The following is a 136,528-nucleotide window of genomic DNA, read 5'->3' on the forward strand; positions in this document are numbered from 1 at the left end:
ACAAAATAAAACACCACACACAAAAACACACACAAAAAAACAAAAACAAAACAAAAAAACCCAAGTCTCCCTTTTTAAGAGTATTTTGTTAAAAACAGGGCCTCCTTTTTTCCCCTCTCTTTTCAAAATACTGGGTTTTGGAATGAAGTCATCGATCTAGGGAAGATAAATAGCCTTGGGAGAGGCAGGTCAGAGAAACAAACTAAAATACAGTAGCTTAAGTGTAAAAACTAAAAATCAAAATAGAGACCTGAAGTTTCAGAGCCAAATGGGAAGAAAAGATGTCTACTCGTGTCGATAGGTGACGTGTAAAGGGGAAGGCTTGGTTCAATGATCAGGACATCTATGGAGAAGGTCATGGTCATCTTGCTTCTCTGGAAACCAGAGAAAGAGACTGTAGAATGTGTCTTGACTAAGAGCCTCCTTGAATTTGTCTTAAATTCTCCAACAGGAAAACTCTGAAGATTAGAAAAACATGGATTTTGATGATTGGATGTAACTTTAAAGATGTAGTATTTCAGTACTTCATTCTAGACAGAACAGCAAAATGATTATGCAAAGCGTTCTCAAATCACATAAAGTTCAAGATTTGCAACCTTTGGCAATACATTTAGCTTTTGCATGCATAAGATACATACATAATGAGTGTATTTACCTCATAGGACTATTGAAAGGATTAAATATGCCATCCATAGGGCTTAGGACAAAGTACAGAACATATACTTAGTAATGTTAGCTAGTACTGTTTTGTTCTATTTTGCTTTTTTTAAAAAGAGAAGATATGTTTAGCACCTGAGCAAAATCTCTACCTGATGACTGAGATTCAGATCTGAGTTTCTACACCAGTTGACATTAGTATGTCGTAATGCTTTTGGTAGATCATATTGAATCTGAAGATGTTACTTGTTACTAATGATATTACAAAATGAGACTTCTTTCACAAACCTATCACTGTTAATAATATAGTGGGTCCAAGTTTAAGATCATAAACTCAAGTATGCAAGAAACGCCAACTTTTAGTTTCTATTGCAAACCCCCATTCCACTAGATGTTGGAGAATCAATCTCCATCAATGCGGTCTCCCCTCCCCTTATGCTGGGATTGTGTTTATGATCCAGGGGACCATCTCCTGTTGTTAGTTGTCATCCTCTCTGTGCTACTATCTGATGAGGCACACATCCTGGTCCTGATTGGCAGTCCACAAAGTTTACAGCTGTGTACTCCTTGTGTTGGACACTAGTTTCTGTGACTTCTGGGAGAGTGAGAAAAGGAATGTGGCACCAACAGGCCCTATCTCGTCCCTATAGTAGCCTTTGGCTCATGGGAAATGCTTCTGCTGCTCTACATGCCCACAGGGACTCTACAAGGCTACCTCAGTCTCCCCTTTTAACATTAACCTACCACACCACCATCTCTACCCTATTGCTCTGTGCCATCGGCCTGCGGGAGTGAGGGAAAACTCTGGGGTCTTGCCACCTTCTCAAAGTACACAGGAATAGTGACATTCCTTCTGCTCTTAAATTTCTAAGATTGAGCAGAGAGGAGTATTCTATTTTTCCCCCAATCTTACCACACGTGACTTTAGAATAAATCCAAGAGAAAGCTGAGCCCGGGTCTTCTTTCAGGTACCCAGCATTTGAGCTCTTTTCTTTTCCACTGACTTCTCTCCTTTTCTCCAAGTCTAGAGAATCTTCAGTCTTGGGGGCAGGAAAAATAGGTTTTGACCCATCAGGTATTTTTCAAACTATTTTATCTCAAGTCTGGATCTTAGATTTGAAATTTTAAAATTCAAGGATTTGATAACCCTTCCTTGAGGAACATCTAATTTATAGTTTAGCTGCCTCAATGAAGGAGACAACAGGAAAAACAAAACAAAACAAAATAACAACAACAACGTTGGTTAATATCTCAAAAATACATTAAAGTAGGGAAGGATATATGTTTTATCGTTCCCATCTAAAACTATTTTAAATTTTAAATACTTTAACTTCCCATAATGAATAAGTCTTCCAACTAAAATATTTTTCTTTCATTAGAAACATGGGTTACTTTATACACTGATAATAAGTTCTCGACTTCGTAATTTCCTTTCAGCCCAAATTGTACATTTTAATTACATACCATATATGCATGTAAATGATCCTGACTCCAATCTGTCAGATGCCCATGACTCGTTTCTTCAGTCCCTTTATTCCCTTCTTCTTCCAGAATCTGTCAATCTGTACTGTGATCTCTTGCTCCTTTCCAAAGTCACTCCATTCTCTAACTTTTTATAATCCACTATCTAAAAGAATGTGTAGCCTTCCTTTTCAAAGATTTGACTATGTCTGCATGTTACCTCCATAAGAAGTCCAGACACTATAAATCTTTTGTAGAGTCTAGAAAAAAACATGTCGGTAATGTAATTTGATGGTGATGATATTAATTTTTTAAAAACATTGATAACTTTAGCAGCACCTGGGTGGCTCACTTGGTTAAACGTCTTGACTTTTGATCTTAAGTCATGATCTCGCAGTTCATAGGATCGAGCCCCGTGTTGGGCGTCTGCAGTGACAGTGTGGAGCCTGCTTGGGATTCTCCCTCTCTATCACTGCTCCTCCCCTGCTCTTTTTCAAAATAAACAAACATTAAAAAAAAAACCAAAACACCTTGATAACTTTAAAAGGCCTATGTTTTTGTTGCATTTTGATCATTGTTACCTGGATCATCTATGGGTCCCTTGAAACATGACCTGCTCATATTCATCTTTCTAATATAGGTAGTATAAAACAGCTCTTCAATCACTATGTTCAATGAAAGAACCATAAGATATTTGGTCATTTTCAAACAGTGATGCATAGCAAGACCATTCTAATCTACAATACAATATACTAAAATTTATACGTGTGCAATATTCCAAAACTATAAGTATAGCAATAGCTGTACTTCTATGTAAATTGTATTTAGAATTTAACTATTTTGCCTCATAGCTAGAAAAGAATTCCTTAATACATTTAGGGAAGAAGAGAGTGAAGTACATTTTACATTTATGATAAAAGATAAAAAGTTTACAAAAGTAAGTATGAGGTATAACCTCATTGCTTAAGAATAGGAATTAAAGTAGGAAAAGTATAATGCCAACCTGGGTTCAATTCTGGTTCTGCCAAGGGCAAGTAATTCTACTGCGGGTAAGTAATTTAGTATTTTAGTGGGCTGTTTTCTAGTGCTGTAAGTTGAAATTCTGAATTAGAATCTAAGGTTTGTTTTATTGTACCATTCAATTATTTCCCTATTTAAAAATGTATAACAACGGAAAGAAAAAATTAATTTTAAAAGTAAAATAAAACTTTTGTAGTGAATTAATCAGTAAAGGTGATTGTAGTAGTGGACTTTAGTGCCTTTTCTGGGCAGTGTAGTTCTGAAGCACATTAAAGGACAGGATCCCAGGGAGAGGAGAGTGTTACCAGTACAGGAGCAAAAGGATTGGATCAGTTGTCCTTGATTGAATCAGTTTGTTCCTGATTTTTCTCTATTTAAAGATTCAAGTATTGGAGCCATTGGAACAATGATTCAGCATCCTCAATGTTTTATGAGGTTTTTTTTTTTTTTTTTGACATTGCCATTAATAATCAACCTGCTGGAAGAGTCGTCTTTGAATTTTTTTCTGATGTTCCCCCAAACATGGGATGAATTTCATTGTTTTTTTACAAGTGAAAAGGGGTCAGGGATATTCACTCAGGGCCATTATAAGAGTTTTCTTTTTCACAGCATTGTCAAAGATATTATGGTTCAGGTGGTGACTTCAGTGAAGAAAATGAAGGATATTTTGAAGATGAGGATTTCATTGTTAAACACAAGAATCTCTCTTATCAGTGAAAGAAGGAAGGATACAAACGGTTCATAGTTCTTCCTAACAAAAACAGCTCCTCATTTAGATGGGTATCATGTTGTTTTGGGGGCAAATGACTTCTCTGCAAGAAGTTGTGTAAGAGAGAAAACCAGAAAACAGATGCAGTGAGCAAACCATTTGCTGAGGTAGACACTCAGTTGTGGAGGGCTAATTCCCAAACTAAAGAAAGAAAAAAAACGCATAAATCCTCCTCCTCCTCCCTCCCCATCCGGTGACTCATATAGCTCAAGAGATTCTCAGTCCCATCCTGATTCTAAAAGTGCTTCTGAAAAGAAATTTTAAAATTTCTCTTAAATTTTCTTTAAAAAAAAAAGAAAAAAAGAAACATAGGAAAAATGCCCCCCCACACACACAACAGAAAGAAAAGAAAATCACATCTAGTGAAAGTGAGGCTGAAAATCTTAAAGCATAACACAAGTGTATTGTTTATCCAGAAAAGTTCCCTCCTATGCCTGAAAATCGATTCTTAATTAGAAAAAGTGCTCCCAGAGCTGATGGCAAAGAAAGAAGAGAGGAGAGAGAGAGAGAGAAAGAGAGAGAGAGAGAGAGATTGATCTACTTAACTTCCAGCCTACTTCACAGCAGAGGAGACTTTCAGTTACTAGGTCTGGCAATAAAATTAAAGGAATAGAACTACAACATTATCAAACTCCTTCCAGATCCAGTTCAAGGGATCGTTTCAGATGTAGTGAGACTACTTCACAGTGGAGGCACGAGATTCAGAAAGCTCAAAAAATGAGGGTATCCAATGGTGAAAGATGAATCAAAGGAGCTTAAGAATGAGTTAGCTAAAACTGAAACAAAAGAAAATCAAAAAAGCCCAGTTGGAGTAAAAGAGAAAAATATACCTGACCATAGGCATGTGTCCAAGAGTCCAAACAGAAAGTAAACAGGAAAAGAAAGTTTAAGACCATAAATCTAACAGCAAAGAGAGAGACATCAGAAGAAATTCAGAAAAAAAGATAATATAATAAAAACAAGGCGAAAAAGGGGCCAAATCTAAAAGAGGCAATAAGAGCAAACAGAAATCAGAGTTAAGAAAAGCGTAATACAAAAAAAGAAAAAAAAACCATAATACAAAGTATAATGGACATGAAGAAAAGAATATGGGGTCAAGGAGTAAAGGAAGGGATCATGAGAATGTTAAAGAAAAGTCAAAGTCTAAAGGAAAAGATCAGGAAAGGGGTAAAATTAAAGAGAAGTTTAAATAGAAATCAAAGAGCAAGTGAGCATGATCACAATAAAAGTGAGACAAATAACAGATGCACATAGTCTAGAAGGGAACGTGATACAACCAAAGGCGAACAGTTACATGGTCATCACTCATCAACAGTTACTCCTCTGTCCTCACTCGTCCTGGGGCCTCAGCCCTCCTCCTAGTACCTCACTCTCATCAGGAAGGAATTGGGCTCCAACAAACACATAGGAGACAGGGTGCCCAGCAGGATTCTAAAAAAGAAAAGAAAGAGCTTTTCTTCTTTTTCCATAGTTGAGGTGTGGCTGAAATACAATAAAATGGTCCCATTTTTTCAACAAAAATTAATTCTACCAGCTACAAAAAGACTGTAAACCAGATGCCGCTTCTTAATAGTTTAAGAAACATGTGACCTGGAGAATCAACTCAATTTTGTCACCCATAAAGTGAGGTTCTTTTATCTGACCCCAATATCAAAGGGATATTATGAGAAACATGTATACAGTATCTTTAAAGTGCTTGTGGTTGTCAGAGAAGAAAGTGGTGTACAGGGTAAAACTATAAAATAAAGCATCCCCAAAGGAAAACCAGTTACAATGGTAGAATGAAAGAAAGAAGCAGTAGGGCTGGAGTGGAAGGGTGCAATCTAGAAGCCCTGATAGAACTACAAGCAGAAGCAAGGAGTCCCACAGATACAGAGAACAGGGTACAAGAGGGGAAGGTCATAAAGCAGAGAAAAGTAACATCAAGAAAAAAAGATAGGAGAAGGAGGAGAGGTTTATGGAGCTCAGAGAGAGAAGAAAATCAAAGCAGAAACAACAAAAAATACAGAAACGAAGAAAGTTCACACTGGAAAGAAAATGCTGAAGGTCAGAAAAGAATGTAGCTTTTTTTTTAAAATATTTATTTATTTTTGAGAGAGAGGGAAAGTGAGAGAGCGAGAATCCGAAGCAAGCTTCAGGCTCCTAGCTGTCAGCACAAAGCCCAACACAGGGCTCAGACCCACGAACAGAACCGTGAGATCATGGCCTGAGCCGAAGTCTCACTCTTAACCTACTGAGCCACCCAGGTGCCCTGAAAAGAATCTACTCTTAAAAACATCCTAACAGCCCAAATAATAACAGGGGGGAAAGGCTGATAGAGATCAAAGTCATTCTTAAAATGAGAACAAAGTAGGACAAAGAATTAAAGTTCTTCACATTGAAAAATAAGGAGCATGCAAAGTCCATATCCTCAGTGGAAAAGGAAAACCAAAAATCAAAGGGTTAACAAAATGACCACGTACATGATAAAAATTAAAACTTTGACCATAAAGAAGTTGACTATGAGTCCAGCTCTAGAACACTTGAAGACAATAGTGGATGAGTGAGTTGTGGAAAGTTCATTTCCATTTTGTCTCAAATTTTAAGTTGTAGAGTCTTGCTGATAAATCTTTTTGTTGTCTTCCTCTTTTCATTGTTTTTGGTTTGTTTTATGTTTGTCCTTTTTTTTTTTTTAATGTGGACTTCATCTGAGCTGATCTTTTGATAAATTGCAACCTGAATAATTTTTACTGCTAATATTTTAATAAACTTGAAATGAGAAAAAAATATTGTAGTAAAATTCATTTAAATTTCAAAATTTTTAAAAATTTCTAAATGGTAAAAGGTTTATATTTCCAAACTGATCAATACAGAAACAAACCCCAGAATAATGACTTTATTGTGTGTGTACTTTCTAAAGGATTGAAGCCACCTACTGTCATAAGGATGTGCTTCAATGGGCAAAATGCTAATATCAGCTGAATTTTCATTCCTTTTTGATAAAAAAAATTATAGTTATAACATATATGAGTGCAGGTTTATGCACATTTTTCTAAATCTTTCAGAATAGTATGGGGTTTGGGTTTTTTTTTTTTGTTTGTTTCATTCTGTTTTGCTGAAATATGTAAGAAGTTTTAAGGCATATGTTAGTTTAGGGAAAGGTTTCTGAACTGAAATGTGAAAATAAGCAAGACAAAGATTGCTCTTTTGAATTATCGGCTTTTATTATGTTAATTAAAACAAAACTCTATAGAGCATCTAAGTGCCTCTCAAGCTACATAAAAAAAAAATACCCAGTTGATGCATGGGAATTATAAAGATAATTTACACAGTTGGTGAAGAAAACAACCTATACTGAAAGGCAATTAAACAAGAGTGATATCACCATATTACATTTAAAATAGGAAATATATGTGCAGAAAACCAACTAATCATCATTACTCTTCTACTTGTCTTCTGGAATGGATTCTCTTAAAATTCTGATATTGCCTCCTTTCCTTTCCTTTCCACCTTAAATAAGTGCTTCTCACAATGTAACGTGCATGTAACCAACCCAGGATCTTGTTAAAATGCAGATTCTGGTTCAGTAGTTCTGGAATGAGGCCCGAGAACTTCTAACTCCAGCTCCAAGGAGTTTCTCCTATTACTGGTCTTTGGATCAGACATCGAGTGGCAAGGCCTTTAACTACTGGCAGCCAGGAAGTGACAAGCTAAAGGATAAGAAGTGCCAGTATTTTCCTTTCTTTTTGTTTTGTTTGTTCCACTAACCAAAACCCACGTTGAAATTCTTAGATTATTTACATAATAAACTTAGTAAACTTAGTTTAGTTTACTTCTCTTTGCCCTAACTTTCTCCTCACTGGTATCTTCTCTAGTCCCACAAAAGTAGAAGTTCTTAAATTAAAAAAAAAATTTTTTAATGTTTATTTTTCAGAGAGAGAGAGAGAGAGAGAGAGAGAGAGAGAGAGAGAGAGAGAGAGGCAGAGTGTGAGCAGGGGAGATACAGACAGAGCCAGAGACACAGCATCTGAAGCAGGCTCCGGGCTCTGAGCTGTTAGCACAGAGCCCCACGCGGGGCTCGAACTCACTCTGAGCCGAAGTCAGACACTCAACCGACTGAGCCACCCAGGCACCCCAAGAGGTTCTTTATATCGACACCTGTTCTGATGTAAGATGCCACAGGTGTTATCCATATAACCCCTAGGCTACAGATCCTCAAGGAGTAGCTCCCTAACTATCCTTGATGAGGGTGTTTTCTAGAAATGGGGTCAAAGTAAAGAGACACTTTGTGTGACCCTACTAAGGAGTAAACTGTGAATAATTCAGCAATCATTTCTATCTGGTTTTGGAATGCATAATAATAGAATTTGAAGATTTATTTTTTAATGTGTATTTATTTAGAGATTGCATGTGTGCACATGATTTGGGGGGACCAGAGAGAGAGGAGAGCAAGAATTCCAAGCAGGTTCCATGCTGTCAGTATGGAACATGATGTGGGACTCAATCTCACAAATCATGAGATCATGACCTGAACCGAAATCAGATGCTTAACCAACTGAGTCACCCAGGTGCCCCAGAAGATTTATTTTCTAATTACATTGTACTTAAGGTAATACTAAAATAGATACATATGCTCTGACCATAAAACAACTAAGAATGCTGGTGAGGAGGGGACAGAGATAGAGCAATCTACCTCAAAGCATGAGGAAGTGTACATAGGAGGGAGGTCCAAGAGAAAATTTCTATGGATGATTCATCTATGGAAAGTCAAAGAGTTCATTTGTCAAGTCCTATGCAACTTACTGCAATTCAAATATGACAAATGAATGCAGATTTTCCTTGACTTACACTTACGATGAGGTTATATCCTGATGAACCCATTATAAGTAGAAAATACCATTAAGTCAAAAATGCATTTGGGGTGCCTGGGTGGCTCAGTCAGTTAAGTGTTGACTCTTTGATTTTGGCTCAGGTCATGATCTCACGGTTCATGGGTTCGAGCCCTGCACTGGAGCTCCACTGATAGTGTGGAGCCTGCTTGGGATTCTGTCTCTCCTTCTCTCTCTGTCCTTCCCCCGCTCGCGCTCTGTCTCTCTCTTTCTCTATCTCTCAAAAAAATAAATAAAACATTTTTATTTTATTTTTTTTTTTGAGAAAGAGAGAGAGAGAGAGAGAGAGAGAGCGAGCGAACATGAGTGGGGGAGGGGCAAAAGAGAGGGAGACATAGAATCTGAAGCAGGCTCCAGGCTCTGAGCTGTCAGTACAGCTGTCAGTGGGGCTCGAACTGACGAACCATGAAATCCTGACTTGAGCTGAAGTTGGATGCTTAACTGACTGAGGCACCCAGGCGCCCCAATAAAACATCTTTTAAAAAACATTTAATACACCAAACATACTGAGCATCATTGCTTAGCCTAGCCTGTCTTAAACATGCTCAGAACAATTATATTAGCCTACAGTTGCACAAAATCATCTCACACAAAGCCTATCTCATAATAGAGTGTTGAATATTTCACGTACTTTATTGAATACTGTACTGAAAGTAAAACAGTTTGGTTGCATGGGTACAAAATGGTTTGTCAGTGTATGGTTGTCTATCCTCATGGTCCTGTGGCTGACTGGGAGCTGCAGCTCCTTGCTCCTGCCCAACGTTGCCACAGAGTATCCTATGCATATCACCAGCCTGGGAAAAGATCAAAATTCACAGACCAAGTATGGTTTCTATTGAATGCATATCATTTTCACACCATCATAAAGTTAAAAAACTATGAGTCCAAACAGAAGGTGGGGACAGTCTGTTTGTATTATTTCACCCCTTCCCCATGGGCTATTTAAAGTACTGCTCGGTAGGGGCGCCTGGGTGGCTCAGTCAGTTAAGTGTCTGACTTTGGCTCAGGTCATGGTCTCACGACTTGTGGGCTGCTTCAGGCTCTGTGCTGACAGCTCAGAGCCTGGAGCCTGCTTTGGATTCTGTGTTTCCCTCTCTTTCTGCCCTTGGCCCACTTGCACTCTCTCTCCTTCAAAAATAAGTAAACTTTGAAAAATAATAATGATAAAATAAAGTACTGCTAAGGATATTTTTTAAGTATGAACAACTATCACTTACTAAGAACATATTATGCATCAGTCCCTAAACTAAGAGCATCCTACACAGTGGCTTATTAAATTCTTGTTTCATACCTATGAGGTAGGAGCCATTATGCCAACACTGTGAGAAAAATACAGCCTGTTAAGGACTTTTTTAACTGAAAAAAAAACAAAAGATGAAAAAATTGAATCCAACAAAGATTTTTGTGTAAAGCTCTGTTGTGTGGTTCATCGAAATATATTTAAACCTTACGTTACAAAATGGAAACCGTAGGGTTATTCACTCATGGAAAGAATACCCAGTGACTAGACTCCTTTAAGAGATCAGTCTACTTCTTAAGAACTACTACACTTAACTTTCCAGGTAAACACTTGCACAAAATAAGGCATGTCTATGATAAAGCTGTTAATTTGCCATTTGTTTTACTTATGAAGTGAACCTACCCATGTGTTTCCAAAATTGGCTTGATAATAAAGAACAACCTGAAGTCTTGTTAAAACTATAGAATTCCCAGTCCCTTTCACCTGGCGATTCTGAAACAGGTAAGGTCCAGGAATTTTTATATTTAATATATTATCCATATGTTTCTTATGATCAGGCAAGTTTGGGAAACATTTGTCTGCTGAATAAAGCTCAGGTTTCTTAGCATTTAAAGTCCTCCACAGTCTGGCCTTAAGATACATTTCAAACACCTCCTACAACACTAACCTATGTTTAATATTATCTATTCATTATTCCCCAAATAGATATTTTCCTCCCTAGGAGCTTTGCTCAAGCTGTTTCCTCTGCCAGAATGTTTTTCTCTCATGTGTTTGTTCATCAAGATCATTTTCATCTTTTAAAGCTCAGCTCAAATTTTAACTCCTGTATAGGGGCGCCTGAGTGGCTCAGTCGGTTGAGCGTCCGACTTCGGCTCAGGTTATGATCTCACGGTCTGTGAGTTCGAGCCCCATGTCAGGCTCTGTGCTGACAGCTCAGAGCCTGGAGCCTGCTTCAGATTCTGTGTCTCCCTCTCTCTCTGCCCCTCCCCTGCTCATGCTTTGTCTCTCTCTCTGTCAATAATAAATAAACATTAAAAAAATAAAAAAAAAATTTAACTCCTGTATAAAGGCTTCCCCGACTCTATGGTCAGGATTATGTTCTCTCTCCTAGAGAGAGCTCTTTAAATCTCTATTGCAGTGTTTCTCAAGGTGCAATCCTTGGACCAGCAACATCGGCATTTATTTGGGCATTTGTTAGAAATGCACATTCTCAGGTCCCAGCCCAGACTTACTGAGTCAGAAATTCTGCGTATGGTTCCCTGCATTCTGTTTCCAAACAAGCCCTCTAGATGACTGCAATGTACCCTGAAGCTTGAGAACCACTTCTCTAATGTATTCTGTATTTTATTATTGCATTACTATATGTCTTAGTTTCTCTCCCAGAATGTAAAGTAGGCTCCATGAGAGCAAAAACAGTATTTTCATCATTTGCTTCCTTTGCAGTATCAAGCAGAGTGCTTTTGCTTAGCAGATCATAATAAGTCTCGTTGAATTAAATTGCTATTTCTTTAGTGTCATAGTCTATGTATGCAAGATGAGCAGATTGCAGTGCACCAATTTTTCATTTTAATGGTGTTTAATAACCTTTAAAGGTTGTAGCATGATTGATTCAGATGAAGAAACATGCCAATTGTAAAGATGACTAAAATAAAGGAACTGGTTGCTCTTATTTTTCAACATGGTAATAAAGCTTCTTAGTTTTGTTTTAAGCTTTTTCTCTATGCTTAATATATGATGCCTCATAAATGTTTACCAATGATAATAACAACAATCTCATCTGGAAGTTTCTCTTCTCTACTTTTCTCATCTCTAAGGCTTTTATGCTTAAAGAAAAATTTCTAAAATTTCTTTTATTTATTTATTTATTTATTTATTTATTTATTTATTTATTTTGAGAGTGAGAGTGAGCGAGCTTGAGAGGGGGAGGGGCAGAGAGAGAGAGAGAGAGAGAGAGAGAGAGAGAGAGAGAATCCTAAGCAGGTTCTGCACTGTCAGTGCAGAGCACAATGTAGAGCTTGAACTCATTAACTGTGAGGTCATGATTTGAGCTGAAATCAAGAGTCGGACACTTAACCAACTAAACCACTCAGATGCCCCTAAATTCCTAAAATTTCTTAAGTGGGCTTCAACTTCACCTGTATCTATAAATAAATAGAACAATAAACACTTCTTAGACTGCCTATACACTACTTATCGATAAATATCAATAAATTTGAGAGAAAATTCATGGGAAAATTACATGAAATAGTGTTTGCTAAAGGTCAACGTAACAAAGTTTTAGGATTCACCATACTGGAAAACAAGCTAAAGGAAAACAATCTATGTTGATTAATGTTTCATTTATTATTATTTGAAATTATATAACAACAGGTTCAGACAGCCACAGATTCTTAAAAATCTTTAGTAAAACAAAACAGTATTGGTGAATAATCCATACAATAAACAGATTCAGTAACCTAGCATCATTTCTTTTCATAGAATACCTTTCTTCTTGTTGAGAAAATTAAGAATAATTTTTTTTTGTTTTTTGTTTTTGAAGAACAATTTTTTAATTAGTTCCTGTCAAAATCCAATCAAGATGTATTTAATAACCAAATAATTGCTAAGAGCAACTTAATTTTCAGCTTACTGAAACAAACCCACTGTGAGAGTGCTTTTCATGAAGTTACAACAGGAAAATGAATCTGTCCAAATATTTTGTTGCAAATCAGTCAACAGAACTGATCAAATCCAAGAGAAAAAAAAATTGAACAATTATGAACTACCTTTAAAAAATAAAATGCTTGCTTTATAACTGGATGTCTTTATACTTTGTCTTATTAATATAAGATAAAATTTTTTGGTTTTAGAAAATACCATCAAATATTCCCAGAAAAGACTTTATTTCCTCAGCTTCATCATCGGGATGATACCTACTGGGGGGAAAAGCAAATATAGAAATATATATAGATTGCTGAGAGGTAATATATCAAATGAACTTCAATATGCATAACTTTAAGAAGTCTGTTGGGGGTAAATCAGATTTCATAAACTGTGAGAAGTAGGGATCAAACATCTTAGGTATTTCTTTAAGCATTTAAAAAAGTAATATTTAATCAATATGTGAACAAGTCTGTAAACCTTGACTATTAAAGAGAGATAGAGAAATTGCTATAGTTAGCCATAGAAGTGACCAGTCATGGGGGCACTAATTTGACTTAATATGACTTTTCATCGAACCTGTACAATTGTGAAAAAGCTCCATGGCTAAAATACAACTTGAACTTTTGAAAAACTAGCAAATCTCATTTGGATTTTAGTAATTTTACACTTTATATTATCAAAATGTTGTGTTCAAATCCTTAAAAAAAAAGTTTAGCAACAAAATATATTTTAATTAAAAGTATCAAACATATATTCTCAAAAACTGACATACTTAAAATTATGAATTGTCTTAAGGGTTTAGGTCACCAGGGGTATAACTTTTCAATGTCTTTAAGTAAATAAAATGTTTAGGTTATTTTTAAAATAAATCAAGGAAAAAGGAATGCTGAATTTCTTCACAGAAAGTTTTTATTGGTATAGTCTTGAAAGACTTTAAAGAATTCTTACCTGAAATCAATTTCCTTTTTACATTCATTGTTGCTAATAAAGAAATCCACTTTCTCAATAAAATGTGAAGAATTTGGTATTTTTTTAGAGTGAGTAAAGCACAGCTTTTCAATCTCTGGTGACAGACTCTGCTGTTTTCTTTCTTGTAAACAGACCTATATTTTGAGGAAAACAGAAAAAAAAGGCAATCACTGAAAGTTTAACTCTTCAGGCAGAATTTAAAAGAAAAACAGTGAAGTGCTTCTTACAATATCTGCATTTCCAGCTTGTGGAGGCAATTTTGTCATGGAGGATGCATCAAACTTGAACACAGGAGAATCTGATAAATAAATATCTGGCTTCTCATGTGATGAAACAACACTAAAAATCAAAATTAATTATTTGTAAAATATGGGAATAAGAGAAACAAACCATCTTAATTAGATCAATAGTGATTCTCTGGGGAAGATGATTATAGTCTGTCAAATTTATTACAAAAAAAAAAGATGCTGTTTCTTAGACTCATGGAAAATCTGGTGTTATCTCCTTTCCTTTAGACAAAATACCACTTTATACATATTTTTTTAATTTTTTTTTGTTTTTTTTTGAGAAAGAGGAAGAGTGTGAGCACAAGCAGGGGAGGTGCAGAGGGAGAGGGAGAGAGAGAATCTTAAGCAGGTTCCATGCTCAGGGCAGGGCTGGATGGAAGGCTTGATCTCACGACTGTGAAATCATGACCTGAGCAGAAATCAAGAGTTGGACGCTTAACTGACTGAGCCATCTAGGTGTCCCCCAATCTATATATATTTCAAATTAGATAAAAATACTATTTTTAAAAGGCTACAGAAGTAATCATTCAGTAATTTTCCTTAAAATTGGGTCTCATGCTTAATTTTTTATTACCTAGCAGTCTGTAAATCTTTTCTAAATCTCACTTGGCTCAACTTTTTGTCTCCTTTCCCTGCTCTGGTCTCACTGTAGATAGACACCTTTATTTATCTTCCAATCTAAAACTACACTAGGATTCACCTTCAATCTTCTGTATTAAATTTATTCATTAAAAAACATTTATTATTCACTACCTTATGCTAGATATTGTACTAGGAGCTAGGTATGAAGAGGTAAACAAATCCTGAGGGAGTTATCATCTAGTAGAGGAGCAGACAATGAGTAAACAATAAATACACATAATTATAGATCCTGAAGTTATATGAAGGAAATTAATTAATATTACAAGAAAAAGTGTGAAGACATAAACCCACTTTAAAAAGGTAGTCATGAATGCATGTCTGAGGAGGTGACAATTTAAGATGACACTCAAAGGCTAAAATATGATAGTCATGTAAACAGTAATAAACACCAGTTTGCATTCCCACCAAAAAAGAGAGAGAGAGAGAGAGAGAGAGAGCGCCAAAACATAAGAGACTCTTAAAAACTGAGAACAAACTGAGGGTTGATGGGGGGTGGGAGGGAGGGGAGGGTGGGTAATGGGTATTGAGAAGGGCACCTGTTGGGATGAGCACCAGGTGTTGTATGGAAACCAATTTGACAATAAATTTCATATAAAGAAAAAAAAAAGAGTAATAAGCAGTAGATACAGGTAGTAGAGAAGTACATGTATTGATAGGATTGAATCTTTTTGTTTTTGATAAAAAGCAAGGAATTAAAATAGTCAAAAAGGGTACAAAAGGAAAAGCATGATTCCTTCCCACCCCAAATCTTCAGGTCCCACAGGCCTTCTTTCTAGTTCCAACTTATGGCACAATTTTTTCTTTAGAGGCTACTTGATAAGGATTCCCTTTTAAATCCACTTATTTTCTGTTCATCACTTTTAAACTCTCCCCAAATTATTTATAGCTTCTAAAAGTATGGCTCACCAAACTGTCTATGTGCTTTGTTATCTTCCTACTTTCTACCTATTTTTTGCTTCTCTACACCCACAGCTTTGTTCTACTTTGATGCTTCTAATCCATTTATTTTGTATGACTCAGAGTTACAACCAATGAATGGAAATAGTAAGAAGACAAATTTTAGACAAATATTCTTGAAAGCTATTGAATGGTCTGAGAGATCCAAACATGGATCAGGCATGTTGAAGTGAACGAGCTCCTGGTCACTAGAGCTGTTTTAGTAGAGATGTCATGAATACCTATGGCAATGACGTTGGATGGTGATTCAAGTATCTTGCAGTGGAGAAACTAAATGATGCTTAAATTAAGCACACTTCAGCTCTGGAATTCTCTGAAATCTATGATTCTATGATGTTGATAAGTAAAATGACTAAATAAGAGCAAAAATACCAAGAGACACCACAAATTTCATATTTTTTTAAACTAGGAGAAATAAATAATCCTTAAGTAAATTAGACCCTGAATAAAAAGTTGTCAGTATTTCTTTTGGAGAAAGTTTTGGCTGTGGCTATAATTACTCTCCATGACTTCTAGCCAAGTCCACTATCCAGATGCACTTCGCATTTCTGCAAAAATACTTCAAGTTGAAGTTTTTTTTTTTCTTTTTACAATTTTTTAAAGTAGGCTCCACACCCAATGTGGGACTTGAACTCACAACTCTAAGATCACAAGTCTCATGCTCTACTGACTGACTGAGTCAGCCAGGTTCCCCAAAATTGAACATTTTTAAAATTACTATTTACTTTTACAAATGTCTGTGTGTCTTATATTCTCAGATTAACATCTTTGTGTACTCACTTGCCATGTATTTTTTTCCCTCTTCCTCAACTACTGTAGTATGTGCTATCTATGAAATGTTTCAAAAATCTAACTACCTCTCAGTTCCCATCACCTCTGCTCTAGTTTAGGCCTTACCATAACCTGTCTTTTGTGCTGGCCACCATGCTTCTCATGGTCCCACCTTCTACAATTCAATCTCTCTCTATATATATATTATATCATATACCTATATCTCATCTGCAAATAATTTTGTCTCATCAAATTGTTTATCCTGTGCGTAAGTATCTTGGAAGGCTTCCTACTGCTTACTATGGAGACTAAAAACTAGACTATACCTGGAGTGGGGGTTGCTATAGATTATATCACATTTTTAAAAATTAGTTTTCAAAATTTAAGTCAGGAGATGTCACACCGAATTTTAGATACCTAGCTTTTTTTGAAAATCAGAATATTTGACAACACTAGATACTTACTTCTTGCACAGCAACAACTGGCTGGACCTGAGTAGTGGTTGCTCCTTTTATTTATTTATTTATCTTACTTTTTATTATTGAAATATAATTGACATACAATGTTATATTAAATTCAGGCATATAACTTACTGATTCATCAATTTTATACATTACTCAGTGCTCGCCACAGTAAGTGTATTACCATCTGTCACCATACAATGTCATTAGAATATTATTGACTATATTCCCTGTGCTGTACTTTTCATCTCTGTGACTTCTTTATTTTACCAGTGGAAATCTTGTACATCTTAATCCCCTTTATCTGTTTTGTCATCCACCACCACACAACCATCAGTTTGTTCTCTGTATTTAAGAGTCTTGTTTTTGTGTTTGTTTGTTCATTTGCTTTGTTTTTGTAGATTTCACATCTAAGTGAAATCACATGATCTGACTTATTTCATTTAGCATAACACCCTCTTGGTCCATCTATGTTGTTGGAAATGGAAAGATCTCATTCTTCTTTATGGACGAGTAATATTATAAATACAAATATATAAATATCTCCTATCTTCTTTAGCCATTCATCGATACCCACAACTTGGGCTGCTTCCATATGTTGGCTATTGTAAATGCTGCTGCAAAAACACAGGGGTGCATTTTCTTTTTGAATTAGTGTTTTTTTCTCTGGGTAAATACCCAGCAGTCGTATTACTATAGTTGTATTTCTAATTTTTGAGGAACCTCCATACTGTTTTCCACAGAAGTTGCACCAATTTATATTCCCACAACAGCGCACAAGTGTTCCCTTTTCTCTACCTCCTCACTTACTATTTCTTGTCTTTTTGATATCACCCATTCTAACTGGTGTGAAGTAATATCGCATGGTTTTGATTTGCATTTTCCTGATAATTAGTGATGTTGAGCATCTTTCCATGCGTCTGTCAGCCATCTGTATGTCTTCTTTGGAAAAATGTCTATTCAGGCCCTCTGCCCATTTTTTAAATCAAATTGGTTTTTTGGTGTGAGTTGTAAAAGTGTTTATATATTTTGGATATTAGCCCCTTATTGGATATATTATTTGCAAATAACTTCTCCCATTTAGTAGGTTGCCTTTTTGTTTTGCTCATGGTTTCCTTTGCTGTGCAAAAGCTTTTTATTTTGGCCTAGTCCCAATAGTTTATTTTTGTTTTTGTTTCCCTTGCCTGAGGAAATATATCCATAAATATATTGCTAAAATTGATGTCAAAGAGATTATCGCCTGTGTATTTTTTTTAGGAGTTTTATGGTTTCAAGTCTTATACTTAGGGCTTTAATCCATTTTGAGTTTATTTTGTATATGGTATAAAAAAGTGGTTGTGTCTATTTTTTTGCCAGTACCATACCATTTTGATTAATATTTTTTGTAGTGTATCTTTTTTTAAGATTTTATTATTTAAAAAAATTTTTTAATGTGTATTTATTTTTGAGAGACAGAGAGAGAGAGAGAGAGAGAGAGCGAGCATGAGTGGGGGAGGGGCAGAGAGAGAGAGAAACACAGAACATGAAGCAGGCTCCAGGCTCTGAGCTGTCAGCACAGAGCCCGACGCGGGGCTTGAACTCACAGAGTGTGAGATCATGACCCAGGCCAAAGTCGGACGCTTAACCAACTGAGCCACCCAGGTGCCCCATTTAAGATTTTAGTTTTAAGTAATCTCTACACCCAATGTGGGGCTCAAACTTACAAACCCAAGATCAAGAGTTGTATGCTCTACAGACTGAGCCAGCCAGGTGCCCCAGCTTTGTAGTATACCTTGAAATCTGTAATTGTGATATCTCTACAGCTGTGCCTTTTAGATGGGACACTCTGTGGTTGGCCTTGGCCCACTACATCTTGAAGGTGGTTTCAGTTTGTGAGCCCTGACCTACTGGATATGGTAAAGTTATCTAACTATGGCATTTGAGGCTCTTTACAATCAGACCTCAGCACTCTCAGCCTCAATGCTGTGACCATACAGACAACACTTTATTGACCCTTGAGCATGAGATGCTTTTTCAAGCCGTATCCCTTCACACATGCTTCTTCTATCTGGAATGCCTTATCTTCCTCTTTTCTACCTGTCAAATTCCTACTATTTAGTTTTCAAGTCTTTTGAGAAGTGAAAATTCCTGTGCACCAGCTCTAGAGATCATGATATAGTAAGTCTAGTGTGGGGCCCAGGAATGTGTTTTGTTTTATTTTTTGTTTTTTTTTTTTTAGGAATGTGCACTTTTAATATATTTCAATACTTTTGAAATAGTTGGTCTGTCAATAGATCTTTGAGAAACACAGCTCTAAGAGTAAGAAGGTTCAGGTTAGCTAATACCTTATAGCTTCTCTGACATCTAATGATTTGATCCCCATTCTCCAATTATATGTCAGGAGGATATACACTTGTAAAGTATTTCAAACCAAAATTCCAAAACTTGCCTTTTTGACATTTCTCCTTGGAATTTGCTCTTTGACTCTTGAAGGGATAGCTTACTTCCCTGGATACTTGAACTCAAAGTGTTTCTAAATCCTATGTAAAGAGATAACATTTTGAAGTAAAATGTCAGGAAACAGAAGAATGGATCTTTTCAGAAGTTCTACAAGGGCTGTCTCCAACAGATATGATCTGATTAAAGAAGGAATGAATACTTCTCACTAATCACATTTAATTTGCATAGAGAAATAAGGGAGCAAAGCTAAGGGAGTAAAACTATAAACACACGGGTTAGCTTATTAGTCACTATACTAAAAGGTCCCAAACCACTTTTACTTACTTACTTAACTCATGTAAATGATCAGTTTGAATTTCATTCAATATTTTCAATGGTCTGCATGTAGCTAAGTTCATTTAAAGTGCTATATACATGACATTTATTGAGACTGATTTTTCCAGTGTCAAAGCTATGCCCTCACAGGATTAAGCTACCTCAAAGAATCAGTACAAATTGCCTCTTAAATTGCAATACACATGACTATTAATTTTGAGGTAGGGACTAGTAGTTGTACAGCGATACAGGAAATTGTGCCTACTAACTCCACATCATATATTCTCCTGGCCTATTTTGTGAACGTGGTCAAATCCTATTCCTTCTGGAAGGAATAACAGCTCTTTAGGCAATTCTTAGAGCCCTAAAACAATAATATTTTGACTTCTAATTGCTTCCCTTAAGAAGATTTTTTTTTTAAAGAGCACTGGGGTGGGATACATTAAGAGGCAACTATAGTTCTGAAGGACTGATTTCCTTCTGTCAGCCATCAGTATCTCCATTTTGCTGTCTTCTCATATACTTACCAAGATTTTCATTTTCTGTTTTAGTGAGATAGAGTGAAACTGCCAGTAATTCAGAAAATTCAGTCCCATTATTTTGGGGTTGTAAACGATTTAAATACAATATCCAATACAGAAGAAATTAATTTTTTCCTAATTTTGTTTACTTATACCTGAAAAAAAATCAGTTATGTCTGCTAAAAATAAAAGGTGTCTTTCATTTTCCTGGCTAACAGATGAATACTTTTAAAAATGGAGTATTTTTTGTCCTTCACAAACATTAGCAGATTATGTGTGATCACAGAATTGAGAGCTGGATAGTGTGTTTTATAAGGGAAAATTCAATAAATAATCTGAATTTGAATAGCGTTTTTAACAATATAGGGGAGCAATAGAACAGAAAAAGCTCATGTGCTGCATCATTATCATGGAATAACCTTGACCTCTGTCCTTAGAGGAGGAAATGCAATTTATGGAAGGGTTACTTTTTCAGTTTCGCTAAATATCATAATCTTAACAAACCAAAGCTAGTTAAGCAAGCACATAAAAAAGACAAAGAAAATGAGTCCCAGAAACTGAACTGAAAAATATTCAAAGAATTTCTCACGAAATTATTTCATGCTAAGATACAATTTTACCTGATGTATTTGTCTTCTCAGTACCGGCTGAAAAATCAGTAACTTCTATTAAGTTCTCATCATCAAAATCATCCCAAACTTCATCTCCCAATTCAAAGTTCACATTCGGAACTTCTGAGAATGGAGAATTACTTTTATCCGCATCTGTCAAATTCTGGTTTCCAGATGCATTAAGATGTCTGTTGAACAGTACTGTTTGAGGGGCTTTCTCATTTGAAGTTGTAGAAGAGTTCCATCTAGAAAAATCTGTCATGTGCATGTATAAAAGAGTATAGGTACTTTTTAAACCATTAACATCAGTTTCTATTGATATATCAAACACATCTTTCAACTACTAAACTGAGGTTTGAACAGTAGTTTTCAAAAGTATTGGGTCAAGCAATATTGTTGAATATTGTTTTCAACCATTTCTATTTACTGTAGTACATATATTGATAGTTGCACTAAATTGAATTTTCAATAGATTCTTTCAGACAGAATTAATTTTCCCTATTAATTTCTAGATGAGAATAGCCATACTCTAAAAATGAATAATTTCTAAAATGGTATTCCTCCCCCCAGCTCTTTTCCCTACAGGTGAATTTTGAATATTGTTATGAAATATATTTATCCAAAATAGATCTTAATTTTCTCCTGCTAAAAAGTCCTCAGTGTTATCTATTATTTATAGCCTGGGCTTAGAACCAGACTACCTGGGTGAAAAATTCCACTTCTCTCATTGTATAATCTTAGACAAGTAATTTAAAGTCTCTGAGCCTAATTTCTCCTCTGCAAAATGGGAATTATAAAAGTACCTTTTTCATAAGATTGTTGTAGGGAATAAATGCCTTTACTCTTGCAGTTTTCCAAAGTAATTGTGCTAATAAATGTTTAATAAATTGCTTCTCAAAACATGTATGCATTTATATACACACATGTGTTTATTATATGTATTTATTATAGGTAAAAGATATGTAGCACATGATTTACAAATAATAATAAAATATATAACATGCATAATTATAAATTCCATATATCTGATTTTCACTGAATGTTTTCATTGAGTTTTGCCAAACTCTTACATCTATAGCCAACCTATCATTACAATTAACAAATGAATACAGTTCTCACATAAATGCTATTTAACATTCTTGTTGACTTTAGTAACTAAGATGAAAGTAAAATAACAAAGACAGAGGTTGGGACTTTACTCATTCATTCACTGACTTAGGCAACTTCTTCGCTAAATTAGACAATGGTTTTCAAATACTACAATATTCCTTCAATTTTTCATGGTATTCTCAATGTAATAGCTATGTACACAACATACTATTAAATTTAATCTGCATGATTTTTTTTAATGTTTATTTATTTTTGAGAGAGCATGAGTGGAAAAGGGGTGGGGGGGGGCGGGGGACAGAGGATCCAAAGCGGGCTCTGCGCTGACAGCAATGAGCCCAATGTGGAGCTCACACTCACGTACCATGAGATCAGGAGCTGAGCCAAAGGTAGACACTCAACCAACTGAGCCACCTAGGTGCCTCTAATCTGCGCTATTAACATTTTATCCATCACTTTCATAAATCTAAACAAAACAATAAATCAAGTCCTAATTTGTAGTGTTTGCTGATTTCTATGGTATAAATACTCCCATTATGATTAATTTCAAGCTTCCAATGTAATATCTCTAAAAGTAAAGTTGAGAAGAAATGCATAGTAGCACCCCATAATATAGTATTTCCACCATACAGATACAAATATAGAGGTAAATAATCTCAAGAACACAGAAAACAGTAATATATGGTAGACTATTAGTTCTGAATACAGTCTTTGTTTTTAGTATAACTTATTTAATTGAAATTTTATATAATTAAACTTTTAATAATGGCTAAACGATTCCCAAGAATAATCATCTCTCACAAGCCAGCACAAGTTTGCTCCAGTGCACTGAGTTTCCTTCACTTTTAAATATCCTCTACACTTTTCTTCACCTAGCCAAATCTTATATTATCTCTCAACTGTTCTATAACTCCAGTTCACATTTTTCTACTTCTATTCATTGATATACATACACAATATAATACATACTAAAAATAGAAGTAGGCACAAAGTGCAATGAGAATGCAAAGGAAACAGGACTTAAACCTATAACGAAGTCAGAGGGGACACCTCTAAGAGGGTAAAATGCTTAGAAGTTAATGTTGGAATTTGAGCTTGATAGAGTGGTGCCTGCAGAAATGGGCAAGAGGGGAAGGCAAGATACTCTGTGAGGGGAGAGCAACATGTGAAAGACACAGCAGTATGGGAGACCAAAGAATGTTTGGTAAACTATGTTTTCAGGATTTCTAGAGCACAAAGTAGAAGAAAAGGGCTCATTGAGACCGCACAAGCATTTAAGTGCCAAATTATGTTGATGCTTAACTTCAATGTTAAGGAATTCATTTTTTTTTTCCATATAGGCAATGGATAACTACTGAAGATATATTAGCAAGAGGTTTACGTGATGGGAGATGCCTGTTAGATCATTCAGAATAGTTACAGATGGAATGATAATGAGACTGAAAGCAAAGAGAAAAGTAAGACATATTACAATGGGAAAGACATTGAATGTCTAAGCTAGAGTATCAGCAGAAGGGAGAGAGAAGAAGAACAGTTATGAGAGATGTTTAGGAGACAAAATAGATAGGACATGGCGATTACTTGCATGTAAGGTAAGATACTTAGGATGACTCTTTTTCTGCCTTTAGCAGCTTAGGAAAGAAGAGAATTCATTCACCAACCTAAGGAGAAAAGAAAAGGAGCAGTGTGAGATACAGAGAAGACAGAAAGAGTTCAGAGGCTGATATGTTAACTTTTAGGTGGATATGTCCAGGAAGGTGATTGTATAGATGGGTCAGGGGCTAGACAGAAAGATACAGATGCAGATGTAGAAATCATCTAAATATAGTTAGTAATTGTAGACATGGACTTGAGTGGCAGTGAATAAGAAAAGTTTACAAAGCAAGAAGAATAAAGAAGCAAGAAAGAAACTTTTCTAATATCAAAAGGAAGAAAAGCCCAAGCAATTCAAGAAGTAGTAGGAGAAGCAGAATGGCTTAATTAAAACCAAAGGAGAGATTTCCAAAAGGAAGGAAAGACCAAATGTGTCAAATACAAAGGTCAAAGAAAATAAAAATTGAAAAGAGTTCACTGAATTCAGAACTTAGAAGATCACTAAATAGTCTAAATGAAACCAGTTTCAAAGGAGTGATGGAGAATCCAAATTTTAGTGAATGAAAAGTGACTAGGAGGTAAGGAAATGAGCACAGTGAGTATAAATTGCCTTTTGAAGAATTTTTGTTTTGATGTGGAAAGCAAGACATTAAAGTATATAAAGACTGGTGATTCTGTTTTTTTGTCTGCCTGACATGCTTTCCCTTAAAAAAAAATTTTTTTTAAGTTTATTTATTTTGAGAGAGATGCAAGAAGGGGCAGAGAGAGAGAGGGTAAGAGAGAATCCCAAGCAGGCTCCGTGCAGGCTGTAAGCATAGAGCCTGACGTGGGACTCAAACTCACAAGCTGTGAGATCATAACCTGAGCCAAAATCAAGAGTTGGATGCTTAACCAACTGAGCCATCCACGTGCCCCTTTTCACTTCTTTTAATAGGAGTATCTTTTTCATCCTTTGGGGAAACTGCCTCCACCCATTCCATGTGATCCTGGTGAGGATGTCTTTCATGGTACCCTGGTCCCTAGGGCTACAGCAGGGGAACATATGACCCAATCCCCAGGCTGTAGGAATTGATCAAGAGAGAAATACAAGACTCAGCTGAGGCCAGTTAGAATGAACTCTGGTTTACCAAAGGTAAAAGGGGAAGGCTGTTTTTCTACCAAGTCTGTTAAACTGGGAAGATGTGAGTTAGGGGTGACCTGTCATGTGAGAAAGACTATTGAAAAAAATAAAGCCAAGTAGTAACAGGCATATCTAAAAGATTGAGAGAAAACTAGAAGCATGACTAAAATCATAGTGCCTGGATCTAGCAAGATTAAAGCCAGATGCATGTCTGGATTTACAAGTTTACATGAGTGGTCTTCTTTTTTTGTGATTAAGTCACTTTGAGTAGCATTTCTGCCACTTACCACCAAAACGGTCAGGAGTAGCTAGATGAGAACAGGGAGCTGAAGAAGGAAGAGATATGAGCATATTTATATGTTGAAGAGAAAGAAATAAGGAAGAGAGATGGACAATATGGGAAAGAGGAAATGGATACTGGTCTCCTAAGGCCCTCCCTAAGGGGAGGCAGGATTGGAAAGATTAAAACTACAGCTAGAGAGATAAGCCTTGAATAGAATAAAAGATAATTCTTCTTTTAAGACAGAGTTAAGGATGGATGCAGAAATAGAGAAATATATAGTTGTACAGTGGAAAGTTGAAAGAGTTCATATAGATTCAATTTTCAATTCTCCACTGACAACTAAAAGTCAATTTCATTTTATAGAAATGGCATTGGACTGGGAATCAAGAGATATAGAATCTATTTCTGGTCCTGCCATTAATTAGATATGTGATTTTAGGCAAGTAATTTAATCTCTCAGAGTCTTGGTTTCTTTCACTATAAAATGAAAAATTACACAAAGGTCCCTTACAATTTAAATTTTATGATTCAACATGCTTTCTCATATAGTTTCTGACATTTTTCTTTTTCCTTTCTTGAAATTGGAATTAGGATGACAAAAATTGGCATGTTTTTCTTAAAACATTCTCAAGAGCAATATTTGAATACATATAAAGTATGTTTTGCCATGCACAACTAATATGTGAAAGGAATAATGAATATACTCAATTACTATTAATAACAGTACCAGATACTATGCTAAGAGCTTTCTGTACATTATCTCATTTAATTGTAAAATCCCTAAAACATAAGCAGATGAGGGAATTGAGATAAAGTGGTTAGATATATTATGAAATGTGACACAACTAATAAATGGCAGACCTAGAATTTGAACCTAGACAGATTATTCTAAGCATTTATTTTTTAGTAATTTCTAAGCCCAATGTGGGTCTCGAACTCAAAACCCTGAGATCAAGACTCGCATACTCTACCAACTGATTCAGTTAGGCACCACTAGACAGATTATTATAGATCCTGTGAATTTAAGTACTATACTACACAGCTTCTTCTATTAAAAAAAAAAAAAAAAGTGGCCCATTCAGTAAAACAGGGATACAATTATCAATGATGTCTAATGAGACTTTAATATCATAATATAAACTGGATTTGGAATGGGGGTGGGAAAGAAATCAAAGTAGGGAAACTATGTAAAGACAGCATGAAAGTAAACAGAGGGATACGTAAGTAAAGAGGGATAATTAAAGTAAGCAGAAGTGCAGGGAACAGAGCAGCAGAACAAGGAATAAGTTAGAGGGCTATAGGTTGAAGGGATATAAAAATAAGAGTTGACAATCTCATACCTTCTCTCCCTGTTGTAATGATATTCAGGCTTTGAGGAAGTTGGATAAATGCTCTGATACTCTAAGTGAGATTAGGGGACTTTTCTTGTGCTTATTTGGGCCTAATGACTGCCATGTCATAAGAGGTGATTGGTACGCCAGCCCTTGCCTACTTAAGATCTTAAATTATGGCCAGAGGAAGCATTAAGTGACAGCATGAAAGAAAGAGTGCCAACAGATGCTAAGGTCACACACATGAAATTATTTGTGGGAAACCCCAAGTTCACCATTTCTATATACAGCAACTCAAACAAACAACTCTATAGCCAGGATTATTTCTCACACATTTTAACAGACTAGCTATTAATGGCATGACCCAGACAAAGGATGCTATTAATATCAGGATCCAGAGTATTGATAAACCAATCCCAATGTTGAAAAAGAATTTAATGACTGACACAGATGAAAAGCAAATCTAGACTACATACAAGCTATATTCCACAAACTAGGTTATATTCTCTTATTATCATGGAAGTTGTAAGAATCATAGGTTTAGAAACTGGAGAGATATTAAAGGACACCTAATTTAATCCCCTAATTTAAAAGATAAGACTAAGACCTAAAGGGGTTAAATAATTTTCCCAAGGTCACACAGATATTTTGTAAAACTGGACTAATTTTATAAACATAAAATTATTTTAAGTAATTCTAAAGACATATAAAAGTAATAGTTCAGCATTTTAACACTTTGTGTATCTTGAGATCCCTTATTTTCTCTGCTTTTCCTCATATTATCTTTAAATAAAAATAGTCAATGCTATGTAGGGCAGAGATTTTTTAAAAATCTGTGACAAATATAGCAAGACCATCTGAAATAACAGACCTAAGAATTTGAAACTGGTCCAATAACCCAAGAGAAAAATGTTGCCAAGTTAATCATAGTAATTTCAGATGCTGGTTTTTCAATAACATTGTCATTCTGAAGTAATAATAAATAATTTTCTCTTTCAAGGCAGTATCAATGGTAATTTACCTTTGTCTTGATATTCAGATGGTTCTTGTTGAACTTTTGCACAGATTTCATGCTGATCCCTCTGTTCCATTATAGACAATTCAGGTATATTTAAACACTCTGACCTTTATAAAGATAAAGCCATAAAAATATTAAATATTAAAATTAAATCAACACTTAAATCAAAATTAGATTAACAATTAAAATTAAAATCAACACTTTTATGATAGACTGCATTAGCCTGGGTAGTAAAGGGTAAAAAAAATAGGTGTTTAATGGAAGCAAGATACTTAGTCATCTTTACATGTCCCAAATATGTAGATATCTGCTATCTGTGTATAGCCTTAAAAATCTATTGCTAATGCTACTTTCAATTAGATAACAAAAGCTAGGATATCTTGAAGTAGTGTTGGCATCTGTTCTGATTGGTCAGTGGCTGTTCTGTACTGTTTGTTAAGTATATTAAATGTCATCCCTGAATATATAATACCCTTATCTGGAAGGGAAATGACATATACGATTCCTTCCAGGCATCATGATATAGGAAAAGAATGCTGAGTTATCATCTAGGGTCTTCTCCTTAAAACCAGGAATATGAGTTTCGGTTATTTTATCTATAAGATGGGATAGAAATACCTCATTTTATGAGCTAGGTTGTTGTTAAGGTCAAAAGAGATAATGCACAACGTGCAATTTTTAAATTGTAAATTATTTTATAAATCTGAAGTGTTATTAATATAGAGTGGGCCCCTAAATGGAAAAGATTAGACTTTGTACAGCAACATGATTTCTCTTTCTAAAATATACTTTTGTCTCCTGTTAAGTTTGGAAGGCAGAAAAAGCCTGAGGTCATGACATATAGGATGGGTAGTTTCCCACGAAAGAGATGATTCAATGAATGTTAAAATATTCTGTAACTACAGAGTTCTAAATAAATTTAGATAACCAAACTCTTATGATGCCATTACTTCATTACGGAACTACATGATTACTGTGATTTGAATGTAGCCAGTGTTCACCTTTCTCTGAACATATGATTATTTGGAGAAGCAAAGAATTTATGAGGACTATTCTACCTTGGATATTAACATTATATTTATACCTTGATATGCTGGAAAGAGAAGGTTTTGGAGTAAAACCAAATTCTTTAAGATCCACACTTTGAGATTTATTCATTTGCAACTATTAATGAAAAAAAAATTCAATTATCAATTTCATAGCAACACTTTTTAACAAGCCAAACAGCAAAATTCCTGCCAGTACATAAAGTCCCAAAATCAATGAATTATGAGAAATTCAGGCTAGTTTTCAAATCAAATCTCCTTCTCAGGCATTTCTTAAACGTAGGCATTTCTTCATGGTTCTTTACTAGGCCTTCTCTTCTCCCTCTACACATTTTCAAACACCTCACTTACTTCCCTGGCTTCAATTATCATCTACATGTGAATGACTTTCAAATATGTATTTCTACTCCACTCCTTCCCCTGGTTTTCTGTTATATTCAACTGTCTGTGGAACATCTTTACCTAGACATCTTGCAGGTTTCTAAATTCAGTATTTACCAGATTGAAATTAATGTATATCTACTTCTCTAAACTTGTTTTTCCTTTGGAATTCCTACCCTAGTGAAGCCTCACTTTGTTCCTAGCTGCTCAACCCAGAAAGCTGGTCATCATCTTGATCCTTCTACGTCACCACTCACAAGCAATTAAGTACCAGGGTAGTTGATTCTATCTCTGAGAAATATTTTAAACCTAGCCACTACTCTCCACTGCTACTGCCATTACATTAGAGTAGGCCAATCTTGCCTAGATTACTGCAAAACCTATCTAATGAGTCTTTATGTTCCTTTTCTATCATCCTCTAATCCATTCTCTACATTGCATCCGGAGTGAATTTATAAAATGCAATTCTGGTAATGTCACTGCTTTAAGCCCTTTAGTGGTTTCCCAATACTTTCAGGATAAAGTCCAAATCCTTAAGATAGCAAAAAGGCCTTCATTATCCAGCTCTTACTTACCTCTACAGCCTTTTCACCCTCATCTCTCCACTCCCCAACATGTAACTGAACTCCAGACGTACTGTATAACTTCAGTGTTTTAAAAGATCTCCTCTGGCTCTTTATTAGCTCTGGACCACTGCACATTTTCTGTCTGGAATACTTTTTTATCCCTCTCCACCACCACTATGGTGCCTCCCTCTCCATACTTGGCTTCAAGTCTCAGTCATGTTTGTTCGGAATCCCTTCCTGGCCTATCAAATGTGGAATGAGTACACTTTCTATCCAAATTCAAGTTATCTTAAATTTCTGTCATAGAATCATCCATCACACTACATTGAAAAAGCCTATTTAGCTATCTATATCCTTTACTCAGCTATAAGCTCTATGAGGATTGGGACTAAAGCTGTCTTTTTCACAGCAGTATCTTAGCATCTATAACAGTCCTTGGCATATTCTTGGTGCTCAATGAATACGGAAGGGGGGCACTTGGCTGGCTTAGTTGGAAGAGTGTGAGACCCTTGATCTCAGGGTTGTGGGTTTGAGCCCCATGCTAGATGTACATATTACTAAAAACAATAAATCAACTTAAAAAAATGAATATGGAAAAGAAAGAAGGAATAATATGGGATGGAGAAGGAAAGATGGAAGAAAGGGAGGGAGAAAGGGAGGGAGGAAAAGCTTGGGCTACTAAAAAATTATCTCAGAGAAGGTGGTAGCTGTTTCAAAATGCATGTCACTCCCTGTTTCCCAATATTCCCCTTGTTTAAGCCTCATGACTTAAAATCTTCATTCTTGTTAAAGAAGAGAAGAGAAACAGAAGAAACAGACATTCTGCTATTTTCTTGCCTCTCTTCTGTGGCCTGATCAATTATTTTGCCCTGGATATGATGATGCAGGCTCAGAATAAGTCTGCTACTGACTAGCCTATCAATTGTATAAGCTACCATTCTTTCATGACTTGGAAAGCAGGCTCTTGCTCAGTACTCATCCAAGTACATGAATCAAAATCAACTTCAGACTTTCCACACCAGTTTCAACACAAACAGAACACAGGAAAGGGTAAGTGTCTCTAGTTTCAATTGCTGGTTAACAACAACAAAAAGACTAATAAGGGACTATGTAGAACTGTGTCCCAAAAGTAGATTTACAGATTCATTATTAAGAAGTATATTTTCCTTCAGAAGAAGTATTTTGAAAATACAGCCCTGAAGTAACTAAAGTACACTGCAGATACCTAATTGATATACAGAAAGAATATAAAGGAGTATTCATATATATTAAATTACAGAGCAAGGGATAAATGTTATTAAAACTAACCTTGAGACGTTTAACTGGAGGAAGTGATGAAACAGCATTCCTGTTTCTTAAATCAGATAAATATGAAGAGATTGTTGACTCTTTCATTACTGACTTTTGTGCAACTCCAGTTTTACCTATGAGAAGAAATTCTAGATCCTTTAGGTTAAACTTTAGGTAGTGTTCATGTAAAGCCAAATTTCTTTATAATGTCTAATCTAATTTTTTTCATGAAAGAAAATCATTTGAATTATAAACTGCATAATATAAATATCATACATAGATAATTAGGCTGTTATTACTATTCAAAGACCTTTCAATTTTTAAAACCTGAAATAAATATCTTTTATGGAACTCACAGCAGTCATGTCCACATGTATGTTTATTTTTACAGTGATGATTACATTCTCGGTTCCCAGGTTTTTTGCAAGCAGTCATTCCTAAATTAATGTAAGAAAAAAACCTGTTTTTTACTAGCATTTATTTCCTTTCAGCCAGTACAAAAAGATTATGATTTTACACTTCCTCAAGTGTTAACCCGTTTAATATTTTAAAATGGTATTTCTGATAACAGCTAGTCCCTGTTGGGCTATTTGCCCAATCCCAGCTTTTTGCAAGGAGCATCGACCCACCTATAAACTTCTCTTAACCTCCCTGACATAAATAGAGCCAAATACCACAGAATATCAGTAACTCGTATCTTGAATGAGGTAAGAATGAGGGTGGAGTTTTTAAACTTCTCTGCTGCTTTATACTTACACTTAAGAAGAACCTGGAAAGAAGCAAACGTCATGTCATTTTAATGGCATCAGTGATAGTTTCTAGTAGGGAGGACACCATACGTATTTAATAAACACTGAAATAAGTGTTTTAGGGGTATAAGAGATTTGCTATATGAATTCATAAAGAAAAGAGATTGCTGCCTGCTTGACCCACTGAGCTAGTATATCCAAATACATAATTTATTCTTCATAATATTTTAAGTAGGTTTTTTTCTTGATCTTAGTAACATGGGGGAAGGGACAGACATCTGAATTGATACATAAGATCTGGACATGAGAAGGGGACCAGGGGAACATGTTCACATAGAGGGCATAATACCCAAAGAGGGCAAACCACATACTGTAGAAATAGAAATAAGTTTATTTTTGCTCGAGCACAGATTTTAACTAGAAATGTTGAAGATAGTGAAGAATTTTGAAAACCTTTACAATCATTTTTTGGTCCTTTACTCTTAATTTTCAACGCTGTTGCTCATTTTCAGACATGACATATCTGGACAACGATAACATCTGTATAGCATCCTGGACTACATGGATAAGTCTACTCACCACAAGAGGGAACTGGTTAGATGCCTTAAGGGCCAGCAGATCAATGTATTGGGTAGTGATAAAGTAATGAAACTGCAAGCTGACAGCTGGACCATAGTGCTCCCAACTGAATACAATCAACTTTGGCAGAATATAAACAATACTCAGATAAGACCATTCTGTGACTGTGGTAAAGACAGAGATAAAAACTACTGTGTAATTATTTCTGAAACTAGAGGCAAGGACACTCACGAACCACAAAAATAACTAAACATCCCCCTCTTCTGGCTAACACAAATGACTACTATTTCCTTAATCCTCCCATCTCTAAGATAAGATACCAAAATATCCAACTCCACTTTTTGAAAATATCCAATGTACAATTGACCTCTGCTCTCCCTAAACTCTCCCAAGAATCACCAGCACAAGCTGAAATCCTATAAATAAGCTCCTCTCAACTCCCTGAGATAACCCACAGCTCTGCCACAGCTGTGCTCTTTTGCTATAGCAAGTTTAAAAATACTTAATCAACTTTCCTCAAATATATGTGTATTCCCAGTGGTCTTTGGCGGAAAGGTTTCAATATTATACTTTGCAAGATATGCCATGGCTTACTGGTTAGAAGTTTTGCCCCCGTTCATAATTTCATCTCTTAGTCACCTGGTCTCCTTGTCTAGTCCTACCAAGCTACAATTTATTCTCCACGCTGTTGTTTAATTAGTCCTCCTAAAGTTCAACTCTGATCAGATCATTTGCCCACTTAGAAATGTTAGTTACTTCCTACTGCCAACAAAATTAATTCCATATTTAAAGTCTTCCACAATGTAATTCTAGCCTCCCTTTCTGGCACCCATATTAACCCTAATTCATCAGAACACATTCGCTTGCCATTATTCAAACAGTCTCAAGACTTTCTATGATTGTACCTTTGATATTACCTCGTCTTAGAAGCCCCTCACTTCTTCATTCATCAGAGGTCTATCAACTTTCAAGGCCAACTTAAATGGCACTTTTATCATGATCTATCCTTACCACTCCATCTGAAGTGATTTCTCCCTCCTTTTGAGCCCCTCCAGCATTTTCTTTGTCCCTCTGGCTCAAAGCATGCTGCCTTACATGAAATGTATTTACACAAAAAACACAGTGGTGAAGTACAGGGTACCCTAAAGTAAGAAAACATGAGTTTGGGGGGGGTTGTGGCAAGTTCAGTCAGTAGAGCATGTAACTTACAATCTCAGGGTCATGAGTTCAAGCCTCATGTTGGGTGTGGCCTACTTTTAAATAAATAAATATACAAATAAATAAATAAATAGAAAACATGAGTATTAATATAGGCTCTTATCTGTAAAAAACAGATTAAAAATACCTGTTTTGTTCATCTCAGAGATGAAAAGATAAAATGAAATTAAGTATATGAAAGCATTTTAAGTTTTTAAACGTTTATTCATTAAAAAAATTTTTTTTTAATGTTTATTTTTGATAGAGAGAGAGAGACACACACACACACACACACACAGCATGAGTGGGGGAGGGGCAGAGAGAGAGGAAGCAGGCTCCAGGCTCTGAGCTGTCAGCACAGAGCCCAATGCAGGGCTCGAACTCAAAAACTGCGAGTTCATGACCCAAGCCAAAGTCAGACCCTCAACCGACTGAGCCACCCAGGCGCCCCTTAAACATTTATTCATTTTTTTGAGAGAGAGCGCAAGTGCGAGTTGGGAAGGAGCAGAAAGAGACAAACACAATCAGAAGCAGGCTCCAAGCTCTGGGCTGTCAGCATAGAGCCCAATGTGGGGCTCGAACTCATGAACCATGAGATCATGACCTGAGCTGAAGTCAGCCACTTAACTGACTGAACCACCCAGGCGCCTCTGAAAGCATTTTTAAATTAAGTGATAAACTAATATATTAGAGTATGTATTATCTTTACTATCATTACTTAAAGATTATACAAGTAACTATAAAATTAAAATTGTTCAGAGTGCTATGAAGGAGAGGGACACAATGCTATATGACGACAGGAGGCACTGTTCTGGTTAGGGGATGTCTTAGAAGGCTTTCCTAAGAAGCAACAACTGAGTTGAGGATTAAAAAAAAGAATGGGAGTTAAGAAGGCAGAGGTAGGAGAAAGAGTACTTCAGGCAGAGAGGATGGCATATGCAAAAGCCCTATGACAAGGGAAAGCATGGCATATCATAGAAATTGAAAGGTCAGTGTGGCTGATGCTTAGCATCTAAGAGAGAGTACACAAAATGAGATTAGTGGAGAAAGGTCAGGCTACATTTGTAGGAGAATGGTTCCACCATGGTACCCTGGCAATTCCGGGTCTCCACATAGGCCACATAGGTAAGACTCAATCATTTTCAGAATGCCTTCTGATCCTCTTTGGGATATTTCTAGATAGGCAGTCTTGTAAGGAGGTGTTAAAAACCATTTCTCATCTGTCTCCTTAGCTTGCAAGAGGCTCCATATCTTGCATGAGACTGCCATGAAGCAGTTTCCCATCCACCTCTGGTTCCACTAAGGCACTGGACTTTCAACTTTGTGTCTTGCAAGGTACAGGTGCAGCCTATGGTTAATGTCTCAAAAACAAAGCAAACCACCATTTCTATCATCTGGTCCCTCCGGTTCAGTGTTATCCTGTGGGGTTAGGAATGTAAGCACTTGAGAACATTATGATCTTGTTTTGCTGTCTATGTAAATAATACACTACCTAGATCCATTTAGGTTTCTTATGTCCTTACCGGGCAATTCTATGGAGGTGGGGCGAGATTACCTAGCGGCTGCCACCCTACTGCTGCTTAGGAACTGACCGAACACGTCCCAGTATGGAACCTTGTAGGGATGTTAATGATTTGGATCTTTTATTCTAAGATCTATGGGGAGTTACTACAAAGCTTCAACCAAGGAAGGGACATAACTGAATCCGCATTTTGAAAAAAGGCTACCATAGGAGTCTAGGCAAAAAGAAAAAAAAAAAATGATGGTAACTCAGTCTAGAGTGGTGGCAGTAGTAGAGTCAGAGAATGGACTGATTTAAGAGCTATACAGAAAGTAAAAATATTTTTAATACAGAACCAAGTGCTTTTCTTTCTTGAGCAGCACATTGTTTTCTCTCAAGTTTTACTGCCTTTCTTTTAGTCTAACAATAGCTAACGTGTTTTTTTTTAAGTGTATTTGATATTTTAAAGACAAAGACAAATACATGGAAACACCAGCCATTTATTCTCCCCCTCATAGATACCTCCTTCCTTGAGCCTTAATATCTTCCTCCTAATGCAATCTAGGCCTGCCCTATAGTTGTCATCCAGGAACTTCCTTTCATTTAGCTTCTTGACTGAATCCAATATTCTTGGATTCTTTGACTTTTTTTTAAGTTTATTTTGAGAGAGAGAGAGAGAGAGAGCACAAAAGCAGGTGAGGGGCAGAGAGAAGGAAAGAGAGAATCTCAAGCAAGGTCCACGCCATCAGTGCAGAGCCCGATGCAGGGCTCGGGCCCACAAGACATGAGATCATGACCTGAGCTGAGATCAAGAGTTGGACGCTTAACTGACTGAGCTACCCAGGCACCCCTCTTTGACTTTTTCTTTCTTGGTTAACTGCTTGGTTAACTGCTTGTGCTCATCCTCAAGCAACTGCTTTGGAAAAGATGTTTATGAGTTAAACATTCCAAATCCTTGAATGTGTTAAGATTACTTTCACACTTACTAGTTTGGCTGGGTATAGAACACAGGGTTGAAAATCATTTCCCCCTGGATTTTTAAGTCTATTAAATTTTCTACCATTCAGTACTGCTGATAAAGATTAATAAAATTTCAATTTTTGTTCCCTGGAAGTATTTATGATTTATCCATGATGTTCTAAAATGTTGCAATTATTCCCCCTTCGTAGATATTCTTTCATTTATCCTAACTAGCACTGAGTAAGCCTTTTTGATCTGCAGATTTATATCTCCAAGTGTAGGAAATTTTCATAAATTATTTCTGATTTGTTCGTTCTTTCTGGAACAGTTATTAGTCAGCTATCAGACTCTTATATTTCCCTTTATCTCCTACACTTTCTGTCTCATCTTTTTGCTTTCATTTATATCATACTGACTTTATCTTCTGGTTCTCCAGCTTTTTTTTTTCCCATAGTTTTTACTTCCCTGTGTTCACTGTTGTTTTCTAATTGTTCTTCCTCCCTCCCCATGGCATCCTATTCTGTATCATGTTTGCAATTAAATCTTTAATTTCTCTGATGTTACTAATTTGTTCATATGATGTTTTATTACATTCCTGAATTATCCTGTTGTCCTTTTATCCATTTTTAGTTTACTTATTTTGGGCTTTCTTTCATATACTCCAGATTTTCCTCAAATGTCTCATCTTTGGTTATCTGCCTATAAGGCAGTCCTATTATATCTCCATTTCACAGATGAGAAAAGTAGTTCATACATAGATTAAGTAATATGTTCAAGACTATCCAGATAATAAATATCAAATCTGAGATTCTAACTAAGGTAGTTTAATTCCAGAGCCTTATCTCTCAACCAATCTGCCTCCCTAGTTATACTAGCTACCTTAGTTTTTCCCCAAATAATGCATTTAATTTATTTAGTAAAGAAATAGAAGGAGGGGCACCTGGGTGGCTTAGTCAGTTGAGCGTCCGACTTCAGCTCAGGTCATGATCTCACAGTTCATGAGTTCCAGCCCTGCGTTGGGGCTCTGTGCTGACAGCTCAGAGCCTGGAGCCTGCTTCTGATTGTGTCTCCCTCTCTCTGCCCCTCCCCTGCTCACTTTCTGTCTCTCTCTCTCAAAGATGAATAAATGTTAAAAAAAATTTTTTTTAGGAATAGAAGGAGCTGGAGATGGGAAAAGTAAGAGGAAGTGCCTTATAGCTTGTTGTTTTGCAATAAGGGGTAAGGAATTGCTTTCGTCTCTTAATCCAAGGACTCCTAATAGATGTATTTCTAAATGTCACCACAAGATGGTGCACAATGACTACACATATTTACTCCCAGTGGTTAAAAACCACCATTTGGGAGCTGAATTTTAGAGATTCTGGAGAATCCCAAAAAATTCAAGACAGAGTTGGCAAATCTTGTCAGGAATAAGGACTGTATACAAATTTCTTTATAGAATATTAGCACATGGATGTTAATTATCTAAGGGAGAAAAACTTTATTTCTGTTAGAAATGGTACTTAGAAACTGTAAATGCTCCCCCATCCCCACCCACCTCCCATATCCTGAGAATTGTCTGAATTTGTCTTGTTAGCAAATATAAACTTAAGCTTACAGGGATTGATAATTGGAAAAATTAATTAGGCTCTCAAAGAAAACTGACCTATGCTGTACTCAGGTATAATTTAAAGAGACCATGGGGCGCCTGGGTGGCTCAAGTCGGTTAAGTGGCCGACTTCGGCTCAGGTCATGATCTCGCGGTTTGTGAGTTCGAGCCCCGCGTCGGGCTCAGTGCTGACAGCTCAGAGCCTGGAGCCTGTTTCAGAATCTGTGTCTCCCTCTCTCTGACTCTCCCCCGTTCATGCTCTGTCTCTCTCTGACTCAAAAATAAATAAACGGTAAAAAAAAAAAAAAAAAAATTAAAGAGACCCATAACTCCATCACTGTAATAATCTGAAATACATACATTTTCACAGATTTGTCACATATGAATTTACATGTTTTTAAACCTCTAAGTATTTAAAGTAAAATAAATTTATTTAAAACATAAATTTATTAATGTCAACTAGAACAGTATTTAAGGAAAATATTTAAAATGACTTTAAGACAGGGCGCCTGGGTGGCTGTCTGTTAAGCATCCAACTTCGGCTCAGGTCATGATCTCACAGTTCATGGGTTTGAGCCCTGCGTCGGGCTCTGTGCTGATAGCTCAGAGCCTGGAGCCTGCTTCTGACTCTGTGTCTCCCTCTCTCTCTGCCCCTTCCATGCTCATGCTCTGTCTCTGAATAATAAATAAAAGTTTAAAAAAAAGTTAAAAAATAAAATAAAATGACTTTAAGAGGATCAATAAGGGTTGGTGGGGCAAGGGTTAGTTGCTTGAAAAAAAAATCTTAAGGAAAACTGATAATAGTAGGCACATAATCCCTGATGCACTTAGCTTCACATCCTAATTATAAATTTAATAAGTGGTCTGTGCCTAAGCTACTGAAGTTAGTATTTCTAAAAGAATATTACTTTGACTTTTGCAGTTTCTGATTTATGCTAATCAGATTTATGCACTTTATGACTTCACTTTTTAAATGAGAACATCTCCTCTTAATTTTTTGTCAAATCTTATACTATCATGTTATTTATCAGGAAAAGGTTAGCACTATGAATTGGAGTCCTTGGTTTTGCAATTTAATGTATTTATACACCAAAAGGTATAAAGAACAACTAAATGCATTTTGACTAGCATTTAAATCTGCATACTTTCACAGTGCTCAGGCATTTGTTTTATCCTTGCATTTTTCAAATATATTAAATTTTCAACTCAGAATGGCATAGTAAATGCAAATGAATTAGTGTCAAATCAATTTTCTTCAAATTAAACAAAGTCCATACTTCTTATTATGAATCTATTTAAAGAATAAGAAGTTTAAATGCTTAAACCTCATATATTAAGAATTGACCTGGGGTGCCTAGGTGGCTTAGTCGCTTAAGCATCCAACTGTGGATTGTGGTCAGGTCAAGATCTCCTGGTTGTGAGATTGAGCCCTGAGTCGGGTTCTGCTCTGCAATGGGTCTGGAGCCTGCTTGGGGTTCTCTCTCTCTCCCTCTCCCATTACCCCTCTCCCACTCACACACAAGTGCATGCTTGCATGCACACACACACTCTCAAAATTAGCATTAAAAAAAAAGAATTGACCTGAAAATATTTAAAACTTTTTAAAACCAAAAAGTGTATTTTCCATATTGCTATATCTTAAAAAGAGCAAAATTATTTTTCCTTTAACAAAAGAGTTATCTATTGGACTGTCACTATATATGAGAAACTACTGCTAAAAGAATGCTTTCGGGTTTTTTGCTAAATTGGGTTGGGTGGCGCTTGGCTACTTCAGTGGTGATGCCACTTCATCCTGTCTTTCCTGATACTCTCATATCTGGAGATCTTCAGATTTCTCTAAGTTCTTCCATCTAGATACATAAGCCTGTGTCTCCCTCTTTTTTTTCTTCTCTACCCTCAGCTCACCAATATGAGCGTGGATCCAGTTCAGCCCCAATGCCTGCCTTGCCCCGAAGCCCCCAATTCTAGGGAGTCTTCTCCAATGCCTGAGATTTATGGGCCTGAAGAAAATTATGCATCCTTGCAAATGTCATCTGCTGAGACCCTCCCTCACCCCCTCCCCCGGAGACTGTCTCTCCTCTTCCTTCCTCCATGGATCTGCTTATTCAGGACAACCCAGGTTCTTCCACCAGTCCCAGAGTAAAAGTGCTACCCACTTCTGCAGAGATCATGGTGAAGAAGGAAGATCCAGGTCAGGGCAAGAAACAGAAGATAAGAACCATCTTCTCTCAGACCCAGCTATATGTACTCAATGATAGATTTCAGAGGCAGAAATATCTCAATCTCCAGCAGATGCAAGAACTTTCCAACACTGTGAACCTTAGCTATAAGCAGGTTAAGATCTGGTTCCAGAACCAGAAAATGAAATATAAGAGGTGGCAGAAAAGCAACTGTCCAGATAATAATAACAATGTGATTCAGAACAGTTCTGCAACTCCAGAATACCCAGGCTTCTACTCCTATCACCAGGGATACCTGATGAACACTTCCGGAAACCTTCCAATATGGAGCAACCAGACCTGGAACGGCCAGTCGTGGAGCAACCATTCCTGAAACAGTCAGGCATGGTGCCCCCAAGCCTGGAACGACCAGGCCTGGAACAACCAGCTGCATGACTGTGGAGAGGAATCCTTGCAGCCCCAGATCCAGTTCTAGCAAAATTCTGTCAGCAATTTGTAGTCCATCTTAGAAACTGCTCGGGAAAGCCATAGTGTAATACAGCAAACCACTAAGTATTTTAATGTTCAGCAAATAATAGATTTATTCCCAAATACCTCTGAACCTACAGCCTGAAGATGCAAGAGGATGAGTATATTAGCCAATCTCCATTTGGGTGGTGGCTATATTACTTCTCCTAGGATTTGTCTTTTAGGGTCCAGTATCTCTGCCTTGATATTGTTTTTCGTTATGCTTATTCTGTCAATCAAGGGAGTACGGTTGGAGTCTAATCAAAGAGGATTCCATAGCTTTGGTTGCTATGGACAACATGCTAAAAGATGTTTCTGGCTATACATAACTAGATATAATACTAATTTGGATATCTTTAGGCTCCAGAATTTAACCTCAAGAAGAGAAAGTAAAAATACAGAGACACGTGATGAAGGATTATTTGTATTTTCTGAGATTGTGAGGCTTGTTAACAACCTCAGTTGTTAATGGTGGAGGGTTAAGTTATAATGTGTGTCACTGATTTTCTCTGCCCCAACTCCTAACCTGTTCATTACAACCAGTATTTGTAGAAAGCTGTTTTATATTTTAATGTATCATGATAATAGGGCCAGTTTGGCTGGTGGTTTATAGGTTTAAGTACAAATAAATACCCACTTTATCTTAAAAAAAAAAAGAAAAGAATGCTTTCAAAGACTTACAGGAAGCATGAAAATAATTTTTAACTATATTATGTAAATTAAGGTGCATATTTCTATTTTTATATGCAGTAGAACCTTGGACTGTAACTTATTCTGCGAGTGTTCCACAAGACAAGCAAAGATTTCTAATAAATTTTAACTTGATAAATGAGCAATGTCTTGCAATATGAGTAGTACGTGACACTGAATGTTGCATGATCACAACTGAGCCAATGGTTCTCTCTTTCTCTCTCTGCAGGATTGTGGGTGATCATCTCCCATGCTCAGATGCTCAGTTTGGCAGGAATCAGTGATTTTTCAGAATGTTGGAAGATGCCCATACAGGCACCAGTGTATTTTTTTGTCACAGCACCTATGGACAGTCCTTTGCTTTCCCATAAAAGAATAAGCCTAGGAATGCTTTGCTTCATTCTAGGTCAGGCTGCCTGCAAACATAGACCCTTTCATCTGCTGCCTTAATGCCAATTACATTAAGTACACTATATGACAAGAGTTTGTTAATACTGTACTGTAGTCAACATCTGTGTGAGCGTATACAATGGCCCCCATGCAGATAAAGGTTGAAAAGAAAGGCAGTGAGAAGGAGATGATTACAGTTGAAGGAAATCATCGAGAAGTACAAATGAGGTATGCAAGTGGCCGAAATTCCAAGATTTTATAAGAGGGTCTACATGTGCATCTCATCTGCAAACAGGGAGGAGAAAAAGGCAGAGAATCCCTCACTTAAAATGAGACTAGAGAGATGTGTAAAATGTGGTAAGCAGTACAAAATTTTACAGAAAAGCACCCTCTAAGGTTGTATCAGTGCAAGCAATGAATCTGTTTAACAACAACACAATGTCACATTTCCTCCTCAGAAGGAGGCAAAAGTAAGTGTCATTGGATAGGTTCCTTGTTAAAATTGCAGGAAAAGGAAAAGATTCCATTGAGCCAACAGACAGCAATGATTTCATTAGTGACAGTGAAAGTCATCCTACACAAAAACCTTCCTCTCTCATCTCCCTCACACCAGCCATGAAGGTTTTCAGAGGTTAAGTGCAGGTTGTTTATTTTTCCTTATATTTTGTATTTTCTTTATTATTTTGTATTATATTATAGCATTGTAATCATTTTTATATGACTATTTTTGGGTGGTGGAATGAATCATCTGAGTTTCCATTATTTCTTATGGGGAACTTTGCTTTGATATACAAATGCTTGGGATTACAAGCATGTTTCCAGAAAGAATTATGTGCACAAATCAAGGGTTTACTATAATTGGAATGTTCCTAAGATTTGGGATGGTTATGTGTATGTGTATGTGAAGGGTGCATGTGTAAGTGAGTGTGTGTAATAAAACATTATTTGTATGATAGGAAGCATCTTTTATCTGTTTTCCACAGGATTGTTCTAAATATGTGGGGAACTTTTGCCCTCATAAAAGGCTCATGCTTGGGGAACCTGGGTGGCTCAGTCGGTTAAGCATCCGACTTCAGGTCAGGTCATGATCTCACAGTTTGTGAGTCTGAGCCCCGAGTTGGGCTCTATGTTGACAGCTCAGAGCCTGGAGCCTGCTTTGGATTCTGTGTCTCCTTCTCTCTCTGCTCCTCCCCTGCTCAGGCTCTGTCTCTCTCTCTCAAAAATAAATAAAAAAAATTTTTTAAAAGGCTCAAGCTAGCAGGAAGTATAGTAAACATTCCAACTTCTCACTACATTGTAAGTAACAAACAATTCAAGCTATTTTAAAGAAAAACAGCTGGTGAGTGGGGGAAATGTGTTACATGAACATAGATACGTCAAAGAATCCAAAGCAGCAATTCAGCTAGGCATCAGAAGGGACTGAAACCAAGAAACTGAAAGTCATCAGAAACCTAGCTCTGGCATTTTTACCTTCGCACCTCTCTGTATCTCTACTTTAGTCTTCTCTTCCATAGTCCAGCTGTCTGTGATCCTGCATGTGGTAAAGGATGGCCAACCGACAGCTCTGACTTTATACTATCTTTGTGCAGCTCTAATTCTAAATTGTCTTTCTTAAACTGATTTCTGATGCTATAAATGGTATTTTTAAAATTATGATTTCTATCTCTTTTTTGTTTGCTGGTATGTGGTAATTATTTTTCAAATTTTTTAGTTGAAATGTAATTCATACTATAAATCCACCCTTTTAAGGTGTACAATTCAGTAGGTTTTTAGTATATTCCCAAGATTGTATACCATTATCAGTATCTAAGTCCAGAACATTATCACTTTAAAAAAAAAAAAATCACATACCTATTAGTAGTTGCTCCTTATTTCTTCCTACCCCACCCTCTGCAACTACTAATCTGCTTCCTATCTTTATAGATTTATTTATTCTAGACTTTTCATATAAATGGAATCTAACACTATCTGATATTTTTTGAATGGCTTCTCTCATTGGCATAGTGTTTTAGCATTCATCCTTGCATCAGTAGTTTATTCTTTTTTATGGCTGAATATCCCCTTATATAGTTCTAATACAGTTTACTTATCCATTCATCAGTTGATGAACATTCAGTTGTTTCTACTTTTTGGCTACTATGAATAATGTTGCTATAACATTCATGTACTAGTTTTTGTATGTTCTCAATTCTTTTGGAATTATAAACCCAGAAAAGGAATTGCTGGGTCACATGGTAATTCTATGTTTAACTTCTGGAGGAACTGGCAAACTGTCTTCCAAAGCAGCTGCACAAGTTTACATTCCCACTCACAGTGTTACGAGGGTTTCAATATCTCTACATCCTCATCAACACTTATTTTTGTCTGCCTTTTTTTTTTTAATTGTCCACCTTTTTGACTAAAGTAGGTGGGAAGTAGTATCACACTGTGGTTGTGATTTGCATTTCCATATTGACTAATGATGTTGAGCAATTTTTCATGTGTGTGTTGGCCATTTGTAGCTCTTCCTTGCACAAATACCTATTCACATCTTTTGACCTGTTTGAACTTGGTTATTTGCTTTTTTATTGTTGAGTTATAAGACTTCTGTATATATACTAGTCTATACATAATTTGCAATCAGATATAATTTGCAAATATTTTTCTCCCATTCTTTAGATTGTCTTTCCACTTTTTTGATAGTATTATTTGAAGCAAAAGTGTTTTTAATCTTGATAAAATCCAATTCATCTTTTTAGCAGCTTGAGCTTCATGTATCATATCTAAGAAACCACTGCCTAATCCAAGGTCATGAAGATACAAACCTATGTTTTCTTCTACGAGTTTCATAATTTTAACTCTTACTTTCAGGTCTTTCACCCATTTTGAGTTAATTTTTATATATGGTATGAAGTATTTATGGTATGAAGTAATACTGTAAATGATATAAAGTAATTACGGTATAATTAATGCAACTGAATATCAAGTTGCCTAGCCCTATTTGTTGAAAGCCTATTCTTTCCCCCTTGAATGGTTTGACATCTTTGTCCAAAATCAGTTGACCACCAATGTATGGGTTTATTTCTGTACTCTTAATTATATTTCATTAATCTGTGTCCATTATTATGCCAGTCCCACATTGTCTTGATTACCATAGCTTTGTAATAAGTTTTGAAATCAGGAATTATGTGGGCTCTGTGCTAACAGTGTGGAGCCTGCTTGCGATTCTCTCTCTTCCTCTTTCTCTGCCCCTCTGCTGCTTTTGCTCCCTTGCTTTCTCTCTCAAAATAAACTTTAAAAAACAAAGAATGTGTGTGGGTGGCTTAGTCTGTTAAGCATCTGACTCTCGATTTCAGCTCATTATGATCTCATGGTTCATGGGTTCAAGCCCATGTTGGGCTCTGTCCCGGCAGTGTGGAACCTGCTTGGAATTCTCTCTCTCCCTCTCTCTCTGCCCATTCTGTGGTTGTGCTCTCTTGCTTTCTCTCTCAAAACACATAAATAAACTTTGAAACCAGGAATTATGAGTCCTCTTTTTTTTTTTTCAAGACTGATTGGCTAATTTGGACCCTTACATTCCCATATGAATTTTAAAACCAGCTTATGAATTTCTTCCAAAAGCACAGCTGGGATTTTGACAGAGATGGCACTGAATCTGTGAATTGGAAAATGTTGCCATCTTAACAATATTAAGACTTCCAATCCATGAACATGGGATACCTTTCCATATATTTAGGTCTTTTTTAACTTCTCTCAATGGTGTTTTGTAGTTTCTGTTCATATCTTACACTAATTTTATTAAATGTATTCTTAAATAATTTATTCTTTTTAATGCTATTGCACAGGTTTGTTTAATATTGACTCTGTATCCAGTGTATTTCTAAACTTCCATATTAATTCTAACAGTGTGTCTCTAGTCTTTTGGATTTTCTAGATACATAATCATGTTGCTTTCAAGTAATGACAGCTTATTTAGTTCTTCCCAATCCTTGCCATTTTTATTTTTTTATTATATAACTGTACTGAGCAGAACTTCTAGCACAACGTTAAATGGAAATTGTAATAGAGAACACTCTTGTATCATTCTCCATCTAAATAGGAAACATTTTAAACTATTTCACTACTGTGCATGACATTTGTTACATGTATATATTTTTTAATGAAAATGAGCACTGAATTTTTGTCAAACTTTTCTGATCTCTGTCAAGAAGACCACATGGTTGGTTGGGGGTTTTTTGTTTTGTTCTGTTTTGTTTTTTGCCAGTTAAATACACTGATCCATCTTTGAATGCTAAGATACTCTTGCATACGTGGAAAAAGCCATACTTAATAGTGCTATATTATGCTTTTAAAATATATGGTTGGATTCAACTTGCTAATATTTTGTTAAGAACTTTTGGATGTACATCCATGAGAAAGATTGGTGAATAATTTCCCCCTTTTTTTTAATGTCCTTGTCAGGTTTTGAAATAAAGATCATGTTGGACTTGCTTTAAAAAATTAAAACATTAGAAAATATTCTTTTTTTCTATTCTCTGAATAAGTTTGGGTAAGTTTGATATTTTTTCCTAAATGTTTGCAGAAATTTACCAGTGAAATCTGACCCTTAGGATTTCTTTGTTGAAAGATTTTCAATTGCTTAAATTTCATTACAAGTATCAGACTACTCAAATTTTCTATTTTTTCTGTGAGGGGTAAGTTTTGCTTCACAAGGATTTATTCATTTTTACCCAAATTATGTCAGACTTATTGGTATAAATTTATTCATAATATCTTTAACTTTTTGATGTCTGTAATGGTATCCCCCTTTTCATTCCTAATATTGTTAATTTATATTTATTTCTTTATCAGTCTTGATAAGGGCTACTTAGTTTATTCTTTTCAAAGAACCAAATCTTAGCTTTGTTGATTTTTCTGCTGCACATTTGCATTCTATATTTCATTCACTTCTGCTTTTTTTTTAAATATTTTTTTTTAACGTTTATTCAGTTTTGAGAGACAGAGTGTGAGCAGCAGAGGAGCAGAGACAGAGGGAGACACAGAATCTGAAGCAGGCTCCGGGCTCTGAGTTGTCAGCACAGAGCCCAGTGTGTGGGGCTAGAACCCATGAACTGTGAGATCATGACCGGAGCCGAAGTCAGAAACCTAACCAACTAAACCACCCAGGTGCCCCCTCTGCAGTTACTATTTATCCTAAGTACCAATACTATTCAGAAAGCATAGTTGTTTAGGTTACTTTGGTAGGAGCCATTGCTCTCACGTTCCCAGTACCTATTAATTGCTCCCCTTACTGTGCCAAAGCAGTGAACTGGATGCCTCAAGTTAACAACATTCAGTTTTTGCTTTATAGATTTAACTATAGAACCATGTAAATGCTTTACATTACTATAAAAGAAAATTCCTAAAAGTTATTCTAAAAACATAAAATAAAATATAATATAAAATAAAACAAGGGCACCTCAGTGGCTCAGTTAGTTAAGCATCCAACTTTGGCTCAGGTCATGATCTCACAGTTCCCGGGTTCAAGCCCCACATCGGGCTCACTGCCGTCAGCACAGAGCCTGCTTTGGATCCTCTCTGCCCCTAACCTGCTTGAGCACACTTTCTCCCTCTCTCAAAAAAATTAACATTAAAAAAAATTGTTTAATAAATAAAATCAAAACAAAATGTATCCAGTTAGTGGCACAGCCACATACAGATCTATTCCAAGTAACTTAAAACACAGTAATTTGATTATACATGCCTAGTGAGTTATATTCCAAGAACAAAAATATCTCCACAAAAATCTTAAGCTATTTTTAACAATTATATTAAGAATGGTAGTTTGGTTTGTTATTCTGAGACTATTTGTTTTGTGTATAATGTGGAATAAAGAAAATGAGTGACATTCCATCATTTCTGGAGTCACTGAGAAGCAAATTTCTCAGCATGGCAAGAAGGATATACTAATAATTGCATTTAAGGATAAACCCTATAGCCCTGAATTTGACTTAGACATTTAAGCATGGGTTACTTATGTATTTTATCTCTAAACACAAACAAAAATCACATACTTCCTAATTCTGTGCATGAAAAAAAAAGCCAAGAGATAAAGATCACATAATAGCAATGAGCTCCTCTAGCCCACAGACTGTGATCTTGGAAACGTATTTATCACTAAAAGAAACCAAGGATCCTTGGAGAAAAGGCTTATTACAGATTTGGGGCTAGAAATATACATGATAAGCCTGGAATATCATAGCATCCCATACATTAAGGAAGCTCTCAAAAGTACTAGGGACAGACCAAAAGGATTCAGGAGCCAATCTGGTATATCTAGATAGTATTAAGATGATAAAGCTGCACTTATGAGATAATTGTTCTTAAATCCTTACCATTTACAAATATATACTAATATTTACAGAGGATATGATAGGATACCTGATTTTCTTCAAACTATAGAAGGGGAAAACTAAAGAGAGGTATAGACAATATAAGCCATGAGTTGATCATTGTTTAAGGTGGGTGATGAGCATATACAGGTTCATTATACGTGTCTGTTTACTTTTGTGCATAGGTGAAATGTCCCATAATAAAAATTTTTAAGTTTACTGTCATCTGGTTTACCTCATCAAATCTACAGTTTTGTAAATCACTTGCTCTCCCCCAACAATGGCTGTAACAATATAGTGGGTATAAAAAAGAGGCACTGTATATCAAAAAACTAGCCAAATAATTTGTGCTACAAATATCACTCCAATATGACAAATATTAATTATAAGAAAGAATTCCTGCTATATATTATTAACTCAATTATTATGAAGCTTAAACATCTAATTCCAGAGTATCCACATCTGAATGGAACAGAACTGTAACAATGATACTCCTCCCTAGCCATAACTTTGCTTTAAGGCAAAACAAGAATAAATATAGCTATTTACCTTTATTGGATCCTGTTATAGTAGATCTATTTGAATGTTTAGAATGGGAAATCTCTGTTTCTGATTTTTTTTGCATAATTATTTGATTTCCAAACCTCTTAGGTCCTAAGTAAAAGACTGTAAATTTCTGCTGTATATCAAGTCCAACTGGAAAAAGGAAAAAAGTATACAAGTGCTAATTTAAGTTGTATAAATCTAGCCATGAGACCATCTATTTGTTGTTATTTGTTGGTGAGTTGGTTTCAAGTTTGTATTTAAATTCTAGTTAGGTAACATACAGTGTAATATTAGTTTCAGGTGTAGAATTTACACACTTACATATGACCCACAGTGCTCATCAGAACAAGTGCCCTCCTTAATACTCATCACCCATTTCTATACCTTTTGAAATGAAAGAGCCAATGAAAGTCCAGGAAGTAAAAATGTTTAAAAAAAAGGCATTAAAAATATAATGAAATTTATACATCTATCATCATAAAAATAAAAATCGAAGTTCCTACAAGTTCAAAATTTATGTTGGAAATTAAAATACCTATAAATGAACAAATAAAATTTTAATTTTGTTATCTTAGTCCATGCTACCTTTAAATCTCTAAATACATGAAACTTCCCTTAAAATTATTCATAGTATTTAAATGAATTATTTTTACACAATATCATTTAAATTGTTTTTCTGTTTCAGCATGAAAGAAATAACTTTTAAATGCTATCACATGCTTTACATTCATGTGTTCATTACTTCGATGAACCTACCATATTCAGAACTAATTAGATTTATGCTAAGATCTTCAGATTTAAAAGCTCTCCTCACATCAATCTTTTTAGTCCAATTTCCAGCTCTTAGCAAAACAGAATCCCTGAAAAAGAATAAGTTATCATTTAAATAGTGATCCAAATACTAAATGAAATAATATTATTGACCCTTAGATAAGTCCTATCTCATAGTAAACTAAAGTCAATACTGAAAATCACTTGCTACAAATTCTGAGGGGAGAAATGGGGTGTCAATGGAGATACCACAACCATTGACCAAACAGCTGATTCCAAACTGCACTGCCTCATTTCAGGCCCACCTGAACACATAGTTGCTGTCAACCACACAAGAGCTTGCCCCTAAATCACTACCACTTTTAAATGGCTATACACAGGTTACACAAATTTGTGAGAACTTTAGTATCTTTAAAATTAATATAAAATAGCTCATATCCAGTAACATCAAACCAGCAACCAATATTGTGACTGAACTTATTTTAGCCTTAAATAGTCAAGACTATAATCAGATTTAATTTTCACAGAGAACAAAGATTTGTATAATGACATATTCTCTACAAATGTGCCATGGCTAGTTGCAGGAGAGTAGTTAACAGTGAAAGGGATATCCTATCAGACACTGTAATTCCTATAGGAATCTTGCATAGAACATTTCAGGATGGTATCCTCCAGTACTCTGGCAACAATGAGGAGTTTCCCATTTCAGAGTCAATGCCATTCCTGAACTTATAAGTAAATCAATATAATTAGGAACATAGCCTCTGGACTCAGAATGCTTAGGCTCAAATCTAGACTTTGCTATAAACTATCTATATGCCCTTGGACAAATTAATTAAACTCTCTTAGTCTCAATTTCCTTCTCTATTAAATGTAAATAATGATAGCACCTATCTATACAAAGATTAAATAATTCAATACCTGAACCTACTAAGTGCTCAAAAACTATTAGCTATAGCTATAACTGATATCCTTAGAGTTTGCTTATGACATCCTGGGAGAAAATAACAGTATTAGAAAAAAGGCTGATGTAAGAATTACAGAATGGCATGCTAGACAACTAGCATGAAGGTACCTCCTTTACATATTTGATCTGGTTGCCTGGATCCTACAGTGGAGCTACAGTAGGTTGTTACATTTTAATTTGGAAATAGAAGATGTACCTTAAAGGAGTAGGAGAAAGATAATCAGAGTAGTAAAGTCACGAATGGAGAAAAGCAACAAAGTAAGAAAGTTCAGCAACAATGGACTACAGCCACCCCTAATGGTCATTTATTCGCTTGTTTCAAACCATGGTGATAGGTTTCACACTTTATTCATTTGAGTACTAACAACGAACCCAGAGTTAATAACTTCTTTAAAGGACAAGTGGAGAAACAACCCTACTACAGTGTAAGGAAAATGTAATTTAATTGATCCGCCAGTGATTTTATTACTTTCTCAGAATTTTTCTTTTAATAGTATATACTTAAAAATAAAATCAAATAGAAATTATACACTTACATAATTTTGTGCTTGAAAACCAGTTGATTATCTGCATCACCTATGATTAAGGTAACATAGTGAGAATCTGGCGCTGTTCTTTTAGTTTGTAGCTGTTTAAAGTTTCTTAATATAATGGTCACTAATATTTCTGCCATGGTATCATTATATCTTGCAATCTTAAAAAAAAAAAAAAAAAAGATAGGAATAAAAAGTGTTAAAAATAACCGTACTGCTCATATTCAGTTCCAAGTCAGCTAGAGGTAGATTTATTCCTGAAAATACAATGAGAATACCTAAAAAACAACAAAAACAAACAAAACCAAAATATTTACCTGTTCCACTTCAAGTTCATATTTTGGTAGATACATCACTGTTTCCTTTATTTGTGTTCCAAAAGGAGGGTGTCTATTTAAAATCTAAAAACATTTATATCATTATATTCTTACCACAACACCAGAAGTTCTTTTAGTAAAATAGTCAATAGTTTTAATAATGCTTATTATCCAAAACTTTAAATAACTTATGACCAGAAGAAAGAAAGTATTCTTTAGAAGAAATAAAGATATAAAAGGTTAGAAGAAATAAAGATATAAAAGGTAGGCTTTATGGGAATGAAAGCTGGTGCAGCCACTCTGGAAAACAGTATGCAGGTTCCTCAAAAAACTAAAAATAGAACTACCCTATGACCCAGTAACTGCACTACTAGGTATTTATCCAAGGGATACAGGTGTGCTGTTTCAAAGGGACACATGCACCCCAATGTTTACAGCAGCACGATCAACAATAGCCAAAGTATGGAAAGAGCCCAAATGTCCATCGATGGATGAATGGATAAAGATGTAGTATATATATACAATGGAGTATTACTTGGCAATCAAAAAGAATGAAATCTTGCCATTTGCAACTAGGTGGATGGAACTGGAGGGTATTATGCTAAGTGAAATTAGTCAGAGAAAGACAAATATCATATGACTTCACTCATATGAGGACTTCAAGAGACAAAACAGATGAACATAAGAGAAGGGAAACAAAAATAATATAAAACAGGGAGGGGGACAAAACATAAGAGACTCATAAATATGGAGAACAAACAGAGAGTTACTGGAGGGGGTGTGGGGGGGAATGGGCTAATGGGTAAGAGGCACTAAGGAATCTACTCCTGAAATCATTGTTGTACTATATGCTAACTAATTTGGATGTAAATTTAAAAAAATAATATAACATAAAAATAAATAAAAGGTAGGCTTTAAAATTTAGATAAAATTCACATAACATTAGTAATAAGTGAATATTAAATACCAGTTCAAGCTCCCTTGCATCTGTTTCTTCTATTTTTTTAAAGGAGGTCAAACCTGCATTTACCATTGCATTTGACAATGTTATACCTGTGGAAAATTAATCAAATAGCAGTTTTTAAACAATCCATTTTAAACTCAATCTATACTTAAGTTTTCAACAATAGTAAAAAAAAATATTTTAAAAGATCTAGAATAAGAACTAATTTTTAAAGTTTTTTTTTAAGTTTTCAGTTGGATTAATTGGGCTGTGACATTTATTCAATTGTTCATATTTATTTTTTCAAACTAAAATATGTATTCATTTTATAGAAAAGGAACTCTAGTCCACATGATGACTCAACCCTTATTTTTATCATATGTCATCCACAGAGCAAGTACCAAGAGATTCCTATTGTTATACTCATGTTTGAAAAAAAACATGATTCATGGATGGGAATATTGCTTCATAAAGCTATCGTTCTCTGAGCATTTTTTTTAATGTTTATTTTTGAGAGAGAGAGAGACGGAGAGAGAGAGGGAGAGAGAGAATGAGGAAGGAGCAGAGGGAGACAGAGGATCCAAAGTGGGCTCTGTGCTGACAGCAGAGTCCGATGTGGGGTTCTAACTCACCAACTGTGAGATCATGACCTGAGCCGAAGTTGGGATGCTTAACCGACTGAGCCACCCAGCTGCCCCATCTGAACATTTGTATCTTAGAAAGAGTTCTCTGTTTCTGTACTGAAATCAGATAACTTTATTCTTCTAAAATTTCATTACATTTAGAATAAAGTGAAAATTTCCTACCATGGCCAAAATCCCTTACCTATCTGACTTGACCACAGTCTACCTATCCCTCTAGTTAATTTCCTACCATTCTCTTGCTGACTCTCTAGTCACATTGGTTTTAATTTTGTTCTTCAAGTACATCAAGTTCATTTCCATATTTGTATCTTCCCTGTTTCTTTATGCTTTAAGAAACTGGAATTTAAAATTCTTACACTCATAAATGAATTTAACCAAACCCCCAAATAGGAGATACTGTCAGAAGTACAAAGTTCCAAAATATTACCATGTTGTCTAAGGCACATACATTACTGGTGGGAATATTACACTATTCTTTTTCCAGATCCTTAACTATCCTTGGGAATTTCTCTTATTCATTCTTAAGATACCACTCCTAGTATTAATAATTCCTTCATGTTCATTTTCCTTTAAAACTTTTCCTGAATTTTAATTTTTTATAAACATTGTTGAAAACCAATATGCATTCATTTTTTCCCCCTGATACTCAATAAGAACTTAGATTTGCTTTTTTGTTTGGATTCCCTCACTTTTCTATTATATGAGTTTTGCTGGGCGATTTTTGCTTCCTTCTCTTCAGCTGTACTAAGTAAGTGTGAAAAATACATTAGTGTTTGACAATTTGGAAGGGAAAGAATGCAAATGATCCCTGATTGACAATATTCTAGAAAGTCAGACAGGCTGGCTTTTTTCATTAGTAATTTTATTAGTAATCATTTAATCTAATTTCAAAATTTTCTATAAATTGCCATTTCCTAATGTTGTATGGAACCTCCTTCTCAATTTAGAACTCATCTTTGTGAGATGGGTGCAGCATTTGGTTTGCCAGGACCTCCACAGAAAGGTGAACCTTAATGTCAGGAACCTTTCCTTTAATTTGACCTTACTTTCACCAGCCAATCCCTATTTCCCCCCCAGAGGACTAATTAGTCCTCTGCCATCCCACTGATTTCAAACCTCAAGGAAATAAAAAAGGACTTCCTCACAAAATAGCTGGAGAACTTTGTTCTAAGGAATAATGAGACAATCTCTAATAACCCATTATATAATTTTTTAATGTCCCCAAGATGCATGTAAAATTATAAAGCTAACAAAGCTGTCAGTCATGGAATATAACAACTCTCTTCTTCTTAGAGTTCTAGGTATCTAGGAAAGAGTAAGGGTCACAAAGTCAAAGGCACCAAGCTGGAAAACTCTAGAGGACTTTAGTTATACCCCAATCTTTGTAATTGACATACTCCATAGTTTTCAGTTCATACCCAAGTTAGATCTCAATAGATAGGAAATAATTAGGCACAATCTTTTGTCTGCAGAGTCTCTATGAAGATAAGTACAAATATTGTGCTGTTACTGAAAAAAAAGAGGAAAAGTTAAGATATAATTAGATGGCATAATTTTCTGTAATGTATTAGGAATAGCCAGGATTGCTAGCTCTGTAACTTATCATTGAGATAAAACCAAAATAATCATGAAAGTGGAAGAGAGAGCAACACAGAGTTACCCAATCACTAAAACAAAATTTCACTCTTGGTTTGAGAACAAATTTAAAAATAAGAGCATTCACTTTTATTGGGTTTCCCAATTGATTTCAAATAGAATCCTTCAAGGAGGAAACAAAAATCAGATTTTCAAGAGAAGTACAGTACTTATTTAGGCCTACAAACACATTTTTTCTTAAAGTCTATAAACACCACAGAATAATTTTCCTAACAATAAAAAATAAAATAAACTGCAGACATTGACAAATTGCCTGCCTGTATTTGGTACCTACCAATTTTTTCCAGCTGTTTTGATACATGCAGAGAGTTTTCCCAAAGTTTACATCTAAAACATTTAGCTAAAATCAAACTGTTCAACAGTACAGCAAACTTCTTTTCTTGAACAGCCACAAAATCTGACAACCCTAAAAAAAATTTTCTGATGTTAAATCTAGTATACTAGTTTACTGGAAAAAATACTGAAAAATCCATTAATCCTGTAACATACATCTTGTAATTCGTGAGCCATTTCTGAAAATCTTCGAGGTATCTTGGGTCAAAGCAAAGTCTTGTATGGGAATGCATCCTAGTTGAGCCTGAATAAGGCTGAGGGAAAGAAATTTCATGATTTCCTTTTACAAACTATTATCTCATAGTTTTTGATATCATTTATTGAAGTTATCTCTTCTTAAATACCTCTCTGCCTTAATCTCTGTGACACTAGATGATTCTATACCTCATATCATTATTGTCACAAGTCACTGCTGACTTTCTCTTTCCAATGTCTAAAAGTCCCCTTCTTTGTCTCTCCCAGAATGCCACTAACATTCAATACACATTTATTACATGTGTTTCTATACTGTTATCTTTATATACATGAATCTCATTCCAGCCAACCTGAAAGCTCCTGATGATGAAAAACTTAGCTTTTTTTCTATCATTTAACTTGCTTCAGCAGAACACACTCCCAAAAAAACATTTGTTGATTTAAAAAAATCACAAATTATCTATTTTAACTGAAGTCTAAGAGATTTTGGACATTAATTTCACATCTATATTCTGATATATATTCTTGTTTTATGTAAATATGTTCTTTTTGTATTAAAGAAAACAAATTTAAAGGCTTAAAACTAAAAAAAAAACTTTCAGAAATATGAATCACAAATAATAGTATTTTAAGACATTTAACAATCATCTTTACCAATTTACTTTCATTTCTCTTGTTTTAATTCTTCCTTCCATTGGAAATCTGTAAATAAAAACACAAGGCAAAACTTTTATTACTACTTATTTTAACTAAATAAAACCTTTTAAAAGTTACTTAAAACATATTTCCATACCTGATAGTTACCCGATGTGGATCTTTGTTCAATGTATTCAATGTTTTCTTTTCATTTATCCTTAATTGCACATCTACAAATTCCTTGCAGCTGGCTATCATTGTGACCTATAAAATTTCACATTTGCTCATTCATTTATGTCCATTCTTTACTTCTTTCCTTTCATACTCTTTCTATGTATTTACTTTTTTTTAATTTTTAAAATGTTTATTTATTTATTTTGAGAGAGAGCAAGCAGGGCCAGGGCAGAGAGAGAGGGAGAGAGAGAGAATTCCAAGCTGACTCCACACTGTCAGCACAGAGCCTGATGTAGGGCTCAATCTCATGACTGTGAGATTTATGAACTAAGCCGAAATCAAGAGTCAGACACTTAGCCAACTGAGCTACCCAGGCACCCCAGTATTTACTTATTTTTCATGCTGCCTTGGGACATCACAGCTTTGTCATTTAGCATAAGAGAATTAAAGATTTACTTTATATATTTTGCTTTTTAAAGGATTCATTCACTCATTCATTCATTCATTAACAAGTGTTTACAAACACTTGTTATATGCTAGACGTTATGTTACACACTGGGACTATGCCAATAAAATTGTAAATATTAACAAAATAAAATTTAAAATATTCAGTCCCATGCCTACCACATAGTAAGCACTCAATAAATGTAGCTTTCATTTCTACTACTATTATATTATTATTCACCCTTCTGTAGTTTGCAAAACATTGTCCTGATTGAGACTAATTTTGTAATGAAAAGAGTACTTTAGATATTAAAAAATTTGTGTTATAGAGCCTAGTTCTGTCAGATGACTGAGCAAAGCACTCTTTGTACTTTGGTTTCTCATATCTGTAACATGAAACTCACATCCCTTCTAATTCTCTTACACACTTACTGAACTCAAATTAAGATGAGTTAATTTAATATTAGTTTAATATTAAATATTAAGTGAATTTAATATTATTCTTGATTTCTTCTTAGTTAAGAATAATATTTACATAAAATACAAGCATTCTACTTTTCATCAATTTTGTGCATTTTTTCATATAATAATCTTATCTCAGTAATCAACGTAGATATTTTAAATAAAAATTAATGGTTGGGGCACCTGGGTGGCTCAGTCGGTTAAGCAGCCCGACTCTTGATTTTGGCTCAGGTTGTGATCTCACGGTTTTTGAGTTTGATCCCTGTATCTGGCTCTGTGCTGATGGTACAGAGCTTGCTTGGGATTTTTCTCTCTCCCTCTCTGCCCCTTCCCTGCTTGTGCACTCTCTCTCTCTCTAAATAAATAAATAAACTTAAAAAAATAATGGTTAAATTTGAGAATAAAATAAATGTCTTATTGCATATTCATGTCCCCTGTAAAGAGAGAAAGGACCAATACAGTTGTCAGGTATCAACAACATGACTATGGTACTATTTACTGCTGTAGCTGCAAAGTTGTCCCCCCTGTTTAACCTTGTTTTCACTCCCATTTTCTCCACAATCACTGCTTTTCTCTGGTCTATCATCAATACTATTCTATTTCTACTATTATTGTTATTCTTATGCAAAAGATTTAGGGAAGAATTACAAGTATATGGCACACTTGCCCCTCGCTATCCGTCATTCACAGCAGACTGGCCTAATATATCATGCCGTATCACCCTGGATCCTTCTCAACAAAGTATACTTGGTAGCCACTACCAAGGTAATTGGCATTATCACATAAATTGAAAGGCAGTTTCCATCCATACTTCGGGTATGTATATAAATTTTCTTAGCCCTGATACAGAAATACAATTGAAAATACATTATAAAGAGTAATATTCCATATCTAATGATCAAAGGTATATAAGGTTGGGAGACATAAGCACTATTAGAAATGCTTTCTTGGGCGCCTGGGTGGCTCAGTTGGTTAAGCATCCAACTTCGGCTCAGGTCATGATCTCACACTTCGCCAAGTTCAATCCCCGCATCCAGCTCTGTGCTGACACCTCAGAACCTGGAGCCTGCTTTGGATTCTGTGTCTCCTCTTTCTCTGCCTTTCCCCCATTCAGGCTCGCTCGCTCTCTCTCTCTCTCTCTCTCTCAAAAATAAATAAACATTAAAAAGTTAAAAAAAAAAAAGAAATGCTTTCTTATCTGCTCAATTTTAAGTTGCAAGAGATATGCAAATTAGTTGTTTCCCCAATATTATTTTATAATATGTCATTACATATTTATTTTCTAGCGACAACTAATTTACCAGATCTAATAAAGTCTCTTTTCCACTGATGGTACAAAATTTCTTCACTGTCTCAAATGTAATATAATACCAAGCCATCAATCTTCCTGCCTCTGTGGAAAAAGATGAAAAAAGGAACATTGACTCCATCAGTTGAAGCAACCTGCTTTTTCATCAGTTTAACAAAGATTCCTTAACATGTATTCTGTACCTATAACAGCATCAGGTAAAAAGACACACCAAAAAATCTCGAAGACACAGTGTCTGGAATTTATAGGTTGACTAGGGAGATGGACATGCAAAATAGCTAGACTAGAGGACAAAATCCAGTTAATGATAATGTTTATATATACAACCTTAAGTTCAGAGGAAATTAAAACTTAAGAGAATGGTCAGTGTGGGACGGCTTGGTAGAGAAAATGGGGCTTGAGCAGGATTTTAAAATAACTAATATGCCTTGGCAGAAAGAAAATAAAGCTGTCATGACCTCAGTAAAAATCAAGCCTTGTTTATCAAAGGAGTAAAGTTAAAAAGACTATCTTTAGAAAAATAAAAAAGACTATCTTTAGAACACTATAATGAGAGATATGGCTTAACAGTGACTATGCGTTCAGGTCAAACTGACCTGCTTCAAATCACTGCTCCACCACTTGTTAAGGAGGTGATCATGTGCAGGTTATTTTACCAGTTTCTTAATGTAATGTGGGGATAACAGAGGTACGTATGTCATAGATTTTTTGTGAAGATTAAATGCAGTAATACATATATAGTACTTAGCAGAGTGCCTAACATTAAATAAATACTGCATACTTTTATTGCCAAACCATGATGAATAATAAACTATGAAGGCCTGAAGAGCCTGGAAATACTAGTAAAGGAGTTTAGATTTTGGATTTGATTTGTAAAATAACAGAGGACCACTTAAAATTATAAAGCAAATTGTAATTAAACTGAAGTTTGAAAATAAATTGTTTTGAAATAGAACTTTGAGTTGGTTGGGGGTAGCAAGATGGGTAGAGTGGGGGTGAGTAAATGATGAAATGAAATTCATTTAAAAAGCTACTGATTTCAATTACAGGTTGTTAAAAGCATTACAAAGAATTTCAGTCTTGTGAACACACACACAGAAAACAGCTGGGAAGAGAAAAATGGCATGCTGCTTCTCAAGGAAAGGGCTAACATTTATGTATGTGCTACAGGTTTTGCTGAAGAAGGGAAGAATTTGACATCCCACCAGACATATAGGCATCAAGGACATGGTAGAGTAGAAAGAACTAAGAATCAAGAATAGAGAAGTAACCAGGGCAGCTTAGAAGTCACTTTATCAATTAGGATCCTGATGGATTTGTTCAGCCAAAATGTAGGTGATGCAGTGGTTCATAAAAGGGAGCATCTGGGAGCAGTGTGTGAGATAATAGAGACTATGGTTACCATGGGAACTAGTACATTAACCCGTAGGATACATTTAAAGATGCTCCTCTTATCCTAGATGTTTATAAATTAATAAAAGGTTTCTCCCTGCCAGAGAAAATGAAATGTTTGAGAAAAGACTTGATACTTGCTGGCTTATTAGAAAGGATGAAAGTTTCCTAGTTAAGGGATAAAATTAACTTAGAAAGGAAGCCATGAAGCAAGTGAGTCAAAGAACTGGCAAAAGAGCATCTACAAGAGTTATAAGAGATTTGAAACGACCCTAAGATTTGAGTATTTCAACTCAAGTTACCAGAATCAGTGAAGACAAAGTCTGTGCCTGCCAAAAAGAAGCTCTATTAATTTTATAAACAGGACTCATACAGCATAAATAGATCATGCTAACAATGATGATACCCTGTTATCATCATTGAGATAATGAGATATTTAACTGAGATAACAATTTAATTTTAGCATCATCTAAATTTTAGTAGAACATATTTTAAAATTTAGTTTTAAGCAAGTGTTAAATTTACTAACTGATGGAAAAATTACCAGTTGGTTTGAAATTAACATCTTCATCCATCCTAATCAAGTCCAGAGATGATAAATCATTCAGATTCTTCAAACACAATTCTGTTCAGTAATAGGAAACATATTTTTCTATTTTAGTAAGATAAGGGAGTAGCACAAAATAGAATTGATAATCAAATATGCTAAAGTTGTGTTTCTGTATATTTGCTGTGGGAAAAACTATAGTCTCTACTTAAGTGGTAAGAAAACACTCATTAAATAAAAGACCCAGCTAATAGGCTAAAAAGTATTGTTTCTAACAGTAACAATAATACAAATAATCAAAATAACATTAAGTGATAAAATAACATTTACAACTTGGAACTTTTTATTTTAATAAGGAAATTTGTATTTCCTCATTTAATCAAAATAACTCAATGAGGTTAAGTATTAATATTATTTTATATACAAGCTAGGAAACAAAGAAACGGGCTAGGTTACTTGCTCAAGGTCTTTGCAACCACTTTCTATCTGACTTCCAATATGGCATGGTTTTCTTTTTTTTTTTTTCCTTTTTTTTTTAAAACTTTTATCAAACATGTATACACACGAAGTATAAAGTCAAATAGATCTATAAAGATTGTTCAAAAAAACACCAGTCTTTTCCCTCCTCTGAGTTTGCCACTTTTTTGAGTTTGCCACTTTTCTGAGTTCGCCACTTAAGAACATTTCAGCTGATGCTTTTAGTACTTACTTCAGCATCTCTAAAATGCCACTATTGCTACCTGGAAGGAACTTTTGAACAGGAAGTTCACTCTCATTGACTGATGAAGATCAGAGCAATTATAGTAGCCTGCTGCTTACAGTGCTCTCATTGTTCCATGCTATAAAGCTCAGAAGACTGGAGGTTGTTCAGAGCAGGAGTGAAAACACCACAACCTGCTCAATCTTAAAGAGAGTAGCCACTCACAAAAACACAGCCCTTGGAAGGCAAAATTCTTTGAGAAATACTTCAGTTTAAGCAACATTGCTTAGGCAGCTTGATAGTTTTAAGTATTTGTTTAAGTAAGGCTTTGAGGTCTTTGCTAATTTTCTTAATTTTTCACTAATAACTTTCAGTAAGTTAATCAGTCAAAGGAATGCTTATTACATTACATTCTGAGAGCACTATTCTAAGCTTTAGGTTTAAAGCAGTGAACAAGGTTCCTTCTCAAAAGAACTTACATTTTACTGAATGAAACAATCAGTACACAGTTTAACAATAATAAGATTTCAGGTATTGGTGTGTTTAAGGAACAACAAGAGATCCAATTTAGAGACAGAATGAAGGAGGGGGAAAGTGACAAGAGATGAAATCAGAGAAACAGGCAGTGAGATATCAAGAAGGATTTGTGGGCTCTGGTGGAAAGTCTGCATTTTATTCTAAGAGTGATGAGGGAGCTACTGGAGCATACTGAGCAAATATAACAATATTTAGCAATATTTAACAATATAACAATATTGGGGCATACTGAGTAAAACATAACAAACTTAGGAAAACAAAGGATCCTTTCTAAGAGATTTAATGCAGATCTCCAAGGATACCAAAACATTATATTCAGTTATATAATAAACTTGGCTATTCTTTATAAGCAAACTTAGCTACCCTATAATGACCAAAGATAAGGCAAATATAAACTGTGGTTCTACTAATTTAACAAAGTTAAATTAAGGCTTAATTAAACTAAATTAAACTTAATTAAATTATAGTTGTCAAAATATAGCAAGACATTTTTTGGACTATCTCTGATTTCTTGTGTTCCTTATGATCAAAATATGTTTTAAAAAACTCCATTCAAAATTGCCCAGTAAAGGACAATACAACTATTTTATAGATCTGTTTCTCAACAGCAGCATTATGAATATACGCTATTACTTATCACCTTGTTTCAACAATATATTCATTCTTTAATTTTTTAATGGTTTTTTGTTTTGTTTTGTTTTGTTTTTGAGAAAGAGAGAGACAGAGGGCAAATGAGGGAGGGGCAGAGAGAGGAAAACACAGAATCTGAAGCAGGCTCCAGGCTCTGAGCTATCAGCACAGAGCCCGATGCGGGGCTCGAACTCATGAACTCTGAGATCATGACCTGAGCCGAAGTCGGACACTTAACTGACTCAGCCATCCAGGCACCTCAACAATATATTTATTCTTTAATCAATACAGTTTTACTGCTTCATCCTTATCTCTGCATTTTAATATGCATATGTGTATATCCAAGTAAAGAATAAATAAAAGTTGGCTAAATATTTTTAGATCTACACCAGGTGAGGGTCCAGACTAGTATTGTTGCTCTGTAGATGAATATCTATTCCTTGATCCTTTTCTTTTCTTAAAGTAGTCTTTGTACCCAGCATGAAGCTCTGGGGCTTGAACTCACAACTCTAAGATCAGGAGATGTATGCTCTACTGACTGAGCCAGTGAGGTACCCCAAAAATGGCTAAATATTTTTAGTGAATCTAACATTTTTTCTTCTACTGAGAGTCTCAATACAATGAAGAGGTAACAATTTCTAATTTTAATAAATGCTCAACTATCTTTTGACATCTTAAAAGAGAGATCATGAAGTATTGAGTGATTAATTAGAATGAAGCTAGGGTTTGATGGGAATATACCATTAGCACAGATTAGGACAAGAAGCCCATAATCAAGGTAGGCTTATATTTTCAATTAAAATTAAACTAGAAAAGAAAAAATGAAGAGTTGTGTATCTACAGCCAATATTTTCAAAGTCAAGGATCATTGTAAAAACAAAAACAAACCAAGTTAACATATTTTACAAAGGAAGATATTCTGATAGAATTAACTAATTCAGAAAAAAAGTACATGTGCTAAACTTTATTTGCATGTGAAAAAGAAATAGTTCATTTTTTTTTTCTGGAGGAAACAAGTTTACTTTTTAAAAATAATTTTAAATTAAATTTTAAATTAAAAATACTTTTAAAAAATAATTTACCAAAAAGTATTCTTACTTCCACTCTAACCAACCTTTTTCATTAAACTTTGTAAAATATAATTTTTTATAAGGAAATGCATCTAACCTTGTAATTTTGCTTCAATTCCATCTTTGTTCAATCCAGATGCAAAACCTATATGTTATGAAAATTGATAAAAAATAAAATAGAGAGGATTTAACTCACTTTATAGGCTCAGTTTACAGCTGTTTAACTAGAAAAGAGTAATCTAAATCTTAAATTGGGAAAAAAACAGCTTACTGAGTTAAAGTAAGGCTTAACTATCCACAAAAGATAACCACTGTTGTGAAATCCTTTCAATATCAATTGACTATCTTTTGCATATTTTATAACCATGACCAGGCATTCTGTACTTTTTTCCCTTGGAGATCTTAAAGTTTTTTGTATTTTTGTTTGTTTGTTTGTTTTTGGGTTTTTTTTTTTTTTACTTAGGAATACATTTAATTAAAGATCTCTACTCTGAAAACCACAACATGTTGAGGAAAGAAATTACAGAAGATACAAATAAATGGAAAGGTAGGAGATCTTAAAGTTTCAAACGTGTGTGCATTAGAATAGTATTGCAGCAAGTCAGGTTTTAATTTGATATTCAGCAATTGTAAGTATTTTTACTTTATAATCTGTACCACATGAGAACCCTCTAGAAGCAATATAACCACATGTATATTAGCTTTAGAAGCAGAATTCAAATTCCAGCAGCAAGAGCAGTACTACACACTTTGATGTGAACATTAGTTCAGACAAAATTCAGGAATTTTTAATTTTAACTTTTTAAAAATAATTTTAGGCATATTTTAAATTTTTATTCGAGTTAATTTTTTTTCTAAAAGATCTATTTTTAATGGTGCTGATTTCTAACCTTATTAAAAGACTAGAAGCATAAAAGATAAAGATTTCTCACATTTGTCTACTCTTGCCTCTGAATGTATTTCTGAATGTTATTACTTTTTGCTTTTGTTACCTACTAGTGTCTGTAATCTATTCTGTGACCTAATACTATGCCTAATAGTATAAATATAGAACCATCTGGCTTGAAAAATTTACTACTTTTTCAAATCAAAGTAACAAACCATAATGAGATGGATTTTTCAAGGCTCTGATATAAAGCAAAGTTGATCGTATCCATTCCAAAGCAATATTCACATCTGTGATGGTATGCAGCACTATCTCTGCATTTAAATGTTCAATAAGATGTCTGTGTAAACTAACAGAAAAAAAAAAAAACAACTTTGCCTTAGTAACATGTATTTCAATGCCATAACGCTTACTTTTTTAAAACTTCAATAATATTTTGAATAATTCAATAATATAATTGAATATACTCATTGCTATATAAAAATTCATGAAAGATAACTTAATTTTCAAAATATAAGAGAAAACTTTAACAAATGAGTTAAACTGTTAAAAAATTATAGATTTTTCTCTACTACATGCCTCTAGAAGACATTATTACTTAAAAAACAGTGGGGAGTGAATTTTCTCCCAGAGTATTAAAATTATATACTTTACTAAAAGGTCCCAGATTGCCTATCTATTATTAAACAAATTTTAAAGATGTGAAGAGATGTGAAAATTATAGTCTTCCTCTTATTACTAATTTGGCCTTTTATAACAAGGATACATGCTACCACATGCTAAGAAACTACTGGATAAAAATATTATGTTGTCTTTTTTTTTTTTTTTTACTACTAAGTTTTTTAAAAGGATACAAACTTTCCACTTAGATTATTGAAAAATTTCAAGAAAATAGCCTTAGAAAATCTCCTAATCAAATTTCCTTTTATATGTGAAAAGGAAAAATATAGGCTATATTAACATCTTTTTAGAATATTTTCTGTATTACCTGCTTTCTACAGTGTCACTACAAGCTAACATCTGAATATACTTCTCTTTTGTACTTAACCGAGTCATAATAACTGCAGTAGCTGTAGTGTCAAACTGGAAAAAAGCACACACACACACACAGACACAGAGAAATGTAGTAAAAAAGAGTACATGTTGGTACCAGTCCTCTTCAATAACTCATGAATTTCATTTTATATTAAACAGTCTCTGTCTTAAACAATAGGTCAAAAGGGCCTTAAAAATACTTCTGAATTTGAATGTTCACTGAAAATGTAATTTAAAACCTTCCAAGAGTATAGATGCAAAACTATCACTTGGTTTCAATGTAATATACTTTTGGCAATGGTAAAATCAAAACAAACTTAGGCAACTGGATAAAAGTTATAAGATTTGGTGTATTTTACATATAATCTAATTGATCCTATAAAAATCATGGATTTGGATAACATAGTATTTTGACATTCTTTGAAAAATTATTTTTCCTACATGTTCCCTTACTACCCATATGAATGACTTCTATAAGTATTTGTTAGAGTAGGACATGTTTTGTAATATATATGGGCCAATTTTTAATTGTCACAATACCTGGGGACCACTATTGGCATTTTGTGCTAAGACTCAGGGATACTACACATTTTGCAAGTTATGACAGTCCTACACAATGAAACACTGTCCCATCTAAAATGCAAATAGCATCCCCATTCAACAAAAAAAACAAAAACCCTCAAAACCAAAAAAAGCATTAACAGCATACACACATTCATAAATCCAACTATCAGCCAATGGAAACTCAGAGGGAGTAGAGCAGTATGTGTCCTTTGGTAAGACTTGTTTTACTTCTATTAAAGTAGATTTTCCATTACATTTATTTTTAAACTTAATCTAAATAGGAAATGTTAATCTCCTGTTTAACAAAAAGTACACAAAAAGAGTTTTTGCTTTTTACCTCGTTTTAAAACAAGTTACGAAAATAAACATTGTCACTTACTTGAGGTCGACCCGCTCTACCAATCATCTGTAGAATATCTGTTTCACTGTATTCTTCAAACATTCCTCCAGCATAATGCATTGTAGATTTTATAACTACTAGGTGAGCAGGCAAATTTACTCCCATAGCTAAAGTACTGGTAGTAACTGCATTGGATTAAGAAATAGTATTTTCAAGCTTTATAACTTTATTGCTTCAGGTAGATATCTTCTTATAAGATATATATTCTTATAAATGTAATAAAAACTCATACATAGGGAATTTATGAAGAACAAAGAGGAAAAGAACACTACAATGCAAAATAATGACACATCTAAAAACTATTAAATTCTTATTTTTCAAGTAGCACTGTGTTCAGTAACATAACTAAAACTGCCAAAAAGTTTACTGTAGCATGTGTATGCATGGGTAGTTACATAATTTTAGAATCTTGGAAGAAAAGCAGAAATAAGTCAGAATGATTAGGCTTTTTCTTTTTTTTTTCTCTTAATAAATAGTTTTCCAAAATATCTTATAATAGCCACAAGAATTTGGTTTACTTACAAAGAACTGGTAGATCTCCAACAGTGAAAGCTCCTTCAACTACTTTTCTATCTGACGGCTCCATACCAGCATGATGATAAGCAACACCATAGATTAAGATATCTATAACAGAAATATATAATCTGTTATACACTGTTAATATTGCATCAATAATTGATTCCTTTTATCTATAGCTGAAAATGCAGTTCAAAAATAATCTCTAAACCTACCTCTCAGTTTTGAATCTCTTAAGGAATATGCACACTTCTGTAACCTATTTTAAAAAATCATAAAATTATTAAGTTATTCACTAATATAAAAACTCTTAGTTTATTAATTATTGTGAAGGTACAGATATCAAAACAGTTTCACAATATCATTGTTTGAAATCATCTTTAAGAAGTAGAGAATATCTAAATGTTTGTTTATTTGTTTATTTATTTATGAAAGGAGGGTAAGGGCAAAGAGAGAGGGAGACAGAGAATCCCAAGCAGACTCTGCACTGTCAGTGAAGACCCCAACAGAGGGTTCAATCCTACAAACTGTGAGATCATGATCTGAGCCCAAATCAAGAGTCAAGATGCTTAACCAACTAAGCCACCCAGGGGCCCCAAGAAGTAAAGAATATCTAACTTTGATACTCAGACATCCCTAAATTCACAACTCAGCAAAACAAAACAAAAATCAAAAAACAATTTAAAAATGGGCAAAGGACATAAAAGGACATTTTTCCAGAAAAGACACAAATGGCCAATAATACATGAAAAGGTGCTGAACATTATTAAACATCAGGGATAAATACAAATCAAAACTATAATGAGATGTCACCTGTTAGAATAGCTAGTATCAAAATGACAGGAGACAACAAATGTAGAGGATCTAGAGAAAAGAGAGCCCTTTCACACTGTTGGTGAGAATAGTAAACTAGTATGGCCACTATGGAAAATAGTATGAAGATTCCTCAAAAAATTAAAAATAGAACTACTAAATCATCCAGAAATTCTATATCTGAATTATATCCAAAGGAAATATCAGTATCTCAAAGAGATATCTGTATTCCTATGTTCACTGCAACATTATTCACAATAACCAAGACAGCCAAACAAGAGTCTCAGACAAATGAATGGACAGAGAACATTTGACATACACACACACACACACACACACACACACACACACACACACATACACACAGAGGAATATTATTCAGCCTTAAAAAAGAAGGAAATTCTGCCTTTTTTGACAACATGGATGAAACTAGAGGGTATAGTCCTAAGTGAAATTAGCCAAAAAAAGAAAGACAAGTACTGCATAGTGTCACTTCCATGTGAAATCTTAAAAGAAAGTAAGAAAGAAAGAAAGAAAAGAAAGGAACTCAGAAACAGAGTAGAAAAGTGGTTGCCAGAGGTTGAAGCTGGGGGAAACAGGAAGAGGTTCCCAAAAGGGTACAAATTACACGTGCGCGCGCGCGCACACACACACACACACACACACACACACACAAAGAAGTCCCTATTTTATCAGCTGTAACACTGAAGCTCATTTTAAAACAGGAATTTGGAAACCTCACTTTCCACCAGAAAAAAACATAAATGGTGATTATTACATTCATGGGTCAGAATATAAGTCTATTCCCATAATTTGCCTGGAAATATTCACAGGGAGTAACAATTTTTAAATCTCTACTATATTACTAGTAAGCCAAAAAAGATAAAAATAAGAAGTAGTTGTTTATAGTCTTCTGAGATATGAAAGAAAGAAAACTAGGTTAAATCAAGAGAAGAGGAAGTTAAGAGAGTTTCTTGACAATCTGAAAAGGAATTCTGGGTACTTTAGAAGATTTTGGAGGTTGGTGGGCTTGGTTCTTATTTATGTCTAAGAACCACCAAATTTGTGTTTTTCCATTTCACTGTTGCAGATAATGACACTAGCACACATTATTTTTAATATAACATTCACAATTTTTTTAAGGATTCATAATGTAATGAAGAGACGGCAAGAAGAAAAGACATGTTGGTATTAAGCACAAACTCTGTGCTATACACTGTTAAGTGTCTTAGAAATGTTGCTTTATTTAATTCTCACAATAACATAGTGATACAGATAGTCGACTCCCATATTAAGAAATTGAAACTGATTAAGAAATTGAAATGGAGAGGTGTGCCCAATGATACACTGCCAGTAAAGTGGCAACACTGCAATCCAAATCATGGTCACTAAGTTCATGCTGTTTCTAACACTACCATTTCATTCCTGAAAAAAACAGGAATAAAAAAGGGGGCTAAAGAAAAAAAAGGAGAGACAAAGAGTGAAGACAGAAGGGAATTAAAAGAGCAATTTTTCTTGAGTTACTTGGTAAGAGTGGGAAATGAGAAAAGGAGAAGTATGATACATGCTTCTGTTTAAGAAAATGATTATCTGAAACAAAATTAGCTACTTTGTGTGCAGCAGACAACAGAGGAAAAGGGAGAGGATGGAATGGAAATTAGTTTTAAGGATGCTTAAAGGTTAACTATTTCAGTTCCTTACTCCTATAAATAGGCTCAGGTCCAAAATGCTAATTATTAAGTATTCATTTTGGGAGGCTATATAGTCATTCTGTATTTATTTTTGGGACAGAGACAGAGCATGAACGGGGGAGGGGCAGAGAGAGAGGGAGACACAGAATCGGAAACAGGCTCCAGGCTCTGAGCCATCAGCCCAGAGCCCGACGCGGGGCTCGAACTCACGGACCGCGAGATCGTGACCTGGCTGAAGTCGGACGCTTAACCGACTGCGCCACCCAGGCGCCCCTAGTCACTCTGTATTAATGATGCCACCACTACACAAAAAATTCTATAAGTTTTTAAAAATTTCCTTCAGAGTTAGTTTTAGATCAAGAAAATAAGCTTCACTGCTTGACAGCCACATGTGTTTCTCACTAAAAGTCACATGACCCAACTTGATCAACTAGTTTATTCACCCAAGTAGTTTTCAAATTAGTCATTGCTACTTAGAGTCTTTTTATACCTACTTTTTTTTTTTTTTTAAACCCAGTTTACATTTATTCTATTACTAGTTTTATAATGACCTGGTCAGTTTTTGAAACACCATCTTTACTGAAAACATTTAGAAAATTAATAATCAAGAATGTTATAAAACCAAGTGCTGCTGGTTTGAAAACTATCAATTGTGATTCGATCATAGAAAAGGTTTGTGCTAGCAAAATGACCTGAGGGATGCATACAGTCTCCCAAAGTGCTTGATCATGGCACATAAACAGCCAAGGAGTTTTCTTGATTAGAACCAAAGGCTCAGACTAGTTGATTAAAATAAAAACTTAAAAAAAAAAAAAGCTCAGGAAACATTCTCATTATGAAAATACTACCAATTAACTTCCTGAAGTTAATTAAGAAATTTCAAAATACAGAAATATTTTGTTATTTGGATGTATGCTACAACAGAAAAAGTATTTGGGGTGCCTGGGTGGCTCAGTTGGTTAAGCATCCAACTCTTGATTTTGGCTGAGGTCATGATTTCACAGTTCGTGAGTTCGAAACCCATTTTGGGCTCTGTGCTGACAGTGCAGAACCTGCTTAAGATTCTCTTTTCCTTTCTCTCTGCCCCTCCAACGTTCTCGTTCTCTCATTCTCTCTCTCTCTCTCTCAAAAGTAAATAAGTAAACAGAAGCACAAGGGTGGCTCAGTGGGTTAAGCATCTTACTTTGGCTCAGGTCATGATCTCACAGTCTGTGAGGTCGGGCCCCACATCAGGCTCTGTGCTGACAGCTCAGAGCCTGGAGGCTGCTTTGGATTCTGTATCTCCCTCTTTCTCTGCCCCTCCCGCACTCACACTCTGCCTCTGTTTCTCTCTCAAAAACAAATAAACATTTAAACAAATTTTTTAAATAAATATGTAAAAACAGAAGCAAAAGTATTTAATAAAAAGCTAAAGAAACCACAGTACAAAATAGGTCATAGCTGGGGATGTTAGACAGACTTAGAAACCTTAGTAACAGAATCTGGGGATTGATGGACAAAAAGAAGTCTTGTAGAAGTTGTTAGAATCTGAGCAGTTAAAGGCAAATTGAGGTAAGCATCAGTCTCTTTCCCTGGTCCACACCAACTCAAAATGGAATTCCATTCCTTTTCGTTCAATGTATCTAAAATAATTCTATTTTATGATTCTTTCTCTCAAACCAACTCCTCCTCCAGTGTTTCCCAGCTGAATTATATAGCACTCCCTGGTTGCTCATTGCAGAAACCTAACACTAACACCTCCCTCACCTTCCTCCACATAGGTAATCGATTACCAAGTCCTGTTGATTTTTACTTCTAAACATATGTTAAATATATAATTTTACCTCCATCAACACTGCCACCTCCTTAGTTCAAATCACTATTAGTTTCTAATAGTTTGAGATGCCCATAGATATGTAATTGGAGATGTCAGTTAGGCATGGACTATAGACCTGGAACTCAGAATGGAGATCTGGGTTGGAGCTATAAATTCACAGACATATATAAATATGAGTGTATGTATATTCTTTGAACCCATGTGATAGATACAAATACTCAGAAGTGTGGAATTCGAAAGAATGAACCTTGGACAGAACCTCTAGAATGTCAATATTTAAGAGCTGAATAGAAGAGGTGAAAAGAGGGCTGAGAATGAGCAGCCGGCAAAGTAGGAAGAAATCTGATAGAGGATGATCTTGAAAGCACAGAGTCCAGAGTTTTTAAATACGGTGGGAGGGACCAAATGTTTTAGAGGCTGCTGAGAGATCAACAGCAAAATTAGCTTTAGTGAAAGATTACAACAGATGCTGAATTGAAAATGGGCAAAAAAAAAAAAAAAAAAAATGAGGACGGCAATATGAATAATTTTTCAAGAAACTTGGCTATGAAATAAAGACAAGATCATAGTGTCACTAAGATTCAGTCTCTCAATCTTCCAAATTACTATTATCCTTGTTTTATAGACAAGGAAACTGAGGCTTAGAGAGGTTGAGTAACTTCAAAAGGTTAAGGAATGAACCCAGATTTCTCATCTCATCAAGGTAATCCCTAAAAGTCTTTCTACCTCCAATAAAAAAAAGAAAAAAAAATACCTCTGCCTCTGTTCCACAGCCATAATAAACTTAGCATCTTTCACAAGTACCAAAGCAGCCTGTTGCACACCTTTCCTTGTTGCACAAAACTGAAAATAAATGAATAATTCTTGGATTAATCATATTAAAAACTGAATACTACACTCAAAAATATGCAACTAACAATCCGTACCACAAGTGTGGGTTTCTGATCAGAGTATGTTTGTATAACATTGGCAATTTTGTAGTTGAGGGTTAAATCAAACTTAAATTCGGTTTGGTTACTACTGCAGGGAAATCCAAGGACCACTTTCCGAAGTTTCACCGGCCGATGTTTCTCATCCACTTTCAGACATACAGCAGGTCTTTCACCATTTGAAAGCCATTCTGCAATCTTTAAATAACAGAAATATACATTAAAAGTTTTGTCTAGTGAAGTTTTATGGCTAAAAATAACCGAATAACAGAATACCTTAAAGTCAAGGTATAAAAATATGTAATCAAGTAGTCTTTTTCAGTATTACATATTCCATTGACACTGCTCTATTGATATATTGGTAAATATTATCAGTAGCAGTATTTTAAGATTATACCCCGTTTTCACTATGATAAATTCCCAATTAATTATAATTATTTTGTTTTATTTTCCTTCCTACAAAATTGATTTCAGCAGAGAAACTGAATTTCTCACTATCATTATAACCTTCCTATTTTTCAGAACTATGCCTAGATGTGGGTGACACAACTTTTGAGTTGTGCTAAGTAACAGCCGAAGAGTACCAAAGTAATAGTTGGCCTAGATTGGCAAGAGCTGACAATTTTTAAACAAAGAGTAAATAAATACTTGAGAAATGGCAATGCCAAAAGCACATTACAGGCTCAATGCTGAAGTCACTAATTTCTGGAACTATTGTGACCAGACCTCATTGTCACATAACCCGGTTAGTAAACAGACTTCATGCCCTGCTCTGAAACTGACCATTGCTTTTACAGGAAATTGTAGTTGCACAGGAAGGAAATATAAAAACATTTTCAAGACTATCATGGGTGTAAATAAGATCACACAAGAATTTAATTTGAAAGGAGCAGAAGGCCAAGAGTAAAGACACTAATTTAGGAGAAAATTGAGGAAGAGGATTTGTACAAAGAGATAGAAAAGTAGCATTCACAGATGTAGCAATTATCACAAAGGGGGAAAGAATTTCAAGAATTACAGAGTACTAATATTAAATACTGTTTACAAATCAAAAGAAAAGTTTATTATCCCAATGTGGAAAAAGGGTAAAGAACATGACCTGGCAAGTTGCAAAAAAGAACTTAAAGTAATTAATTTTTAAAAAATATTTATTTCACTAAAAATCAAAGCAGTATAAAATTTTAAAGTAAAGTACGTTTAAACAAGAAGTGTGACAACTATTTAAATGTAATAGTAACAATAATAACTTATTATAATATCCAGTGCTAGAATAGAGAAATGGCTAATGGTGGAAGTACAAATGCCTGTACCATTTATTGAAAGCACTACGTCCTTAGAGTTTTATATATCCTTTCACTCAGTTATTCTACACTAGAAGTTCATCCTAGAAAAATAATCATGTTTTCAAAGATATATTAATTTTAGCACCATTTACAATAGCAAGAATGGAAATAATCTTCTAATATTAAAGCTAAATAAATAAATTACAATAAAACCACAAAAATTGTATTAAAAAAGAATATTTAGGGATGCCTGTATGGCTCAGTCGGTTAAGCATCCAACTTTGGCTCAGGTCATGATCACGCGGTTTCTCAGTCTGAGCCCTGTATCGGGCTCTGTGCTAACAGCTCAGAGCCTGGAGCCCGCTTCAGATTGTGTCTCCCTCTCTCTCTGCTCCTCCCTTGCTCACACTCTGTCTGTTTCTCTCTCTCTCTCTCTCTCAAAAATAAACATTAAAATTTTTTTAAAAAAGAATACTTAATGACATGGAAAAGACTGTAGGTGACTTGCAAGTCACAAAAGAGCATGTACGTTTTGATTCCACCTATACATCTAGAATGACAAACACTGGGTTTCTGTTGATTACATATACTTAAAATTTTTCTTTATTATTGAGCATGAACAAAACAAGCTGTCAATTTAAGAACAAAAAAATGTTTAATGGTGCCAATTAAAGATAAAGATAAAATTTTCCATTGTATTAGACAATATGGGAACAATTTGTGAAATTTCTAAGTAGTGGGAGAAAACAGTCATACTATAGTAAGCTGAGAAGTAAATAAGAGGGAGAAATAATAATTATTTTTCAAGAAGTTTCCCTAAATATTGAGGAAAAAAATTAGGATATATATTCATTACAGCAAGTATAATATGGCATACAATTATTTCTTTAACTGTCTGTGTACCCCATTAACCATGAGATCCTCAAGTTCAGGGTCTATATGTTTTCACTTTTTTATCTATTGCTAGTGCTTACCATAATGCCATTCACATAGAATGTGGAAAGGTGGGTAGTAATCACTTAAGCAATTATTTTATTCTCTATTGTACTTTGCTATTCAACCAGAGTCAGCTGATGAGAACAACCATAACAAGTTATTAGTCAAGTTATTATGAGGCATCTGAAACTCATAAAAACTAAGACTCTTAGATATTAGTAAACAATAGACTTATCCCAAAAATGTTTTATTAAACAAATCAACCAAATATTGATACTGCCATATCTATGAGATACAGCCATAGCTTTCTACAACATACTTTCCTACTAAACTGGTTCTGAAATTTTCAGGAAAAAACCCTTTATTTTCCTCTAAGATTAAAATGACAAAGTGTTCCACCAGCACCAGTGATTAAAAAAAAATCTGACAGACTAAAATTCTAACTTACATCCTCAGCATTTGGAATTGTTGCAGATACAGCTACAAATCTCATTGGAATAATTGTGCTGCTATTTTCTGAAGCAGGAGATAAAGACTGTACAGTTTTCATTCTGCTGACTACAACTTCAAGAGTTGGTCCACGATTTTCATCTTTTACAACATGTACCTAAGAAAGAAATCAAGAAAAAATGATTGACTATAAAATTAAAAAATTCCTTAATCAATTAAAATCCTTAATATTATCACTCTTCCTTAAGAAAATAAACTTTTCCACTTGAAGGGATAAAACATATAGTTCAGTTGAAAATGTCTTGTTTCTTTCTATCCATTCTAATCGTTTTACCTTTATCTCTAAAAGTGAAAATGTGTTCACTACCTCATCAATGAGGAACAGTCTAACCAGCTGGACCAAAGAGTTGTCTCTCCATTTTCTAGTCATGCTATCCCATTTTTCCTAGAGAAAAAATGCAAGTGGCTTAACATGATAAAGAATTATAATAAATATTATTAAGATATCAATAAAAAATTTTAACATGATACAAATCATGGGCAATATTTTAGTTCAAACTTTTAGTTCTTAAAAGTATCCTGAAAAAAATGTAAAGATTAAAAACACTTTAAAGAATTTTGATAGTCTTACAAGTGCTTAAAAAACTAAACCCCCATTTATTTTTAAGTTTAACCAAAAATATTCAAAATTCTAGTCTGATTGCCTTTTTAAGCCCTCCCAAGTTCTTCCCTCTGCGATACATAATATTTGGATAAAAGAAAGCAAGCAAAAAGTATCATTACAAATTATCCTAAATAACAAATTGCTTATTCATATCTTTTTCTTATTTTTCCCATTTGGTAATTTGTCTTTTACTGCTGATTAGTAAGTATTCTTTATATAACCTGAACACTAGTACTTTTTATGTTTGTTTGTTTTACATTGCAAATATATTCTTCTACTTTGTATTTTCTTTTAACTTTTATTCTTGGTGAAGAGAAACATATTTTCTAATAAACCAAAAAAAAAGAGTATAAATAACACCTACTGGAGTTGTCATTATTATATGGGCATGCTGAATCTCAAATAGGTCATCCATTACTGTATCTCCAGTGAGTTCTTTACAATTCAATCCTATTGATCCAAATTTTTCTTTCCAATCATCAAAACGCTGACTACACAGGGCTTTTATTGGTGCCACTACAACAATATGAGATATTTACTTTGAATGTCAGTACAGTTTTAAAATTACTTTCACAAACATTGGTTAATAAAATTAGGATAAAACTATACATCCAGGTGCTGTGTAATATTTATTGAGAGTTAATAATATAAACATATTATTTAGAGATATGTAATAACCAAACTGAACTAAAAATAGAAAAAGAAATAAGTGTTCAGGGAACTGTAACTAAGAATGAAGAGAGGTAAGGCAGGAGATTACTGGTCTTCATTACAAGCCTTTTTGTGATAATTGATTTTTTTAACCATGTACATAAATTACTTTAATGAAAAATTTTAAATACATATATACCTAAGAAAGGAGAGTAGAGGTTCCTATGGAAATTTTTAGAATTACAAAATGTTTCAATTTATTGTTCATTTTGTTGTCCTTTTAAAAATAAACTTGTAAAGGTCAAATACTCAATTCAAATATTACTTTTTATTTACAACTCTGGGAAAATGTGTGTTGAATTTAATATAACAGACAAGAGCAAATGTGATGTGTCTTCATTAAAAATGTATGGAGAACCAAATATTAATTCCTATGGCTTGAACTTGAATTTATTTCTTACTTTTGCCTTAGTGGTTTTTCATTATTATAATTAATCACTCTTACAATATATAAATACTTACTATAAACAATTTTAATGTTTGACCATGGCAATGGTACTTCCATTAACAATCTTGTTATAGCTAGTTCAAACATTACAGTTTTCCCAGAACCAGTTGGAGCACAAATCACAAAATTTCTATCTGTGTAAAGAAGCTAAAAAAAAAAAATTTAATCAATCATGATATATATAGAATTTTTCAATCACACTCTCAATTTGTTAGAAAATATGTAAGAAAGACTCTCTGGAATAATAATTCAAATTATTTCTACCTCTAAGCTTATTAAAATTCTAACCTTGTTCTAGACCTACAACTCTCAAAAAAACCTATTAATAATTTCTTTTGTTTCCAGAGAAATTTTAGAAATATAATAAATGTAAACAAACCCACCTATGAAAATCACATGCGTTCATTTAGCAAACAGTTTTTGAGTTCCTGTAATGTACCAGTCACTGAGCATAGCACTAGAAACATAAAGATGAATGTTATCTAGTCCTTGCTCTTAAAGAACACACTATCTAGTAAGAAGAGGTAGATAAGTAAAAATCAGAATAAAATACTTACATCATCAAAGGCTTTGGATTGTATATAGTTAAAATATGGGAATTCTTTGAAAATACTTCTAAATTTTGATGCTTAGAATAGCATTAAGGAGTCAAATATTTCAGAATGTTAAGAATTGGTTACTTTTAATTTTAAAATTCAGTTAATTAACTGATAGTATTTAATAATGAGGCTTTAATACTTGCTATTTTAACATCATAAGAAAGGAATTAATAGGTATAGAGGAAAGGACCAACAGAGCAAGTGGCTCTTTAACTTCCCCTCCTGTCACAGATGCACCAAATACATAGCTACACATGGAGCAATTTTGAAAAAAATTCAAAAATTATTTAAGTGACTTCTACACATTGGGTAAATGAAAATACCTATGATGAAGGTAGGAAAGGCTGAGACAACTCTTACCCTAAATCCCATCCTTGGCACAGCACCATACAATTGGGAAGGAACTCTCAAGTCCCAGCTTCTCTCTCAGGAGCAAAGATTTCGGACCACACATCTATAGCTCCAACCTTTAAGGCTCCCACCCAAGGGATAAAATCCCCAAACACCTAACTCTGTAAACCAAAAGGGCTTGCATTCATGAGTCCCATAGGACTATAGCAAACAAATAATTCTTTTTTTTTTTTTTGAGAGAGAGAGAGAGAGAGAGAGAGAGAGAGAGAGAATGAGCAGGGGAGAGGGGGAGAAAAAATTTCAATCAGGCTCCACACCCAGCGCAGAGCCTGACATGGGGCTCAATCTCACAAACCATGAAACCATGACCTGAACCAAAATCAAGAGTCAGATGCTTAACTGACTAAGCCACCCTGGCACCCCCACAAATAATCAATTCTTAAATGGACACAGGAACAACTTCCATTCCTCTACAGGTACACATCTAGGCTTGGTGCAGAGAAAGCAGCAAAAATGTTCATCTCTAGTTTCCACCTAGAAAGGATTTCCACAGCAGACTTTCTCAGCTGCTGCCTCAAGTCCTGGCTTCTAATTAGTTTGCACCTAGATGCCAATTACAACCCTCCCCTTTGGGACACTGATAAATTTTGGCACACCCTCAACTTCTAGAAGCCACTAAGAACAAAGACAGTAAGTTGGGCAATCAAAAAGGTCTGAAAGGCAGCTAGGAGCTTGGGTTAGGTTAATTGATGAAGCTCAGCCTGTCAAGACTGAGAGAGGCAGATATTTTATCGAGTGTGTAGAAACCAGCAGCACAGAGTTAAGTGAAGAAATGGGAATATGTTCCAAACAAAAGAACAAGATAAATCTCCAGAAACCAAACTCAATGAAATAGAGGTAAGTGATTTACTCAATATTTTTAAAAAATGCATAAAGATGCTCACCAAGGTTAGGAGAGCAATACATAAACAAAGTGAGAATATCAACAAAGTCATAGAAGATACAAAAAAGTATCAAACAGAAATCATAAAGCTAATGAGTACAATAAGGGAACTGAAAAACTCAATAGAGGGGTTCAAATGCAGACAGATCGAACAGAAGAAAGAATCAATGAACTCAAAGATGGGGCAATGATATTAATCCAGTCAAAGGAGCAAAATGAGAAAAGAATGAAAAAAAAAATAGGATAGCTTAAGGGACTTATTTTACACGGATACCAAACCCAGGTAAGGATACTACAAAAAAAGAAAATTACAGGCCAATATCCCTAATGAACATAGATGCAGAAATCTTGTATAAAATATTAACAAACTAAATTCAACAGCACATTAAAAGAATCATACATCATGAACAAATGGAATTTATTTATGGGATACAAAGATGGTGCAACATCCACAAATCAATCAGCAAGATACTCCCACATTAAAAAGTTAAAGATAGGGGTGCCTGACTGCCCCAATTGGTAGAGTATGTGATTTCTGATCTCAGGATCATGAGTTCAAGCTCCACATTGGGCAGAGAGCTTAATTAAAAAAAAAAAAAAACTTAAAGATAAAAATCATATGATCATATCAATAGATGCAGAAAAAGCATTTGACAAATACAGTATTTTTTTCATGATAAAAAACTCTCTAGAAACTAGGTAAAGAATGTACCTCAATATAATAAAGGCCATATATGACAAGCCCACAGCTAACATATTCAATGGTAAAAAGCTGAAAGCTTTTTGTCTAAGATTAGAAACAAGACAAGGATGCCCTGTTTCACCACTTTTATTCAACATAGTAATGGCAATCCTAACCAAAGCATTTAGGCAAGAAAGATAAATGAAAGTTATCCAAATTGAAAAGGAAGAAGTAAAACAGTCTCTATTTGCAGACAACCTGATATAATATAGAGAAAACCCTAAAGACTCCATCAAAATATTATTGGAACTAATAAATTCAGTGAAGTTGCAGGATACAAAATAAATACACAAAAATCAGGTGCATTTCCTTACACTAATAACAAAATATCAGAAAGCGAAATGAAGAAAACAATCCCATTTATAATAGCATCAAAAACCAAAATACTAAGGAATAAATTTAACCAAGGGGACAAAAGATCTGTACATTGAAAACTAGAAGATGCTGATGAAAGAAAGTGAAGACACAAATAAATGGTAAGATATCTCTTCAAGGATTCAAGAATAATGCTAAATTGTAAATTGCCAAAGCAATCTACAGATTCAATGCAATTCTTATCAAAATTGCAATTGTATTTTTCAGAGAAATATAAAAAGCAATCACACAGGGAGCTACAAAAGACGCCGAACAGCCAAAGCAGCCTTGAGAAAGAACAAAGCCAGAGGCATTACACTTCTTGACTTCAAACTGTATTACAGAGCTACAGTAATCAAAAACAGGATGGTATTGGCATAAAAACCACACACCTAGATCAATGAAACAGAAGAGATAGCCTAGAAATAAATCTGTGCGTATATGGTCAATAAATTTTCAAAAAAGGAGCCAGGAACTGGGAAAAGATGATCTCTTCAATAAAGGATACTGGAAAAACTGAATATCCACATGCAAAATAATGAAACTGGACCCCTATATACAAAAATCAACTCAAAGTGGATTAACCACTTGAATGTAAGATGTGAAATTATAAAATTCCTAGAAGAAAACACAGGGAGTAAATTCTCCTACATTGGTCTTAGCAATTATTTTTCTAGATTTAAAACCACAGGCAAGGGGCACCGGGGTGGCTCAGTTGGTTTAATGTCCCACTCTTGACTTCAGTTCAGGTCATGATCCCAGGGTCTTGGGATTGAGCCCTGTGTCGGGCTCCACACTGAGCATGGAGCCTGCTTACGATTATCTCTCTCTCTCCTTCTGTCCCTCTCCCCTGCTTACGTGCTTTCTCTCTCTCTCTCTCTCTCAAATTAAAGAAAAAAGGCAAGGGCAAAAATGCAAAATAAACAAGTGTACTACTTCAAACTAAAAAGCTTCTGTAGAGCAATTTAAAAATGAGCAAAGGACCTGAATAGATATTTTTCCAAAGATACAAATGGTCAACAATACATGAAAAAGATTTCAACATCACTAATCATCAAGGAAATGCAAATTAAAACAACAATGAGATATCCAAAGCAAGCTCCAGGCTCTGAGCTGTCAGCACAGAGCCCAACATGGGGTTCAAACTCACGAACTATGAGACCATGACCTGAGCCGAAGTTGGACGCTTAACCGACTGGGCCACCCAGGTGTCCTCCAAATTTCACTTTTTAATGTTGACTGTGTTTCATTACCTGATGTGGGTTTCTGGTCACCTAACCCTGAATCCCTTTGTTATCAACAATTTGGTTGTACTAAGTGGTGGATTTAAATGCAATTAATCAGCATACTGGCTGAATAAGAACTTACACTGTACTTCCTCTGTAAGAAAGCTCAAAAATATTAGTAGATATGGAGAATAGACTGTCCCCTCTCCAAGGTGAGCCTGTTGTCAGTTTGGAAGATACTTGTATTTACATGGTATTCTTCTCAATCTGAGTCACATCTATCAACTACATCTATTAAACACTATATGCAAAATACATTACTAGATTTAGAAAGCTAGGGGAAGCTATAAAGAAGAAAAGTGAGTTCCTACAATGGAGGCTGTTATAATCTATTAAGAGACATAAAATAGACAATATATCTAAAAATACAAATACATTATTTAAGCAATTATATTTTTATGAAGATCTATAAAAATTGATGATTGTAGTAAGTGATCTTGTTGAAAAGTTAAATCAGAACATATTACTTCTCTGCTCAAATTCCCTGCTTTCTCTTAAAGCATATGGCTACAAGGCCCTACATGATCTTGCCTCTCCTCTCCATCTTTGTGATTCTGACCTCATATCCTACTACTCTTGCATCTGACTAATCTCCTCTAGCTATATTGGACTCTTTTTTGTTCTTCAAAAACAACAGAACTTTAGCTGTGCTAATATAGCATGAAAGTCTTTAAAACTCTTCAAAAGTGTCATATCATGGCAAATTCTAGGGATAAGAAGACTTTCCCATCGTACAGCTAATGAAACTAACTTTAACTATTTAAAGCTAAGCTATTTCCTATGTTCCAACCATATTTAGATCACCAGGGAGAAGAAAGTATAGCAGGATTGAGACATCATGCTGAACAGAAGCACTAAAGGCTAGCTATATCTGAAGTTATGATATCATCATGTATACCCTTTACTGTTCCTTCCCCTCATTCTAACTTAGTTCAGTTATCTGCATTGGAGGCAAAATTTCATGATGAGTCAGGAAAATATTTTCTAACTATACTTCAGAATTGTCTCAGTCCCCTGAGTACCCAGGATTAGAATCACTCTCCTCTAGATTCCTCCAACTTAACTGCCCAATATCTGGATTTCACTTTCTGTTTTGCCACCTAGACAACTTTTGTGGAGTCTAAAGCCTTCCCTAGCTTTGAGTCATTAATTCTATATTCCTAAAGCATGATTTTGATGGCATAACTTGACCTGCTCAAAAATACTGCATGGTTGGGGCGGCTGGGTGGCTCAGTCAGTTAAGCGGCTGATTTCGGCTCAGGTCATGATCTCGCGGTCCGTGAGTTCGAGCCCCGCGTCAGGCTCTGTGCTGACAGCTCAGAGCCTGGAGCCTGTTTCAGATTCTGTGTCTCCCTGTCTCTGACCCTCCCCTGTTCATGCTCTGTCTCTCCCTGCCTCAAAAATTAAAAAAAAATTTTTTTAAATTAAAAAAAAATACTGCATGGTTTCTCCTAAGTGCTTAATTAAAAAACAAAAACAAACCAAAAAACAAAACAAAACAAAAAAAAACCTCTTCACCTTGGTATCCATGGCACTAAATAACCTGATCCTGGATACATATCAATCATTATTTCTGACTAGTCCTGGAATCATAGCTTTCATTTCAGCCAAACTGGAATGCTTGACCTTTCTAACATATTCCATATTATTCTACCCTCATCCTCACACATGGCTACTTTTTTGCCAGAACAACTTCCTTACTTTACCTGCTTTTCAACGTATTTGGCGATAGTAAGATAAATAAGGGATGGCCCTTGCCTTCAAGGAGTTCATAGGTCATGGGGAAACACAATAGTCACAGCTGATGAATTACAATTAAAAAAAAAACAGTAAGTACACTGTGTTACAGACATACACAGGGTATCAAAAAAGCAAAGAGGATGTTACCTCCAGAACACACATATGTACTCAAAATATTTATATTGGAAATGCCCAGACATGTAAATCAGATTATAGGTAGAAACTACAAATTTCTTTAAAAAAAAAATACTAGATTTGTAAAAATGTTCCCAATCCACAGAATGTCCCACTCTCATTTATTTCCCCTACCCATGTTTATCCCAATATGCTCTCCTTACCCAAAGTATAAGAAATTATGTGTATCTATTTGTAAGTAAATATGCTAAGAGTTTAGCCAATAACACAAAACTTGTTTTTGTACTTATCTTGTCACAAAGATAACTTGTCACTGGTAACAAGCAGTTCACAAATTGGCACAGTCTGCAGACCACACTCTGAGTAGCACTGACTATCACACGCATTGGGTCTCTTATATGACCCCAAAAATTTACTTTCCCCTCTTTTTCTTTGTCAACCAAAATAAACATAGACACAATGAAACAGCATGTTTACAAATTATGATTTCAAATATAAAGCTGTTGTAGTAAAATAACTTAAAGGATACGGATTTCTGTGACAGCCTTCAAGGAATCTAAATCATTTTCTGTTACTCCTAAAAAAAAAAATTATACATATTTATATAGGTATTTTTTAACCTCTTCCATACAAACTGCTTCAATAAAAGTAGCATAACTTTTTACTGAGAGCGCAGTTAAAAAATATTAAATTGTAGTTTTATTTTTTAAGTAGGCTCCATGCCCAACATGGGGCTTGAACTCATGACCCTGATATCAAGAGTCACATGCTCTACTGACTGAGCCAGCCAGGTGCCCCTATATCATAGTTAAAAAAATACAGTATGATAAAGAAATGCAAAAACTACACATAGATAATCTACTCAAATTTACTATTTTTTAACTTTTCCTTATGCTGAGAAACATAGACTTGTTTGTACTGTTTTAAAATTAACTAAAAAAAACAAGGAATAACCTTTAACTTCATGAGGCTGGGATGTAACTGAAAAAGTTGGTGCTTTGAATATGTCTTCTCTGATTTCAGAATGAGAAAAAACGTCACTTGCTGTAAACATGTTAATGTCTGAATATTGATGTCTCTGCTTATTATTGCTACATTTCCATGATTCCCCTTTGTTCATTTCTGTTGGGACAATTTTCACTGAAGCAACAGGAAAGTCCAGGTTTGTACTGTCATTAGCATAAACATCCTCATGTATGTTGTCAGATATTTTAAATAATCTGCAAAAAAAAAAAAAAAAACAAAAAACCACATTTGCACTTGTAACAGCTGCTTAGAATGGAAAAAACTAACATAAAATTGGTCCCTTTAAAAATATCCATAGACTGTGGTTTATTCAAACATAAAATTCAATCACTCCCCTAAAATATGACTTGCTAAATTTACCACTGAATTATGTCTTTTCACTTTTCTAAAACCCAAATAAATCCATTTGTAGTAGCCAACCTTCAAGACAGCCCCAATGATCCCTGTCTCCTGCTATGCACACCCTTTTCAAGCTAGGACTTCAAGTCAGGACTGACTCATCAGACTAGAAGAATATGATGGAAGTACAAGTGTGTGACTTCCAAGGCTAGGTCATAAACAATACTGTCACTTCTGCATGGTCTCTTGGATCATTCAGTCTCAGAGGAGCTAGCCACTACATCATGAGAATACGCAGGCAACTTTATGGAGAGGCCCACAGAGACAGGTATTGCGGCCTCTTGTCAGTAACTGCATCAACGTCCCAAATATCCAATAATCATTTTAGTATAAGAAATACTAAAGAAGTATAGAAGTCAAGAATACTTTGCAAAGAAACTTTTTTTTTTTGCAAAGTTCTAGAAAACACAGGCCATCTTTAGGATTGTAATTTATTATATTCAACTCATCAAAAGACAACCCACCAACTAATTTGTTCACCAGGGCCCTAAGGGACGAAGTGACCATTAATTTCTTAATATAACATTTACAAAGTAAATAATAGGGATGACAGCAGGTATCAGAATTCTGTAAGAAATGACACCCAAACAAGTATTGTGCAAATACAGGACACTTTCTAAATTATTTTTACCATCAGTTAAAAAAAATTGTTATTATTATTTATTTTTGAGAGAGAGAGCACAAGCAGGGGACCGGCAGAGAGACAGGCAGACAAAACTTGTCAGCATGGAGCCTGATATGGGGCTTGAACTCAGAAACCACAAGACCATGACCTGAGCCAAAGTTGGACACTCAACCAACTGAGCCACTAAGGTGCCCCTACTATTAGTTTTAATGACATGTTTCCATATAAGAAAGAATGAGTCTTTAAAAACACTATAGATTGAGAAATACATTTGAGAGAAAACTGTAGGTACGCATCCTCCAACACTAGCAGCTCTCTTTTTTAAATGTTTATTTATTTTTTAATATATGAAATTTATTGTCAAATTGGTTTCTATACAACACCCAGTGCTCATCCCAAAAGATGTCCTTTTCAATACCCATCACCTACCCTCCCCTCCCTCCCACCCCCCATCAACCCTCAGTTAGCAGCTCTCTTTGAAGATAGAAAATTCAAAAGCAGATGGTTAGCCTTGGATAATATAATAGAATCTGATTATGAAATAGTATCGAGGACAAGAAAAACAACTTATGCCACAGGATAACTCCTTGCTGTATGCTGTCATTATCAGTTAAAAGCATAGACTTTGGAGTCAGAAAAACCTGGGTTTATTTTTATTTTTTGATGTTTATTTATTTTTGACAGAGAGACACAGCATGAGCAAGGAAGGGGCAGAGAGAGAGGGAGACACAGAATCCAAAGCAGGCTCCAGGCTCTGAGCTGTCAGCACAGAGCCCGATGTGGAGCACAAACCCACGAGCCACAAGATCATGACCTGAGCTGAAGTCTTACACTCAACCTACTGAGCCACCCCGGCGCCTCAGAAAAACCTGGGTTTAAATCTAAAGCTCTCGGGGCGCCTGGGTGGTTCAGTCAGTTAAGCAGCTGACTTCGGCTCAGGTCATGATCTTGCGGTCCGTGAGTTCGAGCCCCGCGTCGGGCTCTGTGCTGACAGCTCGGAGCCTGGAGCCTGGAGCCTGGAGCCTGGAGCCTGGAGCCTGGAGCCTGGAGCCTGGAGCCTACTTCTGTTTCTGTGTCTCCCTCTCTCTCTGCCCCTCCCCCGTCCACGCTCTGTCTCTCTCTGCCTTTCAAAAATGAATAAATGTTAAAAAATTAAAAAATAAATAAATAAATAAATCTAAAGCTCTCCACTTTCTAGCTGTGTGACTTTAAAGTTAAAAATAAGTTTTTCAAACAGTAAAATATTATCCATGTGCTAGTTATCTAAATTCTCTAGACCTCAGATTCTTCCTAGTTCCTCTAGAACTGCCAATCCATATACTCCTCCATGTTCTCAGCTTCTTCACTGATTGTTACAGTTACTTCCTGATCTTAACAAAAATATTGCATTACCCTAAAAAACTCTTGCTTCTTCAAATCTTAAGGAGAAACTGTTAAATCTTCCACATCCAATGTACTTGAGGGTTGAGAATCTGTGCCCCCTCCACCCTAAATCTGCATCATTATGCTTCCATTGTCTTACAAAAGTATCTATGCTATCTAGTTACACCACCTTGCAACCCTCCTCATGGCATTTATCATATAGTAACCTCTGGTCACTTTAGAATCTTTTCCTCTCAATATCAAATTCTGCCACTATCTGCGTTACTTCAACATTCACATAGATGAGCCATTCAAAATCCCCTCCCCTCCATTTCTTAGGCATTCATCTCCAGTGGCTTTCTTCTTCAATCTCATCCACCTATTCTATCATCTTAAACACTGTCATTATCCAGAACTGCTCCTCCTCTCAAATCAATCATTCTGATATATCATTCTCTGACCACAACCTCTTATCCTTTTAGCTTGTTTGCACAAGGTACCAATGAGGTAAAACAAAAACACAAAAACAAAAACAAATTTACTTTAATGAACCTCTTTATTTTCTCCCAAACTATCTTCCCTTCTCTTTTCTCATATATCTTTAATGAACTTAGATTCCATGGCCTATCTTTTTGACCACTCTTTTTTACCAATATTCTAAACTCCAATTCTCCTTTATCCTTTTAACATACTTATCTTGCAAAACCTCAATCCTGGATGAATCCATGTACTTTTTAAAATAATTGCAGCTTGGGGCACATAGGTGGCTCAGTCAGTTAAGGGTCCGACTTCAGCTCAGGTCATGATCTGTTTGTGAGTTCGGGCCCCGCATACGGCTCTGTGCTGACAGCTCGGAGCCTGGAACCTGCTTCAGATTCTGTGTCTCCCTCTCTCTGCCCCTCCCCTGCTTGCACTCTGCCTCTCTCTCTCTCTCCAAAACAAATAAACATTTTTAAAAAAATAAAATAAAATAATTGCAGCTGGAGGGGCATCTGGGTGGCTCAGTCGGTTAAGCATACAACTGCGGCTCAGGTCATGATCTCACAGTTTGTGGGTTCGAGCCCCGCGTCAGGCTCTGCGCGGACATCTCAGAGCCTGAAGCCTGCTTTGGATTCTGTGTCTCCTTCTCTTCTGCCCTTCCCCTGCTCACTCTCTCTCTCTCTCTCTCAAAAATAAATAAACATTAAAAAAAATTTTAAATACTTGCAGCTAGGCAGGGGAACACTCCTGGAAAGGCGTGGATGATATAATACTTGAACATTAAAATTCAGTGTCACAAAAAAAAAGGGAGGAGGCGCTTGGGCAGCTCAGTCAGTTAAGTGCCTGACTCTCGATTTCGGCCCAGGTCATGATCTCGCAGTTCGTAAGAACGAATCCTATGTTGGGCTCTGTGCTGACAATGTGGAGCCTGCTTGGGATTCTCTCTCCCCATCTCTCTGTGCCTCTCTCCAGCTCACGTGCACACGCACGCTCTCTCTCTCTCTCTCTCTCTCGCTCTCTCTAAGAAACATTTAAAAAAAAAAAATTCAGAGTCATCATCACCAAGATTGCAGATACAAAAATCAGTATATACCAAAATCGATTGCTGATGTCTATACACTTGCAATGTACAATCTGAAAAAAAAAATTTATTTTAAAAAGTATCGAAAAGAATAAAATACTTAGGAATACATTTAACAAAATAAGTATGACCTGTCTACTGAAAACCTCACAACATCATTGAAAGAAACTAAATAAAAACTAAATAAATGGAAAGATATCCCATATTCACATAATGGAAGGCTTAATGTTAATAAGATGCCAATATTCTTCAAGTTGATCTACAGATTTGACACAATCCCTATCAAAATTCCAGCTGGCTTCTTTGCAGAAATTGACCAGTTTATCATAACATTCATATGAAAATGCAAAGAACCCAGAGGAGCCAAAAAAAATTCTTGAAAAAAGGAACAAAATTGGAGGATTCACACATCTCAATCTGAAACTTTACAACAAAGCTACAGCAATCAAGACAGTGTGGGATATGCCCTTATGCAAGTCATAAGGACAGACATGTTGGTTAATGGAATAGAATTCAGAGTCCAGAAATAAACCTTTATTTAGTATACAGTTAACTATTTAGTATAGTAGGACATTTCCTATTTAGCATAATAGGAAATATGTATTCACTTTGTCCTCAGTTCCTGGCACAGAGCTCCCAAAACCCTTAGAATTTTCTGTGTAATAGGAGTAAGAGAAGCATCATTTGTTATTCATGACAACCCCTTTCAATCCCACCTGAGTTTATGCTAATGAGGTGAATCTTGTAGGACCCCCACATAGTTTCAGGATTGAGGTTAACTGCCAGAAAAAATAAACTTTGATTAGAGGATTGAATTTTCAGCCTCACCTGTGGCATCCAAGGAAGGGAGAGTGATGGAGAGGCAGTTAAATCACCAATGGCCAATGATTTTATCAATCATGCCTATCTAATGAAACTACCATAAAGGAAAAACCCCTAAATGACAGGGGGTTCAGAGAACTTCCAAGGTGGTGAACAAACCAATGTGCTCAGAGGGTAATGTACCTGGAGAGGCATGGAAGCTCTACACACCCTCCTTCTGAATACCTTGCTCTATGCATCTCTTCCATTTGACTGTTTCTGAATAGTATCCTTTATAATGAAGCGGTAGATGTAAGTATAGTGTTTTCCTGAGTTCTATAAGTCATTCTAACAAGTTATTAAACCTAATGTGGGGATTATGGGAACCCCAAATTTGTAGTCTGCAGGGCAGAAATGTGGGTAGCCTGGCACCCTATTTGTGGATGGCATCTGAAATGGGGCAGTCTTATGGAACTGAGTCCTTAACATATAGGGTGTAATGCTAACTCTAGGAATTAGTATGAATATAGAATTGAATTGTTGGACACCCATTGGTAGCAGAGATTCAGAGAACTTGCTGGGTTCAGAAAACCCCCCAGACTTTACATTTATGGTCAAATGATTTTCAATGAAAGTGCTATGACATTCAATGGGGAAAGAATAGTTTTTTCAACAAATGGTGTAGAACAACTGGATATCTACATACAAAAAAAAGTGAAGTTGGACTTCTACCTTGCATTATGTAAGTTAACTCAAAATAGATCACAGATCTAAATGTAAGAGCTAAAACTATAAAAATCTTAGAAGAAAATGTAGTAGTTAATCTTTACAACTTTGGTTAGGGAATGGTTTCTTGGAAACGACACCAAAAGTCAAAGGAACAAAAGAAAAATCAGATAAACTGGACCTCATCAAAATTAAAAACTTTTATGCTGATAAAGAGTGAAAAATAGGGGCTCCTGGGTGGCTCAGTTGGTTAAGTGTCCAACTTCAGCTCAGGTCATGATCTCATGGTTCATGAGTTGAAGCCCCATGTCAGGCTCTGTGCTGACAGCTCAGAGCCTGGAGCCTGCTTCGGATTCTGTCTCCTTCTCTCTCTGCCCCTCCCCTGCTCATGCTCTGTCTCTGGTTCTGTTTGTGTCTGTCTGTCTCTCTCTCTCTCAAAAATAAATAAACATTAAAAAATTGCTTTAAAAAGTGAAAAAAAACACAAAGAAAGGGAGAAAATATTTGAAATCATATAGCTGATGAGAGACTTTTATAAAGAATATATAAAGAATGCTTATAATTCAACAATAAAAAAAACAGGCAAAGGATTTGAATAGACATCACTCCTAAGATGATATAAAAGTAGCCAATAATCACATGAAAAGATGCCCAATATCATTAATCATTAGGAAAATGCTAATCAATGAGAGGCACTCACACCTACTAGACTGGCTATAATAAAAAAGACAACTGCTAAGAAGGATGTGGAGAAACTGGAACCCTCACATATTATTTGTGGGATTGTAAAGTGGTGCAGTTAATCTGGAAAACACTTTGGCAGTTCCTCAAAAAAGTTAAGTAGAGAGTTACTGTATGACCCAGAAATTCCAATTCTAGGTATAAATCCAAAAGAATTTCAAAATATTTTTAAAAATGGGGCACTTGGGTGGCTCAGTCAGTCGAGCACCTGACTCTTGATTTCAGCTCAGGTCATGATCTCACAGTCGTGGGATCGAGCTCCACAGGGGCTCCTCCGTGGGAGTCTCCAAGAGGAGATTCTTTGCCCCCTCTTCTCTCACCCTGCCCCTCCCCCTTCTCAAAAAAATAAAAATAAATAAAAATTAAAAATATGTTCACAGAAAAACGTGTATATGAATGTTCACAGCAACATTACTAGTAATAGCCAAAAAGTGGAAACAATTCAAATGTGCAACAATTGATGGGTAAACAAAATATGGTATTGTCCACACAATGGAATATTATTTGGCCATAAAAAGAATGAAGTACTGATATGTGACATAGTACAGATAAACCTTGAAAACATTATGCTAAGTGAAACAAGCCAGACACAAAAGACCAGACACTGTATGACTCCACTACATGAAATGTCTAGAATAGGTAAATCCATAGAAACAGAAAAATTAATGGTTGCCAGGGTCTGGGGAGAGGGGAGGATGATGAGTTGGAAAGGAGAGTGATCAATAATGAAGCAGAGTTTCTTTTGAGGATAGTAGTGATGACTGCACAACTCTTGTGACTATTCTAAAAACCAATGAACTGTACACAGAGTGAATTTATATGTAATTATATGTTAATAGAGCTATTATACAAAAATGCATAGACATAAACCTCAATCGGGCCCTTTAGAGTACCCAACAATCCTGTTATTATTCTAAGTGAATTGCTTTCCCATTATCCATAATCTCTTCTACCCTTCTCATACTTGCTTAATACCTTTTCCCCTCAAACTCCATAAATAACTTCATCTCTTATGTCACAGAGAACACAAAAACTATCAACTAGATCTCTTCTGAATCTTAAACCCATACATCCAATTCTATTTAGACAATTTATAGGTACTTAATATCAACATATCAAAAAAAACCCCCAAAAAACCAACATGTCCGAATCTGTACTCATCGCCTTCTTCTAAACCTGTTCTTCCTTTAGTTTTCTAGATCACGAAAGGGCACTACCTCCTACATCATTCGGGCTTAAGCCAGAAAACTAGGAGTCCAGGTGTCATATCTAATAATCCTTTGGGTCCTATGGGATATGATCTCATAAATCACTCTGAACTCTCATTCTTGCTACCACAGTCTACATCAGGCTCCCACTCTCTCTCACCTGGACTAATAAAATAACCTTCTAAGTAACTTTTCACAGTGCATCCTAGATCCCTTCTAATTCATCATGCTGATGCCAAGATGGACTTTAAATTTTTTTAAAAAATCTGATTTTACTCCTTTGCTTAAAATGCAGGACCTCAGCACACTTGTTCTCAAACTTAAGTGTGCACAACAATCATCTAAAAAAATTATTAAAAATGGTCTGGGTTCCATCCTTACCTTTATCTAGACTATGATTCAATAGGTCAATGGTAGGATCCAAGAATCCAACTTTCTAGTAAGCACTCCAAGTGATTCTTCTGATACAGTGGGTCCACAGGCCACAGTTTAACAAACAGTGCCTTTAAAAGGGGCACCTGGGTGGCTTAGTCAGTTAAGCGTCAGATTTCGACTCAGGTCATGATCTTACGGTTCGTGGGTTCGAGCCCTGCATCGGGCTCTGTGCTGACAGCTCGCAGCCTAGAGGCTGCTTCAGATTCTGTCTTCCTTTCTCTCTGCCCCTCCCCCACTCACAACGTGTCTCTCTCTTTCTCTCAAAAATAATAAACATTAAAAAAATTAAAAAAAAGAAAAAAGAAACAGGGCTTTAAGAAAAAGCACAAAGTTTATCATGCCTACCTGACTCTGAATGACCTGGCCTTTCCAAACCTTACCCCTCAGCATTCCCTCTGATTCTAAACAAAAGGAATTTTTCTAAGAATAGGCCAAGCTCTGTGCTACCTTAGGTCTTTTCTGCACATAGTATTCCTTCTACCTGGAATACTCTCCTTCTTTATTTGTCCTTAGTTTAATTCTATATCTCCTTAAGGTTAAATTTATTTACATATTTTGAGAGACAGAGAGAGAGTGAGAGCATGCTGGTGTGAGGGGGAGGGGCAGAGAGAGAGAAAGAGAGAATCCTAAGCAGGCTCCACACTAACAACACAGATCCCGAGTGGGGCTCAAACTCATGAACCATGAGATCAAGGATGGTGGAAACTCTTTCAGAGAGTTCATAAGGTCAAAACAATTTTCATAATATTACTAACATGTTTGCCTTTAAAATTTTTCAGTTTTAATGTCTAATATGGTTAAATATTGATAGATATAAATCATATACACAAAAACTGTTGGGAATTCCCAATAATTTTTAAATGTAAAAGGGTCCTAACAACAAAAAGTTTGAGAACCTTTGTTTTAACCATATATTTCATCAAAATAATTGTCATACTACAAAGCATTTAATCAATTATTTTTAGTTATTTACTGTCTTTCTCCCATTAAGTTGTACCACTCTGAAGGCAAGAACCTATGACTACAATCCCAGAGTTATCAGGGCATCTGGCATATAGACTCTGTATTTGTTGTTGATGTTTTTCCCATTTAGATTCTATCATACTTCATACTTCTGGAAAGACACATAAACATTTAACTTTATCACTGAATAGTGTGTATTTCATTTAATTAATTACCTTTTTCGGAAGGCTGATGTGCTCTCTCCTTTATCTTCTGCAAAATTAACTAATTTTGTATCATCTGGAACATTTTTCTCAGGTGCTATCTCAGTGCCAATGTGATTTTTGTATTTCTGAGAAGAACCATACGTCAGCTTGCCAGGAACATGTGATAAGTCATCATTACCTGCCCCTCCTAAATTCAGATAATCTTCTTCATATTTTTTTGAGGAAAAGGCAAACTGGAATTTTTGTGTTGGTGAAATATAATTTGTGTCTTCATTAGTTATCTTTAAATTTGATGGTAACATTTTTGGCTTCTTTTCCTGACCTACAAAAATGGAATATATTGATTAATACATGTTCTTCATGAAAACAAATTTTTAAAATGACCATGAAAAATTGTAATAAAATTTTTCAAAAGTTTGAAATATAGGTAATTGTAACTATTAATGTATATTATATCACTGAAGGGCATTCAGAAATTAATCAGGAATTACTGAAATTTGAAATTTATATAAAAACTATATTATAGGACAGGTTTAATTCCTGACTCACAGAAATAGCCATAATTATAATATTTAAGTATTTCTATCTATCATTTCTATCTACTAGAAATGATATAATTATACAATTATGAAGATTTGAAAATTTATATAACTAATTTACACACAGAAATACAATGAACAATCATAAAATGTTACTGAATTTGATTCAGTATTAAAATACATGATACAATCCTTTTAACTTTGTAATATTGCTTCTAAAATCAAAATAAAGGAATGCTTTCATCAAGGTGACAAAATGTTAAAGGTTTCTTTACAGAGACTTTACAAGCATCTTTGAGAAGTCAGGAGTCTATAGGCCTTGTTAGGGCATAAATTTGCTTTACCATCTTTATATATACTTTATACATACTATATATAGTATACATAGCCTATATATTCTATATATTATTTGGTACATACAAGAATATAAATAATGTACATTTTCATATACAAAATATATACAAATTACAAAGCTTAAGAAAATATACATATATGAACTATCACCTAATTTAAAAATAAAAGTTTTATCAACAATATCACATTAGATCACATATATTGAGTATGCTTATTTTTAGCTTTATAAAAATGGTACCAAACTATATATAATATTCTGCATATTGTTTTTTGGAATCTGTTTTGGTAAAGGTTTCCTTTATCTTTAGTAAAGGGGAAGAAACAAACTAAATGACAATGACAGTTTTAAGGGTAAGAGGAAACAAATTCATACAATAGAACATGTATATGTGCGACAGTGTATTGTAAACATATAATATGCATATGTATGTATATGTATGTAATGAGATGAAAAATGTTTTAGATTTTAAGATTTGGTGAGCACTATTTTGAATAAAAGAAGTCTCCTTTATTTTATTCCATTAAAATAAAGGAATTAACACTTTAGTGTGTTACTAGATTTTTTACACTGACATAAGCTGCATGGGTTTATGTGATAGTTTACCTAACAGTTTATGACTTTCTATTTCATCCTCTAATGCCTGAGTATCTGGAATTTCCGATATCAATGGCGCAGGTGGGAGAAACCAATCCAATGATTTTTCAGTGTCTGGATAGCTGTATAAAATATAGAAGTGTGAATATATATGTTAATAAAGTTACATCAGAAACTATTAATTAAACATTACTCAATTACAGACTCTTAGATAAATATCCTATAAATTAACTTTCTGTGGTGACTTTGATGTATCCCTATACACAGCAGTGTGCTCAATCTTTTTTTTCTTGTGTGTCACAGGGTTAATGGCACTGCTATGTGAGATATGCTACCTAAATAATGGCTATAACTCCGTCTCTTTTTGTCTAATTCAAACGCTTGTGACAAGAATCTTAAATTTTCTCCAATATAAAAAATAGTAAATCATTCTGAAACATTAGCGTCTTAACTATCAGAAATAATAAATTACTTATGACACACCTTACAACTAATCATGGGTCATCAGTGTGTAAACAACACCACTGCTGGTACTCTAGAACATTCCTAAAACATTATTACAAATTAATGTACTAATCCAAATATTCTTGATCCAGAACCATCTACAAACCCCAGAAAATCCAAGAAACCAGTTGAAACTGACAATCCCTTTGTAAACCTACAGTAATTGTTGAGATTTTTGCCACTCTGTGACTCTGTTGTCACTGTGAACTACTTCCCCTTATCTTTCACCCATGATCCTATTAACATACAATGCTTTAGTATTTACTTTCCAATCAAAGTTGATTTGTCCTTCATTGGAAAAAAAGTATTAAGCGACAGGAAATAAAGTTGAGAAAAGCATCACATATACTGCCTACACCAAGTTAAAAGGATCTTATGATTTGCTTTTTACTCTCTTCATTTAGAATTTTAAGCCCTCAAAAGTGAGAGACCGAGCCTTTTACTTTTCTGCCTTTCACAGCATATAACACATAGCTACTACAACTATGTTTTCCAAATCAAAAACCTACAACACGTTATCTAACAATGTCTGACAGACTGTCTGATGATAGGCCAAAACATCTGAAATTTAGTATTATGTCAGAGGGTCCCCAAGATCACCCCAGAGCCAATGATGCAGTGGGCTGATTCACAGGACTCATCATTCAGTCCTACTCGTGACTATGGGGCAAATTTCAGGGGAAATCAGGCACAGGTTTCCAAAGATCCTTTCCCAGTACAGTAACACAGGACACCTTTAATTCCCTCAGCAACAATCTGTGACAACATGTGTGAAGTGTTGACAATGAGAGAAGCTCATTAGAGGTTCAATGCCAAGGGTTTTTACTGGGGACTAATCATGTGGGCATCCCCTGTCTGGTACATACCTAAATTCTAGATTCTCAGAAGAAAAGCAGATGTTCAGCATAAACCATATTATCTGTATAAACAGTTTAGGCACTGAGCCACTCTTATCAGTAAATGGTGGGAACTTTCCTAAAGTTCTGACTCCAGCCAAAGGCCATTCTTGCAAGCAGGACTTTTTCAAGGACAGCAGTTTAGGCCTGATGTATTAACTCTTTTCTAGACAGAGACTATTTCAGAAAATCTAAGAAAGATGTTAACAAGATACAAAAAGCACACATCTAGCTCTACTATTCAGCCCCCACCCATAAAATCAAATCTTCTTTATGATTTGCCTATTTTTTCTCTCAGCCATCCAGAATCCAAATCACAGTAAAATCTTTTACCACTATAACCACACATATACGTCTTACTTCATCTCCTTATAATGCTTCTTGAATTCATCATTTCCTTGTTTTTCCACTGTCACCATTCTAATCAAGGCTCTAATCAACTTATGTCTGCTTAAAAACAAAAGGGTTTTCACTGGCCTCACTGCCTCCAGCTGTCTCTAATATATTTTACACACTCCTGTCACATTAATTTAGAATTGTTTTCATCATATTTATTCCATTCAAAATACTTTAGTGGCTTCCAAATAATGCCAAACTTCAAGTGGCCTTAGGCTACCTTACAATTTTAATTCTCCTACACTACTTACCATAAGTCAAGACCAAAGTGAACTATTTGTACGCCAAATAGATGCTACATTCTGTCCTTCATCTTTGTTCAAAAATATTTCCTTTACACTGCTTGCCACTGTACATGACCCTTTGTCCTATCTACCCATAGAAGTTCAACTGTTTCATTCCTTCATTAACCTATTCAATAATTATTCACTGAGTATTGTGTTCTAAGTACTAGAGCTTATGTTCATTCGAAATCCAGCTCAAGTCCTATCCTCATGAAATCCTCCTAGGTTGTCTCCCTTCTCTCTCTGTAACTACTATGTGAACCTATAATATTTATCACAGTCCTATTGCATTGTGTGTGTCTGTGTGTAGGTCTATATAGAGGTAATAAAAACATTGATGATGGACAGATAGATCAGTCTGATACCACCCCCAGATCATAAACACACAAGGGTTTTGATTTACCTCCATTCACATCAATAATAGCACACTCCTTTAGATAATTAGGCATATTAGTGAATAAATGTTTGTTGATTCAGTTCTGTGGCTTTCAACACATACAGTCATGTCCAAGATCCTTATTCTGACATTTATCTCCCACCACAATCTATCCTCAGTTTACTTTTCTAACTTTATGTCCCACAGTCTCTCCTTTATGAATCCTCTATTCCAGGAAATTTTTTACACACTATCTCCTAAAAGTACTGCAAATTGCCCCACCTCCATTCTCTTTTCTTGCTGTTAAACTCTGCCTTCAAGTGGTCTTTTCCCCTTTGCTTCTCAGAATTATCAAATCCTTCAAAGTCTCCTGACATCTCTCCCCACTACCATAAAGCCTAACCTGATCAGTCTGTACCAGGTCTCCCTTGAAATCTGAAATTTCATTGCATGAAAATATGCTTATCATTTGTTTTGCACCCTTTCCTGACATTGTATTGTCAGAAACGCAACCATATGTTGCCAGTCCTGGCAACCATATGATTGCGCAGGCCAGTCCTGATTAACACGTGTTGTGCAAATGGATGCATTCTTTCACTCTCAAAGTGTCCTACTCTAGATAATGAATTACATGGTCGCATTATTTATTAATGGCCTTTCCATATGTGTGCTTAATCTCCTCAGTTTTATGTTCTAAGTAAAAGTCTGTTTCATCCTTCTTATACCCCTTTCAGCATTCAATCAATATTTGAAGATTTGAATGAATGAAAAAAATAAAGCAATAAATACTTTACACAATGCTTCCTTTTTTAAAAAAAGGATAATACAGGGACACCTGGCTGGCTCAGTCAGTGGAGCATGCAACTCTTGATCTCAGGGTTGTGAGTTTGAGCTCCATATTAGGTGTAGAGATTAGTTAAAAATAAAATCTTTTTGGAGGCACCTGGTGGCTCAGTCGGTTGAATGTTCAACTTTGGCTCACGATTCGTGAGTTCGAGCCCCACATCAGGCTTGCTGATGTCAGCACAAAACTCACTTTGGATCCTCTGTCCCCCTCTCTCCGCCCCTCCCCTGTTCACACAAACTCTCTCTCTCAAAAATAAACACCAAAAAAATTTTTTTAATAAATAAATAAAATAAAATCTTTTTTTTACAAAAAGATAACACAAGAGAATACACAGAAAACTTAGAATTGAGAACAATTCACATGTGAAAATCCATAAAAGCCTGTATTTAACATACTATCTATTCTCCATTCTTATTTCCTTTAGTGCCACATCTTTATTTCCACCCCTACTTCCTGCCTGCCCTGAATCTGGCCAACACACTTGGCCCTTGGCACACTGCCCATTCCGTTGCCAAAAGGTGCCATCACTCCTTGTCCAGGGCTACTGTTTGACCATTACTTCAAGTATTTACCTTGGCCAAAAATAATCTGAAAAAAACCCAGAAATGCAAATACATGAAAACCAAACAGGCCAGAATCTACTCTATTTTTTAAGTTATAACATTTAAGATGTTAAATTTCAGTTACTCCCTTTATCTGACTTCCATGTTTACCTGAAACATCATTCTGTTGATCCCTCATTTTTCATTTGTATATTTCCAGAGAAAAAATTAAAACCCCTTAAAAATAAAAAATGTCTAAAACAATATACTACGTTATCATTCTTTAAGGCAGACTTACTTTTCAGCTTCATCTGGTCTTTCAAAAGACAAAGTATCCAAAGCAAACAAGGAGTCATTTGATTTCAGCATTGTTAAAAATTGGACTGTGTCATAAACCTACCAAAATACAGAAAAAGTAGTTTATATTTTATTTATAAAGCTATAAAAAATATTTCTATACACATTAACTATAATCATTAATTTCCCAGAATAACCACAGACCATCTTTCTGCTGTATCTTCTGCAGCTTCCTCCAAAGTGCCTCAATATTCAAATACATTATTCCCTGTTCTCCACTCATTCATGCATATTCACATTTGTACCCCTCTCTTCATACTACATCAATGCTTACAATGTGTTTTCTTCCATTCTCTACTTGGCAAATCCCTACCCATCCTTCATGTATAAGTCAAATGTCATTCCTTCTTCAAAGGCTTCTCTGAGTTTGTCCTGTTCTCTGAGGCAGAATTAATTGCTTCTTTGGGGCTCTTACAATATTTTGTTCATATCATTATTTTTTATTTAGGATAATGTACTTTACCATGAATGTGTGTGTCTCTAACAATATACCAGGTAATTATGCAAAGGTTTGCTTCAAAATAAATGGGGAGATGTAGAGGGACACTGATGAAACCAGACTGACAATGAGTTGATATTGGTTAAGCTATATAATAGGTACATGGAGTTTAGTATAATGTTCTGCCAATTTTATATATATGTTTGAACTTTTCCAAAATAAAAAAAATTGCAAGTTTAACATCTATATGTATATTTACATTCACACTACATAAAACATATACAAAGACAATTTATACATTCATAGATGTTATCTAAATGTAAAGGATAAAAATAATCAGCATTGGCCACACGGGAATATAATAAAATTCTAGGGCTGAACAAAGCCTCAAATTTGACAGGAGACTATAAAGAACCATGTCTACAGACACATACATTGCTCCATTCACATTGCCATTCTTTCTCCTGCACATCAACACTGCATCCCAATTTTTTTTCTGAATTCTGAAACATGATAGAAAATTCTAGATGACAAAACATGAAATAGATGCACAAATCACAAAGCACAAATCACATTTCTATTTATTCTGTGATAGTTAATACATTGCAAATCTTTCCTTAGGATAGAACCTAAAATCCAGGAAACTATATGAGTGCCATCTTGTGGGCAAATCCATATAACCAAGTCAGATAATGCCCCTTCAATTTTGAGTCTTCCACGATGTGGGGATAAGATACACATGGGAGTATGTGGAGGAGGGAGGAATGTTGCCACACGCACCCCTTGACAAAATTCTACTGGTAAGAGGACTAAATATATGCATATCTTATGACTGTCCTTAGTTATCCAGAATGTTGCAGGATTTTTCATTGTTTTAGTTATTTTTTCTCCCTGTCATGTTTGACTTAATTGCCCTCTTTGTTTTTTTGAATTTATTAATCACTTAGTCACCAACAAAAAGAAACAGTGAAATTGAAACAAATTACCATGGTTCCATAAAGGTCTAAAACAATTGACTATATTAACAATAGAAACCTAGGATAACAGGGTAGGAGATGGAAAGGAGTCCTTCAGAAATATGCTAAAGGAGTCTTTATTATCTGTAAGTAATCAATTTCAGAACTTGATAACAATTACCTGATGAAAAGTATAAATGAAAATACTAACCATGCTGCTTACTATACTGTCCAAAAAGTAACAAGTAAAACATTCCCTTTCTCATCTTAGGAGAACTATATAATTTTAAGCAACAAAAAAAGTTTTGAAAATTAAAACTCACCAGGCCACTTTTATATGGCTTTGCTACCTCAGAATTCAAGTAGAAAATCCCAAGGCTTACATGTATGTGTTTCGATTCTTTATTCTAAAGGAAACTGCAAACAAAGCAAACCTATAAATTAAAAATATTTGTTTTGGAAACGCAATTATTTCCTAAACTAACCAATAAACTCCCATACAAACAGCAAATATATTCAAAAGAACTTTTGATTCAGTTTCTAGTTCTGGCATAAAAGAGAATATAACTTTTTTGGTTCAGAATAGAAACATGTATGCATTTTTGTTCTGATGTGCCTCTATGAAAGAAAACACCACTTATCTAAAAGTCTCCATCCTTACCGTGCATTATTTTTCTTCATAACACTAACTGATAACTGGCATTACATTATAGCTTATTTACCTTTTTCTCCCTCTTGAGTGAGCAGGAACTTTTTGTTTACTAACACATTCTAATAACCCAGAACAGTGCCTGGCACATAGTAAATAATCCATAAGAATTCATTGTGGGATATACGCATTAGCAATGACCAGCGTATAAAAATAATTTTAAATAAAAATATTTTTCCATCAGCTCTGAAACTTAGAATTTCACTTTTAATATTCAATTTAGAAAATGTGATTTTTTTCCAGTTCAAGATTCATGCAATGAATTCTTTAAGGTTCTAAAAGGCTATTAATTTCACACTTTCATTACATAAAAAAAATTTTAATTTTTTTTGGTTTACATTTATTTATTTTTGAGAGACAGAGTGAGACAAAGTGAGAGTGGGGAAAGGCAGAGAGAGAGGGAGACACAGGATCGGAAGAAGCTCCAGGCTGTGCGAGGCGGGGCTCGAACCCACACACGGTGAGATCATGACCTGAGCCGGAAGTCCATCGCTCAACCGACCGAGCCACCCAGGCACCACCATAAACAAATATTTTAAAACACAGGCCCTAAAAGGAACTTTGCTACATTTTAATATGAGTGTGTGATTGTAGAAGATGCTAGACTTTGAATTAATTAAAGTTTCAGGTCTAGAGTCAGATTTTCTGAGTAAGTTTCCATGTTAGATCATTTTTCGCTAAGTTTTAGGTTCAGCATGTGGTATAAAATTATTTTTTTAGATATTTGCTTCTGCTCTAACCACTCTTAAAATACTTAAACTGTGTGTGTGACTACATCATTTGTTGCCTGTTGAGATGACCCGCATTTTATATAACTTAGTGACAATTTAGCTTTTTCTTCTCTTCTATAATGCTTATTATATAAACGTTTCTGATCTATTAGTCATTCCTTACGATTTGTACTCTCAGAAATAAACTCCTTGGGGCGCCTGGGTGGCTCAGTCGGTTGAACGTCCCACTATGGCTCAGGTCGTGATGTCGCGGTCCATGAGTTCCAGACCCCCGACGGTCTCTGTGCTGACAGCTCGGAGCCTGAAGCCTGTTTCGGATTCTGTGTCTCCCTCTCTCTCTGACCCTCCCCCGTTCATGCTCTGTCTCTCTCTGTCTCAAAAATAAATAAACGTTAAAAAAGAATTTAAAAACAAAAAAACTCCTTGTTTCAAAAGTTCAGAAACTCAGATATAAAGTATTAACTGGCCAGAAATAGGTAGTCCATAAAGAAGCTGAAATCAGCATTCACTGGAAAAAACCATCACAGGGACCGCAGGGAATGTAACAAGGTAAGAGTATAAACAAGCCAACAAATTAGCCGAAGTCTCCGAGCCTGGGCCAGGGAGGGGTCCCTACCAGTCCGGGCCCCTGACCCGCATCACTTCCCCTGGGGTTCCCACGGGGCAAGCCCGTAAGCAAATCAGGGCTCGATGCAAAAATACCCTTCGGGGAATACCCGAATTCCAAGCAGACCCCACGCCACACTCCTGAAGGAAGAAGCCTTCAGGACCGGCGCGTGGCCCAAGACCGCAGCGCCGGGGCCGATCGCTCCTCCCCTGAAGGTTCCCTCCGCTAGAAAGAGAGCAAGGTGGCCACAGTTACACACGCAGCCCCCACCTGCAATCGCTCAGGGGGGACAGACACACCTAGAAATGAACACAGCGGGTCCTGGAACCGCCACAACAAAACCGGAGTCGGCCAGCTCCGACCGCTCAGCGGCTCGGCCTTCCTCCCGCCAGCTCCGCCCCCGCGAGGGGTCGCCCCGCACAGAGCGCCTCAGGCCTCGCGCGGCTTCTGACAGGAACGCGGTGAGAGAGCGCCCGCGCGGGCGCCGGCCGGGGGCGCTGTCCTCAACTCACCAAGCCCTTCTGCCGCCCGCCCGCGACTCGGAGTCGCCGAGAGTCGACCGCTTCCCCCGGCGGCCGGCCGTCCCCACCTCCCCGTGGGATCCCAGATCTCCGGTTCCAACTGCCTCCCGGAGACGTCCGACCAGACCCCACTCCTCACCCGGCGTGCGGACGCCTAGTTCTCAGAGCGGAGCGCCTATTCACCGGCCCCTCGGAGGACCCCCAGCCTGGCTAAGCGAGCTCCAAGCAATGGATCGCAGGGGTCTCCGACCTCTCCCTTCCCGCCTCTTACTTTTTAGCTCCAAAAGTTACTATTAGCTTTGCCTGCGTTGCTCTCTCCGTGTTCTGTGGCCTATTCTCATTAAATAAAGCTCTAAATCCTTCCCCCAGCGCTTCATAACCTCTATGCTACTTCTCCTCTCTATGAATTTGCCTATTCTAGGTAACTTATGTAAGTGGAAATACACAGTATTTGTCCTGTGTCTGGCTTATTTCATCTGGCGTAATGTCTTCAAAGCTCACCATTTGTAGCATACATCTGAATTTCATTCTTTTTATTCTTTTATAAGGTTGAGTATTCCATTGTGTATCTATCACATTTTGTTTATCCATTCATCTGTGGATAGACATTTGTGTTGTTTCCACCTTTTCGCTATTGTTATAATCATTCGTGTACAAATATCTGTTTGAGTCCCCGCTTTCGCTGCTTCAGATATTTACCTAGGGGTGCAGTTACTAAGTCATATGGTAACTCTAAGTTAAACCTTTTGAAAAACCACTAAACAGGTTTTCACAACTGCTGTATCACTTTGCACTCCCACTTATAATGCAAGAGGGCCCAATTTCTCTACATCCTTGCCCGCAGGTTATTTTCCATTTTAAAAAAGGTCTAGCCATCCTATTAAATGTGAAGTAGTATCTCATTGTGGTTTTGGTTTTCCTTTCCCTAAAGGCTAATGATGCTGAGCATCTTTTAATGTGCGTAATGGCCATTTTGAGTATCTTCTTTGGAGAAATATGTATTCAACTCCTGCGCCAATTTTTCGTTATCTTTTTATTATTAAATTGTAGGAGTGGTAGGGTTTTTTTTTAAGTTTGTTTGTTTGTTTGTTTGTTTGTTTATTTATTTATTTATTTATTTTGAAAGAGAGAGAGAATACAAGTAGGGAAGGGGCAGAGAGAGAGGAAGAGAATCCCAAATGGGCTCCATACTGTCAGTGCAGGGCTCAATCCCAGGACCCATGAGATCATGACCTAAGCCAAAATCAAGAGTCAGACACTCTACTGACTGAGCCACCCAGGGACCCCTGAGTTGTAAGAGATGTTAAAATATATATTATGGATATTAATCCCTTGTAAGACATGATTTGCAAATATTTTCTCCCATCCAGTAGGTTGTCTTTTTGTTTTCTTGAAAGTATCCTTTGATGCTCAAAGGTTCTTATCTATTTTTTTCTTGCGCTGCCTGTGCTTTTGGTGTTATATCCACGAAGGCATTGCCAAATCCAGTATCATAAAGATTTTCTGAAATGTCTTCTAGGAGTTTTATAGGGTTAACTCTTAAATTTAGGTCTTTGATCTATTTTGGGCCTGTCAATGGACTAGTAAGTTTTATTCATGTAGAGTAAGGTTAGTAGAGGGGCCCATTTCAAACAAAAGGGTTGGGGGGATATAGTTTCCAGAAAGACTGGGAGAGCTTGAAAGGCAAATAATAGGTGTTCGTGACACAAGAACAAGATGCATTTCTGCTAATACAACTGCTACCATAGGTTCTGGCTCAAAAATTCGAATCAACATCACCAAAATTTTTTCTACTTTGTAACCCCCACTCTGCTTAAATTCTGTTCAAGAGGAGTTGATATTGAAAAATTAGTGCTCTAGAGCAAGAAATGTTTCAGGACTATTTTTCTCTGGGTGGCAGCCAGAACTGTGTTGCACTATTGTCAGACTTGAAAAAGAGAAGGTAAAGAGACCATTTTGGAAGAATCTGAAAATTGTAGAATGAATGTCTGAGAAAAGGAAAGAGAAAGGAAGGGAAGGGGAGGGAGGGGAGGGAAGAAAATGTAGTCTGGTACGATGGGATACTTGGGAGGAAAGAAAACTTTAGGGGATCATGTACAATTCTGTGTAGAGGAGTCCAATGTTATTTATGCATTTAGTAGGTGTAAAACTAGCAACACCATAAATGAGTGAAGACCAAATCAATGGATAATTGTTCTTTAGGCAAAGATTTATTAAGTCTCAGTGGAACCAAGAAAATAGACATAAATTGATTAGAAAGTAATTCCTTGAGTTCCAGCAGCTGGAACTCAGGAGATCTGTTTGTTTTTCAGGAAGAAATGGACTCCTCCAGCTCAAATGAATTTAAAATATCTTTTGTTCTCTAAAGCCAAGAATGTTAATTCCAATGGGACTGTCAGGGTGCTCCAATTAGACTGTGAACCAAACCCACAGCCACAGCTAGGCAGAGAGTATTATTACAAAGAATATAAGCCATAGAAGTCAGTTGATAAAGATTCAGTATTCAACAGCTGTTGTGTAATCGCACCGTCGTATCTAAAATGTGGTAACATAACCCCTGAAGTAAGAAGCAAACATCCCAGCACAGAAACTTTGGGACAACAAGCAGTATTTCACACTGTAATAGAATTATTTCCTAATTAAAAATCAATATCAGTTCTATCAGGAGGAGTAAATGGAAACTGGTTAACTAGCGTATAGTCTCTATGGGCAGTTGTATTTAGATTTGTGCAATAAACTGTACATACTTTTTCTTGTGGTATGTACTTTGTTTAACCATTCTTAGCAAAGTCTTCTGCCATTATGATAAAATCCGTGGGTAAATAAGAATTAACATATTCTGTCACGTGGTTAGTATCTTAAAGTAGACTTTACCTGACTCTTACAATCAAGGTTCTCACATACAGAATCTTATGTAATCTTACATGTTATCTTAATGAAACATGGGATGCATTATACCTGCAAAAAGATTATTTGAAAGAAGTTTTTAAAGCCACTCTAACACTTTTAAAGTTATTTAAATGTCAAGAATCAGAGTATAAAACAAATTTTAAGAACAAGCATTCTTTGTTTTATTTTTTATCTAAAGAGAAAAAAATAATTGGCAGGATCTTGCAGCAATATGATCAAAGATTAATTAGTATTGTTTATATGTTCTTTAGAAATAAGACAGTTTCTAGAGATGATATCATTTTGTAGTTAACAAAGAGATTTGCAATGATACAAGTAACCAGTTAAGATCCTGGAAAGATTGGGTGTGGACAGAATTACAGAAATAAGAAACACCATGAAGAAACAGGAATAATTCATCTGCGTAGAGTCCTTTCCCAAAAGGGAGTGTGGTAGGGGCATTGGTAAGAGATGCTATTGCAACTGGCAGATAATTATTCATTTGTGATATATGTTGAGTTATGATACATTTAAGCACAGGTTAATCTCATGTTTAAGTATGTCAAAGTATTGAGAAAGCACAGTGCAGATAATAGCGTATATTTTAGCATTTTGAATGATCCCTGGAACAAAGTTGGGAGTGCTATATCCCTGTCTGCCCAGAAACTGAAGCCACCGCAAAGAGAAATAGACACATTAGTTTTCTCACAACAGCTACCACCATTAATAATGGCCAGGGAAGAAAAGAAACTAAATCTAAAGATATTCTCTAGAAATTCTGGCTGTTCGTGGCTCCCACCAGTTCAGAGAACACAGGATAGCTTTCTGGAGGAAGAGTGGGCATTTTGAAGTGCAAAAGGAATAAAAGTAGCTCAGTGCCCAGGTTAGGACCCCCTCAGCCTCAGTGCTAGGCACTCTATAAGGAAGATTCTTTCCCATTCAGGGAGCAGCCAACTCAGCAGGAAGCAGCAAGAGTAGCCAAGGGCGGGGCACCTGGGTGGCTCAGATGGTTAAGCTTTCCATTCTTGATTTCAGCTCAAGTTCTGACCCCAGGGTTGTAGGACCGAGCCCCTGTCTGGGGCTCTGCGCTGAGCTTGGAGCTGTGCTTGAGACTCTCTCTCTCTCTCTCTCTCTCTGCCCCTCTGCCCTCTCCCGCCCCTCTCTCTCTCTATTAAAAAAAAAAAAGTAGCCACAGGGACCAGGTTATGGAGAAGAGGCTGCTAAGCCATGCTCACAGGCCGCTTCAAGCTTCTAGCCTGCCCCTCCACCCCCAGGCAAGATTCCCTTCCAAAGGGAAAAGTCCTGTCTTGGGAAAGATCTGCTGGCATCAGAACAGCGACCAAAGGCAGTGATATGGGCAGCAGAGCTGTGATTATGGCTACGGTGGCATAGGAGGAACTGTGAAATCAGTCAGGAAAGTGAGCCTGGCTAATGAAAAAGTATATGCTGTTTATAAGGGTGTACTAAGACTGACCGCTGAAGCCAGGAGAGTTTACAAAGCCCCTTCCTCCCGTTGTCATCTGGGAAACAGGAGACTGTTGGGCAGGGGTCGTCAGAGAAGCTGGATTCCAACAATGAGGAGGCACAGTTTCAGAGTAATAATGTGTTTTATTATCTTCTGTGGGGAAAGAGTTAACCTACATTGTTACCTAACTTTATATAATTCAGATTAGTGACCTGTGGAAACACCAGTGTCACAACAAAATTCACATAGCGTTCTAGAATTTACGAAAATCTATCCATTTAATGGATGGAGGGAAAGGTCTGATAATTCATACAAATTGTGTGTGTGCGGGCCTGGCCCTGAGTGAATGAAGGAGAGAGTAGATTCATGGCATGTGGGTGTTAGGGAAGGGCAGTGGAACCAAGTGGATGGAAAATAAATTACATATTCAAGTGGAAGGAACATTGTCCTTCCACTAGTAAACAGACACATGTGGGTTAAAACAAGTCCAGGTAAAACAGCCCAAAAGGTGAAGGCTATGGATTTAAGAAAATACATAGAGGCTGGAAAGGAAATTAAAACCCTCAACCTAGGAAACACCAAGTAAGATTAAGAGAGTGATAAATATGAAAGTGAAATGAGCTAATGTGTACTGTTAGAACTTTTTCAGGTACCTGTGGAATAAAGCAGCTGTCAAATTATAAGACCTTATTGAACACTAGGAACTTTATTCACCTATTTTATGTATCTCTTAATTAACAAAACACTTAAAACATGCTATTCTAGGGGGGAAACAATTATAGAATTAACTCTAAAAAGAAGACCTGCCAAACCCCACAGTCTGTTTTCACAGTTTCTATTCCATCCACATGTGTAAGAATGGGCAAAGAACCAGTAGGAAACTTCTTTTTCCAGCACGATGCTTTGTATCACAAATCATTTGGGGAAGTTTTGACTCAACAAGTTATTTTGTAGGCTATGACCTATAATACTGGAGAATTAGAAATTATTTTTTTCCTAGATAAAAGTACTGTTCACAGAGTTTAGCTGAAAATTTCCCCAAAACAGGAAATATCCTAGAAATAAGTATTTGATATCTAACATAGTGAAGATATTTTGCCTGAATTTTCCTATACCTGGTCCCAGGCTCTTTCTACAAACCAGACGATTGACTCTGAACAGCAGTTGTTGCTGATTTTTTGCTATGTTGTTGTTTTTTAAATATGGTCATTAGAAAATGTATATTTTTTAAATCTCTGGCTTTGAACAAATTCCCATTTTACCTGCAATATCTGCTGTAACCTAGAGCAGACTTAAAGTATAAAGAAGATATATCTTTCCTTAGACTTCCCTCCCAAGTGGCATCTTTCTCAACATATTCATGTATACAAATCACATAAAATGTATGTTTATACCAATGCATCTTCTTTAAACTAGCTCTTGTCAATTTTTAAATTTTTAAATTTTTAATTTCTCCCAACCTAACATCTGAGCTGCCATATTTTTTGAATTTTTCCAACTCACAGAGATTACATAGCAAGTCACAAACCTACATGATCTAAAGCACATGACTGGAAAATCTCTAACATCAGAAGTTTGGGGTCATTGATCCACACGCAAATGGAAAAATGTACAACCCTCCAAAAACAAATCTGATACAAAACTAAACAATTCTTTTCAAGTCACAAAACATTTTTTGTCAGCTTCAGTCATTTGTAAGCAGAATGTCTCAGTTGATTTATATTTCCTAATTGAGAAAGTTTCTCAGAGATTTTCTACCTGTGCTTTCATTTCTGGATGCTAAAATTGAATACAAATTCATAGGCTAAATAAATAATTCCAGCTCCCTCATTATACTGAGAAATCTACAGTGACTGATTTGCTTAAGATCAAAACGCTTGTCATTCACTGGCAGAGCCAGACAACTTATGCTTCCCTACCCCTGGTCCCCTGCTCTTTCTACAAAGCATACTATCTCCCTTGAACAAGACAATGGATTGGTTACACATAGAGTGTTGCATTCAGTTTTGGATGACTCATTTGATTAGGAAAGTTGACAAACTAAACTTTGCTCAAAAGTGGGAAAACCAGAGCGTTAAAAAGCCTAGGACTTAAAGAATATCTAAAGAAACAGGCAAGGGGCAGAGGTTGGAGAGGAATAGTATATAATACGGGGAGGGGGGAAAGACATAGAGGAATACACAGGCTCTGTTCAAGTATTTGAGGGACTCTTGTAGTGGAATAAGTAATTTGTTCACAATTTTCTAGGTGTGGTTTCACTGGGCAGAACCAGGACCACAGAATTAGGGTAGGAAGAATGATGTAGAAAAGGCCTTTCCATGTTTTCTTATCAAATGTATTAATAAATTACTTTAAAAAATTTTTTTTTTCAACGTTTATTTATTTTTGGGACAGAGAGAGACAGAGCATGAACGGGGGAGGGGCAGAGAGAGAGGGAAACACAGAATCGGAAACAGGCTCCAGGCTCTGAGCCATCAGCCCAGAGCATGACGCAGGGCTCGAACTCACGGACCGCGAGATCGTGACCTGGCTGAAGTTGGACGCTCAACCGACTGCGCCACCCAGGCGCCCAATAAATTACTTTTATACAGTAAACTACAACCATTTACAATATACAATTCAATGAGTTATGACAGTTGCATACATCTATGAAATCCCCATCTTAATAAAAATACAGAACATTTCCACACCCCCAAGATTCCTCCTTCTCTTTATAGCCAATCTCTTTCTCTGCCCTTGGAACACAGGCAACCACTGATACACTTTTTATTACTCTATAGTAGTTTGCAATTTATATAAATGGAATCATACATCATGTACTCTTTTATGTCTGGTTTCTTTTACTCAGCCTAATGATTTTCAGATTTCCTATTGTTTTGTATATGAGTAGTTCAGTCTTCTTATGGGCTTAGTATTATTCCACTGAATGGATACACCCCATTCCATTTACCCTTTCACCAGCTGATGAACATTTTGGGCTGTTTACAACTTTGAATTATTGTGAATAAAGCTGCAATGAACAGTTATGTAAAAGTAAAAAACTTGTGTGGACATGGTGTTTTCATTTCTCTTGGGTTACACGTAGAAGTAAAATGAATAGACTGTACGTTAGAGGTATGTTTAACTTTTTAAGGAAAATTCCATATTGTGTTCCAAAGTAGCTGTGCCATTTTACATTCCCACCAGCAGTACATGAGAGTTCCAGTTAATCTACATCCTCACCAACACTTGTTACTGTTAGTCTTTTTCATTTTACCCCTTATAACGGGTATAATGGTACTTTGCTATGGTTTTAATTTGCATTTCCCTGGTGACAAATAAGGTTGAGTGTCTTTTCATGTACACAAAATAAGATGTCTTTCAAGAGATGTTACTGAGTTGTTCGTCTTCTTATCATTGAGCTGAAGAGGTCTTTATCATCTAAATACCAGTCATTCTTTGTTATGTATTTGATAGAGAATATTTTCTCCCATTCTGTGGCTTGCTTTTTTGTTTTCTTATAGTATCTTTCAAAGAGAAAATATTTCAGGTTGATAAAGTCCAATTATAAATGGATTCATGCTTTTTTTGTGTCCTAAGAAATCTTTGCCTACTCTAAGTCAGATAGTTCTATAGTTTTAGCTTTTACCTTTAGATCTCTGATGCATTTGAGTTAATTTGGGGTATTGTGTGAGGTAAGAGTTGATGCTCTTTTTTTTTTTTTCCATATGGATATCCAGGTTTTCCAGGAATGTTTGTTAATCTTCCTTTCCCCATTGAATTGCTTTGGTAACTTTGCTGAAAATTTTTGATCATATATGTGTGTGTGGTTCTCTTTCTGGACCCTCTAATTCCATTAATGCATCCATCTATATTTCTATCTTATCTAAATATTATTTTCACTGCATCTTTATATTTAAAGTGCATCCTTGTAGTTAGCAGATGGTTAGATCTGCATTTTAACTTGTTATGGTCATCTTTGTTTCCTCATTGGAGTGTTTAGCCAATTTACATTTAATGTAATTATTGTTAAAGTTGGATTTAGGTCTATAAATTTATTAATATTCTCTTTGTCATCTCAATTTTTTGTTTCTCTGTGATTTCTTTCCTGCCTTCTTTTGGATTATCTGGATATTTTTTAGATGTTCATTTTTAACTTGTCTTTTGGCTTTTTAACTATACCTCTTAAATGTTTTAGTGGTTGCTTTTGGCATTATAATATACCTTAAACTTTTCACAGTCCAGTTAGAGTTAATATAATACCCCACAGCTATATAGGTCCTTTTACTCCTATCCCTACCATTCATTATGTTATGGCTGTTCTATGTATTACTTCTGGATCTATTTTAAACCCCTCAAGACAATGTTCTAATTTTTGCTTTTAAAAGTCATATTTAGTTTAGGGGCGCCTGGGTGGCTCAGTCAATTAAGTGTCTGACTCTTGACTTTGGCTTAGGTCATGATCTCATGGTTCTTGAGTTGGAGCCCTGCATTGGGCTCTGTGCTGACCACAGGGAGCCTGCTTGGGATTCTGTCTCCTTCTCTCTCTGCCTCTCCCCTGCTTGCTCTCTATCTCTCTCTCAAAATAAAAATAAACTTAAAGGCATATATAGTTTAAAGAAATTAACATAAATATAGTTTCAACATTTACTTGTAAAGTGAGCATTTCTTATCCTCCCTATTTCTTCCTAAAGAACCACATTTTCCTCTGGTATCATTTTCTTTCAACTTGAATAAACTCCTTTAGCATTTCTTGCACTATGGGTCTGGTGGGGACAATTCTCTTAGGTTTCTTTATCTGAAAATAGCTTTGTTCTACCTTTATTTTTCAAGAATATTTTCAATGAACATAGAATTCTGGGTTGGCAAGTTTTTCTTTCAGCATTTTAAAGATGTTATTGCATTGTAATATGGCCACCATGGTGTCTGATGAGAAATTTGTAATCATTTGAATCATTGTTCTCTTGTATGTAATATGTCATTTTTCTCTGGCATAAGATTTTTCCCTTACCTTTGGTTTTCTATGTTTTGACCATGATGTGCTTAGACTTAGATTTCTTCAAATTTATCCTGCTTAGGATTCACCAATCTCCTTGAATCTATAAATTCATATCTTTCTTCACATTTGAGCAGTTTTCTGTTATGATTTCTTCAAATATATTTTTCTGCCCTATTACTTATTTCCTTGACTTGGGGACTCCAATTAATTGGATAATTGGGGACTCCAATTATCAGAACTTTTTGTTGTTGTTGTTGTTCCACAGGTCCCTGAGATTCTGTTCAGCCTTTTTCAATCTTTTTTCCTCTCTCTCTCTTCTTCAGATTTAATAATTTCTGTGGACTTATCTTCTAGTTTACTAACTCTTCTGTCATCTCCATTCCTATATATCCAGTTGTGGCGGTTAATTTTATGTGTCAATTTGTGTGGGAAATCAAAGAGCTATGTCCTGGTTAGGGAGATTATAGGGAACACATTACACTGCTTTCTGGCCATGCTGAAAACAGCTGACCAGTATCTAGTTAATGCATGTTTAGGGGTTGGGTCCTACCTGTGCTCATGAATTCCTTAGACCATGTTATCTATGGAATATCTTATCTTGTTTACCCTGCATTAGGCATCTGCTCTTTTGCAGTCTTGGAAACGCCTTGTTGTTTGTTTGTTTGTTTTTGTTTTTTGCATGCTTTCTATGCTTTCTACACGTTCTTACTGGCATGTAGCCATGGACATATTGAGCACTGTTTTCCCTATAATGTATGTCTAATAAATACGGGAGCTTGAGAGCTACTCAGGGAGACTTCCTTTAGCCTCCCTCTCACCTCTGCTGACTTATGGAGTCTTGAGTAACCCTTTCTCCCATCCTGGGCTTTGCTGGACAAAGCCAAAAGCCCAACCCACAAACTTAACTGAGCTAAGGGATGCTCAGATAACTGGTAAAACTTATTTTAGGTTGTATCTGTGAAAGTGTTTCTAGAATAGATTAGCATTTGATTTGGTAGAATGTGTAAAGAAGAGCCACTTTCACCAATGTGATCAGGCACCATTTCGCCCACTGAAGGCCCAAATAGAATAAAATCCAAATAAAGGCAAATAGCTGAAAAACAGAAATTTTCATCAAAGAAATATAAGATAAAGAAGAAACAAACAGAAATTTTAGAACTGAAAAATATAATAACTGAAATAAAAAAATTCATTGGATTGTCCAACAGCAAAATAAATGGAAAAGAGGAAAGAATCTTGAAGTGGAAGATAGAACAATGGAAATTAAGCAATCAGGACAACAGAGAAAAAAATATACTGAAGAAGAAGGAGGAGGAGGACAAGGGGAGGAGGAGGAGAACTGGAAGAGCCTGAGGAGACTGGGGAACTCTAATAGATCTTGTATTTAGGTCATCAGAGTGGCAGAAAGAGAGTGAAAGCAGGCAGAGCTGGACAAGTAATCAAATAAATAAATACTGGCTGAAATAGTCTCAAATTTAACAAAAGACATAAACCCACATATTCCAGAAGCTAAGGAAATCCCAAATAGGATAAATCCCTCCAAGACACATCATAATCAACTTCTGAAAACTAAAGACAAAGAAAAAAAATCTTCAAAGCAGCCAGAGAGGAACATCATATAATCTATAGATGGAAAATAATTTGAATGACAGCAGATTTCTCATCAAAACCCACGGAGGCCAAAATTAAGTGTTATAACATTTTGTAAGTGCTGAAAGAAAAGAATTAGAAGCTTGTAATTCTGTATCTAATAAGAATCTCCTTAAGTTGGCAGTAGATATGGTAAGGGATGTAAGATGTAGCAATTTGTTTGTGAAGTTCATTCTCATGGCTGTGACACCTCCTTTCTCTACTATGGCCCTAGTTGCTCCAGGATCCCTTCCTTGAGTTCTCTAGCCAGAGAGATGGCAGATTTTCTAAGGAAGTTTTATCCACCTCTATACCACGCCTCCACTATGACTGCATTGGCCTTGGAACCAAGCATCAAAACTACAGTGATGTTTATTCCAGTTATAAGATTAACACATTCTGGGATGGTGATTATAGCTAACAATACTATATTGTATACTTGAATGCTGCTTAAAAAGAAGATCTTAGATGTTCCACCACAAAAAAAAAAAAAAAAGAAATGGGAATCATGTGACAGGATGGAGGTGTTAGCTAATGCGATGGTGGTAATCATTTTGCAATGTATAAATGTATCAAATCAACATGTTATACACACTAAACTTATACAATATTATATATAAATTATATCCCAATAAAGCTAGGAATGAATGAATGAAGAGTTTGTTCTAGTTGCACAGTCCAAATTTTGCCTCCAAAATCTTTCTGCTTTCTTCAGTCTCCAGAATACCCAGGTAGTGATGTTTTTCTATACCCTGTTCAGTTTACACTATTGTTTGTGAAAGGACTCATTCATTAGATACTCAAATTCTCCATACCAAAAGCAAACAAGGACTTACCATCTTAAATCTTGTATATTACTAAAATAACGGGCCCAAATATGTGATTTCCTTGCATACACTATGATTTATACAAAACTTTCTTAGGATAGAGCTTGTGACAACCCAAAACCAAAACCAGAAAGTAAGATTATTTTTCTGTAGTTACTCTATGTACTCTAAATCACAACAACCTCCCATTCTGTCCTAACACTCTTACACTTTCATTATGTTAATATGAACTTTCAGAACAAAATCTTCAGTATGATTACATTAGAGAGTTACTCTAAAAAGGAATGTCTACCTTCATTCTTTTAATAACTATACCTCTCCTAACATTCAAAGTATTTGAATATTTATCATTAGTCAATTTATCATTACAATTTGAATTTGGAAAGAAAGGGACAAAAAATGGTTAAGATATAGATTTAGAAATCTTGGCTATTTACAGATAAGTCAGAAATAGGAATAAAACTGAAGTTGTAGTACACGTTAGTACTTCCAAAGCAATTATAATTTTCAGGATTTGAGAATATTTTACAACAAATGGTATATGTAGCCCAGATACAAACAAAGCTCATAGGTGTGTTATTTTAATAATATTTATAAAATAATTTTATTGGTTCTGGGGTGCCTGGGTGGCTCAGTCAGTTAAGCCTCTGACTTCAGCTCAGGTCATGATCTCATGGTTGGTGAGTTCAAGCCCCATGTCAGGCTCTGTGCTGACAGCTGACAGCCTGGAGCCTGTTTCAGATTCTGTGTCTCCCTCTCTCTCTGCCCCTCCCCTGCTCTCTCTCTCTCTCTCTCTCTCTCTCTCTCTCTCTCTCTCAAAAATAACTAAACATTAAAAATTTTTAAATAATTTTATTGGTTATATTTTTTCCCTCTATTCTCTTTTTATGGGTACTGCTTCATGTCTACCGAGATCCATTTTTTCTACATTCCATGCAAAGCTACCACTGGAATTATCTAGTTAGGGACAACATTTGTGACTCCCACTTGTAGTTAAGTGTAGCCACTGAGGTCCCACCAAAGAACTGTGATGCAAATGAAGTGTGTCACTTCTAACTCAGATCTAAAGATACACTCTTTTTCCCATCAGCCAGGACCCACAGTGACCCAGTTTTGACCGTGCAGATGGTAACAATGCCCCAGGATGATAGCACAATATGGTAGATGGACCATGGGTCTGTAAATGATCACAACCAGAAAGGTTGTCTGCCAGCCTGGAACACTCACAGCACACTATTATAGGTTAGAAGAATAAATGTTTACCTTCTTTAAGAAACTGAATTAGTGGTAGGTGTCTTTATTTCAATAGGTCAGCCTTTCCCTAACTAATATGCCCTGAGTTTGGTCTCAAATCTTCTAGGTAATAGTACAGGTAGGGAGAATAGTCTAAGCCACAGATTCTACAATTGTTCTGCCCCCCTCCCTTTTACACAAGGCACCAGAAGAAAAAGCACCTGTCATTCCAAGTATAGACTCCTTCCAGGCAACTGTGTCAGCTGATTAGGCAGTGGAACAATGTAGCCAGAAGTTATTGTCTACAGAAACTTGACCAAGGTCAACATAAGAAATAACAGATATGCCTCATTCCCAGAAGCTCTCTTAAATAAGAGAGTTAAAATTAACCTTCTTAAAATAACTCACATTCTTCCCCTCCTGACCTCATTCTGTGTCTCTGGCACAAACCTGCCCAACTTCTCCCCAGACTTCTCCCAAAGTGAAGCTAAGAGGCTCAGGAGCACCATTTCCATCAATCCCAGAAGCTGCCTTTTACATCAGAGTCTAATTACTGTTTCCTACAAGTGTTTTTCCCTATTACAATGTTATTACCATTAAGTTTATCCCATCGTCTGGGACATTTGGAGATGGCTGTAAGTTTTAGCTTTCCTTGTGAGAATTTAACTCTTCTTTTTTTTAAGTTACTTAGTTATTTGCAGGGGGTGGGGGTGCGGAGGGGAACAGGCACTCAAGCAGGAGAGAGGCAGAGAGAGAGGGACAAAGAGAATCCCAAGCAGGCTCGGCACTATCAGCTCAGAGCCTACAGAGCCCCCAGAGCCCCATGTGATGCGGGGCTCAATCTCAGGAATCTGAGCTGAAATCCAGAGTCAGATGCTTAACCAACCTGAGCCACCCAGGCACCCTGAGAATTTAACTCTTCTTGCTTAAATTTGTACCATGTTCTTGGCTTACTTTACTCTTGAGAGCAAAAGAATGCAAAATATTCCATAGTCCTGCCTGGTTTGTCTCCCTGTGTTATCTGTCTCATCTTAAAGACCCACTGATCTGTACAGTATCTCATGAACTGACTAACCTCCCAGAATCTGTTGCAAATACTTAACCTTGTTGCACACCTTCTTCCTCCAATGCAATTGTGTCCCCATTTTGAATTTTTGTCTAATGAATACCTCTCTTACAACAACCTCTTTCCCTCAAATCATGAAAGGATATTTCTTTTTCCAATTTCATTTTTATAACTTTGAATGCAACAAGATTGCCGATTAAGATGCCACTTTGTAACTCTTCCTGTTAGAATCCCCATCCCCAGCAGCTCCTTTCTGAGCACTTCTATAGTGACCTATGGTCTGCCTTGGGCTCCAGGTCTGTCAGAGATGGCTGCAGGATCACTAAAATCGTTTTTTATTCCTTACCACAGAGCATCCTACATTTCCCAGCCCCATTGTATTTTATAGGACCAAGTGACTAATTCTCATTATATAATTAGAAGGAATTTGGGGGCCAAGACAGTTAGAAGAAAGTATGTGTTCTCCACACTCTTTGTTTTTGCTCCTTGGCTGGCCAGATGGAGAGGGTCCAGGAGGAACTCAAGATCTTAAAGGAAAGCAGAGCTAGTAGACAGAAGGCGCCTGGGCCCCTGAAACATCACCTGCCAAACATCTAATTAGACTGACGGAGCAAGAAACAAACTTTTGTTTTAAGCCACTGAGATTTGGGCATGTGGGGAGAGGAACATTTTTATTATGTCATAGCATAGCTTATCCTAACACACCAAATAATTTTCCCTCAGTTATACCTGAATATCCTCTAATTGAAACTTTAAAATCAAAGTAATTATGTGAAAATAACTAAAGCAGACAACAGATAAATTTAAAGCATTTACAGGGGTGCCTGGGTGGCTCAGTCGGTTAAGCATCCGACTTCAGCTCAGGTTATGATCTCATAGTTCATGCATTCGGGCCGCACGTCAGGTTCTGTGCTCACAGCTCAGAGCCTGGAGCCTGTTTCTGATTCTGTGTCTCCCTCTCTCTCTGCCCCTCCGCTGCTCGTGCTCTGTCCCTCTCTGTCTCTTAAAAAAATAATAATAAAACTTCAAAAAAATTTTTTTAATTAAAAAAAAATGTTCTTTGTCTCTGAAACTGGGATGTAGACTCCATGAGAGCAGAAGCTTTGTCCCCTTTGCTGACTACTGTGTTCCAGAACCTAGAAAAATATGTGGCACACTGTAGGTTCTCAGTGAATGTTTTTTGAAGTAGCTAATTAATGTTCTGAGAATACCTTTTTTGTCCTCCTCTCTCATTTCCTGGTCAGTTCAACTTATCCTTCAGATCTGAAATCATATGCCATTTCGTCAAGGAACCTTCTCTGATCTCTCAGTCTGGGTCAGGTTCCCCTGTTATAAAACCCTGCACTTCTTTTTCAAAACTTACCTACCTACTATTATACAGTAATACTAGTTACTATGCAATATTATATATTATTTGACATCAGTCTCCCACTTAGAATATAAGCTGTGAGAGGACAAGAACCGAGCATATCTGAATTTCTTGCTCACTTCTATACCCCCAGTACCTGGCCTGGCAGCCTTGCACAAGGCCAGTGTCAAAAAAATTATTACATTATTTTCTAAAAGAAGCCTAGTCTCCCTCTTCTGTTTCTTAAAAATAGAAGTTATTATATTGTCAACACTTTTCTACTCTAACATCAAACATCTCTCCAGATGTTTTCTGCTGTTTTTATCCTCTGGATTGTTCGATGGGTCTTCTCTACCAGAATTCCTGAGGGGGGTCCTCCATGGCCCCCATCCCAGATTGGCTGAATCCGAAGACTCCTACATTGGAACTGGGGATGCTGCATTGCTAACAAACTCTGCAAGTAACTGTTGCACTCATGAGTTTGGCCTCCACTCCCTTGGACCACATTCATGACATGGCTGCTTTATCTCTGCACTCCACAATTTTTTTTAACGCTGCTCTGGGTCCAGTTACTCTTATCATCACTACCCATGTTGTGTTCTGCTTTTGCTCGCAAGGCCACATTTTCTCTTTGGCCATCTGCTCTCCGAGGACCACCAGAAGGCCACCCTGGCTGCCTAATCAAGAACCTCATTAATCTCATCTTTATCTTTCTGGTCATGGTGACCACCCCAGCCACAGGGGCCACACACTGTCTCAGTTCTCTGATCCAACTTCAGAGACAGTTGAAAAGGAAAAAAGGAAATAGCCCAAGATTTAGGGAATTTTGAACTGGGAAACCAAAATCTGCTGTCTGTGTGACATTGGAAATATCATTTAACTTCTCACTTCAGGTATAATAATAATACCTGCCTTCCCTACCTCATAAATGTTGTGAGAATCAAATGACATGATGTATCATTTGAGAATTTTATAAGCAGTCACTATATATATATATGCATATATATATATATATATATATATATATATATATATGCATCCATATAAATGCATACCCAGTCACTATAATAGATAACCTCAATCATCCAACTCTTTTTTTTTAAAGATTTTCTTTTTGGGGCGCCTGGGTGGTTCAGTCGGATAAGCGTCCGACTTCGGCTCGGGTCATGATCTCACGGTCCATGAGTTCGAGCCCCACGTCAGGCTCTGTGCTGACAGCTCAGAGCCTGGAGCCTGCTTCGGATTCTGTGTCTCCCTCTCTCTCTGACCCTCTCTCATTCATGCTCTGTCTCTCTCTGTCTCAAAAATAAATAAACATTAAAAAAAAGATTTTATTTTTAAGTAATCTCTACACCCAATGTTGGGCTTGAACTCACAACCCCAGATTAAGAATCCCACGCTCCACCAACTGAGCCAACAAGGCACCCCACAATCACCCCACTCCTGGCAAGATAGGAGGGACTATTTACACCCTGCAGTGTTTAATGGAAAAGGACATCCTTCCTGTTGCTGTTTTGTTCCTTCTAAGAAGTAAACCAACCGGCTAACTATTGTCTTCTCTGACTTCAAAACATTGCATACACTATTCTTCTGTTGCACGGTAAAACCTTTCAACACTTTTGAGCTTTTCTGTATTTACTACTCATCTGTCTGGGTTACACAACTTTGCCTTGGTAAAACTAACACTTTTCAAGCAATGAAAGTTGAAAACTATCGAGATGTTCTTTTGGAAACCTGAAAAGTATTAACCTATAGGGTGAAATAATGATTTCCATCTCTGTAATGAACCTCAACGATCCTTCCCCTGAGGTCTATAACCCAATCCTGTGGATTCTTTTTTAATTTTTTTAATTTTTATTTTTTGAGAGAGAGTGAGAGTGCGCTCACTTATGCATGTGCATGCATGCACAAGATGGGGAAGGACAGAGGGAGAGGGTGGGAGAGAATCTCAAGCCGCTGCATGCTCAGTGCAGAGCTGGTCTCCAGGCTTGATCCCAGGAGCATGAAATCATGACCTGAGCTGAAATCAAGAGTTGGCCACTCAACTGCCTGAGCCACCCAGGTGCCCAATCCTGTTGATACTATTTACTAGGTCTCTATTCCATCCTCTTCCCTCCATTTCTACTGCCTTTGTCTTATTCATTCTTTCTCAACCTTACTGTTAAGCATTATAAATCCCTCCTGACTTGATTAATTACCTTAACTGTTGCCTTCCAATTCTTCCTTCATGCTATCAGGGGTCAGCAAACCAAAACTGTGAACCAAAGCCAGCCCGTACAATTTTATTGGAACATAGCCGCACCCATCATTTACATATTTTCTACCACCATTTTGGTGCTACAACTGCATAATTGAGTAGTTTTGAAAAGGACTATAGAGCCTGTGCAGTGGGTTGAATGATGGTCCCGTAAAAGATATGCCCACCTCCAAAACCCTGGAACCTGTGAATGTTACCTTTTTTGGGAAAAGTATCTTTGCCGGTATAATTAAATGAGGGATCTTGAGATGAGATCATCCTGGCTTACACAGTTGGGCCCTAAATTCAATGATAAGTGTCTTTTTTTTTCATATAAACAACAGAAATTTACTTCTCACAGTTCCAGAGTCTTGAAATCTGAGATCAGAGTCCCACTATGGTTGGAAAAGTGCCCTCTTTTGAATGTAGATTTCTTGGGCAAAAGGGGCTATGGAACTCTGTGGGATCTTTTTCATAAGAACACTAATCCCATTAAATGGGGGCTCCACGCTCATGACCCAACCACCTCTCCAAAGCTCCACCTTCTAATCGGGCCTTAGGATTACAACTTGTGGGTTTTGAGGGGACACAAACATGCAGACCGTAGCAGACCATCATATGGAAAAACATGGCCATCACAAATCTGCAAACTTATTAAAATGTCTATCAGGTTACTTTTTCCTTCCCTTTCATTCACTATGGATGTTTATATCAGAGCAAATCTTTATTTTCTTTCGCCAAAAATTGAGTGGGTGGACAACTTTCCTTCCCTGTAGATTCACTATTTGGAAAAACAGCTGTGTTTGCACATTAAGATGCAAGTGGTGTTCTCCAGAGGCAGAAGTGTATCACTGGTGTCAAGACAAGAGACATCACCATTACTATGCCTGTGTGGTGAGTGGATAGAGGCCAATATTGACCCTCTGCGAGGACAGCTTGGGACTTCCACCCAGGAGTTCCTTAAAAACTATCTGAACAGCAATGAGTAGTGCTCTAACATTTGCATTTTCTGTTTCATATTTCTAATGTTCAAAATATACTTTATTTAAATGCTATTTCTTAGCAACTGATAAATGTCTTTATTAGAAATACACAGAGAAGACACACACAGAGAAGGTGATGTGAGGATAGAGACAGAGATTGGAATGATGTGGCCACTGTTGATCTTCTATTAAAGATTTTCAGAGCAGGATAATTCACATCTCTAGTGGTAACTGTTAGTATGGGAAGAAGAAGGAGAAAGAGGAGGAAAAAGAGGAGGAGAGGAGGAGAGGGAAATACTTAAAGGAGCCTTGAAAACAATGACCCTTTTAATTAATTTATTTATTTAGGATTTTTTATTTATTTTTGTTTTGTTATTCCACCTCCCCCCTGCCTTTTTTTAATTCTCAAGTTAGTTAACATATAGTGTAGTCTTGGCTTCAAGAGTAGAACCCAGTGATTCATCTCTTACATATGACACCCAGTGTTCATCCTAACAAGTGCCCTCCTTAATGCCAGTCACCCATTTAACGCACTCCCCACTGCTACCCCCCACCCTCGTCAACCCTCAGTTTGTTTTCTGTATTTAAGAGTCTCTTATTGCCTCTCCCTGTTTTTATCTTATTTTTCCTTCCCTTCCCCTGTGTTAATCTGTTAAGTTTCTCAAAGTCTACATATGAGTGAAATCATATATCTGTCTTTCTCTGACTGACTTATTTCACTTAGCATAATACCCTCCAGTTCCATCCACATTGTTGCAAATGGCAAGATTTCAGTCTTTTTCATTACTGAGAGGTATTCCATTGTGTGTGTGTGTGTGTGTATCACATCTTCTTAATCCATTCATCAGTTGATGGACATTTGGGTTCTTTCCATATTTTGGCTATTGTTGCTAGTGCTGCTATAAACATTGGGGTGCATGTGCCCCTTTGATCAGCATTTTTGTATCCTTTGGATAAATTCCTACTAGTGCAATTGCTGGGTTGTAGGCTAGTTCTATTTTTAATTTTTTGAGGAACCTCCACACTGTTTTCCAGAGTGGTTGCACCAGTTCGCATTCCCACTGAAAGTGCAATCATGTTCCCCTTTCACCACATCCTCGCCAACATCTGCTGTTCCCTGAGTTGTTAACTTTAGCCATTCTGACCGGTGTGAGGTGGTATCTCATTGTGGTTTTTGACTTCTATTTCCCTGATGATAAGCAATGTTGAGCATGTTTTCATGTGACAATGACCGTTTTTATTAAAACATTTCCAATCTCATCAGGATTTGAGCAGATGTGAGGGTACGCTCCAACAGCCACTTAAGGTTCCTTAGTGCCACCAACATGCCCAGATTTTGTGCACCTTAGAAACTGGGCTTGGCTGAAACATGAACAACAGTCAAATCCTTTTGTCTTTTTTCCCTAAACACAACTGAGAGCCCCAAATCTGATTTACATTCACCCTAAACATGAAATTGCTTAGAAATTATCCAGAACAACCTCATCAATAGGAAGAGGAAATATTTTGGTTACCAATTTTTAGAAACATGCAATTAAGGCTGTATGGTAGAGGCTTGTTATCCAGTATCCATTCTCCCCTTCTTCACTTTAATGCAACCTTTGAATTTTAGCTGCTCACAATAAAAGCTACATTTCCCAGTCGGGCAAGCAGCTAGCATCGTCACACTACTGACTTCTGGCCCATGGAATTGGAGAAGTAATAAACATACCTCTTGGTCTAGTCTTAAAAGGGAAGGATATGCCCTCCATACCCTTTTGTGCCAACTGGAATACAGAAGTGATACTGAATAATTTGGGGCAGTATGTACATGGGAAGTGCCTTGTGGCAACAGGATAGAAATCTGGATTCCTGGACAACCTCATAGAGCAAAGCTACCCTTCTAGCACTAGAACACCAATAGACTGTTTCATAAGAAGAAATGAAGAAATGAGTGTCTGCCTTGGTTAAGCAATTGTTGAATTGGGTCTCAATCTAGGTGCTGAACCTATCATCTAACACAGACCAGCATGTAAATGGATTAGACAGAATAACCAAAATATCATAAGGCTAGAAAAGTAAAAATGGTGTTCAAAAAAATGCAGTGGAACTCAAGTGTAGTCAAAACCATCACATCACAAGTGAAATGCTGAAATTTAAATTTAAATAATTTTTACAAGCCTGATGTGTTATTTGAGGATTGATGACGGAATACTGAAATTGGTAAAAGTTTGACAAATAGCAAAGAACATTCAAAAGTTTAACAAACATGTCAGAAGAAATCAAAAGAATCTTATCACAGATGAAAGGCTACATTTTAGTTTTAAACAAAGAACAATAAGTATTTTGAATTGATAACAGTTTGCAGAAAGATTTGACATCCCTTCTACTCAAGCCAGTGGAAAGGAAATGATGATGTCTGGAAAAGATTATTAATATGAACTATATGTTTAATATCTCTAATAATACTCATACTTTCTTTCACCAATAACATAGTATAAGTATTTGGGAATCAAACAAATTGATTCAACAAACTTAAAATGCTAAAAGATGGGTAAGGGGAGAAGTGACAGGATCAAACACAATAAATTTTAAGTCTAAGTACTGATTTCTAGAAATAAACCAAGTTAAAAAATTCTGTTTGAAAAATTGGTGAGAGAATCCTATCGGCGAAATAGAAACGTCATTGAAAAAATTGAAAAGAAATTAGTATATACTGATTTTTAAAATTCTTACTACTGATGTGGGAGTAAGGGCGTGAACATGGGGTACAGATATGGATAAGAATAGGGGGCCCTGAAAGCAATGATGTGAATTATAATTTCAACTTCAAATGAACTTTGCCCTTGACTGGGAATGAGGGCAACATTGACCAGATTTCTTACATTTTATTCCTGTTCAGCACGTAGGGGAAGGTTTTCTGCACCAATAGTTCCCAAGCTTTTTGTAAGAAAAAAAAAATGGTACTAATCTGTTTTCAAAGATAATCTTGTGTAAAAGCCCAAAATACTCAGCAAGCAGTAAACAGAGTGGCTCTGCCTAAGGGTACAGCAGAAATAATTGCCAGGGCCCAGGACTCCAGCCACCCAGATTGTTTGGCTTTCCCGTGTCTCTCTTCTCATGCTCCAGAGAATTATTCAGAGGTAGGGATTCCTTGCAGTCTTAGTCATTCCATGAAGACTCATTTAAATGCCATATTTATATCCTTCCAGTTTGCTGCTCTGATCAGTGATACCATTCACGTCTATTTGCCTGGATAGCGAATATTAGTTTCCTACTGGAAGGAAATGGTAATCCCTTTTAACCAATATTTAGTACCCTTCATTTTGTTAAATATCAAGTTAAATTAGGTCCTTTTTTTCCCATGGTAGGTAAGTTAACCGCTGGACATGGTTTATTACCCTTTCCTGAATGTGGATATAGAATCTCTGCCCACTACTTGAGAAACACTGCTCAATAGTGACAAATATTTGGTCAGGTTCTGAATAAGAAGCTGTTTAAAACTTTTTGGTACTGGTTTTTAAGAAAGGACAAAAAATTCTGGGCATCTTCCTAACTTTCAGCACTTTTTACAAAGATGTCTTTTTCTCACCCACTTTTAAAAAGTGATTGACTATCTGTAGGAAGTTAAGTTCTGAGCCACAATATATAGTCAACCATTCATTAGGAGCCATCGCCAATGTCATGAGTTCTGTGCTCTGAGGACCATTTTGAAGATGAAACTGAACACTGAGTTCTGAACTGCCTGCTACTTCTGGCCAGACCCAGAGCCACAGCGTATATTATACTGCAAGACTTATTAGTGATGGAGGGAAGAATATACCGCCTTTCTAAAAACTGTGTTCATTAATTCCTAGTAGAAGACAATAACTTCTTTAAATATGAAAAGTATGTATATCTTTTTTGTAATTTTTGTAATCTGAAATTAATACAAAATCTTATCATCATTGAGAAAAAAGAGTAAACATAATTCCAATGCCAAATAATAGAAAAGAAAAACATGCCACATCATACCAACCAACTAAATGTTTCATAACAATGTGTTGGTAAGTTACTATCATTATTTAGTAAAACTAAGAATTCTATATAACACTTGTCTAGTTTATTCAAAATTAAAAGCCACTAAAATTGTTATCATTAATGCTGAAAAAGGTTTTTTAGATGTCTGGTTGTTTTTTGTTTTTTGTTTTTTTGGCCTGGCCATAGTATACTATGATGCTCACTGGATACAGAACTTCAAGGGTTAAGAGAAGTAAACAGGGTGCAAAGTTTTCTGTGTGATTCTGTAGCCCTTTAATCATAGTGCTCCTAGAATAGAAGTAGAAGAGTGGGGATAGACTGGAACAGCTTCAGGGAACTAGCTACTTTGGAACACTAAACCATAGTCCCCAAGCAAATTCCATTTTAACAATAGCCACAGAGTCCTTTCTAAAGTATTGCCTCATCTTTAATATTTTAAACCCAATGCCTTAAGTGATGTACTGGTTATTTTCCTCTCTCTAGATGATTCCTGCTTTGATGAGTTACTTTATGTCTCAGGGTTTCAGCACATGGTCTGCTGGGTATGGCAAAAACATTTCACATTTGCCTGCTGAGATTTCTATATACTTCTGACAAGCTGTTGGATTTAGGGGTAAGGCAGATTTTCTCTGAATGTGCTTCTTTGTTCTATCTTGGGGTTTAAAATAATTTTCTTATAAATCCTCTACCTTTTTTTCTTATTGAAAGTGAATGAAAAATAAGCAGAAACCCTATTATAGCTTAGTTTTGGCCCAAGCAGTACAATGGAAAAGCTTTGAAAATCCATAATCTTTGTGACTGAAAAGTTCATAGATTTTGGTTTCTTAAAAATTCAAGTTAAATAGACTCAACTATGTTGTGGAAAAACTATAACTTGAAATAGTGTTTTCCAAGGTTTGAACCTAGTAGGTGCTTAACAGATTCATATTAATTACTTTCTTTTGAGGCCATCGGGAGGTTCTTCCTTCTTCCTCTCGAATCAGTATTATGCCAAAGTAATCCTTGAAACTCTCATAGACCTGAAACAATTATGCTTTATAAGCATCTGATTACTTACTATACTCTAAAATTGGACTTTCAAACTCATCATTGCATTTATTATAGGGAGGGGGCAGAGAGGAGCACAAGGTGAGGCTAGGAGTGTGGGCTTTGGCATTATCCAGACCTGTGTTAGAGCTGACAGCACCTGGATGAGTCACTGGACTTCTCTGGGCCTTTATCTCCTCACCTATAAAAGGGAAGCGATAATACCTACCTCTAAAAGTGTCAGTGAAGGGGCGCCTGGGTGGCTCAGTCAGTTAAACGTCCAACTTCGCTCAGGCCATGATCTGCCGGTCCGTGAGTTCAAGCCCTGCATCGGGCTCTGTGCTGACAGCTCAGAGCCTGGAGCCTGTTTCGGATTCTGTGTCTCCCTCTCTCTCTGACCCTCCCCTGTTCATGCTCTGTCTCTCTCTGTCTCAAAAATAAATACAAAAATAAATAAACTTGGCCCGGTAACTTCCAATGTGAACATTGTAACTGAATATTGTTACTATCATTGCCATTATTATCAAATGACTGAAGTGTCAGAGGAGAAAAAGAACTTAAGTGTTAATATATTTATAAAGGTATGCCATCTGTATCCATACTAAGTTAGCACTTCCTACATGTGGTATGAAGACCATGAGAAACCTGTCATTTTCTACAGAATATGCTGAAGTATCAGATTTAAACATTAAATTATCAAAAATAATGTATTGTATATTCACATGTGTATGGAATCAGGACTAGCACTGACAGGGGAAATGCAAAACCAAAAACAATCCAGAGGCTTATGTAATATCCACTCAATCCTTCTAAGGTTCTGGGTTAAATAACAATCGTTTAATTTTTCCTCTGGCTTTTAAATTTTACCCTATAATACATTTCGCTGTCACCAGAGGTAATAAGTTATCCATTGGAAAGAGCCAAATGAAGGTCACATTATACTTTTTAATATTCTTTCTTTAGTGATATTCTATAAATTTGATAATTAAATGAAATGATTCAGCCTAACAAGGCTATAAAACCAGAGTAAAGCAAAGGACAAGTTAGAAAAAAAAAAAAAATCTTCCTAAGACCTGCATCCATGATAAGCACTATCCCAGCTTGCCCTTATAATATTATCTAGAAATTTTAATATACTGACTCCTGACTTTCTTTCTTACATGTAATTAAACTTACCCCATCCCTGGGGTGCCTAGGTAGCTCAGTCGACTGAGCATCTGACTTCTGCTCAGGTCTTGATCTCACAGTTCGTGAGTTTGAGCCCCATGTTGGGCTCTGTGCTGACAGCTGAGCCTGAAGCCTGCTTCAGATTCTATGTCTCCCTCTCTCTCTGTCCCTCTCCCACTCACATGTGCACTCTCTCTCTCAAAAATAAATAAATATTAAAAATTTTTGACAAAAAAATTACCCTATCCCAAAGTATCTTTTTTAGAAAAAGTTAATCCTTACCCCTTTCCCTTTTTCTTATACCATTCTGCTGCTGCCTTGCTTTTAACTTCTGCCCTGTTTTCCCTGGAGTTCCTTATTTAACATCAACCCAGCACATCATTGCTTAAAATCTCCCCTAATTTTCTTCCTCACTTGGATAGGCTGGCTTAATTCAATCCTTCTTTATTTTTTCCTCACAGAATATACAACAGAAAATAACTGTATTATTTAAGATTTTCTCCTAACAACTAAGAAATTACAATGCAATTATAGATATAATAAGGTTTAAATGTGCCATCTTGCCATTTGTTTTCTATTTTTCCATTTATGTTTTTTTCCCTTTATTCTCCTCTTCTACCTTCTTTTGTACTAATTGAACATTTTATATTAATATAATTTACCCCCCCCCTTTTTTAAGCTTATTAGCTATGTTTTTTTGTATTGTTATTTTAGGGCTGTTTTAGGGTTGATAGTATATATCTTTAACATGTCACAGTCTACTTTCCAGCAATATTTGGCATTTCACATGTAGTATAAGAAATTTACAATAATGTATTTCTACCTCCCGCCCCCCCCCCACGCAGCCTTTGTGTCTTTATTGCCATTATGTTACTTCTACTTAATTTATTTTCAAAGTTTATTTATTTATTTTGACAGAGAAAAAGAGGCAGAGAGAGAGGGAGAGAGAGAAAATTCCAAGCAGCCTCCACACTGTCAGTGCAGAGCCCAATGTGGGGCTCAATCTCTCGAATTGTGAGATGGTGACCTGAGCCAAAATCAAGAGTCAGACACTTAACCGACTGAGCCACCCAGGTGCACTTTACTTCTACTTATTTTATAATCAACATAATACATTATATATTTTTATTATTTTATATTATTATTATTATTCATCGGGATTGAGCAGTTTGAGCATGATGCTCCTCTGTGTAATTTTCTTTGTTTCTTGCACTTTGGCTTCATTGAGGTCCTTGGCTCCGTTGGTTTATACTTTTCAGCAAATTTGAAAAAGTTTTGTCTACTATGTCTTCAAATATTTTTTTCTGTTCCTCACTCCTCCTTCAGGGACTCCATTTACATGTATATTAGACTTCTTGATTGTCTCTGTTTTTTTTTTAATTCTTTTCTCTTTTTTTATTTCAGATTGTTTCTAGTAATTTTGAGTTCACTAATCTTTTCTTCCCAGTGCCTAATCTGCTGTAATTTCATCCAGCATGTTATTGTTTGGCATACTGTTTCATCTCTACAAATTAGAGTCAGGTCTTTTTGCATCTTCAATGTCTCTATTTCACTTTTTGAAGGTGTGAAATACAATTATAACAATCATTCTGATGCCTTTGTCTGCTAATTCTAATTTTGTCAGCTCTGGGGCCAGTTTTGATTGATTAAGTTTGTCCTTATAATTTATATCTTCCTGCTTCTCCATATAGCTGGTAATGTTGGATTAGATGTATTGTGAATTTTAACTTTTGGATACTAGATACTTTTGTATTTCTATAATATTTTGGGGCTGTGTTCTAGGATACAGGCTAAATTACTTGGAAACAATTTAATCGTTTTGTGTCCTGCTTACAAGATTGGTAGACAGAAGCAGAGTAGCATTGAGTTTAGAGCTAATTATGCCCCACTATTGAGTCAAGTAGCTTTTATATACTCCACTGTCTAGTCCCCCTTAAACCTTGAGATTTTCCTGTCTGGCTGATGGGGCATGGGCATTATTCCTAGCCCTGTTACTTTGAATCCATTTGGGTGATTCTTTTCCAGCCGAAGGCACATACTTCCTGGCCACAGGTAAAGTTTTCTCCTTTCATGGTTGTGTTTATGCATACACAGCTGAATATTTGAGAGGCTCCTTTGCAGGCGTCTGAAGTTCTCTCTGTGTATGTCACTTCTCTCTAATACTCTTTCTTGTGAACTCTAGCTGCCTTGGTTTCCCTGGACTCTCAGTTCTATCTACCTTCTCAACTCAGGGATTCTTCCAGATTCCACCTGAGTTCCCCCTTCCTGTGTTGTGACCTGGAAATTCTCCGAGCATACCCTACCCCCAAGTCATGAATGGATCACTAACAACAACAACTTTTGGAGTTAGTAACTTACAAACTCTGTAATTTATAGAGACTAGGGTACTCATGATACACAGAGAGACTGGAATCACATTCTTTAAGTGGGCATCTTCCTAGACAGTGGTCTTTTTTTGTTTTTATTTTAGAGAGAGAGTGCAAGCAAAGGAGAGGGGCAGAGTGAGACAGAGAATCTCAAGCAGGTTCCATTGTCAGCGCAGAGCCCCACATAGAGCTCAATCCCATGACCCTGGGATAATGACCTGAGCCAAAATTGACAGTCAGATGCTCAACCAACTGAGCCCCAGGCACCCCAGGCAGTGGTCTTTTTGATTGTACATGATCTTACATGAGCAGGAAAAAAACAATTGTAGAGGAATAGAGAGAAAGAGTCTTGGGAGAATAGGCTTAGCAACAGTGCCTGAGTTCCATATGGGTCAAATATCAGGAGAGCAGGAGGACTTTAAGCCATCTCACTTATACTCCAGCTGGATGAGAATTCTGCTGGTTGAAGTGACCCCAGCAGCAAAAGGCAATGGTGTACACCGTTTTTGAGGGTGTCAAGGAAGGGGTTCCTCTGAAGGATACCGTAAGTGCCCCCACTGAAACCAGCAGATGGACATCTGTCAGACAGAGGATACAAATGCCCAGTCAACATTAACCAGGGAAGCAGTGATTTACCACAATTTTAGCAAAGGGTTCAACTAAACAAAAAGATTGATGTCCTTTGCCTCTCCTCCTGCCCTCAAGCCCAAGAGAGCTTGACAAGGGAGGGGAAGGGGAGAGCAGTAAAAAGACAGCTTCTGTCCCTCTATCCTTGTCCCTTGAGCCACAGTCAAGTCAGAGGTAATTGGAGGGAGAAGGTGAGATTAGGATTTTTAACTGAAGTTGACTGCAAAGTTATGCATTTGCCTAAGAGTCTGTTGAGAGAGCAATGATTAGAGAAAAATAAAATCACTTCATGTTTATTTCCCAGTGAGTTCAAACTGCTAGATAAATTGGTTACATTTTTACCCTCCAGCAAGTAAGAACTATTTGCTAAATTAGTCGATTAATAAACCTTGATTATTTGGAATTATAATTATTAGATGATATGAATAATTAATGCAAATAAAAATATGTCAGGACTAAATCTTAGCCACTGGGCAGCAACCTGGATGCTCCAACATTTAATTTGATCAAAGAAACTCAATCACAGGAAACTAATTCTTCATTATAAAAGTAATTTCTTTCTACTATCAAATCAGATATCACTTATGTGTTGTTTTCAATATTTGTGATGAATTTCTCCCTTTCTTTACACTAGGAAAAATGATATGCTTTTACAAAATCTTGTCTGGGGCTAAGGTGATATTTGTGTCATTGTTCTCTGCTGTGAAAAGTGACTGACTCAAAATAACCCCCACCCTCATTTAGCAAAAATGTTAACCCCAGTGAATTTACACTGTCCCATGTGGTAATCCCGTTACCACTAGATGGCCTGATCCTCTCAAAAAATGAATAAGAGCAATTTAATATTGGAGATTCTGGCATTAATTGCCTTACAAAGAAAGAGGACTAAATTCAAGTAATTGTATGAGATTGATATATTTTTATTGTAATAAATATGCTCTGACTTAACTTGATTCTTTAAAAAAATTATTCCCACTTCTACTAATATATTTTAATTAATTCCTCTCCATTTTATCTTTTTCCAACTTGGTATGCTTTTTTTTCCCACTGCCTTTTAAAATTCTCAGAATATCTTGCTATGGTAATCATTAGGAATAAGCTGTCTAATTATCACACATTTTTCCAAACCACATTGTTACAGCTTAATCATCAGGAAGATGCTCATTGTCTTTGAAGCATTTCATTAGGAAAAAAAAAAATGAAAAGAGGCTTCATGGTTAAAAAAAAAAGTCAGTGTCTCTTTCATAAAAATCCTTTGGAGTTGATAAAGCATTAAAATTCTTTAATAAATAAATACTTTCAATATAGTTTTCTTTCCTTTTACATGCATAGAACTTGCAATTATTTGGGGCCTGAGCATTAATTCTGTAGCTAATTTGGAGACCTCAAATCCCTGTTACCCTCTTAGGTGCAACTTGCCTTTAGGTTATTTCTCTGCTCATTAGTACCTCGACCACAGGATGGACAAGGAAAACAAAAGCTCTTCTCTTTTCGAAATGCACTCCTGGAATATAAATGACTGGCACTGCAATAACTCATGTCCTTTATTCAGAAAGGAAATAGATAGAAAAGAATTAAAGATGAGATGTGTCAGGCACAGCTTTCTGTCCCAAGCCCCACAGGCATAGCAAGGCTGAGACAAGTCCAGCTTTTAAAAAGCAGGAACATAAGATCTCTTGTCCAGGTTCTTGGAATTTTCCTCCATTCATATTTGTGAGCATGATTAAAGCTGTCTGACCTTTGGTGCTTTCTGTGATCAGGCCATTTTGTGAGCCCAGAAATGTGGCACCACCTGTACACAGACAATGTACACGTTTCTATGAAACCTCCACTTTATTATATATTCATGTGCTTGCTTTTCTTTCATAAAGAAGACATGGAAAGTTACGGCTACCCTGGCTGCATTCAAAATATAAAGTTCAGACTTACTGAAATATTTCCAGTTAATCTATGGACTACAAATACATAAGATAATAGCGATTGCCTTCCAGAGTTATTAGAGAATACTATTATTATTAAGGATTACAGATGTGAATAATGTACTTAACACAATACCTAGTACATTAATAATGCTTAAAAAATGATTATTGTTGTTAAATTGAACTATAATAAAATGTATTCGGTAATGACAAAAATCTTAATTATTTAATTATTTACAGTACCTACTAACAAATTTATATTATTATTCAACAATTTAAAAGGTGTCTCAGAATCTGGCAGCATCTCAAGGTCCTTGGCCCCCATTTCCAGTCAGTCACCATTAGCCGTTACAGCTCTGAATGCACCCAGGCGGCCTATATAAGCTAGCATGAATGGCCTCATCCAAAGCCCCTTGGAATGTCTACCAAACTTGATCTAACCTCTCTCTGCCTTCTGCATCTTTTTATGTACCTTCCGTATCTTGATTCCACACCTTCCACCTTCCCCATGGATTAGTAACCCTGATTTTGGTGATTGGCCCTAGCTCTAACCTTGGCATCCCTTCAGGGCACAATTTCTGAATCTCAGCAAAGATAAGAAGTATGAAATCTGTCACTTTCACAATTGTGGGAGGCTTGTCTGATGGTGGAGGAAATTCAGGCAATTAGACTTTACTGATTCTGATGAAAGTAGCAGACATATTTCAAATTAGCTTCTGCAAAAGAATTTATTGGTAATGATTCTGACTCCAGTTCCAAAGTGGAAGTTGGAGAACCACCAAGCAATTCTCTTATACCAGCTGGGTGTCCCACAATTCAATTCAATTCTGACACTATTTACCTGAAGATAGCATCAGATCCCACAGGTGAAGGGTTCAGTTCCACAAACCTATCTGCCTCCACCACCCTTCAGAGGCCAGTCACAAGCCCCAGTTATCACCTGTGCTTCTGAACAACTGGTTGTAGATTGGAGGGTCTAATGTCCCACTCCCTTTGGTTCGATTAATTTGTTGGAATGGCTCACAGAACTCAGAGAAACATTTGACTGGACTTACTGGATCATCTGTTTATTATGAAACTGAATACAAGAGACTTCATTTAAAATGAAGTTTGCATCCTCTCCAGCATTTATAGTCTCCTGATTTGTTCATTTTGGCCACTCTGACTGGTGTGAGGTGATATCTGAGTGTGGTTTTGATTTGTATTTCCCTGATGAGAAGTGACGTTGAGCATCTTTTCACGTGCCTGTTGGCCGTCCGGATGTCTTCTTTAGAGAAGTGTCTATTCATGTTTTCTGCCCATTTCTTCACTGGATTATTTGTTTTTCGGGTCTGGAGTTTGGTGAGCTCTTTATAGATTTTGGATACTAGCCCTTTGTCTGATATGTCATTTGCAAATATCTTTTCCCATTCTGTTGGTTTCCTTTTAGTTTTGTTGATTGTTTCCTTTGCAGTGCAGAAGCTTTTTATCTTCAAGAGGCCCCAATAGTTCATTTTTGCTTTTAATTCCCTTGCCTTTGGAGATGTGTCAAGAACTTGCTGCAGCTGAGGTCAGAGAGGTCTTTTCCTGCTTTCTCCTCTAGGGTTTTGATGGTTTCCTGTCTCACATTCAGGTCCTTTATCCATTTTGAGTTTATTTTTGTGAATGGTGTAGGAAAGTGGTCTAGTTGATGTGGAGAAACCGGAACCCTCTTGCATTGTTGGTGGGAATGCAAACTGGTGCAGCCACTCTGGAAAAAAGTGTGGAAGTTCCTCAAAAAATTCTATGACCCAGCAATAGCACTGCTAGGAATTTACCCAAGGGATAAAGGAGTGCTGATGCATAGGGGCACTTGTACCCCAATGTTTATAGCAGCACTTTCAACAATAGCCAAATTATGGAAAGAGCCTAAATGTCTATCGACTGATGAATGGATAAAGAAATTGTTTTATATACACAATGGAATACTACTTGGCAATGAGAAAGAATGAAATATGGCCTTTTGTAGTAACATGGATGGAACTGGAGAGTGTTATGCTAAGTGAAATAAGTCATACAGAGAAAGACAGATACCCTATGTTTTCACTGATATGTGGATCCTGAGAAACTTAACATAAGACCATGGGAGGGAAGGAAAAAAAAAAGTTAGAGAGGGAGAGAGCCAAACTGTAAGAGACTCTTAAAAACTGAGAATAAACTGAGGGTTGATGGGGCGGGGGGGAGAGGGGGGTGATGGGCATTGAGGAGGGCACCTGTTGGGATGAGCACTGGGTATTGTATGGAAACCAATAAATTTCATATTAAAAAATAATAAAAAATAAATAAATAAATAAATAAATAAATAAATAAAAATGAAGTTCGGAGGCCAGGAGGGGGAGCTCTCACACGCGACCACTTGTGATCAATTGCAGACCCAAAGAGGAAGAGTACTTTGGATTCCCAACAGGGAAAAAGCCTACTTTACTGCTTCCAGCAGGAAGAAGGAAGAAATTCTCCTTGTTTTGTCATCAAGCTCAGGCAATAAGACAATGGTACAACTTAGCCAATGAGAAACCCTCACCACCCTGAACTCTCACTTTCCTACAACAAATTCCAAAGCAGCTTCTCCTAATTTCCTCCTTTTCTCTATAAAGTAACATTCCTCCTCTTTGATTACTAGACTTGACAATGCTTTACCATAGCTTACATGTCCGAATTGAAATTCCTCTGTTATTCCTGAATAAACCCATTTCGCTGGTAAAATAGCTAACTGTTTTATTTCTAAGTTCAACATTATAAATGGACCTCAGGAAATAACTTAGGAATGGCCAGATGGCAGATAGACATAGGACAAGGTATAAGGGAGGACATGGATCTTGACCTCTCTGAGAGCACCACTCTCCCCGAATCTCCACATATTCCCCACATATTCACCAACCTGGAAGCTCTCTGAACCCTATTCTTTTGGGGTTTTATGGTGGCTTCATTTCATAGACATGACTGACTAAATCAGTGGCCACTGGGGATTGATTTAATCTCTAGCTCCCACCCCTCTAATTGCATGGTTAGTTCTCCTGGCAATCAGCCACCATCCTTAGGTGAGGTCCAAAAGTCACTACATTAACATAACAAAAGACACCTTTATGGCTCTCATCACTTAGGAAATTCTAAGATTTTTAGGAGCTCTGTACCAGAAATGGGGATGAAGACCAAATGCATATTTCTTATTATAATCACAATATCACAGTTAGAAATTATGATTGCTTTACAGATTCAAAGGGCAAGAACTGATAGAGAGTCTCAGGGGAAAAAAGGGACGAGGGACCAGAAAGCCATCAGGAAAGTAGGCATCACCCAAATCTATCTCTTTCTTCCAAAGCTGCCCTCAACATTTTTATTTTTATGTAGACAACATAACTTCCTTATTAATACCATCTTTGTTCATGGGAAGATTTCAAACTTATCCAGTGTGTCAATCCAAATTGCAAATTCTCAGGCAAGAATATGATTGGCCCAGTTTAGGTTATGTCCACCTTGATGCAATCAGCTATGGACAAGAAATAGACTTGTGTAATGCAAATATAGCAATCTACTCTCATGTTCTTAGAAAAGAGCTGTGTGATCAGACACCCTGAATGATGTCTTCTACGTGGTATCTTTCCCATTTTTCCCTTATTTTCTATTACCACTTCCACCATTCCTGGCCCTTCAAGACAAGTAGACCTACCCGTTCACTGTTTCCCAACACTTTCCTTTCCTTTCTTTTCCACCTCTGACTTCTTTCATTCACTTTCACCTCTCTGGTTCTAACTTCTTGGTTCATACCTCAGCTTCTATTTCTGTTCCCTGTCTCTTTCTGATTTCATACCCCTTGACCACTTATCTGGCATGTTAAACTTCAACTTTCTGCTATGATTTGTGAGTTGGCTTACTTCTATTGACCCAGCAAATCCATTGACCACCTCAGATGAAGGATCCTGTTATAATCCCTAAGCCCCCAGAACACCATTCCCTGGTTCTTTGCCCATTTAAGCAATGGTCTCATGTAAGGGGAGAAGGAGAACACAAGGCTGTCGATGCTTCCCAATGAGTACAATATTCCCAGAACATTCATATCATTCCTTGCCTCAAAAATCCTCCCATGATTATTCAGCCTGATAGTCAAAAGTCTTTCACAGGTAGGTTCCAAACTACTTTCCCAAACTTTTATCTCATTATTTCTTTACATGAAGGTTCTAATCGATGTATATTCTCTAAGTGCTTTGCACAGAATTGTACTGTGAGTCTATTGTATATCTGGCACATGGGACTCACTATATACTTACTGCCTGTGTGAATAAGTGCACAGTAAATGTTGATCTGGTGTAATTAGATTTATTTGACCCTGAACAGTTTTCAGTGTAGAGCTAGCTATATGGGAGATGTGAGAAATTACACTGAATCTGTACTGAGCCTATGGTATATACTGGTTTTGATTGGTTTGGGGGTTGCTTTTTTGTTGTTGTTTTTTGGTTTTTGGTTTTTGATTTTTAAACCAAAATGCTGGCAACCATTTTTCCTATTTATCTTTTTTTCATAAAAATTGAGTGTAGAATAGGAAGGGAAAATATCCTAGCTATTTGCATATGCTGGTTGTTTGAATTCCAAGATAAACAAAAATTTACTGTATTCCTAAATCCATCCTTTACTAAATGCCAGGAACTTGAGTTGTATTGTGAAGCCATCTGTAATTTTTTGCCCCTAGGATCTTTTGGCCTCTGGACAATGCTGGACAATACTGTTGCTTATCCTTTCTAACACCCTTAGCCAAGTAAAATGAGACAAAGCCTGTTTTGTGTGCTATAAGAGCAACCACTTCAAGTTAAATTCTTTAGAGTCTGTTCTCACATTGTTTTGTGTCATAGATATAAAATACCTTGACCTTCATTCTCTGACATCTGCCTTTTGGAAGTCATAATGAATCACAAATACTAAAAAATGATTTAAGTATTGACGTTTTTTGCTAATGTATGAAGATACTCTATGGTCAAAGAAATGTTTTACTATTAAATAGACTGTTTCAGTCCACCACATAAACCAAGCTTTAGTGTGGATATCAATAAATATTTGTCAAAAGAATGAATAAATAAATGGAAGTGAAAAGTAAGAGAGCTGTGCCTTTCTAGTTAATGGGAGCTATATTAAATGGAGTTAGATACAGGTCAACTAATTTTAGAAGTAATTACAGAAAATAAAATATCTAACAGAGTTAACTAGGTTCATCCTATTTTCTTCATTCCATAACTATCTTTCTTCTCTTTTCTCTTCTTTAAAAATAAAAATTGTATTTTTAAAATTTTGATCTTAAGAATTCTCAGCAGGGCGCCTGAGTGGCTCAGTTGAGCCTCTGACTTCAGATCAGGTCATGATCTCGCGATCTGTGAGTTCAAGCCCCGCGTTGGGCTCTGTGCTGACAGCTCAGACAGAGCCTGGAGCCTGCTTCAGATTCTGTTTCTCCCTCTATCTCTGCCCCTTCCCCGCTCATGCTCTGTCTCTCTGTCTCTCAAAAATGAATAAACGTTAAAAAAATTAACAACAACAAAAAAGAATTTTCAGCATTTACATTACCATGTACAATTAAATGCAATTTACTGCTTCTGTACTGGATTTTTAAAATGTCTTTTATCATGGCATATTTATTCAATTTGATAACCACCATGTTTGCAAAGAGGCATTGGGGCAGGGTAGACATGGCATCTCAACCTGAGTTCCTAAAATTAATGCTGTGATAATTTTTGAATGAAGGTTTCTTGGGTTAGTTTTATAGTGGTAAAATCCTGTCTTATTAAAGGGCTATTCAACCCTTGCTCTTTTGAAAATCATAATCAAAGTCTCTTTAAAGATTTTTAAGTTCTAGAAGATTTTTGTTATATATGAAGCTCATTCATGAAGCTATAATTCCAATAACTTTT

At 36.0% G+C, this 136,528-nt stretch overlaps 1 protein-coding gene and 2 pseudogenes across 9 annotated transcripts; 2 read left to right on the forward strand and 1 right to left on the reverse strand.

Moving 5' to 3' along the window:
* The first annotated feature begins 3,561 nt into the window (after positions 1-3,561).
* On the forward strand, positions 3,562-5,267 carry LOC113599258 (peptidyl-prolyl cis-trans isomerase G-like; annotated as a pseudogene).
* HFM1 (helicase for meiosis 1) lies at positions 4,883-101,127 on the reverse strand. 9 transcript variants are annotated; one of them, XM_053214420.1, is made up of 39 exons: positions 96,840-96,937; positions 92,706-92,818; positions 91,218-91,530; positions 82,110-82,375; positions 81,685-81,732; positions 75,563-75,633; positions 75,020-75,152; positions 74,211-74,362; positions 73,550-73,627; positions 73,181-73,339; positions 70,511-70,711; positions 70,339-70,427; positions 65,480-65,523; positions 65,271-65,372; positions 64,728-64,873; positions 63,738-63,832; positions 62,965-63,098; positions 61,961-62,008; positions 58,924-59,004; positions 56,980-57,071; positions 54,756-54,862; positions 54,617-54,664; positions 53,924-54,021; positions 53,709-53,840; positions 51,159-51,244; positions 50,192-50,275; positions 49,878-50,035; positions 48,360-48,463; positions 47,607-47,753; positions 30,723-30,803; positions 30,385-30,500; positions 28,168-28,247; positions 27,087-27,190; positions 20,641-20,886; positions 19,174-19,264; positions 13,855-13,966; positions 13,607-13,761; positions 9,407-9,569; positions 4,883-5,338 (listed from the first exon to the last, which is right to left on the reverse strand). In XM_053214420.1, the coding sequence occupies exons 1-39, from the start codon at positions 96,908-96,910 to the stop codon at positions 5,237-5,239; spliced, it is 4,650 nt and encodes a 1,549-aa protein (XP_053070395.1). In that variant the 5' UTR covers positions 96,911-96,937; the 3' UTR covers positions 4,883-5,236. The 9 variants fall into 9 exon arrangements, with proteins under 9 accessions (XP_053070395.1, XP_053070392.1, XP_053070393.1 ...); XM_053214417.1 differs by lacking the exon at positions 4,883-5,338 and adding an exon at positions 101,001-101,127 and having other exon boundaries at positions 9,104-9,569; XM_053214418.1 differs by lacking the exon at positions 4,883-5,338 and adding an exon at positions 100,853-100,984 and having other exon boundaries at positions 9,104-9,569.
* On the forward strand, positions 38,850-40,241 carry LOC106968062 (homeobox protein NANOG-like; annotated as a pseudogene).
* Positions 101,128-136,528: the final 35,401 nt, after the last annotated feature.

The sequence above is a fragment of the Acinonyx jubatus genome, chromosome C1 (assembly GCF_027475565.1).
Source record: "Acinonyx jubatus isolate Ajub_Pintada_27869175 chromosome C1, VMU_Ajub_asm_v1.0, whole genome shotgun sequence".
Taxonomy (NCBI): Eukaryota; Metazoa; Chordata; class Mammalia; order Carnivora; family Felidae; genus Acinonyx; species Acinonyx jubatus.

What these genes read in the sequence shown, in the direction of transcription:
- HFM1 (XM_053214413.1), bottom strand. Translation starts at nt 97,876, where the DNA reads ATGTTTTGTCATCTAGAATTTTCTATCATGTTTCAGAATTCAGAAAAA. An exon ending in GAAGGCTGTCACAGAAATCC is followed by an intron (nt 75,634 to 81,684) that starts GTATCCTTTAAG and finishes TGCTATTCTAAG; the next exon opens with CATCAAAATTTAGAAGTATT. An exon ending in AAGAGACTTTATTAGATCTG is followed by an intron (nt 54,863 to 56,979) that starts GTAAATTAGTTG and finishes GAAATTTTATAG; the next exon opens with GTCACAATGATAGCCAGCTG.